Source organism: Hyla sarda, chromosome 11 (genome assembly GCF_029499605.1).
Source record: "Hyla sarda isolate aHylSar1 chromosome 11, aHylSar1.hap1, whole genome shotgun sequence".
In the NCBI taxonomy this organism is placed as follows: Eukaryota; Metazoa; Chordata; class Amphibia; order Anura; family Hylidae; genus Hyla; species Hyla sarda.
The window spans coordinates 28,584,128-28,728,306 of NC_079199.1; the positions used below are offsets into that span (position 1 = coordinate 28,584,128).

General features: G+C 43.6%; 3 protein-coding genes and 1 pseudogene across 10 annotated transcripts; 2 read left to right on the top strand and 2 right to left on the bottom strand.

Moving 5' to 3' along the window:
• Positions 1–588, top strand: part of LOC130294891 (F-box only protein 47-like) — a 2,029-nt pseudogene extending 1,441 nt beyond the window's left edge.
• A 5,938-nt stretch (positions 589–6,526) lies between these two features.
• On the bottom strand, positions 6,527–87,464 carry LOC130295932 (cytosolic phospholipase A2 delta-like). Of its 8 annotated transcripts, XM_056547267.1 has the most exons (22): positions 70,728–70,843; positions 58,878–58,972; positions 58,620–58,720; positions 41,285–41,354; positions 37,080–37,216; positions 35,579–35,710; positions 35,022–35,062; positions 33,156–33,198; positions 28,184–28,244; positions 26,333–26,517; positions 24,741–24,839; positions 24,311–24,348; positions 21,465–21,600; positions 19,715–19,851; positions 16,082–16,304; positions 14,362–14,479; positions 14,062–14,199; positions 11,645–11,752; positions 11,356–11,550; positions 10,285–10,451; positions 8,381–8,567; positions 6,527–6,871 (listed from the first exon to the last, which is right to left on the bottom strand). In XM_056547267.1, exons 3-22 carry the CDS (start codon positions 58,650–58,652, stop codon positions 6,624–6,626), a joined length of 2,496 nt encoding a protein of 831 aa, XP_056403242.1. In that variant the 5' UTR covers positions 58,653–58,720; positions 58,878–58,972; positions 70,728–70,843; the 3' UTR covers positions 6,527–6,623. The 8 variants fall into 8 exon arrangements, with proteins under 8 accessions (XP_056403242.1, XP_056403241.1, XP_056403244.1 ...); XM_056547266.1 differs by having other exon boundaries at positions 58,620–58,972; XM_056547269.1 differs by lacking the exons at positions 58,620–58,720; positions 58,878–58,972; positions 70,728–70,843 and adding an exon at positions 87,330–87,464.
• On the bottom strand, positions 85,540–120,629 carry TRAPPC6B (trafficking protein particle complex subunit 6B). Its single transcript, XM_056547275.1, has 6 exons — positions 120,285–120,629; positions 99,802–99,869; positions 99,558–99,675; positions 97,446–97,529; positions 92,346–92,439; positions 85,540–87,693 (listed from the first exon to the last, which is right to left on the bottom strand). Exons 1-6 carry the CDS (start codon positions 120,378–120,380, stop codon positions 87,662–87,664), a joined length of 492 nt encoding a protein of 163 aa, XP_056403250.1. The 5' UTR covers positions 120,381–120,629; the 3' UTR covers positions 85,540–87,661.
• A 7,028-nt stretch (positions 120,630–127,657) lies between these two features.
• PNN (pinin, desmosome associated protein) lies at positions 127,658–138,267 on the top strand. Its single transcript, XM_056547274.1, has 9 exons — positions 127,658–127,811; positions 132,570–132,647; positions 133,152–133,220; positions 134,101–134,173; positions 134,256–134,350; positions 135,450–135,525; positions 135,716–135,871; positions 135,953–136,091; positions 136,223–138,267. The coding sequence occupies exons 1-9, from the start codon at positions 127,699–127,701 to the stop codon at positions 137,524–137,526; spliced, it is 2,103 nt and encodes a 700-aa protein (XP_056403249.1). The 5' UTR covers positions 127,658–127,698; the 3' UTR covers positions 137,527–138,267.
• Positions 138,268–144,179: the final 5,912 nt, after the last annotated feature.

Genomic DNA, 144,179 nt, shown 5'->3' on the forward strand with positions numbered 1-144,179 from the left:
GGTGTTGTAGTTTTGCAACATCAGGAGGTCCGCATGTTGTAGGCCACTGTCCTATACTTTACATTGCACTGATCCCTCAACATACGATGGTTTCAACAAACGATGGTCCATTTGGAACGGATTACCATCGTATGTTGAGGGACCACTGTATTGTTATTAGTCTAGTGGATGAACTGTCAGCGGTCCCTCATGAGTAGTTGATAGGAAACAGTGCTCGCCTTATGATCCTAAGTGGAAGCAATATATGTTTCTCCTACATGGCCAGCAAAGCAGTGAATGGACGGACAGCTGATCTAGCCGGAATGGTGTCTCTCTTGCCCTGGTATGTGAAAAGGATTTGTGCTGCATGGACTGGGCAGTGAAAATGATGCGGAGAATTTGAAGTTTTTAACACTCAACAAGAAAGTAAAATCATCATGCAGAACATTGAAAACTCTTTGCTCATGTAATCATGGATAAGATAGGGGGAGGGGGGGGGGGCGCAATGATGAGGGCGGAAGGTTTTTAAATCTTTTACATCTGATCAATGCACAAGCAAATTTCCACAAGGAGATCCTGTACTTGGCGCTTAGTTCCCCTTCTGCCTGAGAGAATGTCAGTTCCACTTGTGGTTTTAGCTAAAAATACTCAACAAATATTGATCAAAATATTTCTTGCAAATTCAGAGCATGACAGAATTTAGAGACATTCACTAAAAAAAAAAAAGTCATATGCTCTTAAAGGGGTACTCCGGCGCTAAGACAACTTATCCCCTATCCAAAGGATAGGGGATAAGATGCCTGATCGCGGGGGTCCCGCCACTGGGGACCCCTGTGGTCTTCCACGCCGCACCCCGTTAGAATCAGCCCCCAGAGAGTGTTCGCTCCGGGTCTGATTACTGGCGATCATGGGGACGGAGCATAGTGACCTCACGGTCTCGCCCCCATGTGACAGCTGTCACGCCCCCTCCATAGGCTTGCATTGAGGGGGCAGAGCCGAGACGTCACTATGCTCCATCCCCGTGATCACCAGTAATCAGACCCGGAGTGAACATGCTCCGGGGGCTGATTCTAACGGGGTGCGGCGTGGAAGACCACAGGGGTCCCCAGTGGCGGAACCCCCGCGATCAGGCATCTTATCCCCTATCCTTTGAATAGGGGATAAGATATCTTAACGCCGGAGTACCTCTTTAAAAAGAATATATGGGGCATGTAACCATCATTTATATGAGAGTTGCTGCTATCGTATTTTTAATTATTCTATCAAAAATATGGAGTACAAACTTTTAAGATCCTTGTTATATTGAGAAATTATATTTAATAGTTAACTTAAAGTTCAAACATTTTTTAAATTCTAAAGTACCATTTAGGAACTTTCTATGAGGACAGTCTTTATTTCCTTATTAAAAAAAAAAAAGCACAGGGGGTGAGTTTTTTTTTCAAGTATCTTTTCTTAGTTAACAATAAAGGCTTTTCTATTGTTAAGAAAAACAAGGCGTTGATCCAGGGATTTATTCTGAGTATGAAGGAATTTTTTCATAAGGATTTTTTCATTGCTCTGGATGAACACAGTAGGGTTCTAATTTGTACTTAATGGACACTTTTCTTTTTCTAGCCTTGTAATTATCAACTATGTAACTATTTTTTTTTATTTCAAATAGCTTTATGTTACTAATCATGTTGCTAAACAGAGTTTTGTTTCTGTCCTTATTGCCTATGTCATATTTTGAGCATTTAAATTAATTTCCATCATATGAATAGTAATGTGAAGCAATAGGAACGAATTGTGGCATTCCAGTTTTATGGTCCCACCCATCCCTGACTTGTGGCAGGAATCTTCTTCAGCCACAAAGCTTAAAGAGTACCTGTCATCAAAAAAACTTTTAATATGTTGTTCATAATCATTAATGAAGAGATATTGTAATATATCTTCATTAAAAAATATAAATATTTATACCAGTTTTTTCATTTTATACTTTTGGCCACTAGGGGTCACTCTTCTATGCCTGGTCTGCAAGCAGCATCCTATGCTTTTCATAGTAAGTGTACAGCTTTTAGGACTAATGCTGAAAGGGCTCTGGTCCTTCCACCGGAAGTTCAGTACTGTGAGCTACAAGCCTGCACATGCCTCTCATATAACAGCCAGTCACCTCCCCCTCCTCCTGCTCTGTGTTCTCCCTGCCCCTCACCACACGTTATCTTATACATTGTATTATCTCACTGCACTCCCTGCTCTGTGCCCCCCCCCCCCTGACATTCATCTTAATCACTGCCTCTATAATTGCTCCCTCAGCCCCTGGTTCTCAGCATTGACTTTTTAGTGCAGAGAGACACAGGAGAGAGAGAGACAGGCTGCCATCCCTTCCCTGTACTTAGTCTGTATGCACACTGCAGAGCAGTGTTTCCCAACCAGGGTGCCTCCAGCTGTTGCAAAACTACAACTCCCAGCATGCCCGGACAGCTGTTGGCTGCCTGGGCATGCTGGGAGTTGTAGTTTTGCAACAGCTGGAGGTGCCCTGGTTGGGAAACCCTGTTGCAGAGGGAGAGCAGCATACAGGAAGACTGGCAGAAGCAGAGTCCCAGCCAAGCTTCATGTGACATCATGCCTGCCGGGACCCGCCTCCTTCCACCCCTCAGAAAGACAGTGCTCCTGAGCTAATGAAGAGGGATAAAAAAAGGTATTTCCACAGCGTTTTAAACCTCAATAAACACAGGGATAGGCATAGTTAGAGTGAGGGACAGATGGGAAGGGGGATCAGGGAAAGTTTAGATGATGACAGGTACTCTTTAACTGCTGCAAAGCTTAAAGGGGTACTCCGGCGCTTAGACATCTTATCCCCTATCCAAAGGATAGGGGATAAGATGCCTGATCGAGGGGGTCCCGCCGCTGGGGACCCCCGTGATCTTGTACGCCGCACCCCGTTATAATCAGTCCCCGGAGGGTGTTCACTCTGGGTCTGATTACTGTCTATCACAGGGCCGGAGCGTTGTGACGTCAAGGCTCCGCCCCCTCAATGCAAGCCTATGGAGGGGGCGTGACAGCTGTCACGCCCCCTCCCATAGGCTTGCAATGAGGGGGCAGAGCGTGACGTCACACGGGGCGGAGCTTGACATCACAACGCTCCAGCCCCGTGATCGACAGTAATCAGACCCGGAGCAAACATGCTCCGGGGACTGATTTTAACGGGGTGCGGCGTGCAAGATCAGGGGGTTCCCCAGCGGGACCCCCGCGATCAGGCATCTTATCCCCTATCCTTTGGATAGGGCAGTGGTCTTCAAACTGTGGCCCTCCAGATGTTGCAAAACTACAACTCCCAGCATGCCCGGACAGCCAACGGCTGTCCGGGCATGCTGGGAATTGTAGTTTTGCAACATCTGGAGGGCCACAGTTTGAAGACCACTGGGATAGGGGATAAGATGTCTAAGCGCCGGAGTACCCCTTTAAATTTATATAAGGCTACTTTGTTTTTTCCCTTTTTTCTCTTACCAAACACAGTTAATTGGTTAATTTCGTATTATTTAGCAGCCCTATTTTATCAGCCCTTATTTGAGAAAAAAGGTGGTAGTTTCTTGGCAAATGTACATTCTTCCTTTAATTTGCATGGGTAAAAAGACGATTCAGTAATCTGTGTGTGAACATGGCCTAAGACTGCCTGTTTAGACACTCCTGCTCTCTCCTGTTGCAGCGCCTGAACAGCTTTTGTACACGTCTGCGTGCACACGCTTTCCATTAACCCCTGCACGGGATGGCTTAGCTGCCACGTGTGTCTGTATAATTGCCTGACCTATGTGACCTTTATGAGGTCATGGCCCTTTGCTGCTAAGAAACCATGGGGCCATTCACACTACAGAATTTTTCGAGTGGAATTCCTGAAGATAACATTGGTGTGAATAGGTTTTTCGTTAACCTGTTCATACTGTGGAATTTCCACAGCAGAAACATGTTCACTCTTATGGCGGAATTCCGCACAGACTGCATTGCCATCAAAGGTGACAGCGCATGTCCACGTGGTCTTAATATTGATGGATTTTCATGGCATCTGCTTCACATAGAGTATTTTCTAAGAATATCTCAAGGCTGAAATGGTGTCGTTTTAATGGGCGCTTATTGGTCGATTCCATCTTATGAAAGGCCCAGTGTGCCTTGCGGTGTCAGTCAGTCTCCTTTTTGATCTGGAGCAGATCATGTGCTCTCATCAAAAGCCTTTTCCAGCAAGCAAAGCAGAGACAACAGCCGAAATGGATGGTACTACATGTAACGCAATGCTTTATTGAAAAAAAAAAAGGGACCATACTGTGACATGTATAAAAAAAATTACATTATTTAGAACAGAAAATCTGGACAGGTGGTAGAAATTATTCAGGGTTCATTCACAAAACCTAATTTTGCCATTAGAACATCAGACTTACTGTACTTGTTTAAAGGGTACATCTCATCAAAAAAACTTTTGATATATTATAGATTAATGTATGCAGAATAACTTTACAATTGCATGTTATTAAAAAATATGCTTCTTTCTATTTAATTTTCCACTTTGAAGAAATGACCACTAGGGGTCTCCCTACCAGTCCTGGCAGCAAGCATTTCAGACTCATGCTGGAGTCCTAAACACTACGAGCTGCCAGTCTGCTTTGTTCACAAAGTAGAACGCTCAGAGCTGCCAGCCTGCTTTGTTCACAGCCTGTTTGGCTGTGAACAAAGCAGGCTGGCAGCTCTGAGTGTTTAGGACTCCAGCATGAGTCAGAAATGCTTGCTGACAGGACTGATCAGGAAAAATACAATAGAAAGAAGCATATTTTTCATTAACATGCTATTGAAAAGTTATTCAACATTCATTAATCTAAAATATATCAAAAGTTTATTCGATGAGAGGTACCCTTTAAATGTATTTTCTAAATTTATTTCTGTATTTCTAAATTGTTAAAACTGTTTTTCCCAACTGGAAGTCCAGGCATGCTGGGAATTGTAGTTTGCAACAGGGTTAAAATGGTGATCAGTGTTGGCCATAGAGCAAGTGTGATAACATCCAATCCAATAGCTGAGAAATGATGATTTGAAGAATACGTCTCCTTCCTGCTGGATCCACTTCTGACTTTATCTAAAATTAACTAGAATTAGAAAATGCCACAAAAACAGCAACAAAATGCTGTGTGTGCCCCTATAATAATAAACAAAAGAAATAAAAAATGACATACTAATACATGACAACGCCCACTGGGCTCTAACTAAGATTTTTAACTAAGGGTCACACGTGCGGTATTATGCTGCGTATTTCCCTACCCATTGAAGTCAATACGTAGCAAAATCAGATGCAGTTAATACATAACAAAATAAAGTTGACCATACCCTATCGGGAAAAGGTAAAAGTAAGAGCAACAGTAAAAAAAAATTATCGTTTTACAAGCCCATGTACAGTGACCCCCTCGACCTACGATGGCCCCGACATACGATAATTTCAACATGCGATGGCCTCTTAGAGGCAGCATCAACATACGATGCTTTTGTATGTCGGGGCCATCGCATAAACGGCTATCCGGCAGCGCAGACTGCTTCAGCTGCCACCGGATAGCCGTTTACGGTGCCCCGTGTGGTCCGGTGATGATCACTTACCTGTCCTCGGGGCTCCTCCACGTCCTCTTCGGGATCCCCTCCATCGTCGGCGCTCTCCATCGACGTCATCACGCCGCTGCGCACGCCGTCCCGTCATCCAATAGGAGTGGCGTGCGTAGCGGCGTGAAGTAGGCGACGGAGAGCGCGAATGCCGGGGAAGTAGAGGCCTTACCGGAGCGTCGGGGACACCCTGGGGACGTGGCGACAGCAATGGACGGCGACATCCCGGGCAGCGGTGACGGTCCGGAGCAGCAGGGACAGGCGAGTACAACTTCCTTTACCAGTGGTCTTCAACCTGTGGACCTCCAGATGTTGCAAAACTACAACACCTAGCATGCCCGGACAGCCAACGGCTGTCCGGGCATGCTGGGTGTTGTAGTTTTGCAACATCTGGAGGTCTGCAGGTTGTAGACCACTGTCCTATACTTTCCATTGCATGGATCCCTCAACCCTACGATGGTTTCAACAAACGATGGTCCATTTGGAACGGATTACCATCGTATGTTGAGGGACCACTGTACTTCATAACCTATTAAAAATAAAATTTTATTAGAAACCTGAACCTTTTACCGATCTGTAACAGATCTGTCCATGTTGTCAGGTGAGTTACTGAGTAATTTTGGGCCATGCTATGGCTATCTTTGAATCATGAATCTTTGACCTAATATATACAGGAGTTGCATGGTAGAGATGAGCGAACTTACAGTAAATTCGATTCGTCACGAACTTCTCGGCTCGGCAGTTGATGACTTTTCCTGCGTAAATTAGTTCAGCCTTCAGGTGCTCCGGTGGGCTGGAAAAGGTGGAAACAGTCCTAGGAAAGAGTCTCCTAGGACTGTATCCACCTTTTCCAGCCCACCGGAACACCGGAAAGCTGAACTAATTTATGCAGGATAAGTCATCAACTGCTGAGCCGAGAAGTTTGTGACGAATCAAATTTACTGTAAGTTCGCTCATCTCTATTGCATGGTTTGAATATGTATTTTTGACCAGGGAAATGCTGCTACAGTCTCTGATTGTTGGGTTTCCAGGTGTTAAGTCTTCTTCTGAGCCTGAGTTTGATGGATTTTACTTGAGCGGTTCCTCGCTTTCCTCCTCTGTACAGCAGTGCGTAAAGCGTCCAGGATTAACTCTTTGTTGTTTGCCAGGTTGTACTGTGTTAATTTCAACAACCTGTCAAAGTCGCTCTCACTGTAAGTAAAGTTTGTCAGGAAATAGGGGGAAAAGGCTCCTGTGACATCTACATCACCATCTGACATTTCTTCTGGGGATCTTAAAACGCCTGAAAAAGGGAGAGAAAAATAAATACATTTCAGATGATATAGGAAACATAGTGCAGTACAGGACCCACACCCGGAAGTGCTGTTGTTCAAGTCTTTTTATATTACTATTGTAGCATTCCATGCAGCCGGAGGCAATGGGGGAGATTTACCAATCAGCCCGAACCCCTAATTGTCTATTTTTCCCCTAGCAACCAATCACAGCTCAGCTTTCATATCTTAACAAGCTCTTGTAAAGTGAAAGTTGAGCTGTGATTGGTTGCTTTGGGAAAAACCAGACAATTTATGTTTAAGCCTGATTAATAAATATGGGTCAAAAGGTCATAGGTCACGCTAGGGGAGATTTATCAAAACCTGTGCAGAGGAAAAGTTGCTGAGTTTCCCGTAGCAACCAATCAGATCGCTTCTTTCATTTCTGAAAAGGCCTCTGAAAAATGAAAGACGCAATCTGATTGGTTCTTAAAGGCAACTCAGCAACATCTCCTTTGGACAGGCTTTGATAACTCTCCCCCATTGTCTCCAGGGGGGCATAGATATTCTGCAGGGGGTTGGTGGATTACTAAAATAATGCTATCCACCCACCCACTGCAGCATTGACATACCCCCTGGAGATCATGTGACTTATGACATTGTCTCTGGAATGCTGGGAAAGGTCAGAGACAACAGTAGTATAAAAAGACTTGCACTACAGCACTTTCGGAGTGTGGGTCTAGTGCTCGAAAACGGCACGATAGAGGTCATAGAAACATATTACACAGTATTATAACCTGTCATCATGGACTCAAAGACTGAAAAAAATTCCTGGAACACCCCTTTAAAAAATTCAGATGGTGGGCAACACCTTTAATGAAGAAATTCATTGGTGTTCATAAGACACATGGAGGTACAGTAAGGGCCAAATAATATAGGTACAGCATTATTGATCTCTACACTTTGGATCTGTAAATGTGGATTTGTATTTGATCCTTTTTAAGGCAGAGCTAGCAGCAGAAACCTAATTTCCTGTGGCTGTCTAGGCCCTTTTGCACAATTTAAAGAGGACCTGTGGCCCCTTCTGACCTGTCTCTATTAGTAAATAATTGTATTCCCCAGGAAATATCAATTCTGGAAAAAAAAATTCTTATAGCTCTGTGTTGTGCTGTCCCTCTGTTATTCTTACGAAAAGATTATGATCAAATAGCCAACTGGGTGTTACCTAGTTTTGGCCACACCCCTAAATGGTAACACCCAGTTGACCATTTAGCCATACATTCCTAGTACAAATAGCGGGACAGCAGGACACAGATTTTATAATAAAAAAATATATATATCCAAAATTGTTATTTAATGGGAAACACAAGTATGTATTCAGCATCTTTTGTTGAGGACCTATCATTGCTTTCTCTTGCCTTCAATATTACACAAATTTCTCCTTTATGTAATAGGAGAAATATGTCAATTGAAGTGTCTCAGATAGTTGGTGATATAAGACTAAAATAAAAGTAACAGTTGACATCACACTGGGGCCATACCTGGCTCCTTAAATTTTTGAAACGTGTCATTCACAAGGGGGAAGTGAAGCACGGTGGGACAAGAATCATTATCTTCATCATTAAAAACATAGCACTCCTTGTGTGTCTTCCTCTCCTCCTCGCTCAGCGATACCTTAGGGAATCCAATACCTTGTGTGGTGCAATAATTACACGTCTGTTCCACCGCCTGCAAATAGATAAAAGCATTGGGAGAATTACTTTATTGTAGAATTACTTATCTTTTCTTTTATTAGGCACTGTGGGTGTAATACACCAGAAAATATCTATTTCCTTATTTCTCAATCTGACTCCATTCAACCAGGGAGGGCTCGACGGGACCCTGTTCTAGTAATCGGTGGTGGTCCCAGAGGTTAGACCTCCATTGAATAAATACTCTGTGTGGGGATTTACTACGATTGGCATTTTATAAACCATTCTTATGTAAAAGCCCGTACTATGTCAGCTGAGCTGGATTAATTGAGAGGTGCACATCTGAAGCCTTAGAAATCCACACCTCCACGTTAGAAGACATCAGTTGTGGTAAATTTGTTGAGCTGGCCATGTCCCTTTGTGCTAAACCCCGCCCCTTTATGCTAAACCCCACCTACTTAGCAAGCAAGGCGCAGAAAAGCAAAGAGTCACAATTGGTTTTTTTTCCACATAACTGGGGGTTTGCACGGTAATTTGGGACTTTTTGCTGCTTTGCGCCAGGCCAAACAATGATACATTGCCCCCAGTGTGTCGGTAACTAATTTAAATTCAATGTTGGATTGAAATACATTTGGCCACCAGAGAAAATAATTCTGAGGGCCAGTCTTCTAGCAATAGAGAACATGTGCAAGTCTTTACCCATTAAAATCCATTGTGGGCTCTGATGTTCTTACTGCACATACTACAGGTCATACAATCATTAAAGGGGTTAGACTTTAGTACTTACCTGCCAGACAGTAATGGACATGCATAGGACGGATCCGTGATTCACCATAATGCTGCTGCTTGATTTTGTGAAATGGCTATTTTCAGTTGGAGTTTCTTCTCTCCAACTCCAATCCCCAAGATCCCTTGTTTCTAGGTGGGAGGTGACTTTTCTCCAGCCCACACATCAGACACCCCACACTGCACCACAGCTTAGCTCCCTTCCATGCATGCTTTGCTTGAAACTACAATTCCCTGCAGTCCTGTGAAGAATTATCTCCCTCCTATTCAATGGTTGTACCACCGATTGAAGCACAGACATGTTCCCTTTCAACATCTGTCTAGTGATGTAATGTCTCGGGCCGCACTGCAACCTGCATAAAACCTGAGACCTTATTTGTAATCTGGGGGGTGCTCAGGGCCATACATACTGAAGAGACAGACCATGCGGCCGCTAAGAGGTCATTGGAGAGAGGCCCCATTCCAATTGCTACTGGTAAAAAACTGGGCACGATTCCTCCCAACAGGGAACTGCATTGTCTGCAAATTAAGAAATGGGGATATTGACCTAAAGGTCATGGAAAGCAAGGGGAAATAAGCACCATGCCTTTCCGTTCTGTGGCCAAAATCAGAAACCATAATAGGAGGGCCATTTCAATCTTTCCTTTTGTTTATTTTTCACACCATTTTGAAGTGCAGAAGGACAAAAGTGACAACTAGTCGGAGTAGATTTGAGTCAAATTTTATGGAAGGGTTAATGATTATATGAACAAACGTTGGATCGGTCATACGCCCATTTACTTGGATGCAATCAGCCAAAAAATGAGTGTTTCCTTGTTCATCAGCTGATCGCTGGGCCTTAACACTATTCACTCAATTTGACTGTGTAAGGACAAACCCCAATTGTGCATTAAGAGCAAGCTATCAACAACAGGAGAAGCGAATAACACAGAAATGATGCTCCAGAAGTGATATTGTTTTGAACCTACCTGAAGGGGGGTGTCCAGAGTATAATCAAAAGATATAATGACGTCCACCTTTCTTTCTTGATGGAGTAAAGGCGGAAAACTGGCATTAATAAAATAACCAGCGTCCACAAGACATAGATTGTCAGCAAGCGGCGTAAGAGTGTTCGGAAAAGTGTCCAAACTGGAATCTAAAAGACAAAATAACAATAATAATAATAATAATAAGCCACTGTGAAGGCATTTCTATTATTTGAAGATGCATCATGACAATCATTCTGTGAGTACAGTGGTCCCTCAAGTTACAATATTAATTGGTTCTGTGACGACCATTGTATGTTGAAACCATTGTATGTTGAGACCATAACTCTATGGAAACCTGGTAATTGGTTCTGAAGCCCCAAAATGTCATCAAAAATAGGAAAAATGGAGGATTAAAGAAAAATAAGTAGATAACTAATATAGATAAAGCAAGTCCTTACATATAAAAGTAAGAAAGATCTGCTGGGAGCTGTAATCACTGTCTATGTCAGTGTTTCCCAACCAGGGTGCCTCCAGCTGTTGCAAAACTACAACTCCCAGCATGCCCGGACAGCCGTTGGCTGTCCGGGCATGCTGGGATTTGTAGTTTTGCAACAGCTGGAGACACCCTGGTTGGGAAACAATGGTTTATGTAGAGGACAGGAGCTTCTTCAGGGTCCTATACAGTACACACAGTGTCCCAAATGGAGCTGCCCTTACTTGGTGTCCAAAGGAGCAGCTAACCCTGGCCCAGGTAAGGAGTAGTACAGAACTTGTAGTTCCTCCCTGTACGTTAGGGGGCGCTAAAAGACAGCCAGTCAGTGCATGCACTTCAGTAATACAGATGTTTTACCAGTAAAATGCCCATTCTGATTGGTCAGTTCTTCCAGCCATTGACCTGTCTATCACAGAACTGAACTGTCTGGACATTGTATGTTGAGTCTGGTTTCAAGTTACAATGGTCCAGAATTAAACATTGTATGTTGAAACTATTGTATGTTGAGGCCATTGTAAGTTGAGGGATCACTGTATAAATCTAAAGCTCTTGCTACATTACCATAACACATAAATTACCTTTCCATATGGAGAACTGTGGCTGCTGATCATAATCTTTGTGTAAGTAAAGTCCCCGCAAGAAATTATGTTGCTCCCCATCTATGGGCCTGTTGGTCAGTACTCCCTTACAGAAGTCACTTAAGGTACTGGCGGGTGTGAACAGGCTGGTTTTTGTCCGTGCAGATTCTCTCCTCACCCTAATATTTTCTTCATCTAAGGAAGAAGATTACAAAAAAAAAAAAAAAAGTACTTTAGTTTATGCTCTTTATGCTATGGATACCAGAAAAAGAGTAGATGTGAATAATACCTATATCCTTAATTCCGTCTTTAATCCAAGTATCCCAGAAAGTGTCCACTTGGGTTGTTAAATACCAGGTGTCCACTAAATTCAAGGAGAAGACATTTCCCCATAAACCTATGTATTAAGAACAGTACAATACTTTGGTGAGTTTTAGAACAAAAAATCGTTTTGGAGTGGATGGTAACAGACAAGATGCAATCACTATTACTATGGACAGTGAAAGCCATTATTAAAGGGGTATTCCAGGATATTTTTTTATCTGACTGTGCTACATGGACTGTAAAGTTAGTGGAGTTCATAATATAATGCGTGTTTGATTTATGGTCTCGCAATTCTAACGTGATCTCTGCCCCGATGTTAATTTTTAGCAGCATACAAAATGAGTGTTGTCTCATTGTCTCATTGCGGCCTGAGACATTACATCACTAGTGAGGTGTTGAAAGAGACCTTGTTTGGGTGGAAAGACCACTGGGTGGGAGGAAGATCATTCTCCACAGGGTCGCAAGGAATTATTTCAAGCACAGCACATCATTGTAGGCATCTCAGGTGTGCTTCAATGGGTGGGGTGGCTGATGTGTGGGAGGAAGAAAAGTGACCTCATACAAACAACGGATCCTGGGATTTGTAGTTGGTGGGAGGGAACACCAATAGGAAATGGCCAAGAAAGCAGCAGCATTATGGTGGACTCACAAAACAGCCTTTTAGCCCCAAGACAAGCACACTTCCTTTCTAAGCAAGTCCATTACTGTGTGACAGGTAAGTACTAAAATCAACTTATGGTGGATAAAAAGACACTCATCTCCCATACAAAGGATAGAGCAATGTTTCCCTAGCAGGGTGCCTCCAGCTGTTGCAAAACTACAGCTCCCAGCATGTCCAGACAGCCTTTGGCTGTTGTAGTTTTGCAACAGCTGGAGGCACCTTGGTTGGGAAACACTGGGATAGGGGATGATTGTCTGATTGGTAGTAGTCTGTCACAAATCACAAAAATGGTAGGTCCTGTGTCCTGCTGGTTAAATAAAAATGGTATATGTGTACTGTCACTGCATTCAGCTCTATGGATCACATGAAGTTGGTGAGTACAATACTTGGCTATCTTGGAGCAGTCCATAGAGTAGAATGGAGTAGCAGTGCACATGTCTGACCACTGCTCCATTCAACCAGGAAGGGCTCGAGACCCTGTTCTAGTAATCGGTGGTGGTCCCAGAGGTTAGACCTCCATTGAATAAATTCTCTGTGTGGGGATTTACTACGATTGGCATTTTATAAACCATTCTTATGTAAAAGCCCGTACTATGTCAGCTGAGCTGGATTAATTGAGAGGTGCACATCTGAAGCCTTAGAAATCCACACCTCCACGTTAGCAGACATCAGTTGTGGTAAATTTGTTAAGCTGGCCATGTCCCTTTGTGCTAAACCCCGCCCCTTTATGCTAAACCCCACCTACTTAGCAAGCAAGGCGCAGAAAAGCAAAGAGTCACAATTGTTTTTTTCCACAAAACTGGGGGTTTGCACGGTAATTTGGGACTTTTTGCTGCTTTGCGCCAGGCCATACATTGCCCCCAGTGTGTCGGTAACTAATTTAAATTCAATGTTGGATTGGAATACATTTGGCCCACCAGAGAAAATAATTCTGAGGGCCAGTCTTCTAGCAATAGAGAACATGTGCAAGTCTTTACCCATTAAAATCCATTGTGGGCTCTGATGTTCTTACTGCACATACTACAGGTCATACAATCATTAAAGGGGTTAGACTTTAGTACTTACCTGCCAGACAGTAATGGACATGCATAGGACGGATCCGTGCTTCACAATAATGCTGCTGCTTGATTTTGTGAAATGGCTATTTTCAGTTGGAGTTCCTTCCCTCCAACTACAATCCCCAAGACCTTGTTTCTAGGTGGGAGGTGACTTTTCTCCCGCCCACACATCAGGCACCCCACACTGCACCACAGTTTAGCTCCCTTCCATGCATGCTTTGCTTGAAACTACAATTCCCTGCAGTCCTGTGAAGAATTATCTCCCTACTATTCAACAGTTGTACCACCCATTGAAGCACAGACATGTTCCCTTTCAACATCTGTCTAGTGATGTAATGTCTCGGGACGCACTGCAACTTGCAAAAAACCTGAGACAACACTCATTTTGTATGCTGCTAAAAATGGATATCGGGACAAAGATCACATACAAATTGAGAGATCTAATTGAGAGACACTATATTATGAACTACACTAACTTTACAGCCCTTTTAGCACAGTCAAATAAAAAAATCCTGGAATACCCCTTTAAGAACTGAACGGTTATTCTGGAAAAAGCATTTATAAAAGTGAATTAGTTCCACAAGCTCTAAGAGTCTCATATTTATCTTCATTTACTTGTCTGTCTAAATTAGGTCCTAGTATGGCCACTGGCATAAGCCTTACCTTGTAAAAAGCAAATACGTGGTTCTGGGTGTTTCTTCATCAGACGACCCATGAAGAATTCACTCCAAAAATCCTCTGTTCGGATGAAGGCGCCATATTTAAGGAGCCCAACTTCATAAGGGGTAAATTCACACCATTCTGAGATTACACACAAATGCATATTCAGCATACATATTAAAAACTTTGGCCCTTTTAACTTTTATGGGGTCTGTGAACAGAGGTTTACACTACTATCATACAGAATAGGTTTAAGTTTTTTAATATATTTAATGTATGGAAGATTTACTCCATTGAAGATACCTTTAAAATCCAGTGTGCTGATTTTGTTCTGTTTCACATTGATAGCAAGATAAATAGGTAATGGGTTTTGACCATTTTCCAAGGCTGCCTGTTGGTCAGAAAGCTTGCTCTCGTTTTTCTGCAAGGAGAAAATAAGGAAATGTAAAAGAAAAATACTTGTATGGAAGAAATTTGTTGCAGAACATGTTCTAGTCATTCATATTTTATGCATGCACCTAACAGTTTAGTCTGTTACATGATAGATGTGTTGCATAGATTTAGAAAATCGCCTTATTATTTCTCAAGGTTCCAGGCGGCAGTACTGAGCTGCTCAAGTGCCATAGTTTGACAAGTCTTCTCATTTGCCTCATTTTTTAGCCCCTCCTGAACCCCATAAAGGGCTCTGTACATCAATCAAGGTGAGGTGAGGGTGAGTTAGGAGGTGTGACTGGCTGTCGCACTTGAGCAGCTTGGCTCCGCTTCCTTGACACTTGGCTGAGAAATACATTTTAGTAACCACCATCATTTCCAGCAAAGGTGCAGTTTACTTTTATATTCATAGGAAGAAAGAAAAAGCCGTCCGCTCACCAAGGTCCATCTTCACGCTTTTATTGCAGTATAAGCCATACCGGAAGAAGCACTTGCTAAGTGCGAAACGGAGCTTGTTGCCTTTGTACCCCCTGCTCCCTCTCCCCTTTTGTACATGTGAAAGCGTGAAGATGGACCTTGGTGAGTGGCCGGCTCTTTCTTTCTTCCTATGAATATGCCTATTACTGCACACCGTTTGTAGCCGGAGCACCGCCATCATCTAATTGCAAGAACCCCCTAAGCCCGTACACTAGATCTCCTGAATCACCGCAGTGCCGTACGAGTTTTCTTGTTGCTTTGTTACAGCAGAGCGAGTGGTTTATAGATTTACAGAACGTCTATGAGCCTTTTTATAGATACATACACCGCCCACTCTTTTCCTGAAGAGCCGAGCACAGTGCTTCTTCCAGTTTATCATAGTGTGACCTAAACTATTTTAAAAGCCCGTTTACCACTGATTGAATCACATGAACAATCCAAGTATCCCAGAAAGTCACCTGGGTCAAATGATCTAAAATGACAACATCAGTTTATGAGAATTCCAGTTCCAGTCATTTTACCCAATGTTGGGCTCTGATTGCAACCGAATTACGGACACAAAAATGTGTCTCTATTAAGCTTTTCTGAAACGTGCCTAAATTTAAGGGATTTTTTAATCTAATATGTTTATCATTTACCCACAAGATAGGGAATGAATGCATGATCGCTGGAGAGCCCCATTAGAGAAGGTCTGAGTCTCTTTCACCTCCCATCCACATGACTGAATGATCCAAATTAGACTAAAAGGGGTACTCCAGTGAGAAACTGACTACAGGCGCCATGCCCCCTCCATTCATGTCTATGGGAGGAGGCATGATAGCTATGTACTATCTGTCACGCCACCTCCCATAGACATGAATGGAGGGGCGTGACGTCACAAACATGGAAGCTCCAAGCTTCCGTGTTCCGAACGCTGCCGGTTCGAAAATCGCGGGGGTCCCAAGTGGCGGGACTCCTGCAATCAGACATCTTATCCCCTATCCTTTGGATAGGGGATAAGATGTTTATCGCCACAGTACCCCTTTAATATCTGAAGTCAGATCAGATTTTGGTTATTTTATAGGGGAATAAATTGCCCAATAATAGTCCAACTGGCTAAAAAAAAAATTCTTACCTTATTGTTCAACATTGATTCAAGAATTAGTCCCCAAAGGTCAGTGAATGAAGTTTTCTGGCCGTCCTGAGCAGCCTGCTGGAGCGCCTTGCGATAATACTTCAGTTTACTCACTGAAAAACAATTAATCTTACTTCTTGTCATATGCTTCTTTGCATTGTTTATGGCCTCAGACAGGTTGTTTTGTGACCAGTTAGGATCCTCATACAGTTTGGTAGTGGTCCTGAATGATGAAAAAGTCAATGGTAATGAATTTGGCAAGTCATTAAAGAAAGAGGATTTAGGGGACAGATGAAAATGAAGGGGAGGTATATTGTATGGTAATGAACTCTAATGACCCTAGGCCCTCCAGCCTTAGGCAATGTTCACATGATGGAATTTCCAAGCAAAATCCAGCAGAAAAATGTCACTCAGTAATTCCATTGCAGTAGAGTCCTGTTCTTTTCAAAGAGATTTCTGTGGAAATGACATGGTGATTCTTTCTGCGGAATCCAATCGGAAATGCATTGCCGTCTACCGAGACAGCAAATTTCCAAGCGGTCCTAGTGCCGGCTGCTTGCAAAATGTCTGACGGAAATTTTGTGGACATGACCTGAAAGGGGTACTCCGCCCCTAGACATCTTATCCCCTAGAGCGCATCTTATCCTCCCCTAGACATCTTATCGTTTAGTGCGCTGGGTGCAGCACCAGAGACTCGTGACGTCACGGCCACGCCCCCTCAATGTAAGTCTACGGGAGATGGCGTGACGGCCGTCACACCCGCTTCCATAGACTGGCTTTGGTTGGGGTGGGGGGGAGCGTGGTCGTGACGTCACGAGCCTCCACCCTGAATCGCCAGTCATCCGGCACGGAGCGAAGTTCGCTCTGTGCACCGGATGTCTGGGGTGCCACAGCCAAATTCGCGGGGGTCCCCAGCGGCGGGTCCCCCGTGATCAGACTTCTTATGCACTATCCTTTGGATAGGGGATAAGATTTCTAGAGGCGGAGTACCCCTTTAAATGCACCAGATAAAAAAGTAACTAATTAGGCTACATACATCTGAGCTAAGCAAACTATTGCATAATAAAACGTACAAGATATTTTACAATAAATAAAAATAATCTTGACATTTCAGTTTGGTTAGACATGCAAAAACTTCTGCAGTATGAAGTATGATATAAACCTGTATACACATGGTATGCTCTTGATGGGTTTTACTATATCAATGTTTTACAAACAAAAAATTTTAGTACCATTTACACATAGTGATTTTTTTTCCCTCTGCTGATCTGCAGATATTGGAATGTCTATTATGATGCAATGCAAAGATTTATATTCATTGAAACATTTGGAGCAGAATCCATGTGTCACCCATAAGGATTTTGCTGCAAAATCACTGCAAATTTGCAGTAAAATCCATGGCAGATAGGTCTGTGTCTTAAAGAGTACCTGTCACCAAACAAAACTTTTAATATAGTGTTACGTGTGTAATTAGCAGACACTTTCCCATTCACTTGCTTTTAAAATTATCTACATAAATATGTTTAAAATGTAATAGAAAAATGGGCCACTAGGTGGCTCTGTTCTGTTCCCTGCCACAATTAATACAGTGAGTTTGGTCTCCTCCCAGCTTGGTAGGAGACCAAACTCATGAAGTGCTTCTGGCTGCTCTAAGCTTGATTGACAGCTGCAAAGAAAGTGAAAGCTCCACAGATTCTCACAGAGAGCCACACAAACTGACAGCGGAAGGAGAGCCTCACTGATAGCAACACAGACTGAAACATGCACAGAGCCTCAGGTCTTCTATTCATCACAGCACTGCAACCATGTGAGGGCGGAAGTGGTCCCCCAGCAGGCTTCAGTGATGTCATGCCTGCTGGGAAACACCCACTTTCTCCTGCTGGGAGATTGCACATGTGAGCAAGAAGAATGGTAAAATACATAGCTTTTTGAAGCTCTGATTTATTTTTATTTTTTTTAGAGCTGGAGGGGTGATAGGAGTAGTTAGGGAACATAGCCTGAGTTAGTTTAGAACAGCTTATTTGGTGACAGATACTCTTTAAATCACTGTAGAATTCATACACACAGCTATATTAGGCTATGTTGACACCATGACTCCGTGCACACAGAATGGAAGCCTCTGCCACGAAAATCCCAATTGTTCATTGTTTCTATAGATTCCACTCCGAAATGCATTGGTGAATACTAGGAAGCGGAATATAGCCTCCATACACTGCCATACAGGCTTCATGCACTCATGGACAAGGTATTTTTGGACATAGGTTTCTAGTGCATACTGGTGACCACCCAGAGTACCCGTGTCACTGCATCTGACCATGTTCGCACAACGGAATTTCCAAGCGGAATATGGTGTAAGAATTCTGCTCCAAAATTCCATTGCCGACCCATTGTTTTCAATGGGATTCTGCTGCACTGTGCACATGGCACAATTCCCCAATTCCAGCCTCCGCAGAATGATTTCACATGTCAACTCTTTCTTCTGAATCTGTTCGGAAATGCGTTGCTGTGTATGAAGACGGCACATTTCTGAGTGGTCCTAGCACCGGCATGTTCTGCCATCGCTCGCTGTTTGTGGAAGGTCTGCCGTAAAAATACGCCCTGTGATTCAGTGAACATAGCCTTTCTGTTTATTGAACTTTAAACTGTGCTTCTATTGCACCAGCATCAACATACAGGAACATTGTTTTAATCTGCTTCCTCAGGGTTTGGTAATTTTCAAAACCAGTGATTTTAAAGGGAAACTCCAGTGGAAACAAGTGGAAAACAAATATTTTCAAATCAACTGGTGCCAGAAAGTGAAACAGATTTGTAAATTACTTCTATTAAAAAATCTTAATCCTTCCAGTACGTATTAGCTGCTGTATACTATAGAGAAAATTATGCAGTTCTTTCCAGTCTGACCACAGTGCCCTCTGCTGACATCTCTGTCCGTGTCAGGAACGGTCCAGATTAGAACAGTTCCTGACACAAACAGAGGTGTCAGCAGAGGGCACTGTGGTCAGACTGGAAAGAACTTTACAAACTTCTCTGTAGTATACAGCAGCTGATAAGTACTGAAAGGGTTAAGATTTTTAAATAGAAGTAATTTACAAATCTGTTTAAAGGGATACTGTGGTGGAAAACTACCATATACTTTTTTAATCAGCTGGTGCCAGAAAGTTATACAGATTTGAAATTACTACTATAAAAAAATGTAATCCTTCCAGTACTTATCAGCTGCTGTATACTACAGAGGAAGTTGAGTTGTTCTTTTCTGTCTGACCACAGTGATCTCTGCTGACACCTCTGTCCGTGTCAGGAACTGTTTAGAGCAGTATAGGTTTGCTAGAGGGATTTGTTCTAGCTATGGACAGTTCCTAACATGGACAGAGGTGTCAGCAGAGAGAACTGTGCTCAAAGAGAAAAGAACTTCCTGTGGTGCATACAACAGCTGATAAGTACTGAAAGGATTAAGATTTTTAAATAGAAGTAATTTACAGATCTGTTTAACTTTCTAGCACCAGTTGATTTAAAAAAAAAAAAAAATTACCAAATTCCACCGTAGTACCCCTTTAAATTCAAGCACAAGCAAGAACATACGATCCAAATTCTGCCACTTTTACCTTAAAATAATCCCTTGGGAACATTTCTTACCATGTGGAGCCAGAGGCACTTGCTATGTATGTGACACAATCTAACAGACCCATGTTCTGAAGTCCATACAGGTGACTGTACAGAGAGGTCATCGCTCGGACTCCACCACCGGTCGCCATCACTGCCACAACTGGAATCTATGAAACAGAAGCCAACAATTGTAAACAACTTTTCTTTTGGTACCATACGCTAAATGATGATCATCCTGCCAGTGAGAAGATGTAATATCCGAACACAGCCTTGTCATGGCAGACATACCGGGGGAGATTACTCGAACCCTGTCCAGAGGAAAAGTTGTGGACTTACCGATAGCAACCAATCAGATCGCTTCTTTCATTTTTAACAAGGCCTCTGCTAAATGAAAGAAGCAATCTGATTGGTTGCTATGGGCAACTCAGCAACTTTTCCTCTGGACAGTTTTTGATAAATCTCCCCCACCAAGTGTACATCTTTACTTACTAAGGGGGAGATTTATCAAAACCTGTGCAAAGGAAAAGTTGCCCAGTTGCCCATAGCAACCAATCAGATCGCTTCTTTCATTTTGCAGAGGTCCTTTTAAAAATGAAAGAAGCAATCTGATTGGTTGCTAGGGGCAACTGGACAACTTTTCCTCTGCACAGGTTTTGATAAATCTCCCCCTAAGTGTTCATCTACATGTCCTGTGTCCGGCTCAGCCTTATTCGCAACATGCCAAAAGTGCATCAGTTGTTTAGGATCCGGAGTTCATTATTGTGCCTGCGGGACAGGAGAATGCAGCTAGGTGTGTTCCCCTGTCCGGCGCCCATGCGGCACCGTTGGATGCATGTGATCTGTCACATTCAAATAAATGGAATAAGGGTGGGTTCACACATTTGTAGTGTATGGGTGCTGGATTCGGTTGGGAGTAGCGACAACCGTCCGCTCCCGTATCCCCGCCGGATCCGGCTCGAACCCCATTTATTTCAATGAGCCGACCGGAGTCAAACACGGACTCCGGTTGTTTCATTTATGCCCCGTATACGGTTTTCCGACCGGACCAAAAACCAAGGTATACCACGGTATTAGGTCCGGTCAGAAAACCGGATATGGGGCAAAAATGAGACACCCGGAATCCACGTTTGACTCCGGTCGGCTCATTGAAATGAATGGGGTTCGAGCCGGATCCGGCTGGGATACGGGAGCGGACGGTTTTCGCTCCTCCCAACCGGATCCAGCACCCGTACACTACAAACGTAGTGTGACCCCACCCTAAGTTCTGCAAACCATTTCCCTCCAATGCCTTTTCTAGAGCGCCGGAGGGAAATGCCGCAGGACATGTGTGAAGGGGGTCCTTACAAGACAAGAAAAGATCACTGCAGCATCTGCACTGAAACTATGTGCCCCTCCCTTATAACCTTATATAAAGTGAGCTGGACTATGTGATCTCAAGGATGGAAGAGGGACAGAATATAGAAAAAGGAAGGATATAGGATATGAGAACATGAAATCTTAAAGGGGTACTCCACTGCCCCAGCGACCGGAACATTTAGTTCTGAACGATGGGTGCGGGCTGCGGTGGTCGTGACGTCACGGCCTCGCCCCCTCGATGCAAGTCTATGGTAGGGGGCGTGACATCCGTCACGCCCCCTCCCATAGACTTGCATCGAGGGGGAGTGACATGATGTCACGAGGGGCGTGGCCGTGACATCACGACCCCCGAAGCCCGCACCCAGCGTTCGGAACTAAATGTTCCGGTCGCTGGGGCAGTGGAGTTCCCCTTTAAGTTCCTTACCTCTTCACCGACCAAGTCTTCTTCCAGCTGGAGTACTTTTTTTAACGTGTTGCCTACCAGTCTCTGGCGTTTTTGAAGGAATATTTTCTCTTTATCACATAAATCAAACCCCAGCCTCACATCAAGCTTTTCCGGGCTGAAAATACATTTGTTTATGTCGTTAAATATCAACTGTGAGTGATTTGTAACTGTTAACATTCTTTACATGATATCAATTTATAATCCTGGATATGCATCATACTGTTTATTGTCCTTATCATTGGAGAACATTTGATTTTTTGGGACCGCTGTGTGATATAAATATGATGTTAATCAATATATTTGCCTATGTCTGATTATTTAATTATTATTATTATTATTTTTTTTTTTTATCAATGCAGATTTAATTGCCTAGTGTATGTTATACCTTTATATTGATAGTACATCACAATAGACATAGATAAAAATTCACCCTATGATTTAGACTAGTGTTTCCAGACCAGTATGCCTCCAGCTGTTGCAAAACTACAACTTCCAGCATGCCCGGACAGCCGAAGGCTCCTAGGCATGCTGGGAGTTGTAATTTTGCTACTGATTCCAGTTCATTTTAGACTCCTTCCAGTAGTGTTTCCCAACCTGGGTGCCACCAGCTGTTGCAAAACTACAACTTCCAGCACACTTGGAGTTGTAGTTTTGCTTGGAGGCACACTGGTTAGAAAATATTGACGTATATCCATAACCCAACAGGCTGTCCGGGCATGCTGGGATTTATTATAGATTAATGTATGCAGAATAACTTTACAATTGCATGTTATTAAAAAATATGCTTCTTTCTATTTAATTTTCCACTTTGAAGAAATGACCACTAGGGGTCTCCCTACCAGTCCTGGCAGCAAGCATTTCAGACTCATGCTGGAGTCCTAAACACTACGAGCTGCCAGTCTGCTTTGTTCACAAAGTAGAACACTCAGAGCTGCCAGCCTGCTTTGTTCACAGCCTGTTTGGCTGTGAACAAAGCAGGCTGGCAGCTCTGAGTGTTTAGGACTCCAGCATGAGTCAGAAATGCTTGCTGACAGGACTGATCAGGAAAAATACAATAGAAAGAAGCATATTTTTCATTAACATGCTATTGGAAAGTCATTCAACATTCATTAATCTAAAATATATCAAAAGTTTATTTGATGAGAGGTACCCTTTAACTAGAATTAGTAGGAAAACTACAACTCCCAGCATGCTCAGACAGCCAAAGGCATGGGCGGAGTTAATTGACGTCACCACTGCTAGCAAACAGCAGCGGTGATGATGCTAAGCTCCGCCCATGCTCCAAGTCAGGGGAAGATACCGAAGAGGATAGCCAGAGAACTACAGGACAGAATGGGACCAGGTAAGTATTATTGTCATCAGTGTCCTTTTCACTACCTGTATGTACCGACAGGTCAGTGCAGGTGACACTGATGATGGAATTTCTGTGTATACAGCGTCTATGTCATTTAAAAATGTTGTTGTCCCCAAACTCTTTATGATATGCCTCTGGTATTACCAACAGATAGCACTCTAATATCTATTAGTAACAATCCCATATCTGTATCACAGAAATCTGTTATATTTTATATTAAAATGGTACAACATGACAATTGTTTTTAAGTATTTGGCTGGGTTCACATAGTGTTTTTTTTTTTTTAGGCACATTTTATTTTTATGAAAGCATCTGTAAAATTGCTGAAAAAATGTGTCCGTTTTTTTAACCATTTATGTTTTCTGTCTAAGTCTATGGAAAAGTGGTTGTCTGTGCACACCATGTTAAAAAAAAAACTGATGTATTTTTTTACCACGTAATTAAGTGGCATGTCACCCCTAAAGAATAAAACTTTTTTTTTTATGCTGAAAGGGGTAATCCAAGATCACACAAAAATATATTTTTTGCTCTGTTTCTGGGGGAGCAGTAAAATAAAACAAAAACAAGACATACTAACCTACCTCAGGCCCCTGTAACTCGTGTTCCAGCACTTTCTGGTCTCCTGCTGGTCGCTATTTCTGAGCAGGACCTTTCTGCTCAGCCAATCACTGGCTGCAGCATTGTTCCGTCTCAGTCATTGATTGGCTTAGTAGGCAGGTCCTGCTCAGACATCTCGGCACAGAAGCAGCAAAAAGCAATGATGAAAAGGGGACAAGAATGCACCGGAACGGGAGCTGCAGGGGACAAAGATAGATGAGCATGCTGGGAGTTGTAGTTTTGCAACAGCTGGAGACACACTGTTTGGAAAAAAAACTGGTCTACACTGAATACAGAGCCATGCTGCATAAAGAAGTGTTATCTTTAGTAATTTTACTGTTATTTATGTGTACCCAGAATAGTTGCACACTTTCTGCTGGTCCATCATTTTACAGATAGATTAGATAGGATAGATAGATAGATATGGGATAGATAGATATTAAATAGATAGATAGATATTAGATAGATAGATAGATGTGAGATAGATAGATAGATAGATATTAGATAGATAGGTAGATATTAGATAGATAGATATTAGATAGATAGGTAGATATTAGATAGATAGGTAGATATGAGATAGATAGATATGAGATAGATAGATAGATAGATAGATAGATAGATAGATAGAAATTAGATAGATAGATAGATAGATAGATATGAGATCGATAGATAGATATGGGATAGATAGATAGAAATTAGATAGATAGATAGATAGATAGATATGAGATCGATAGATAGATATGGGATAGATAGATAGATAGCTAGATAGATAAATAGATAGATATGAGATAGATATGAGATAGATAGATATGAGATATAGATAGATAGATACATGCATTATTGAACAGTTACTTTAGTAAACAAAATACTATACCATTCATTCAATCTGATTTGTGCATCCAAAGGCTTTTCCTGAAAGAGGAACAAACAATATTCAGATAAGTTTGGTCCTTGCTATTTCTAAAAATGATCACAAGCTTTTGTGAAATAACATTTTGTGAGAAAACATTGCAAACACATAGCACAGAGGTTCTCCAGATATTGGAATGCTGCCTTATCCTGACAGCCGCAGACTGGCCCCCAGGTCAAAATCATTATATTTTAATTTTATTACTGGGTTGGTCTTATGTCATAGAGAGGCCATCAGGTGTGCCTGCCACATCAGCGCCCCCTGGAGGTGTATGGGGTAAAAGTTGAATCATTTTTGATTACTTCAGTTGACGATCACTCTACATATACAGTCAGTTAGTTTGGTTATTATGTAAAAATAAAAATGTAGAGATGCCAAACAAAGCATTACTTGCCTCCTTTACTGGTATCTGGACATTAATCTCATTCTCCATGGGAGATATTAAATTGAGCGGTATGACAGTTTCATTCGAACCATTTTCTGTTTCACTGGACTGAAAGAAAGGTAAGATAAATAGTTATTGTAATGAGTAGGATGGGGTCCTGAGTTTAGAGTTAACCTTTCCTGTGTCCTTCGTAGCATCGTGTGTTTATGTGAAAACACTCAGTCCTATCTGGGGCTTGGACCTAGAGCCTATGACATCTGCTCTCAGTGTCCATGCCCATCCCAGGTTCACATAAATACCTTGCTTGCCTGCTCTGGCCTTGCTTGTGTTCAGTTCATCTGCACTAGCTTTTACTCTGCTCCCGGATTGTTCTATTCTGTGTATTCTGACTTTGGGTTCCTATGTGTTTATTTTCTGCTTAGTGAGTTAGTTCCTTATGCTGCTATCTCAGTTTTGACCTGGCTTGTTTGACTACTCTATTTCTGTTTGTCTGCTGTGTTTTATAATTTGTTCTGTACCTGTTAACACTTCGTGTCATGACCCGTTTCCCTGACCTCCATACAGTTTTGTTTATTGTTTTGGACCTTGTTGTGCCCCTGCACTTTATTCCAGCGTATACGCATATAAGCAGGGAAAGTGGTTCTGGGTGAGCTGCACCCAGAATTCTACTGGTCTCCATAAAATTAGCTCTAGGATCATTCCCTTGCCCTAATTTGAAGTGTAAACCTTATAACTTTGCAGTTGCTTTGCTGCATTTTCATCCTGTGCAACCATGGTGCAGTTTTATGCCTTTGCACTTGAGCATTGCTTTACTGGAGATGCATACATTTCTGTATTTTGCCCTGCTGCTTATGTACTATCCTGACAGTCATTGAAAAACAGATACATTTCTGTAAAAGTTGATATTTATGACAACATGTCAAGTTTAAGAGATTTCCTGATGGACAGCATGGAATGGGACATTTTTTACAGGCCTAGGGCTCGTTCACATGGACGGAAACGCAGCATAAAATACGCTGCGGATCCGCCGATGATGCCCCCGTACATTGTGCCTCCATCTGTGCCTGCTCATAGCGGCAATCTGCTTTTACGAGTAGACACGCTGAGATGTGTGAGTCACTTCGCGCATGCGCAGTATACTCACACACATCGCAGCTGCTCTCAGCCTAGCTCAGGAGCAGGGGGAGTGGCCGCAATGTGTGCGAGTACATTGCGCATGTGCACGGTGACTCGTACATCTCAGCGTGTCTGCTCAGACCGGCGGATCGTTGCTGCGAGCAGGCACAGCTTGAGGCACAATGTAGGCATCCATTGTTTGCAGATTCGCAGCGTAAAATATGCTGTGGATCCGACCGTGCGAACAAGCCCATATACATAAAAATTGTAGAATCCCCCCCTCCCTCCAAATAAATTCGGAATGGACAACACTTGGCACCATGTTCTCTACCATAAGTACCACAACTTTATTAATGTTAAATGTCCACCATTCCATTTTTAGTACCGTAATCCGTCACGGATTCATTTCTTAATATATCTCCATGGGCACGCTCTATTTTTCTGCCTTCTAGATTGGTTTCTTTTATTAAGAATTCACAACTTACAAAAGTTACATCAAAAGGAGAGTAAACTCTGCAGACGGAAGCGTTCAATTCTGTTCCCAAGTCTCGTGAAAAATGGAAAACAGCGGTTTCGTGTGAATTCAGTTGAGAAGTAGAGTCTGGTTGTAGTGGAATATTGTGTGAACCTTCAAAGGAGCCTTGTACAGAGAGAGCCAGCTCGGTTTTGTCTGTGAATATATAAGACAGAATATATAAATTGTATTATTATGATATCTAAAGCAGTGTTTTCCAACCAGGGTGCATCCAGCTGTTGCAAACTATACAATTATAACTCCCAGCATGCCCGGATTTAAACTATAAAAAAGTAATGCACAAATCTATTTACCTACCTATCTACTTATCTATCTGTCAATCTATCTATCATCGATTTACTTATTCTATCTATTTATTCTACATAACTGTCTGTCTATCTCTCTATCTAGCTCTCCATCTCATATCTATCATCTATCTATCTATCTCATATCGATCTATCTCATATCTATCATCTATCTATCTCATATCTATCTATCTATCTATCTCATATCTATCTATCTCATATCTATCATCTATCTATCTCATATCTATCTATCTATCTATCTATCTATCTATCCACCTATCTCATATCTATCTATCTATCTATCTATCTATCTATCTATCTATCTATCTCATATCTATCTATAGATCTCATATCTATCTATCTCATCTATCTATCTATCTATCTCATATCTATCTATCTATCTCATCTATCTATCTATCTATCTCATATCTATCTATCCCATATCTATCTATCTATCTATCTCATATATATCTATAGATCTCATATCTATCTATCTATCTATCTCATATCTATCTATCTCATATCTATCTCATATCTATCTCATATCTATCTCATATCTATCTATCTCATATCTATCTATCTATCTATCTATCTCATATCTATCTATCTCATATCTATCTATCTATCTCATATCTATCTATCTATCTCATATCTATCTATCTCATATCTATCTATCTCTCTCATATCTATCTCATATCTATCTATCTATCTATCTATCTCATATCTATCTATCTATCTCATATCTATCTATCTATCTATCTCATATCTATCTATCTCATATCTATCTATCTATCTCATATCTATCTAATACCTATCTATCTGATATCCATCTATCTCATATCTATCTATCTAATATCTATCTTTCCCATATCTATCTCATATCTATCTATCTATCTATCTATCTATCTCATATCTATCTCATATCTATCTAATACCTTTCTATCTGATATCCATCTATCTCATATCTATCTGTCTCATATCTATCTATCTATCTCATATCTATCTATCTTTCTATCTATCTATCTCATATCTATCTCATATCTATCTATCTATCTCATATCTATCTGTCTCATATCTATCTATCTATCTATCTATCTCATATCTATCTATCTCATATCTATCTATCTATCTCATATGTATCTGTCTCATATCTACATAATATAAACATCTATCAAGCAGTGTGGGTCAGCTGCGCAGGCCCAGTTTACTCCAGCCCAAGCCAGTGATGGAATGACATAGGCGGCTGGTGGGCACTATGGTACTCTTTGTGGTAAGTGATTCCTTTTCGGTTGTATACATACACTGATTTTAATGAATAGGCATACACCTGTAATGCAGAATGATTGTTGTAAATGCATTTTCGAGTATTTATAATGAGACTTTCTGAAATGTAACAATATGCAGTTTACACATGAATATTAGGTTATTGATTTCATGTTTCTAATTTGACATTTCTATAAACAATAGATTTTTTTTCAATTGTAGAAACATTAGGCAAAAGTTTTCATCCCGCTTACTTTTAAAGAAGGCTTTATTTTGTTTCGGCACTTCTACTTGGAGAGCCACCATCTCAGGACACTGAAAGAAATGTTCACTATCATTTTCATTGTGCAAATGTAAACAGAAAAAAAATACATCAGTTGCTTCATTTCAATCATTGATTATTAATCCTTACACGTTTCATCTATCTGTGTGGTGGCCCAGTACAGAAGTGGTCCTTCTGTACCCTGTAGGTCCTATCAGGTGGACTCAGTCCCAATCCCCTGGCTCCCACACTCCTCAGAACTCACCCATTCAGTTATGTATAGGTTAATGTATTGCATTTATGTGTTAATGTGCCTTTAAACATTGTTACTAAGACCTCTGTAACCAAGGAAGGTGCAAGGTGACCAGGTGACTTGTTGGTGACCAATGGGACATCTCCAAATTGTTCCCTTATATACCTGTGAGGAGCTAGCCTAGTCAGTTCAGTTCTGAGTTGAGTCTAGATGAGTCTGTTGTACAGTCAAGTGAAGACCTGAGAGTTGTCTGGTGTTCCTGATGGAGACCAAGGCCTAGTCACACAGCCACGCAGCCACCACCAGTAACCCCTGCAGATGAAAGTCAAAACCTGGTAAGCACAAATACAGGGAAGAAGTCTAGTCAAGATAGTCAAGTGTCAATTATTCAAGTCAGTGTGGGTTGCATCATTCAGTCCAAGTCCACTACAAATCCCAGAGAGCCAACAAGTCTCCTAAAGTCTATTGAGCATCTCCTTGGGCCTGAAATTAGCTGTAAAGACTTTAAAGGAAAACTGTCACCTTGATCACCCACACGAAGCTCAATACACTGGGTTATAGTGTGGATGACCAGAAATCCATAGAGGGGTCACTTACTATAATCGGCGCTGTGGTTCCCGAAATATTGGCTGGCAAAGTTCCCCTTCTAAATTCAGGGAGTCGCGCGCAGGAAGCGGGGCCCCGCCGGCTGGCCGCCCCTACTTCTTTCCGTCTTCTCAATCAGCCGTCTCTTTAGTTAGCATATTCATATTCTGCGACTCCACGTCCTAGTGACACGAGTCACATGTCACGTGAGCGTTGCGCTCTGTCAGCAGAGCGCATGCGCAGGCAGTTAACATACAGCTCCCGCGTGACTACAGCTCCCGCGTGACTACAGCTCCCGCGTGACTACAGCTCCCGCGTGACTACAGCTCCCGCGTGACTACAGCTCCCGCGTGACTACAGCTCTCACGTGACTACAGCTCTCACGTGACTACAGCTCTCACGTGACTACAGCTCTCACGTGACTACAGCTCTCCCGTGACTACAGCAGGATCCCGTGACTACAGCTCTCCCGTGACTACAGCTCTCACATGACTGCATTCAGCAATTAGAGCTCAGGACATGAGAGCTGTATGTAAACTGCCGGCGAATGCGCTCTACGGACAGAGCGCAGCGCTCACTAAATTCAGAAGGGGAACTTCGCCAGCCAATATTTCGGGAACCACAGTGCCGATTATAGTAAGTGACCCCTCTTTGGATTCCTGGTCACCCACACTATAACCCAGTGTATTGGGTTTAGTGTGGGTGATCAAGGTGACAGTTTTCCTTTAAAATCTGTCTGCCTCAGTAAAGTACTGTTGTTCCCTAACCTTGCATCGGAATGATTATTTGCCCCATGCCTCGTCCAGGAACCAGCGGCCATACCTCGGGTGGTGTAGGGGATAACCATGCCCTGGCTTCACGAACACTAAGGGGTAATACCATCTGCCCTAAGGGTTGGTTAACAACATCTGCCCTTCCAACACCCTCAACCCATCTGTGTGTAAGTTTAACTGTTTAAACCAGTGTTTCCCAACCTGGGTGCTTCCAGCTGAAGTAAAGCTACAAAGCTCCGTGTAAAGCTCCGTGTTCGCGGCCGCCGGGCGTGATGTCACGCCTGGCCCCTCGTGACGTCTCGCCCGCCCCCTCGTGACGTCACGCCCGCCCCCTCTACCAAAGCCTGGTAAGCACAAATACAGGGAAGAAGTCTAGTCAAGATAGTCAAGTGTCAATTATTCAAGTCAGTGTGGGTTGCATCATTCAGTCCAAGTCCACTATAAATCCCAGAGAGCCAACAAGTCTCCTAAAGTCCATTGGGCATCTCCTTGGGCCTGAAATTAGCTGTAAAGACTTTAAAGGAAAACTGTCACCTTGATCACCCACACGAAGCTCAATACACTGGGTTATAGTGTGGGTGACCAGGAATCCATAGAGGGGTCACTTACTATAATCGGCGCTGTGGTTCCCGAAATATTGGCTGGCAAAGTTCCCCTTCTAAATTCAGGGAGTCGCTCGCAGGAAGCGGGGCCCCGCCGGCTGGCCGCCCCTACTTCTTTCCGTCTTCTCAATCAGCCGTCTCTTTAGTTAGCATATTCATATTCTGCGACTCCACGTCCTAGTGACACGAGTCACATGTCACGTGAGCGTTGCGCTCTGTCAGCAGAGCGCATGCGCAGGCAGTTAACATACAGCTCCCGCGTGACTACAGCTCCCGCGTGACTACAGCTCCCGCGTGACTACAGCTCCCGCGTGACTACAGCTCCCGCGTGACTACAGCTCCCGCGTGACTACAGCTCTCGCGTGACTACAGCTCTCGCGTGACTACAGCTCTCGCGTGACTACAGCTCTCGCGTGACTACAGCTCTCGCGTGACTACAGCTCTCGCGTGACTACAGCTCTCGCGTGACTACAGCTCTCACGTGACTACAGCTCCCACGTGACTACAGCTCTCCCATGACTACAGCTCTCCCATGACTACAGCTCTCCCATGACTACAGCTCTCCCATGACTACAGCTCCCACACGACTACAGCTCTCACATGACTACAGCTCTCACATGACTGCAATCAGCAATTAGAGCTCAGGACATGAGAGCTGTATGTAAACTGCCGGCGAATGCGCTCTACGGACAGAGCGCAGCGCTCACTGAATTCAGAAGGGGAACTTCGCCAGCCAAAATTTCGGGAACCACAGTGCCGATTATAGTAAGTGACCCCTCTTTGGATTCCTGGTCACCCACACTATAACCCAGTGTATTGGGTTTAGTGTGGGTGATCAAGGTGACAGTTTTCCTTTAAAATCTGTCTGCCTCAGTAAAGTACTGTTGTTCCCTAACCTTGCATCGGAATGATTATTTGCCCCATGCCTCGTCCAGGAACCAGCGGCCATACCTCGGGTGGTGTAGGCGATAACCATGCCCTAGCTTCACGAACACTAAGGGGTAATACCATCTGCCCTAAGGGTTGGTTAACAACATCTGCCCTTCCAACACCCTCAACCCATCTGTGTGTAAGTTTAACTGTTTAAACCAGTGTTTCCCAACCTGGGTGCTTCCAGCTGAAGTAAAGCTACAAAGCTCCGTGTAAAGCTCTGGCCCCTCGTGACGTCTCGCCCGCCCCCTTGTGACGTCACGCCCGCCCCCTCTACCAAAGTCTATGGGAAGGGGGCGTGACAGCAGTCGCGCCCCCTTCCCATAGACTGTCATTGAGGGGGCGGGTGAGACGTCACGAGGGGCCGGGCGTGACGTCACGCCCGGCGGCCGCGAACACGGAAGCCCGCACACAGGGTTCAGAGTAATGAACTTCCGGACGCTGTGAGCGGAGCTCCGTAGGCAGGGCAGCGCACAACCCCTTTAAAGGGGTACTCAAAAGCTCTCAGTACATATCAGCTGCTGTATGCTCCAGAGGAAGTTATGTAGTTCTTTCCAGTCTGACCACAGTGATCTCTGCCGACACCTCTGTCCATGTCAGGAACTGTCCAGGCAAACCCCATAGCAAACCTATCCTACTCCGAACAGTTCATGAAACAGACAGGGAAGAACTACACAACTTTCTCTGTAGTATACAGCAGCTGAAGGATTCAATGTTTTACATGGAAGTTATTTATAAATCTGTATAACTTTCTGCCACCAGTTGGTTTGAAAACATTTGTTTTCCTCCAGAGTACCCCTTTTTGCATTGTGTGGTGAGTGCCATATGGATGATTGCTGGATCACCCTGTGTTGTTTGGTCAATAATCACGGGACCCACATGCTGGGTTGTTGCACCGTGTTAATCCCATTTATACATTGGCAAGCGGTAGAGCAGACTATGGTATTTAGTTTAGAAAAAACAAACACATGAAGGAACAGGCCCGAACGTAGTCTCCAGCTGACTATGTTTCGGCCATAAAAGCAATTGGGGCCAGTGCAATGTGTCACAGTATACATCAGAATCCTTTTTGAGAGGATGGCAACATATACCTGGATAGCAGGAAAAAAAAGTGACCTTTAACCTGGTGCTCAGATTTCCAGAGAGATCTCACAGCCAAGTCATGGAAGTGGATAGAAGTTCAAACTTTATTGATTCACATCAACAACGCGTTTCGGGGTTAGCATACCCCTTCTTCAGATTGACAGATTTGTCAATCTGTTAATCTGAAGAAGGGGTATGCTAACCCCGAAACGCGTTGTTGATGTGAACCAACAAAGCTTGAACTTCTATCCACTTCCATGACTTGGCTGTGAGATCTCTCTGGACTTCTGAGCGCCTGGTTAAAGGTCACTTTTTTTTTTCCTGCTATCCAGTTTACCAACAGGATTTCCCTCTGGACCTATCCTGAGACCTGCGTGCCTGTACTGAATCCTCCTTTATTACCTCAGATTGAGGTTACATGCGCATTTAATATACGCTCCAGGTGAGCGGCCATCCATTAGAGTAACACCCCACAAAAAGTGGGGACGGGTGGGGGACCCGTCCCCACTTTTTGTGGGGTATTATTCGCTTCCTAGGGTAATACACTAGGTGCCTCCTTGGGCCTTCTCTCTTTTTTTCTTTATTTACAGGAACATATACCTGGGCCTTACAGAGTATCAGAAAACGCAAAATCTACACTCAAAACAAACTACGCTTGCCAATTTTGCCATTGATAGATCTCCCCATAGTGTACATGCTAGCTTTATCTGTAGGTGGACACATTGCTTTACTGCTTACCACCAGGACTCCATTAGTTGTGACTTTCTTTTGTGATTCTGGGCTGTAAAACAAAAAAATATGTATATTAGGGCTCATTCACACAACCTTTGTGCTCCTGTAAAGGAGCTCTGATGGAAATATTGCATGTCCGATATTTCTGCTCAAATCATGTTAAATACAGTTAATGGGATCCATTGGGACCCGACAGTGTCACTTATCCTCCGAATCATACTGGGTCTGTTTGGCGCAAAAGAAAAAAAGCCAAAGGGGCCCAGAATGGGTCAGAGCACAACTTCTCCTCTCTCACAGCATGTCCTCTTAGGCTTATTTCACATTGTTGCTATACGTCAGTATCCTGTTAAAACCAGGGCTCCATCGTATACCGAGACTATATCGTATTGCATTCTGCGACTAGGTTGGGCTCACCTTTTGGATCATATCCGTTTATTTACCAGGATTGCAGCTATTTTGAATCCTGCTAAATAAATGTATGTTTGGGAAGTGGACGCGGCATGCTAGATGACTACACTAAAGTGAACAGGCCTGCTGCAATATGCTGGCATCTAAATTTTTGACAGGATGCCGACATATATCTACAATGCGCTCCCTAATGTTGTTTAAAGGGGCACTGTCTCATACAAAAACTTTTATATGTTGTGCATTTTGGCAAAACATGAACTTTCTAATATACTTCATAAGAAAATTTTATTTCCTTTTTATAGAAATCATGGATTACAAAATCATGGCTTTGTCCAAGCTTAAAGGGGTACTCCGGTGGAAAACTTTTTTTTTTTTTATATCAACTGGTGCCAGAAAGTTAAACAGATTAATAAATCACTTCAATTAAAAATCTTAATCCTTCCAGTACTTGTTTTCTTTTTGGAACACAGTGCTCTCTGCTGACATCTCTGTCCATTTTATGAATTGTCCAGAGCAGCATATGTTTGCTATGGGGATTTTCTTCTACTCTGGACAGGCATGGACAAAGTCCAGTAAGTGAGGGTGGGCTAGCACTCCTCTGTGCTCTCTCCTGTCTGATAGGACTCCCCTGTGCTATCTCCTGTCTGATAGCACTCCTCTGTGCTCTCTCCTGTCTGATAGGACCCCTCTGTGCTCTCTCCTGTCTGATAGGACTCCTCTGTGCTCTCTCCTGTCTGATAGGACCCCTCTGTGCTCTCTCCTGTCTGATAGGACTCCTGATTTCTCTCTCCTGTCTGATAGGACTCCTCTGTGCTCTCCCCTGTATGTTAGTACTCCTCTGTGCTCTCTCCTGTCTGATAGGACTCCTCTGTGCTCTCTCCTGTCTGATAGGACTCCTCTGTGCTCTCTCCTGTCTAATAGGACTCCTCTGTGCTCTCTCCTGTCTAATAGGACTCGTCTGTGCTCTCTCTCCTGTCTGACAGCACTCCTCTGTGCTCTCTCCTGACTGATAGGACTCCTCTGTGCTCTCTCTCCTGTCTGATAGGACTCCTCTGTGCTCTCTCCTGTCTGATAGCACTCCTCTGTGCTCTCTCCTGTCTGATAGGACTCCTCTGTGCTCTCTCCTGTCTGATAGGACTCCTCTGTGCTCTCTCCTGTCTGATAGGACTCCTCTGTACTCTCTCCTGTCTGATAGGACTCCTCTGTGCTCTCTCCTGTCCTATCAGTGCTAGCCCACCCTCACTTACAGGACTTAGTCCATGCCTGCGCTTCAGCTTGGACAAAGCCATGATTTTATAAGCCATGATTTCTATAAAAAGGAAATAACATTTTCTTATGACTTATACTAGAAAGGTTAATGTTTTGCCAACAACATATAAAAAGTTTTTAGTATCTGACAGTGCCCATTTAAGGTTTAATATTCATATATTTTCTAATTACAATTTTATATAATTTTATACTCACATTACAACCAGAGTAAATTCCACTTGAAGCTTCTCCTGAAACTATTAAAAATGTATTTTATTAAGTTTGTAAATAACTAACATTTTTTTTTTTTAACATCATTTACCAATTCACATGATTTGTTCCATTAGGTGATTAGGATAACCCCTTCTTATAAATCAGCTCACCTTCCCAATGTTCAGCAGATGTTGCAGGGAGAAGCTATATTAAACACCACACCATTGAAATTAATGGGAAGCCATGTTACTATACGTGGTTGTTCAGAATCCTTCAACACATGAGCAGTTCTCTGCAGTAACTCTCTATGGTAGATAACAGAGCAGTGTTTCCCAACTAGGATGCCTCCAGCTGTTGCAAAACTACAACTCCCAGCATGCCCGGACAGCCTTTGGCTGTCCGGGCATGCTGGGAGTTGTAGTTTTGCAACAGCTGGAGGAATCCTTGTTGGAAAAAACTTTTATAAAGAGCTAGGCCATATCCTGCGGACATGCCATACATGTTCCAGATGGCAATACCCCTTTAATGCTTTTTCGATCACTAAGCCCCGTTGCAATTACCTCTTTATTGAGACTGAAGTTTTCCACCACGTTTTCATTAAGTGGAACATTTCCGACGTCGTAGCTCACAGTGAACAGATGGTCATCCGACGTTCCTACATCCTCATCAAACATCGACAATTCCAGAATGTTCTGGGAGTACAAAAGAATGTTTATAGCTCCTATTCAGGGTATAAATGTATAATATATGGGTATTGACTAAGCTAAGTCAAACTTGTATTCACCTAGAGGGTCTTGTTTAAATAAGGGTGTTGTCCAGGATTACAAAAATGCTGCTTCTTTCTTGCAAAACAGCACCACTCTTGTCCGGTGGTCGTGTTTGGTATTGCAGCTCAGCTCCATTGAAGTGAATGAGACTAAATTGCAGTACTACAAGAAGAACCACATGGGGTCCCGCTAGGCCCGCCCCATATCCGGTGACCCCCAGCTGTCATCAGTCACTGGGGGTCTATCGCCAATAGCTAGCATGCGGCGATCGCCCCAGCCGGCTATTAACCCTTTAGACCTAAAGGTAGCTGTAAACCATTCCTGGTGGTCCAGTGGGGTGGATCACCCCCCCCCCCCCTCTCCACTCAGCATGCCCAGGGGGGGGGAAGGGGGGAGGGGTTAATCCACTGTGGAGGTAAAGGGAGGGCTTACCTCTCCTTCCTGCCTGTCCATGGCTTTTCATTTGATCAACTGATTGCAGAGCACACAGATCAGTGGAGTTCTATGGAACTTCATTGATCTGTATGAGGAATCTACTAAAAGTCCCCTAAGGGACCAATAAAGTGTAAAAAAATAAAATAAAATAAAAAGTTTAATAAAGGTTTAAAAAAAAAAACACACACACATTAACCCCTTCCATATTAAAAGTTCAAATAACCCCATTTTCCAAATAAAACATGTTAACATAATAAAAATAAACATATTAGGTATTGCCGTGTGTGTAATTGTCCAAACTATTAAAATATAACATTATTAATCCAGTTTGGATCCTAAATGGCGTAAAAGTAAAAAAAAATACAAAACCCCAGAATTGTATTTTTTTTTTTATGTCCTCTTGATATGCAATGCCATAGTACTTTTTTGTGGGGCATGTGTGCAACAATAACACCAAAGTATACTTTGCTTTGTATATCTGTAGAGTAGGCCAATGGAACTTTAATCTGTTAGAACCCATTAACATGGCGGAATTTCTGAGCAGAATTCAGCGGAAAAAAACCTGCTTGGAAATTCAAGTGCAGAAGCCTTCTATTGTTTTCAATGGGATTCTGCTGCACCGTGCACACCATGGACTCCACGGAAAGAAAGAACATGTTAATTCTTTCAGCAGAATCCGCTTGTAAATGTATTGGCGTCAATGGAGACAACGCAATTCCGAGCGGTCCTAAAGCTGGCTGATTGAGTCGGCTCCTGCTGCCTACAGAATGCCTGCTGTGCATGGATATTCCACTACATAAAAAATGGCCATCAGCCTTCAGATCCTCTTTCCATCGTGCTTCGAGATGCTTCTTCTTACCTTAACCTGGCTGTGGATTCTGAAGTGAAATATTTCATTCCAAACAGGTTCACGACTGTTCCAAACAGTCTTGGTTCTCTTTCTATCTGACAAAGATGTTGGAAGCCACAAGCATACATAGCAGTCCGGTTTGGTCACTGTGTGCAAGAAAGGATTCTTTTGAGTAAGATAAACACGGAAATCTAAAACCTACAGTAAGAAGTGGTGGAGGCGCACTGGTTGGGAAACAGCATATAATATTCATGTCCCAGATCCCCATCCCATTGTAGCTACTGTATGTTCTCTTTCCTAGGACTGTATCCACCTTTTCCAGCCCACCGGAGCACCTGAAAGCTGAACTAATTTACGTAGGAAAAGTCATCAACTGCCGAGCCGAGAAGTTTGTGACGAATCGAATTTACTGTAAGTTCGCTCATCTCTAGTTCTCTTTTTGCTCATTAAAGGGGTATTCCAGGCCAAAACTTTTTTTTATATATCAACTGGCTCCGGAAAGTTAAACAGATTTGTAAATTACTTCTATTAAAAAATCTTAATCCTTCCAATAGTTATTAGCTTCTGAAGTTGAGTTGTTGTTTTCTGTCTAACTGCTCTCTGATGACTCACGTCCCGGGAGCTGTGCAGTTCCTATGGGGATATTCTCCCATCATGCACAGCTCCCGGGACGTGACATCATCATTGACCAGTTAAACAGAAAACTTCAGAAGCTAATAACTATTGGAAGGATTAAGATTTTTTAATAGAAGTAATTTACAAATCTGTTTAACTTTCCGGAGCCAGTTGAGATATATATATATATATATATATATATATATATATATATATATATAAAGGTTTTGCCTGTAATACCCCTTTAAATAGCTTATAAAATAAGACATTATAATGGAGGAATGTGTGCAAAATGTTGTGGCTTACATGTTATGGTTAACACCTTATTTTCATTAGTCTATGAAGTTTTAGATCAGTGGCCTTCAACTAGAGATGAGCGAACTTACAGTAAATTCGATTCGTCACAAACTTCTCGGCTCGGCAGTTGATGACTTTTCCTGCATAAATTAGTTCAGCTTTCAGGTGCTCCGGTGGGCTGGAAAAGGTGAATACAGTCCTAGGAGACTCTTTCCTAGGAATGTATCCACCTTTTCCAGCCCACCGGAGCACCTGAAAGCTGAACTAATTTACGCAGGATAAGTTATCAACTGCCGAGCCGAGAAGTTCGTGACGAATTGAATTTACTGTAAGTTCGCTCATCTCTATCTTCAACCTGCGGACCTCCAGAGGTTTCAAAACTACAACTCCCAGCATGCCCGGACAGCCGATGGCTGTCCGGGCATGCTGCGAGTTGTAGTTTTGCAACATCTGGAGGTCTGCAGGTTGAAGACCACTGTTTTAGATGCTTTTGATCCTATTTACGTTTCCAAAACCTCCTCGTCTTGATGCAGCATTGCTAGTGGTTAAAGAATAACAGTCATCCCTTTCACCCACACTAAACCTAATACACTGGGTTGTAGTGCGGGTGAACAGGAGACCGATGAGGGGTCTTTGACTAACATACGTACCTGCAGCCCGAAGCTGTGTCCCTCTGAATATCGGCTTCTTTCTTCGGTGAATTGCGCGCTGGAGGTGGGCCCGCTGGGTGAATTTGAATATTCATGGGCACTGGTCACGTGGGCGCTCAGTAGGCGCAAGCGCTCACGTGACCAGAGCCACATGAATATTCAAATTCACCCGGCGGGCCCGCGGACTTTCAGAGGACACATCTCTGGGCTGCAGGTGCGTATGTTAGTCAGATACCCCGCATCAGTCTCTGGTTCACCCGCACTACAACCCAGTTGGGTTTAGTGTGGGTGAACAGGATGACCGTTTTCCTTTAAAGTGTACCCGTCAGATCCAACAAATTATTTTTTTTTTATGTGTCTAGCACCTTTATTTTTTATTACACTTCTAATTTAGCTCACTAGTCTGAATTCCTCTCAAAGGGAGGGGGCGTGGCCTCACTGTGCAAGTCTCCGCCCCCTCCCTCAGTATGCTGTCTGCTCACATCTCCCCTAGCATTAGCAAAACTACAACTCCCAGCTTGTCCTCACTGACAGTAGAGGGACACCAGCTGACAGTGGGAGGATTTTTCCTCCAGCTCTGAGCCCTGCACTCACAGCTGTCAATCAAGGAAGTGTGTCCATGACATAGATGATGACTCATGGACACAGCAGGACTAGTTTGTGTCCAAGCAGGCAGGGGGGACAGTTGTTTGACTGGCTTTTTCAGTATGAAATACTGAAAATTTTCTAATGAAAGCAAATGCAAAACCTATTGGTTATACATGCTTTACAACATATCAAAAGTATTTATCTGACAGTGCCCATTTAAGGCTACAGTGGTGGCCACATCTCCCTATGTGTCTGGCTGGGTTAGTTATTGTGCGCTGACTCAGTAGCTACTGGCCCAGGCCACCTGTGTTCCTCAGCAATCGGTTCCATCAGTCTCTGCAAATTACGGCATAAATTGCAAAAGCTGAAGACCACATAAACAATTGCATAGACTGCAATAGGTGATGACTGAGCAGGTGGCTGCCCATGTGACTTTCTATGGAGGATGCCTTGGGACTGTCAAGGTGGAAGTCACTATCTCTTAGCTGTCAATGGGGAATGTGCCTGAGACTACTCCCACTTGGCTGTGGTGACCATCCACATGACAGCCTAGGGCCGATTTTGCAAATCTGACTCCGAAACTAACGACACCCATTGCTGGGGAATAGGCCGGCTGCTATAAGAAAAAAAATTAACATAATATCAGTGGAGTGATGGCTACACATTTGATAGATGGTTGCACATGGATTACAAAAGCTGCCATTTTTCTGCCACAAGGTCATTTTTAGGGTTTGTTCACACGTACAGTGTCCTGCGCATATTTGATGTTGCAGATTTTATGCTGTTCTCGTTCATTCAGTTTACGTTGAACTCTGCAGCTTCAAATCCTGCGCATGAAATATGTGCAGGATACTGTAGGTGTAAATATACCCTTAGGGTAGGGTCACACACAGTGCATACGCAGCGTATTTCCCAGTGCCCAGCAGATGCTGCGTATGCACTGTGTGTGACCCTAACTTTAAAGACAATCGGTCAGATGTATTTGTTGCTAAGATCTGCAGATACCACTGGATAGCTGTTAGGGTATACAAGTAATCTGTACTTTACCTACAGCTGATGGTGGTAGCCAAACCTAAAAAATCGCCATTCTATCTCTCTAAAAAGTGTCAAGAGGGTGGGACGAGCTGCTCAAGTGCCATAGCCTCCCTGATTGTCCCCACCTTCCAGCCCCTCTTTTGGAGGCAAGCAAGATGTGCTAAGCTATGACACTTCAGCAGCTTGGCTCCTCCCCCTTGACATGTTTGACATCCACCATTAGCTCCAGGAATAGTACAGGTATCCAATAACAGCTATCCAATGGTTTCTGCAGCTTATAGCAGCAAATAAAGTTGAAGTGTACAGTTATCCTCCTGTAATCTTCTTCCATAGAACATGTGATTTATTGGACGTGGCACCTGTTTGGTAGCAGGCATGGCAGGGGATGAGCCTAAATGGGCACTGTCAGATATAAAATGTTTTATATGTTGTACATCTTGGCAAAACACTAACCTTTCTAATATACTTCATAGGGAAATTGTATTACCTTTTTATAGAAATCATGGTTTATACAAAAACACCACTAGGGGTCCCTATATTATCCGGAACATAATCCTATTTGGCTGCAGAATCATCTTGTCCCAGCTGAAGTAGAGGCAGGGACAAAGTCCAGTAAATGAGGATGAGGCTAGCACTCCTCTGTGCTCACTCCTGTCCTATCAGATTACAGTATGAAAACAGAGGAGGGTGTTACAGAGCAGCCTGCAGTGATTGGATGAAGAGACCCAGCACAGCAGACTCAGGGAGTAAGCTGAGTCATGCAGAGTGAGGACACGCCCCCTCCAAAGCACAGGATGACAAACCAAGTGAGCAACAAATAGAAGGTATTTGTGAGAGAAATATAGTTGCTAGACACATAAAATTATATGGACATGACCAGGATTTTTTTCTGTGGGATATGACAGGTACTCTTTAATGTTGACCTTGCTTCTTAATAACTTGCAAAAAGTTTGAATATGAATAAAAATGATATAAAACTAACAAACAAAAAAAACTGTGAGACTTTTTGGATAATAGGGAATAACTTACCAACATCTGTGCCATGGATGTTCTGAGCTTTTATAACCTTCACGGTTAATTCATAGTTAAATGCCTCCTCCTGCAAATAATAAGTCAATTAATTCAGCTGAACGTATAGAAAATATTTGAGAACATCTGTATCTATAAGATTCTGGACTCATGAACACATTGAATTTTATGATGAAAAGGTAGTGCAAAGTATTCTTTAGGGGAATGTCCCAAAATATAAAGTTATGCCCTTTTTACAGGATAGGAGAAAAGTGACCGATCGTAGGGATCCAAACATTGTGACCCCCACAAGAATAGAGGCACTCTGTCCCAAGAGTAAAAGGAGTAGCAGCATGCATGCTGGGAGTTGTAGTTTTTTTTTTTTTTTTTTCAACAGCTGGAGAACCACAAGTTGGAGAACGCTGATCTATGGGATTTCCAAAGTTCAGCTGCTGTAATGGTCACTGTTGGAATGGCTCAAGTCTACCAGAACAGGAGACTCTCTCATAGCACAGGTCTCTGTTCTAACCTATAGGGGGTGTCCCGAGCAGGGGACCCCCACTTCTCTGCATCTATATGCCTAATGGGGCAGGGATTGTCTTAATGAGATAACCCCTTTAACCCCTTAAGGACCAGGCCATTTTACACCTTAAGGACCAGAGCATTTTTTGCACATCTGACCACTGTCACTTTAAACATTAATAACTCTGGAATGCTTTTAGTTATCATTCTGATTCCGAGATTGTTTTTTCGTGACATATTCTACTTTAACTTAGTGGTAAAATTTTATGGTAACTTACATCCTTTCTTGGTGAAAAATCCCCAAATTTGATGAAAAAAATGAAAATTTAGCATTTTTCTAACTTTGAAGCTCTCTGCTTGTAAGGAAAATGGATATTAAAAATAATTTTTTTGGGGGGTTCACATATACAATATGTCTACTTTATGTATGCATCATAAAATTTATGAATTTTTACTTTTGGAAGACATCAGAGGGCTTCAAAGTTCAGCAGCAATTTTGAAATTTTTCTCAAAATTTTCAAACTCGCTATTTTTCAGGGACCAGTTCAGTTTTGAAGTGGATTTGAAGGGTCTTCATATTAGAAATACCCCATAAAAGACCCCATTATAAAAACTACACCCCCAAAGTATTCAAAAAAACATTCAGTAAGTGTATTAACCCTTTAGGTGTTTCACAGGAATAGCAGAAAAGTGAAGGAGAAAATTCACAATCTTCATTTTTTACACTCGCATGTTCTTGTAGACCCAATTTTGAATTTTTGCAAGGGGTAAAAAGGAGAAAATTTTTACTGGTATTTGAAACCCAATTTCTCTCGAGTAAGTACATACCTCAAATGTCTATGTAAAGTGTTCGGCGGGCGCAGTAGAGGGCTCAGAAGGGAAGGAGCTACAAATGGTTTTTGGGGGGCATGTCACCTTTAGAAAGCCCCTATGGTGCCAGGACAGCAAAAAAAAAAAAACACATGGCATACCATTTTGGAAACTAGACCCCTCAGGGAATGTAACAAGGGGTAAAGTGAACCTTAATACCCCACAGGTGATTTACGACTTTTGCATATGTAAAAAAAAATTTTTTTTTTTACTTAAAATGCTTGGTTTCCCAAAAATTTTACATTTTTAACCCCTTAAGGACCAAGGACGTAACGGTACGTCCTTGGTCCTGCTCTCCTGATATAACGCAGGGTTACACAGTAACCCCGCGTCATATCACGGCGGGCCCGGCGTCATAGTGAAGCCGGGACCCGCTTCTAATAGCGCACAGCGCCGATTGCGGCACTGCGCGCTATTAACCCTTTAGCCGCGCGCTCAGAGCTGAGCCGCGCGGCTAAAAGCGAAAGTGAAAGTTGCTGGCTAGCTCAGTCGGGCTGTTCGGGATAGCCGCGGCTAATCGCGGCATCCCGAACAGCTTACAGGACAGCCTCCTCGCTGTCCGATCGCCGAATGACTGCTCAGTGCCTGAGATCCAGGCATGAGCAGTCATGCGGCAGAATCGTCGATCACTGGTTTCCTATGAGAAACCAGTGATCAATGTAAAAGATCAGTGTGTGCAGTGTTATAGGTCCCTATGGGACCTATAACACTGCAAAAAAAAAGTGGAAAAAAAAAGTGAATAAAGATCATTTAACTCCTCCCCTTTTAAAAGTTTGAATCACCCCCCTTTTCCAATAAAAAAAAAAAACACAGTGTAAATAAAAATAAAAATAAACATATATGGTATCACCGCGTGCGGAAATGTCCGAATTATAAAAATATATCATTAATTAAACCGCTCGGTCAATGGCGTGCGCGCAAAAAAATCCTGCAGCCGCCATCAAGTCAAGTAAGATAAAGTCACAGCTTTATGAGTCAAGTCAGTCCCTGTCATCTGTCAAGTCAGCATTGTCTGCATTCAATTGTCCAGTCCTACTACAAGTCCCAGCAAGCCCTTAAGGTCTCTGCATCACTGGTCACCTCTGTGGGCCCTGGCTGAACTGTATAGACTTTACCAACTGTTTACCCTCAGTAAAGCTATTGTTGTCTGTAACTTGACGTCGGAGTCATTATTGCCACCGTGCCCAGCCCAGGATCCAGCGGTATACCTTTAAGTGGTTATAGGCTAAACCACGCCCCTGGCGTCACGAATAAAAGGGGTTAAAGGGGTACTCCGGCGCTAAGACAGCTTATCCCCTATCCAAAGGATAGGGGATAGGATGCCTGATCGCGGGGGTCCTGCTGCTGGGGACCCCCGTGATCTTCCATGCCGCACCCCGTTAGAATCAGCCCCCGGAGCGTGCTCCGGGGGCTGAATCTAATGGGGTGCGGCGTGGAAGATCACAGGGGTCCCCAGCTGCAGGACCCCGGCGATCAGGCATCTTATCCCCTATCTTTTGGATAGGGGATAAGCTGTCTTAGCGCCGGAGTACCCCTTTAATGCCATCTGCCCCTAGGGTAACAACATCTGCCCTGCACCACACACTCCGCCACCACACATACACCAAAAATCTAAGCCAGGTCTGGGCTGGTATATTTTTGTCACTTTGTAGAAGTGTTTGCGTAAAAATGTACAACTTCTCACAAAAGTCCCAGTTGTACATGACCACTGCATAGGGAAAAGGATAAATGGTGTACTGCAACTCAACATTGTGAAGAAAGTCCAGGTCTCAAGTCCTGCAGGAACGTGTGTGAACTGAGTTCCTGCACTTTTTTTTCACATCAGGAACACCGTTCCCATTTGCAGGAGCCCTGCAGGACCAGCCCTTGAGTGGGAGAGTTCCCACATTTTTTTTCACGGACTTGAACCCTGGGAATATCTATTTGAAAGTGGGAAAAAAATAAAAATAAACACTGCGCCTAAACTGCGCAAAATATAGACAACAAAACCGCTCTAAATGCAATGATAAATGCCCTCCGTTAAAGGGGTACTCCGCCCCTAGACAGCTTATCCCCTATCCAAAGGATAGGGGATAAGATGTTAGATCTCGGGGGTCTCGCCGCTGGGGGTCTCGGCTGCAGGACCCACCTGTTGCGGCTTCCGGAAACGCTGGAGGCTCTCATCCTAATGCCTCCCGACCACGGTGACGTGAGTTCGTGATATCACGACTCCGCCCCCCCGTGAGGTCACGCCCTGCCCCTCAATGCAAGTCAATGGGAGGGGGCGTGACAGCCGTCCTTGCATTGAGGGGCGGGGCGCCCCTTGCATTGAGGAGCGGGCCGTGAAATCACATGGGGGGGGGGGGGGCGGAGTCATCACGTTACGAACTCACGTCACTGTGGTCGGGAGCCGAATCCTCCAGCGTTTCCGGAAGCCGCAACAGGTGGGCCCCCAGCGGCGGGACCCCCGAGATCTAACATCTTATCCCCTATCCTTTGGATAGGGGATAAGATGTCTAGATGCGGAGTATCCCTTTAAGGTTGGCAGCATCGATCCACAATATCATATAGATAAGGCAGGATGACTTGTTAGAAGTGAAGGGTTAGACATGTTGGGTTTTAACGCGCTTCATCCTTTGTTCCCCCAGGAGATAAACCAATTGTCTCCAAAGTGGGAACAGTCATCATGTGAGAACAAATAAGGTGAAGTATATAACCAGCCCTATAGTACCGCGACACTAGTAATATCTGAAGGCAGTTGGGCAATGACAAACATGAGAGAACATTGAGAAATACCTCTTGTTACCCAAAATACCTTATAATTTAATATCCATTGTTAGTTACACCTGCACTTAATGTTAAATATTTTATTGTCATTTTATGACAAGCAATTAGGTGTAACTGCGGTATTATAGTGTTTTTCTTACCTGGGGTGTTATTGTTCTTATATTTTATATACACAGCAATTGCAATAGAAGAGCTCTGATATGTTGAATACAATGGTCCCTCAAGTTACAATATTAATCGGTTCCAGGACGACCATTGTATGTTGAAACCATTGTATGTTGAGACCATGACTCTATGCAAACCTGATAATTGGTTCTGAAGCCACCAAAATGTCATCCAAAAATAGGAAAAACTGAGAATTAAAGAAAAATAAGTAGATAACTAATATAGATAAAGCAAATCCTTACATATAAAAGTAAGAAAGATCTGCTAGGAGCTGTAAATCACTGTCTATGTCAGTGTTTCCCAACCAGGGTGCCTCCAGCTGTTGCAAAACTACAACTTCCAGCATGCCCGGACAGCCGTTGGCTGTCCGGGCATGCTGGGAGTTGTAGTTTTGCAACAACTGGAGGCACCCTGGTTGGGAAACAATGGTTTATGTAGAGGACAGGAGCTTCTTCAGGGTCCTGTACAGAGCAGACAGTGCCGTTGGCTGTCCGGGCATGCTGGGAGTTGTAGTTTTGCAACAATTGGAGGCACCCTAATTGGGAAACAATGGTTTATGTAGAGGACAGGAGCTTCTTCAGGGTCCTATACAGTACACACAATGTCCCAAATGGAGCCGCCCTTACTTGGTGTCCAAAAGACCAGCTTACCCTGGCACAGGTAAGGAGTAGTACAGAACTTGTAGTTCCTCCCTGTACTGTAGGGGGCGCTACCAGACAGCCGGTCAGTGCATGCACTTCAGTAATAGAGGTGATTTACCAGTAAAATGCCCATTCTGATTGGTCCGTTCCTCCAGTTGTGACAGGTATCACAGATCTGAACTGTCTGTACATTGTATGTTGAGTCTGGTTTCAAGTTACAATGGTCCAGAAAAAAACATTGTAAGTTGAAACTATTGTATGTTGAGGCCATTGTAAGTCGAGGGATCACTGTATATGGGATAACTGCAGTGTATTACCAGTACGACTGGGCTCACACTGGGTTTATTTATCACAACAACACAACATGTCGGCATCCTACTAAAGACAGAGATGCCGACATATACTGTATTGTACTGCAGCAGCCTCCATTCATTTCAATGGCTGAACGTAGTCAACTAGTGACTACATTTGGGCCACTTACTGCTGGCATATGCTAATTTAACGGGAGATAAAATCTCAGCAGAGTACTGTTGAAATAGCGTATTAGTGGCCCAAACTTAGTCACTAGATGGCTAAATTCAGGACACTGAAATGAATGGGACCCGCTGCAGAACGCCACAGTATACATTAGCATCCCTTCGTGATGTACTGGATAAACACAGTGTAAACCCAGCCTTCTGTGTACATGGATTTTCCAGTTTACCAAATTTAGTCAGCAACATGTACAATGGATGTTTTCATTCTGGATTTAAAGGGGTACTCCACTGCTCAGCGTTTGGCATGGGAGCTCGTGACATCATAGCCCTGCCCCCTCATGACATCACGCCCCGCCCCTTCAATAAAAGTCTTGCATTGAGAGGGGCGGGACGTCACGAGGGGGCAGGGCTATGACGTCACGAGCTCCCATGCCAAACGCTGAGCAGTGGAGTACCCCTTTAAAACCAGAATGAAAACATCCATTGTACATGTTGCTGACTAAATTTGGTAAACTCCTGGCGCCGGCTCCAACGTTCGAGACAGTTTGTTCCAAACGGTGAGCAGCAGAGTACCCCTTTAATTTTAATTAAATTTTACTATGCTTGTGTTTTGTTATTTATTAGAGAAATAATAACTAAAGATATACTGGTAATGTTTATGTTTATTTTACCCTCTATTTCTATCGCAGTGGTTCTAACCATCTTGGGAGTTGTAGTTTTGCAACAGCAGGAGGTATGCTGTTTGGGAACCACTGCTTTAGAGACTAGAGGAAAGACTTGACTGACATAACATCTCCATAGATATATCCGTGGTATCCAGAATAAAAAAATAATAATCTTTTGCTAAATGCATTCTCAGAACTGCGTTTTTCAACCTTATATTGCACTTAAACAAAAGTGCACAAAAAGTTCCAAAAAAATGGCACAACATTTTCTTTTTTTTAAACAAAGTCTAAATTATTTTATTTTTTTACTTTTTGGAAAATCTACCATTTGTGGTTTTTGTTTTAGTCTATTTTTTATTTTTTACTGTTGAGAAATCTATAAAAAAATAAATAAAATAAAAAGTCCAACCTTCTTTATACACTTTGGGGGAGATTTATCAAAAACTGTCCAGAGGAACCAATGTCCAGAGCAACCAATCAGATCGCTTCTTTCATTTTTAACAAGGCCTCTGCAAAATGAAAGAAGCGATCTGATTGGTTGCTATGGGCAACTGAGCAACTTTTCCTCTGGACAGGTTTTGATAAATCTCCCCCTTTGCTCTAAAATTTCCCTGCTTTACCTGTGGTTTGAGTGTGTAAACTGTGTCTGGTCAAAGGTGGATCAAGGGGAAGAATGAAGTGACATGAGGGGTGATCAAGGAAGGGGGGGGTGAAGTGGCACAGGGGGGGGGGGCACGGGAGAATTAAGTGGCACAAGGTGGTGATGGGGGAATGATGAGGCACAGGGGGGTGATGAAGGGGGGATGATGAGGCACAGGGGGGTGATGAAGGGGGGATGATGAGGCACAGGGGGGTGATGAAGGGGGGATGATGAGGCACAGGGGAGTGATGAAGGGGGGATGATGAGGCACAGGGGGGTGATGAAGGGGGGATGATGAGGCACAGGGAGGTGATGAAGGGGGGAGGATGAGGCACAGGGAGGTGATGAAGGGGGGATGATGAGACACAGGGGAGTGATGAAGGGGGGATGATGAGGCACAGGGGGGTGATGAAGGGGGGATGATGAAGCACAGGGGGTGATGAAGGGGGGATGATGAGGCACAGGGGAGTGATGAAGGGGGGATGATGAGGCATAGGGGAGTGATGAAGGGGGGATGATGAGGCACAGGGGGGTGATGAAGGGGGGATGATGAGGCACAGGGGGGGTGATGAAGGGGGATGATGAGGCACAGGGGGGTGATGAAGGGGGGATGATGAGGCACAGGGGGTGATGAAGGGGGGATGATGAGGCACAGGGGAGTGATGAAGGGGGGATGATGAGGCATAGGGGAGTGATGAAGGGGGGATGATGTGGCACAGGGGGGTGATGAAGGGGGGATGATGAGGCACAGGGGGGGTGATGAAGGGGGATGATGAGGCACAGGGGGTGATGAAGGGGGGATGATGAGGCACAGGGGGTGATGAAGAGGGGATGATGAGGCACAGGGGGGTGATGAAGGGGGGATGATGATGAGACACAGGGGGGTGATGAAGGGGGGGGGATGAAATGGCACAGGGGTTCTAGCAGTCACATTTCTAATGCTAAAACTGGTATCACTTTGTACGTTGTAGGACACGCGACATGATACGTGCAATCGGCAGTAGAGCGGCAGTCAACAAACTGTGCATGTCCAAAAGTTTGAAAAGCACTGGCTTAAAGGGGTTATCCAGGAAAAAAAATGTTTTATATATCAACTGGCTCCAGAAAGTTAAACAGATTTGTAAATTACTAAAAAAAAAAAATGCAGGATTGGGAGCTCTACATAAAACAGAAAACCCAGGCCGAGGATACTACATTGCACCCACCCAATGTGCCAAAAATGCTACAAATACATAAATAAATGGAGCAGTCCTGCCAGGCTAGGGGTAGAGGATGAAAGATAAAGAATAGAATATTAAAGAGATAGTAGATGAAGAGTTGTGTCAAATATTAAACATTTATTAGATTACATTAATTACAATAGTTTCATAGTGAGGTCCTCGGCAGGGCCTTTGCTTCGGACGACACACAAATAATATTAACTGTATATAAAAAAATGAGTAAAATACAATTGCGGCTAATATTGCACTAGAGGGAAATATGGGACAGAAGGTGTCAAGCAATAGTCCAGGGGATGACGGCGACCTATCTCTGTGGATGATAGGTAATGAAAGTAATAGTCTTGTAATAGTCACATAGCATACATAGCGCTGATAGGGTTAATCCACAGTAGTTTTGGTGCTCGGCGGCGCTGTAGGCTTTCAGAAATTAGACCACTTTCCCTGGGTTCACTTTAAAGGGGTTCTCCCTAAAAGACTTTTATCCCTACCATTGAAAAAGGGGACGTGGCTCCCGAAACGCGTCTGGTACAGACTGCTTACTTGCACAGAGACCGGGACACATCAGAGCACTCTATTACCACAGCAGAGTCCGGAACAGTCACCGCTGGTCAGCCGCAGACAGTACCAGCTCCAAGCGCTACAGCCAGCAACGGCATCTCACACCGGACCTCCATCCCTCTCCTGCTCCTGTTTCCTCATGCTGCCGGGTCACAGAGGGCGGGCACCGGAGAACCTCCAGCGCTGACACGCGCATTCGAATTTAGAGGAGCCGGTAAGAGGCACATAGTGCCCGTTCTTCATTGACCTCTTCTTGTATTTTGTCCCCGTGCCGCCGGGGTATAGAAGAGCGCATCTTGCACAACTGTATATAGCCTGATACACCTGCAGCGCTATTACGCGCATCTATTTAAAGCGAACCCTGCGCAGACAGGGAAAGTGGTCTAATTTCTGAAAGCCTACAGCGCCGCCGAGCGCCAAAACTACTGTGGATTAACCCTTTCAGAGCTATGTATGCTATGTGACTATTACAAGACTATTACTTTCATTACCTATCATCCACAGAGATAGGTCGCCGTCATCCCCTGGACTATTGCTTGACACCTTCTGTCCCATATTTCCCTCTAGTGCAATATTAGCCCCAATTGTATTTTACTCATTTTTTAATATACGGTTAATATTATTTGTGTGTCGTCCGAAGCAAAGGCCCTGCCGAGGACCTCACTATGAAACTATTGTAATTAATGTAATCTAATAAATGTTTAATATTTGACACAACTCTTCATCTACTATCTCTTTAATTTTATATTCTTTATCTTTCATCCTATACCCCTAGCCTGGCAGGACTGCTCCATTTTATTTATGCATTTTTAGATTTGTAAATTACTTCTATTAAAAAAAAATCTTTATCCTTTCAGTACTTATTAGCTGCTGAAGTTGAGTTGTTCTTTTCTGTCTAAGTGCTCTCTGATGAGAACTTTCTCGGGAACCGTCCGGAGTGAAAGCAAATCCCCATAGCAAACCTCGTCTACTCTGTGCAGTTCCCGAGACAAGCAGAGATGTCAGCAGAGAGCACTGTTGCCAGACAGAGAAAAGAACAACTCAACTTCAGCAGCTGAAGATTATTGAAAGGATTAAGATTTTTTTAATAGAAGTAATTTACAAATCTGTTTAACTTTCTGGAGCCAGTTGATATATATAAAGTTTTGTTTCTTGGAATACCCCTTTAAATGTTAGGATTAGAGATGAGCGAACTTACAGTAAATTCCATTCGTCACAAACTTCTCGGCTCGGCAGTTGATGACTTATCCTGCATAAATTAGTTCAGCTTTCAGGTTCTCCGGTGGGCTGGAAAAGGTGGACACAGTCCTAGGAGACTCTTTCCTAGGAATGTATCCACCTTTTCCAGCCCACCGGAGCACCTGAAGGCTAAACTAATTTACGCAGGATAATCATCAACTGCCGAGCCGAGAAGTTCGTGACGAATCGAATTTACTGTAAGTTCGCTCATCTCTAGTTAGGATGTATGAGAAGACATGACACATATTTTGCCCTGGGACTCAAGAACGTCTAGTTTTGCTGTTGTAAATGTCATAGTGGAAATGTCAACATTAATCTATCTAATCAATAATTAAAAATAGCAAATCCAAAACATATGCACACAAGCCTTGTTCACTGGCAGCAGCCACCTATTCTTTTCATTCATGTTACTCTAAGCCAGTGTTTCCCAACCAGGGTGCCTCCAGGTGTTGCAAAACTACAACTCCCAGCATGCCCGGACAGCCTTTGGCTGTCCGGGCATGCTAGGAGTTGTAGTTTTGCAACACCTGGAGGCCCCCTGGTTGGGAAACACTGCTCTAAGCCGAGTGACAGTGACCCGGGATACACGTTTGTGACTCACACGTTGGATCTGCTCTTGTAAAATGTTAATGATGTGTGTATACTATAATTATGAGCAGAACATAACAATATGGCAATCCCTAGAGTTCCTTTTATAGGTCTATATTATGAGAAGGGAGGAATACATTATGTCACATGTACGTAATTAGGGTTGCCACCCTGCCGGTATTTTACCGGCACAGCCGGTATTTTCATCTACATTCCGGGCTGTGCCGGTAAGTTTGGATGAAAAATACCGGCTATGCAATGGCCGGTATTTTTCATTCACTGACAGGGGCGGACGGAGCAGCATCCCCAGAACAGCACTGCTTTCATGACCGGCCGTACAATGCCCAGGTCTGACACCAGCAGCCTGTGACAGGGAGAGCTCCGTGCGATGACAGGAAGAGACTGTACAGTGCTGGGGAGGGGGCGTGACCTCCTGTCTCCTCTCTCCCCCTCCCCCGCCTTCTCTCTGCCCCGTGCAGTCTTACAACCCTCCATAGGCAGAGCAGGGAGGGGAGAGGCCGTGTATTCTGTCTCCATCTGCTGCGCAGGGCGGGTGAGTGTCTGTGTATATATGTGTGTGTGTGTATATGTGTCTGTGTATACATGTGTCTGTGTGTATATATGTGTCTGTGTGTATATATGTGTCTGTGTATATATGTGTGTGTGTATATATGTGTGTGTGTATATATGTGTCTGTGTGTATATATGTGTCTGTGTGTATATATGTGTCTGTGTGTATATATGTGTCTGTGTGTATATATGTGTCTGTGTGTATATATGTGTCTGTGTGTATATATGTGTCTGTGTGTATATATGTGTGTGTGTGTATATATGTGTCTGTATATATGTGTCTGTGTATGTGTCTGTGTATGTGTCTGTGTGTATATATGTGTCTGTGTGTATATATGTGTCTGTGTGTATATATGTGTCTGTGTATATATGTGTCTGTGTATATATGTGTCTGTGTATATATGTGTCTGTGTGTATATATGTGTCTGTGTGTATATATGTGTCTGTGTGTATATATGTGTCTGTGTGTGTATATATGTGTCTGTGTGTGTGTCTGTGTGTATATATGTGTCTGTGTATGTGTCTGTGTGTATATATGTGTCTGTGTTTATATGTGTCTGTGTCTCTATGTGTCTGTGTATATATGTGTGTGTGTGTGTGTGTGTAGGGGGGGGGGGGGGGGTAAACTGCCTAATCTGGGGGACAACTATGCTGCCTAATCTGGGGGACAACTATGCTGCCTGATCTGGGGGACAACTATGCTGCCTAATCTGGGGGACAACTATGCTGCCTGATCTGGGGGACAACTATGCTGCCTAATCTGGGGGACAACTATGCTGCCTAATCTGGGGGACAACTATGCTGCCTAATCTGGGGGACAACTATGCTGCCTAATCTGGGGGACAACTATGCTGCCTGATCTGGGGGACAACTATGCTCCTAATCTGGGGGACAACTATGCTGCCTAATCTGGGGAAAAACTACCCGGCCCTCCACAATATTTTTAGTTTCTCATGTGGCCCCATGGGATAAATAATTGCCCCCCCCATTCCTCCTCAACCCCGGACATTCCTTAACCTGGAGCCGCCCGGGGAAAGGAGAAAGTGAAGACAAGAGACTGGTGAGACCTCTCTGCAAAATTGTGTATTTAATGCAGTGTTTCCCAACCAGGGTGCCTCCAGCTGTTGCAAAACTATTACTCCCAGCATGCCCAGACAGCCTTTGGCTGTCCGGGCATGCTGGGAGTTGTAGTTTTGCAATAGCTGGAGGCACCCTGGTTGGGAAACACTGATTTAATGTGTGAAACTATCTGCTGCGCTCTGTATCTAATCCTGTCATGTGCGATACTGTCTGCTGCGCTCTGTATCTAATCCTGTCATGTGTGATACTGTGAGCTGAGCCTGTATATCCAAATCTGTCATGTGTGATACTGTCTGCTGAGCCTGTGCATCTAAATCTGTCATGTGTGATACTGTCTGCTGAGCCTGTGTATCTAATCCTGTTATGTGTGATACTGTCTGCTGAGCCTGTGCATCTAAATCTGTCATGTGTGATACTGTCTGATTAACCTGTTTATCTGACGTTGCGCAGGGGGACGTCACTCGTCAGAGAGAGCCAGCGTTGCTGTCGCGCACCACCACTACCGCCGCCGCCGGCATAAATAGGGTTTTGGTAGGTATTCTCTAAATGTAAATTTTTTTGTGCGATATAGGAAAACTCCCCCCGCATATATATTGTATCCATCCCATCCCCCATGCCATTTCTTAAACCCCCCTCCCATCCCCCATGCCATTTCTTAAACCCCTGATCCCTCAGCCCCTGTGCAATCTGGCCCCTCCCCTTTTGTAGCTCCACCCCCACATAGCCACACCCATGACCGGTATTTTTCTGAGGGAAAGGTGGCAACCCTATACGTAATAGATGTCCAAACTGTGAACTACACATGTATACATGTTGACAAAGGATGAACGAGTCCTACAACAAAATGTGACGCCTTATACAGCAATAGCATAAATCACAACAAAGAGATAATGATGGTCAATGCACTGTAATTGTAACAGTGATCCCATTGATCTTTGTTGCACTTATCCTACCTATGGTCATGTGAATGTGTTGGGGAACTCTCTAAAGTTTACTGTGGTGACCTTGTCCTGTCCCTTGTGTTAAGTCCCCTCAGCTAGAGTCTGTCCATCTCCACAGGGCTCTCCTGAAGGGCTTGCCCCTTGGTCGACTCATATAATTTGTATTTACATTGTATTATTGTATCATTGTATTTACATGTCTATTATTTAATGTATAGGTATGATAAATGTATAGGACCTTCCCAGGTCATGTGATCTACCATTGTGATGTACATATGTTTAAGGACCTTCCTGGGTCATGTGATGTACCCAGAGTTCACTGGGTTCAGGACCTACAGGTTTGCTGGCCAATGAGCTCAGTTTAGCTTCTTAATATATAAAGGGCTGTAGTCTGTAAATTCCCTCTCTTGGTTCCTGCTCTTAGTTCTGGACTATCAAGCAAGCACAATCCGCAAATCAGCACATCTCAACTCCTCTCAACTAGGCCAAAGCCTAAAGAACCAGCAGCCACTAAAACCGTGAGTTATAAAGCTCAATCCTACAAATCCTGTGTGACTAGTATTCTACTCAAATCTTATAATTCGTAGCACAGTGGTCTGCTTAAAGGGAACCAATCATCAGATTTTACCCTATATAACGCTTAGCAAAGCGTTATATAGGGTAAAATCTTTATTTTCACCATTCCCGGGGGACGCTCCTGCCCCCAGGAATGGTGAAGATATGAAGTTATAAACTAGTCACCGCCGCCGCTGTAAGTAGTCACCTGGGCGGGGAGCTCTTCTCACCAACTCCCGTTCTTCGGCCGGCAGCGACGCCCCCTCCGCTTGATTGATGGGCCGCGTCATCACTCTGCTCCGTCTGTTCAGTGAGCGGAACGATGACGCAGACCATCAATCAAGCGGAGGGGGCTGCTGGCCGAAAAACGGGAGTTGGTGAGAAGAGCTCCCCGCCCAGGTGACTACTTACGGCGGTGGCGGTGACTAGTTTGTAACTTCATATCTTCACCATCCCTGTGGGCAGGAGCGTCCCCCGGGAATGGTGAAAATAAAGATTTTACCCTATATAACACTTTACTAAGCGTTATATAGGGTAAAATCTGATGATTGTTTCCCTTTAAAGCTCATTACTATCAGTCCCAGCAAAGCCTGAGAGGAACCTGCATCCCAGTTGCCTCAGGAGAAACTGTTTAATTGTAAAGACTGTTGCTTAAAAGTTCAAGTAAAAGTTTCCAGTTATCTCATAAAATCTGCTCTGGACATTCCGTTTATTACCCCTGCCATTTGTGGGCCGGTTGGCGGCAGGATCTTCAATACTAAGCAAACCGCACCCTGGTGTCACGACAAGTAAGGGTTAGTACCACCAGACCCTTCATTCACCATTGCAACACCCCAGTCACCACATTACCACCGATGTGTACCTAGGACAGATGTCACTCAGTGTCATTCATGTCACCCCGCCTCCTCTGTCCATGTCAGGAACTGTTCAGATCAGGAATGGTTTGCTATGGGGATTTGCTCCTACTCTGGACAGTTCCTGACATGGACAGAGGTGTCAGCAGAGAGTACTGTGGTCAGACTGGAAAGACCTACACAACTTCCTCTGGAGCAAACAGCAGTTGATAAGTACTGGAAGGATTAATATTTTTAAAAAGTAATTTACAGATCTGTTTATTTCTCCAGAGTACCCCTTTAAGCAGTGTAATAGGCTCTGAGCAAATAAGTGGATTCCAAAATGTTTTTTTTCCTCCGAGTACCTTTTCAATCCTTCCCCATGTAGACACTTAACCTTTAGTGAACTCAGCAGCATTTCACTTTATCCCATAGATTAGTGTTTCCCAATCAGGGTGCCTCCAGATGTTGCAAAACGACAACTACTAGCATGCCCGAACAGCCAAAGGCTGTCCGGGCATGCTGGAAGTTGTAGTTTTGCAACAGATGGAGGCACACTGGTTGGGAAACACTGCCATAGATGGTAGATGGGGTTGACTTCAGATTTTTCTGCTGCTAAGTCCCGTTTTTCTACACTAAAATAGACCGCGCCATGCACAATGTTTCATCCCTCCATACAACGCGTTTCCAATACTCCAAAGCGCAACAACAAAGCACAATGCATGAAGCTGGGAGCTTGTATGGCCAGGCATGGTTCAGGATAACAGTATGTACACAGCTGACCAGGGGAGCTCTACCAGGGCCAACACCAACAAACTGGCTGAAAGGTTCTGTAATATCCTATGACAGTGCCACGCTGAAAGGCCCTAAGCTTTTGGCATGACCCACATGCTAAGTTTACACATCTATTAGCAATGGGTGCAACTAAAATGGGCAGTTTTGCCACATAGACAGTCACACTTATATATAGATTTTATCAGAATCAATACAAACAGGATGAGATGGCATAAAGCAATGGGGACAACAAACTGTGCTAAGGGGGTACTCCACTGGAAAACTTTTTTATTTTTTTTATTAACTGGTGCGAGAAAGTTAAACAGATTTGTAAATTACTTCTATTAAAAAAATCTTAATCCTTCCAGTACTTATCAGCTGCTGTATGATACACAGGAAGTTATTTTCTTTTTGAATTTCCTTTCTGTCTGTCCACAGTGCTCTCTGCTGACACCTCTGTCCATGTCAGGAACTGTCCAGAGCAGGAGAGGTTTGCTATGGGGATTTGCTGCTGCTCTGGACAGTTCCTAAAATGGACAGAGGTGTTAGCCGAGAGCACTGTGGTCAGACAGAAAGGAAATTCAAAAATAAAAGAACTTCCTGTGGATCATACAGCAGCTGATAAGTACTGGAAGGATTAAAGGGGTACTCGGGTAGAAAACATTTTTTTTTTAGGTCTTTATAAGTCAACAGGTGCATGAATGTTAAACCGATTTGGATATGACTTCTATTAAAAAATCTTTACCCTTCCTGTACTTTTTAGAAGCTGTATGCTACCTAGGAAATTCTGTTATTTTTCAATTTCTTTTTTGTCTTGTCCACAGTGCTCTCTACTGACACCTCTGTCCGTGTCAGGAACTGTCCAGAGCAGCATAGGTTTGCTATGGGAATTTTCTCCTGCTCTGGACAGTTCCTGATACAGGCCATCAGGTGTCAGCAGAGAGCACTGTGGACAAGACAAAAAAGAAATTCAAAAAGAACAGAATTTCCTCCGTAGCACACAGCTGCTAAAAAGTACAGGAAGGGTAAAGCTTTTTATATAGAATTAATTTACAAATCTGTTTAACTTTCTGGCAACTGTTGATTTTTAAAAAATGTTTTCCAGTGGAGCACCCCTTTAATATGAAGCCAACATGGTGACCACCTAGTGGTCCTGGGTTCAGCTATTCCATTCCCTATTGATAAGCATCATGTGACTGGTAAACTTGGTATCAATGGGAAGCCATTCTAGCAGCTCTTTATTTTGGCTTATCGAGTGGGGTCCCAATTGCCATGACAGCTTAAATCACATATAGGCCCCCCCAAAGGCATAAGACACGGGTTGGCCAAACCACCTGATTTCGGTGGGACTGGTCGACCATCTCAAGTGTTCGGAGGCCTTCCGATTTGGACATGTTGAATTTCAACATCAGAATCGTTTGTTCTCCCAAGAAATGAGTTGCTATGATAGATAAGTGGTATGCCAACAGCTAGTAAAGATGAATGGGCTCCTTAAAGGGGTACTCCGGGGAACTTAAAGGGTACCTTTCATCAAAAAAACTTTTGATATATTATAGATTAATGTATGCAGAATAACTTTCCAATAGCAAGTTATGAAAAAAGATGCTTCTTTCTATTTAATTTTCCACTTTGAAAAAATTACCACTAGGGGTCTCCCTACCAGTCCTTTTTTTTATATAGATTTCAGATTCGTGCTGGAGTCTTAAATCTCAGACTGCAGCCGGGACACAGACAAACTCCCTGGCAGGGAGCAGTGCTGAGTTTGTCTGTGTCCCGGCTGCAGTCTGAGATTTAGGACTCCAGCATGAGTCTGAAATCTATAAAAAGGACTGGTAGGGAGACCTCTAGTGGTCATTTTTTCAAAGTGGAAAATTAATTAGAAAGAAGCATATTTTTTAATAACATGCTATTGGAAAGTTATTCTGCATACATTAAACTATAATATATCAAAAAAAAATTTTTTTTTTTTTTTTTTATGAAAGGTACCCTTTAACTTATCAGACCCTTTAACTTATCATGTACTATTTAAGCCTATACAGAAGTGTATTTTGCCAATCAGGGTGCCTCCAGCTGTTGCAAAACTACAACACCCAGCATGCCCGGACAGCCAAAGGCTGTCCGGGCATGCTGGGAGTTGTAGTTTTGCAACAGCTGGAGGCACCTTGGTTGGGAAATAAACACTGCTATACAGAATTAAATGCATTCGTTTCATTATGTCACGGATGACAAGAACTAAGAATAAGCGCTGCTTACCTTGTATAATGTTGAAGGAGATATTGTATTCATCCTAAAGTAGTTCAGGTCCCATCCAGGTCAGGAATCTCAGTGTCTGTGACTGTCTGGATGTCTATAAACTGAACATCATGTTACTCAATCACACACTAATCCCTCCCATCATAATTGTTTTACTTAGTCCCATCTTCCCTGTGTCAGCGATGACACCCAAGTCATTTCAAACCCGTGACACCGCACAAGGAAGGGAGACTGGAGCCTATATTATGTATATGTAACCTGTGTACGGGAGGAGGCATTGTGTGGGAGCGGACGTGGCACTGAGCCCGACCAAAGATCCAGTCATCAAAATTCATGAGACATATCAAGGCAATCTGGAAAAGTGAAAAGTTATGATTAATTAAATTATTAAATAAAAAGTTGGCGTTAGGTTACAGTTTACATCTAGATTTAAAGGAGAACTCTAGCAAAAAATAACTTATCCCATAGGCAATATCAGAAAAAAAAAATCACACTTGATAACCATGTATTTTCTCTTCAATGCTTTTTAGTTATCGGAGAATTCTCCACTTTTCAAATAAGAACAAGAACAAAAAAATGCTTCACCCACAGTGCTCTCTTAAACGTCCGACAGTCCTCATGCAGCTTCCGATTTAACTTCACCCTTCCACGGGCATAACTGAGAAAGGGGGCGTGACCTCCGAAACGTCGGGAGTGTCCGGCAATCATTCATCTAACCCCTTCGTGAGAGGAAGGAAGGAATAGCCAGCTCCGTTATGCCCGTGGAAGGGTGAAGTGAAATCGGAAGCTGCATGAGGACTGTTGGACGTTTAAGAGAGCACTGTGGGTGAAGCATTTTTTGTACTTGTTCTTATTTGAAAAGTGGAGAATTCTCCGATTTTGTATTACAATAATTGATAACTAAAAAGCATTGTAGAGAAAATACATGGTTATCAAGTGTGATTTTTTTCTGATATTGCCTATAGCAATGAAGTTAGAGCCTTCGTTTTCTTCACACATGTACCCCAGTGCCGAATATGAGGTTTGCCCTTTTGGACATTGATTAACTTATCCAATATCCTGTTGATAGGGGATAAGTAGCTGATTGTGGGCGGTCCGGCGTCTGGGACCCCCAGCAATCTCCGAAGCAGGACCCCGGCTCTCAGTGAGGAGCGCATGTCATCTAACTGGTAGAAGGCACACGTTCCATTCATCTTTATGGGAGCGCTGTTGATGCCTGTGTGCTGTACTTGGATCTTTTTGGCGCTTCCATAAACATTAGTGGAGTGCGTGCCGTCTGCAGCCAGGGGCCCATTCTGGAGATCGTGGTGGGTCCCAGCGGTAGGAACCCCTCCCCCCCCCCCATCCTCATGCGATCAGCTACTTATTTTGCTGAAATTCTCCTTTTCAGATACATTGTCCCTCATTTACTAAAGTCCAACCGACTCTTTTTCTCGGTTATTGCGCCTAAATTTTAGTCGCAACGTCTGTGCAACTATTTATACGACCAAATTTTAGTCGCACAACCGACACTTTAGAAAACACTCGGAGTGGGTTTTTTCACTCTAAAATGGGCGTTTTACCGACAAAAACCAAAAAATACTTGGAGTACTTCCAAAATCACTCGAGAAAAAGTGTGAGTTTGCCTCACACAATAACAGATAACCAAGAGGCCGAGTGAAATTCCAAAAATACAGTGATTTCTAACAAGGGACTGTTTGCCATTGTGTTTTTTGTGTGAAAGTAACTTGTTTTATAACCTGAAAACAGTGTTCAGTTCAACACTTTTATGAATAAAATATTGAATGCTTTTGTGATAATTAATGTTTATATATTTTTTTCTTTTTAACACATTTGCAATATTAGGTTTAAATCAATTAAACACCCAAGCTTATAAACAAGGAGAAGTGTTGTAATGTTTGAAAAATGATAACACATGAATACTTTTGATTCATGAAAACATTTTTAAACAAACAAGTCTAAACCATTTTAACTCACACAACTAATTTCTTTAGCTCGGAGTTTGTGCGACACAATTGACCGGTGCAACACAAAAAAAACCGTGCGACAGAAAAATAACAGACATGTGCGACAGAATAGTAAATAAGCCTGAAAAAAAAAGACGAGTGATATTGAAAACACTCCAGAATAAACACTCCACTCTTAGTAAATCAGGGCCAATGTGTAGTGAAATTATGTTGATTAGATCTATACCCATATATAGACCTTGTAAAATCTTGTGCAAAGATTATGTGAAGGTTATCCCAAGTGATGATTATCACAACATATCGACTATGTGATAACTAGCTGAGTAGTGGGGGTTTGACCTCTGGGATCCCCATGGATCACGAGGACACAGGTCCCTTGACCCTCAGGTGAATGGAAGTTCGTTCGCTCCTGGGATCTCCATGGATCATGAGGATAGAGGTCCCTTGACCCCCAGGTGAATGGAAAAAGGGGGCTCGCCCCGGGATCCCCATAGATAATGAGGACAGAGCTCCCTTGACCCTCAGGCAAATGGAAAGGGCCCTGGGATCCCCATGGATCACAAGCCCGGAGGTAGCCAGCCTTCACTCTATGAGCTATCAGGGATTTCAGCAAGTACAGCGCTCCCATAGTGTCCGATAAAGAGTGGACGAGACCATGCACCCTGCCCCTCCACTTACCTTGGGACAAGGGACCTACTTTTGCTCTTATGATTAGTAAGGGTCCCAGCATTTGGACCCCCCACGCAAAAAATTTATGCAAATAATTAATAGGAATAATTGAGCTACTCAGATGAAAAACATTGCTTCTAATCAAGTGAAGTGAACTATGAGGAACAAAACTGCCGGCACAAAACTTTCGGCCTACCATTAATATCAAAAGCATACTGTAAAATATATTTGTGGGTGAAATGGAAAAAAATGTGATTCTGCAATTTTCTGTATGTGGGAAGAGGAGTATTTAATTGGAGAAAGGGGAATGCCACTGGAAATTTAACCACCTAGATGCTGAGGTTTTATTTGACCACAGCATCATGGGGGTCAAGCACACAGAATTGGAATTTCTCTGAACTCTGCTGGCAAGTGTCAGCTGCTGTTAACGGCTGGCACCTGCCAAGTATGGAGCGAGCTCAGGTCCTGTGCTTGCCCAATAGTCCCTGACCAAACTTTTGTTGTGCATGTACAACAAATGACAAAAGGGGGAAATTTGGAAATCTTAAAATGTATGATTAACGTCACATCCCCAACCCCGAAAGCATTGCATAGCCAGGACCAGAGCTCTGATATACCAACGGCGGCACGGGAGTAAGGAAGGTAAGGGTTTGTTTTTTAATTACCACCTCCCTAAGCAGATCTTTAATATACATAAAAAAGAGATGTATCTATGCAGTTTACCAATAGATTGACATAATGCACTGATGATATCTCACTTGTAAATGTAATATGTTTTGTTCTCTTCCCTCTTATCCTTCCCTTGTTTTTCTCATCATCTCCAGATTGTTTTTATTAACGTAAAATGTGTAAAATGTCGTAAATTCCAGGGCGTTGTTCGTATAAAAAGTGGGTTTAAAAGAGAACTTCAGTCAAAATGAACTTATCCCCTATCCACAGAATACGGGATAAGAAGTTGATCACTGGGGGTCTGACCGCTGGGACCCCCCTGTGATCTCCAGGACAGGACCCGGGCTCTCTCAGTAAGGGCCGCATTTTGTCTACTGGAAGATGACGTGCACACCATTCATTTCTATGGGAGCGCCGATGATGCCCGAAAGCTGCACTCTGGTCTTTTCTACACTCCCATAGAAATGAATGGATCATGTGCCATCTACAGCACATGCTCCTCACCGAGATCCGGGTCCAGTTCCGTTGTGGATAGGGAATAAGTTCATTTTGACTGGAGTTCACCTTTAAGTACAAGATATACGATAAGAAATAAGTACAAATGTTCAAAATTGGGGGAGAGTCTAATGAGTTTGGATAGTAAGTTCTCCATTATGGGGAATACACCTTCTTGGACAGATGAGTGAGAAGCGGACAAGAAGAAAGCACAAAGGGGGTCTTATGGGGACCAGGGATAATCTGGTATTGGAAGAACTGGTCAGAGAGTTATGGAAAGGACAGGCTTATAGGTCATTGTCAATTTTTGGGACTGAATTAGCTGGGCAACAGGTAGCCCTTATGACTTTCTTCACCCTCTTCACAATACATCAAGAGATTCCTGAACAAGATGGCCCAAGAGGGCAGAACTGTAGACATACACAGATGTGATGCAACAATGTTTTTCATTCCCTGTATTGATGAGGACTAATAAGCTAATAACAGCTACATGCAAGCTGGAATACACATCATTTAAAGGGGTACCCCAGAAGTTTGTTTAAAACGCTGAGCAGCGAATGCTGGATCCGGTGCCGGGAGCTCGTAATGTCATAGCCCCGCCCCCTCATGACGTCACGACCCACCCCCTCAATGCAAGTCTATGGGAGGGGGCGTGACACGCCCCCTCCCATAGACTTGCATTGAGGGGGTGGGGTGTGATGTCATGATGGGGCGGGACTAAGACATCACAAGCTCCCGGCTCCAGCGTTCGGAACAGTTTTTTCCAAACGCTGAGCTGCGGAGTACCCCTTTAAGGCTGTATTAATTCATGTTAGTGACCATGGGGGTAACACAGCCAGACCAGCTTAAGCAAAGTGATGAGAAGGAAAAAGAATACACAAGGGGCCCACCAAGCTCTGAACTTGAAGTTCCACAAGCAAGTATGTCATAGCACACAGGTCTTTTATTAAAGAAGCAATACAAAATGTTCCCAACAACTTTAAAATCTCTTTGTAAACAGATATGTGAGTTCAACCACAGATGATCTTCAATCCAACTCTTCAACCTCTCTTGACTGATTAACTGATTTTCTGTACTGGTTGATACTTTTTTTTTACTGTCCACTGCTAAACAAAAATTAGACCTATGAAAAAAATGTTTACGAGACACTGGGGGAGATTTATCAAAGTTGTCTATTTCCCGCATCAATATAGACCAAACTACAGAGGGTTATGCTGGTCTATTGTGCGCCTAATTTATCAAAAGTCACACGGCTCTTGATAAATTCTGTGCACAGATTTCGGGATCTATTGTTTAGACTGTATTTAAACCTGCTCCAACATGGTCTGACATTTCAGCGTACTTTTGGCCAATGCGACTTTTTGCAGAAAGTCGCAAAAAAGTCGCACATATTTAGACTTCGACTTTCTTTGCGACAAATTTAGATGGGAAAAACCAGTCTAAATCCTTTGAAAAAATCTCCCCCACTAAGTATTACAATACAGGAATTTAGGTGCACTACTGTGGTGGATGTATACAATGACATTGGCTTTCCCTCAACACTGATGTTAAAATTGAGACATTCTCCAGTATATCCTTATATGAAGGACACACCAGAGCCCGCACACCAACGCCAAGGTTTCTCAAATGGCACAGGACCTAACGCTAACCTACCTGTGCGTGATGAGCAAAACAGGGGCCAGTGGGCAATTACGGCAGCATTAGGCCGACTCACAGAGTCCTCCCAGGTACCCTCCAGCGTGGCTGAGCACACATACAATGGGAGGGGGAGGCAAACTACAAGCCCCACCTAAGTTGGCTAATATAGGTGCATGGCCTCACAGGTGCTACCATAATGCTGCCTGGAAAATGTTCGAGGCGCATTACATATGGAGTTTACACACCTCCAAGTATAAAATTTAAACAACAACAAAAAAGTGGTCTCAAATGGCTGGAGGTGCTCAACCCCAAATGCGGTTGTGCATTTATACTGGGGAAGCAGATCCTGCCCTTGTGGTCCGTTGCTAGCACCTGTGAGGCCATGCACCTATATTAGCCAACTTAGGTGGGGCTTGCAGTTTGCCTCCCACCTCCCATTGTATTTGTGCTTAGCCATGCTGGAGGGTACCTGGGAGGACTCTGTGAGTTGACCTAATGCTGCCGTAATTGCCCACTGGCCCCTGTTTTGCTTATCACCCACAGGTAGGTTTAGTGTTAGGTCCCGTGCCATGTGAGAAACCTTGGCGTTGGTGTGCGGGCTCTGGTATGTCCTTCATATAAGGATACACTGGAGAATGTCTCAATTTTAACATCAGTGTAGAGGGATAGCCAATGTCATTGTTTACATCTACCACAGTAGTGCACCTAAATTTCTGTATTGTATTCTAATTGTTACACATCCACACCGTCTATCTGGTGTAGGATTCTATTGTGGCACTTGTAGTCCGCTGCAGGCATCCTCCATTGTATGCATTTTTTTTTTTGCCTGGGATCGCCCCTAGCAATGGACTACAAGGGAAGGATCTGCTCCCCCAGTAGAAATGCACAACCGCATTTGGTTGAGCACCTCCAGCCATTTGAGACCACGTTTTTTGTTGTTGCCCACTAAGTATTACAAACCTGGATTCCCTTGCTTCATCAGGCCCAATGGTGGTCCAGTTGTAGCACTTTGGGCAGAGAATGTTGAATGTGACATCTGCCTAATCATCTCGGATAAAAATAAATAACTCAAAACATTGGTCCTTTGTCTTGTGCCTCAGCCTCCACACCCCGCAATGTTTTTGTAAGTAGAGAAGACATTTTTTCACTGGGAGTGACCTCAACCTATGCAATTCAGTATGTACAATGTGCACAATTCAGATACATTTTTGGAATGATTTCCCCACATTGTTCCTCTCAGCTGTCAAACTTAGCTGGTAAGCTAAAACAGAATTGTCATTTGGAGCACTGTTCTGTGACCGCTCCCAGCATCTGATAATTCAAAGAGGTGGTTGGGTGACATCACCACAGACAACACCTCTTTACATCGTGACATCTCTCAGACAAAGAAGCCCACACTGTTCACATGACAATCATTGTCCTTGCTTTATAAAATGGACTATGGCGCCACATAAGATATGCTGGACTCCCCACTCAGCTTCTGGAGTGCCTTCCCAGAGAGAAACAACTACTCAGGAGGTAACCAGCTACTCATAAAATGAATTACAGTGGTCCCTCAACATACGATGGTAATCCGTTCCAAACGGACCATCGTTTGTTGAAACCATCGCATGTTGAGGGATCCATGCAATGTAAAGTATAGGACGGTGGTCTACAACCTGCAGGTTGTAGACCACTGGTATAGGAAGTTGTACTCATCTGTCCCCGCCGTTCCAGACCGTCACCACTGCCCGGGATGTCGCAGTCCATCGTTGTCGCCACGTCCCCGAAGTGTACCCGATGCTCCGGCAAGGCCTCTGCTTCCCCGGCATCCGCGCTCTCCATCGCCGCCATCACGTCGCTACGCACACTGCTCCTATTGGATGACGGGAAGGCGTGCGCAGCGACGTGATGACGTCGATGGAGAGCGCCGACGATGCAGGGGATCCTGAAGAGGACGCACCGGAGCCCCAAGGACAGATAAGCGATCGTCAGCGGACCACACGGGGCACCGTTAACGGCTATCCGGTGACAGCTGAAGCAGTCTGTGCTGCCGGATAGCCACTTATGCGATGGCGCCGACATACAAAAGCATCGTATGTTGATGCTGCCTTCAACATGTGATGGCCTCTGAGAGGCCATCGCATGTTGAAATTATCGTATGTCGGGGCCATCGTAGGTCGAGGGGTCACTGTATAATGACAATGTATTACTAGATAAAAGACTAGAGTTCCTGTATGCTTCTAACACAGCTTTGGTTTAAGTCACCAATGACAGCCAGTAACTGAATGACCTGGAATTATCTCTGGACACCCTACAAAAAAGGGTCTTCAACCAGGAGGACGTCACCTATGCTATCTAACTGGACGATCTAGGAAACAGATGTAGCAGAAATAACTTCTCCCTTCTGGGAATATAAAGGTTATGAGCTCCTTCTCTGTCACGACTGACATTCCCAAAGAACTGGACTGACACTGGAGCACCCCAACGTAAACATAAAATGATTCCAAGCACCTGGCCCAAAATAAAGACAGTGTAACACCAACGGTTGGCAGGTGCCAACATTCAGCGTGTTTTGCTGCACTACTCCCTTCCTGTGGTGCCTGAGTAATAGGCTTTACTACATTTGAAGGTGTCTGTTGTGGTTCCTTTCCTGTGACCCTGTGTCTGACCCAAGCCTGTTTCCTGAATCTACCTCTGCCTGATCATGTTGTACCTCACTGACCTCCTGTGCCTGACCTGGACTGTTGACCATGCCTGTGCTCTCATCAAGCCTGCACCACCTGCCTGCAACTAAGCTTCTCAGCTCTGCTTTATTGATCTACGGCATCAACTCGCCCCTCCTGTCTGTATCGTCAATGCTGCCTTCATCCCTGTTGTTACAGACAGCAATATGTGCATTTTAGACAAGTGGTTGTCCGAATTTTTTCCAAATGAAGGAGGACATACACCAATGCTCTGCTGGAGGTCCAGCATAGACCATCGCTGGACAATGCCTTTAAAGGGGTACTCCGGTGGAAAACTTTTTTATAATTATCAACTGGTGCCAGAAAGTTAAACAGATTGGCAAATTACTTCTATTAAAAAATCTTAATCTTTCCAGTACTTATTAGCTGCTGAATACTACAGAGGAAGTTATTTTCTTTTTGAAACACAGTGATCTCTGCTGACATCACGAGCACAGTGCTCTCTGCTGACATCTCTGTCCATTTTAGGAACTGTCTAGAGCAGCATACGTTTGCTATGGGGAATTTCTCCTACTCTGGACAGTTCTTAAAATGGACAGAGATGTCAGCAGAGAGCACTGTGCTCGTGATTCAGCAGAGAGCTCTGTGTTCCAAAATGAAAAGAATTTGCTCTGTAGTATTTATCAGCTATCAGCTAATAAGTACTGGAAGGATTAAGATTTTTTAATAGAAGTAATTTACAAATCTGTTTAACTTTCGGGCACCAGTTGATAAAAATACAAAAATAAATGTTTTCCACCGGAGTACCCCTTTAATTGTTCAGAGTTGAAAACGCAGATAGGGTCGCAAAAGGATGTGGGTCGCAGCTCCATGGTATATTCGGTCTTAATAATGCAGCCCTGGCTCCAGAAACATCTGCATAGTATTAACACGTGGAGAAGACATTAGCAGAGACTTTATATTCATCACGTTAATAAATTGCAGACTTTAGGTTAGGTTCTGCAAACCTTTAACACAATAAACAAGTGACTAAGATTTACAACCTGATTATGAACGTGGTGAGCAAACCAGTTTGACCATTTTATTAATAAATAGGGAGTGTCCAGGACGGAGAAGGAAATAATCCTCAGTTCAAAACAATTCTGTAGGATTTTACCACCTTTTGTAATACAATAAAACACATCCTGCGCCTACTGGTAAACCAAAACAGAGAATAAAATGGGGTTTTCTAAGAAGTCCAATTATATATAAGTCTCACATCACATTAAAAGGTTATTGCGTAAGTGACTCTAGGATAAGTAAAGGGAGGTTTCCAAAAACTGAAGCTTACCATACATATATATGAAATATTGAATGAAGATTATGTGATAGCTTGGAGGTGTAGGGTATATGGGGTGTAGCTGTGCGGTAAATAAAGGTTGTCTGATTAACCCTTTCTATTTGTGATGCCAGGGTGAGGGCTCCTCTGCAATGCTTATCCTTCCGCCACCCTTCCCAAGAGCGATAGGGAGGTATGGAATAATTGTCTGCAACCGGAGAGTTTGCTGAAAACAGTCGGAGCTTTTACTGAAGATTTTATGCAAACTTTATAACTGGAACAGTCTCTATACAGGCAAAGTTTCTTAGAGATTGACAGTGGTTGGGACCTTAAGCTGGATTTAGGGGATTTAGTTGAGTTCCAGCAGTCACGCTAGCTTTAGCAGGGATTTAGTTTAGGATTCACGGTTTAATTTCAGGCTGAGGCCGGCAGGCTTCTGGCCTAGTTTGTCTTTGAAAGTTGCGCAGATCCGTCCTAATAGTCCGGCATCCACGAGAGCAGCAACCCAAGAGAGCGATCATTTGCTACAGCTCTCTTATATGGGCAGGGGCTGGCTTTAAGCTGATTGGTCCAGTACTTCTGTCAATCACGTTTACAAAGGGTTATGGGTAATCATGTGACCCAAGGACCTCCAAAAGGTCCTCCAACATACCATAGAGGAATTAACATAGTCACATGACCGAAGGTCCTGCGACGCTACAAAGGTAAGTATACTAATATGCATTATATTAAATATACCCATTATTAAATATGTACAAATAAACATTAGAAAATTAGAGAAAGAGGAGGCGACTAGGGGCTGTCCCACCTGGGGGACCCTACCTGAACGTAGTAACTCTGACTTTGGGGACCACCATAAAAGGTACGGTATGCAATACGGTACCGGGACACCTAAATTATACATCTATTTCCTAGTTAATAAAATACAAAAAGGTATGTGCAGTTCTCTTACTCATACTGTCGGGAAGTCCTGACAGTGATACTGACACAGTGAAACACTGATAAGCCTCTAGTGCAGTGTTTCCAAACCAATGTGCCTCCAGCTGTTGCAAAACTACAACTCCCACAGCCAAAGCTGTCCGGGCATGCTGGGAATTGTAGTAGTTTAACACATATACATCTATATCAGTGGTCTCCAACCTGCAGACCTCCAGATGTTGCAAAACTACAATTCCCAGCATGCCCAGACAGCCAACGGCTGTCCGGGCACGCTGGGAGTTGTAGTTTTGCAACATCTGGAGGTCCGCAGATTGAAGACCACTGATTCTATATAGTCCGATTGATATATACATGGGCACATACTTTTTGTTATTAAATCAATTATAATAATAAAAAGAACACAGATACATTCCTGCAACCCCTCATTCCACAGATACAAGGGTTCATCCAGGACACAAAGCATTAATTTGAACATATAGGATGGCGTTGTGTGGAGGGAGGGTATGTTGTGGATGACTGCGGACGTGACGTGATCCCCCACCACAAGGCTCTGGATGCCCTAAGGCTGCATTCACATCTCGTTTTTGCAATACGGTTGCCGTATCCGGTTTCATTGAAAAAACTTATCGAACCGTATTGCAAACCGTATATATATATATATATATATATATATATATATATATATATGTATGTATATATATATATATACACACACATTTCATTGTAAACCGTATGCCAACCGTAGCATCAGGTTGTGTACGTTTTGCATCATTTACGGGTTTATCCGGTTTTTAACGGTACACCAAACCATAGTCTACTACGGTTTTGTGTCCCGGTCAAAAACCGTATTCAACCTGTATACGGTTATTTTAAAATGGAGTTCTATGGTAACCGTATTGAACCATATGTGCGTACGGTTACATCCGGTTTGCACAATACTGTTTTTCATTTTTTTTATTTTTGGAAATTTAATTAAAAAAAGAACTTTATTTAAAGTGTTGACAAACATAAAACAGTATCTGTTTTTTTTCAAGGAAAACGTATCAAAACGTATGCAAACGGACATCCGTTTTCAAACCGTATACGGTTTAAAAATATGAGGAGGCATTTACGGTTGCATACGTTTCGGTCCGGTTTGGAGACATATACGTTTTTTGTACAGAAACGGGATACGGCAACCGTATTGCAAAAACCAGATATGAATGCAGCCTAAGGGTACGTTCACACGCGCGGATTTTTTAGCGGGTTTTCAGCTGCTTATTTGAAAGTGGGCGGGCTCTTCTCAGCTGTCCGCAGCAGATTTTCCGCGGCGGAATTTACACTGCGGAAAATCCGCCACAGTCCCTACTGACTTAAATTGGGCTTGAGGCAGATTTTCCGCAGTGTACATTCCGCCGCGGAAAATGGGCTGCGGACAGCCGAGAAGAGCCCGCCCACTTTCAAATACGCAGCGGAAAACCAGCTAAAAAAAATTGCACGTGTGAGCGTACCCTAAGATGGTTCCTTGCCACCTTGCCTTTTTTTTTTAACACAGAATTAATTTATATTGGTTCATATTTCCTCCAGATCACCAGGGCAGTGATAGGGACAACATTTTCCCCGTTGCTAGAAAACACATACACGAGTTGGTGAGAAAGGATATACCTCTTCCACCAGATAACCCACACGGAGATCGCAATTTGTATTATGGCCGCTATATAGACGACCTGCTCCGGGTGTGTGGGACATGTGAGGAAACAGTAGGTACCTTCTCTTAGTATTTACACGACAGTCCCCTCAATCTTTCATCTACATTGTCTGTACATATGACCAGGGGGGAAGATTAATCAAAACCTGTCCAGAGGAAAAGTTGCTGAGTTGCCCATAGCAACCAATCGCTTCTTTAATTTTCCACAGGCCTTTTCACAATTGAAAGAAGCGATCTGATTGGTTGCTATGGGCAACTCAGCAACTTTTTCATCTGGACAGATTTTGATAAATCTTCCCCAAGGTGTTCCCTTCTGGATTTGGATTTTTATGGTTTTAAAACACTATGGGTGAGATTTATCCAAACCTGTGCAAAGGAAAAGTTGCCCCGTTGCCCATAGCAACCAATGAGATCGCTTCTTTCATTTTTAAAAGTGCCTGTGCAAAGTGAAAGAAGCGATCTGATTGGTTGCTATGGGCAACTTTTCCTCTGGACAAGTTTTGATATATCTCCCCCTATGTGAACAGCAAAACCACATGTGTGATGTAGTCTACATGAACTGCAGGATAGTAGACATATGTGGGATGTACTACCACAACCCACGGATCAAAAAACATCTTTGTGATATAACCAGGGCTCAAGTCCTGCAGGAACTCATGGGAATGGAGTTCCTGAACTTTTTCCACAGCAGGAACGCAGTTCCCATTAGCAGGAGTCCATCAGGACCAGCCCTTAAAGGGTTACTCCACCCCTAGACATGTTATCGCCTGTCCAAAGGATAGGGGATAAGATGTCTGATCGCGGGGCTCCCGCTGCTGGGGACCCCGCGATCTCGGCTGCGGCACCCCAGACATCCGGTGCACGGAGCAAACTTCGCTCCTTGCCGGATGACTGGTGATGCAGGGCAGAGGCTTGTGACGTCACAGTAATGCCCTCTCAATGCAAGTCTATGGGAGGGGCGCGACAGCCGTCACGCCCCCTCCCATAGACTTGCATTGAGGGGTCGTGAGGTCACAAGCCTCTGGCGCTTCACCCAACGCTCTAAACGAACGCCGGGAGCAGCAAGGAGAACGTGGGGGTCCCCAGTGGGGGGACCCTCGGGATCAAACATCTTATCCCCTATCCTTAAGTTGCTCATAGCAACCAATCACATTGCTTCTTTAATTTTTGAAAGGTGATCTGATTGGCTGCTATGGGCAACTGTTCGACCTTTCCTCTGCGCAAGTTTCAAAGGACCATGATTAGAGTTGAGCAAACTTACAGTAAATTGGCTCGTAGCGAACCTTGCAGCTCGACTGTTGATTACTTTAGTCTGCATAAATTAGTTCAGCTTTCCATGGGCTCCAGTTGCCTGAAAAATGTGGATACAAACCCAGGAGACCGAAAACTGTAATCCCGGACTTTTCCAGGAAACAAGAGCCCTTGGAAAGCTGAACTAATTTACGCAGACTAAAGTAATCAACAGCCGAGCTGCGAGGTTCGCTACGAGCCAATTTACTGTAAGTGCGCTCAACTCTACCTATGATCTGTTTCCATTGCTATTATATTTTCTACGTATTATTCTTATATCTTCATTTGGATCAGTTTGTCCAGGAATTTTTTTTAGATCAAATTGTGTTATATTTAATGTGATATATGTCTAATGTGATGACTAAGGGTCTATTCACAAGGTAGAATTTCTGCACTAATTCTGCTTCCTTAGATGATTTCTGCCTTGTGTGGATCTTGTGTGGAATTGGTGCGGAAATTCCACATGTGGAAATTCAGAAGTGTGGAATCCCATAGAAGTATATTGGGCTTACATTTGAGGCGGAATTCCGCAAGCGGAAATTCTGCCGTGTGACTAGACCTTTAGGGTCTAATCACACGGCAGAATTTCCGCACATCTAACCCAATTCCCCTTCCGCTTGTGTGGATTTTGTGCTGCATTGGTGCAGAATTGGTGTGGAATCCAAGCGGAAATTCTGCAGAAGTGTGAATGGGAGTGTGGAATCCCATAAATGTCTATGGGCTTTAAAGGGGTTATCCAGGAAAAAAAAACCTTTTTTTTAATATATATATCAACTGGCTCCAGAAAGTTGAACAGATTTGTAAATTACTTCTATTAAAAAATCTTAATCCTTTCAGTACTTATGAGCTTCTGAAGTTGAGTTGTTCTTTTCTGTCTAAGTGCTCTCTGATGACACCTGTCTCGGGAACCGCCCAGTTTAGAAGAGGTTTGCTATGGAGATTTGCTTCTAAACTGGGCAGTTCCCGAGACACGTGTCATCAGAGAGCACTTAGACAGAAAAGAACAACTCAACTTCAGAAGCTCATAAGTACTGAAAGGATTAAGATTTTTTAATAGAAATAATTTACAAATCTGTTTAACTTTCTGGAGCCAGTTGATATTTAAAAAAAAGTTTTTTTTCCTGGATAACCCCCTTTAATTTGAGGCAGAATTTCGCAAGTGGAGATTCTACTGTGTGAATAGACCGTAAGGGTGGTATAACCCGGATGAACGTGACTCTATGATGCACCACTATTATTGAGTTATGGAATAAAAGGACTGGTTCACTGCATCAATACTGCACTGGATTTCTCTGTCTAATAATAATAATAATAATAATAATAATACAGTGACCCCCCCCCCAACCTATGATGGCCCCGACATATGATGAAATCGACATACGATGCTTTTTTATGTCGGGGCCATCGCATTAAGTGCTATCCGGCAGCGCCAAATGCTTAAGCTGCTGCCGGATAGCAGCTTAATATTCCCTGTGTGGTGCGGTAAGTATTACTTACCCCTCCACGATGCTCCGGGGTGCCCTCCGGGTCCAGCGCTGGTCTTCCGGCGTCTTCTCGGCCCTCTCCGATGACGTCAATACGCTGCTGCGCACGCCATCCAATAGGAATGGCGTACGCAGCGGCGTAATGACGTCGCTACGCAGGCCCAGTAAGGCCTTGCGGAAGACAGAAGAGGACCGGAGAAGACAGAAGAGGACCGGAGAAGACAGAAGAGGACCGGAGAAGACAGAAGAGGACCGGAGAAGACAGAAGAGGACCGGAGAAGACAGAAGAGGACCGGAGAAGACAGAAGAGGACCGGAGAAGACAGCAGAGGACCGGAGAAGACAGCGGAGAGCCCAGCGGAGGCCCGGGATCACCATCGGGAGCGGCGGGGACACCATCGGGAGCGGCGGGGACAGGTGAGTACAGCTTCCTATACTTTACATTGCACGGATCCCTCAACATACGATGGATTCGACAAACGATGGCTCGTTTGGAACGAATTACCATCGTATGTTGAGGGACCACTGTAATAATAAAACAGTCAAAAGGAACTTGCTGATAGCTTCTAGAGATGAGCGAACTTACAGTAAATTCGATTCGTCACAAACTTCTCGGCTCGGCAGTTGATGACTTATCCTGCATAAATTAGTTCAGCTTTCATGTGCTCCGGTGGGCTGGAAAAGGTGGATACAGTCCTAGGAGACTCTTTCCTAGGAATGTATCCACCTTTTCCAGCTCACCGGAGCACCTGAAAGCTGAACTCATTTATGCAGGATAAGCCATCAACTGCTGAGCCGAGAAGTTCGTGACGAATCGAATTTACTGTAAGTTCGCTCATCTCTAATAGCTTCTAAAACTAACAAGAATTTAGTTTATAGTGTAAAAATGCAGGCAATAAAGTTATAAGCCAGGGACAGATGAACCTTTATTATGGATATTGTAGATTTTACACCATGGCCTGCTGTTGTAGCTACATAGAAACTATAGATAAAAGGTGGGGCTTTCATCTGATGAATAATTTATAGGTGATATCAGGATTCTTATCTGACAATCTTGTCTGGTGTGTGTCTGTATCATACAGAAAGATGTTACACAATTTGAAACATCACTTTACTGTAATACATAATAGTTTCAATGTGACACAGACACGGTAGGAAAGGCGCAGAACAAGATCTGCCAGTATTTCGTCACATTGGAAAAGATTAGCTAAATTAAATCTGTGAATTTTCATATACAGTGGTCCTTCAAGTTACAATATTAATTGGTTCCAGGACGACCATTGTATGTTGAAACCATTGTATGTTGAGACCAGAACTCTATGGAAACCTGGTAATTGGTTCTAAAGGCACCAAAATGTCATCCAAAAATAGGAAAAAGCGAGGATTAAAGAAAAATAAGTAGATAACTAATATAGATAAAGCAAATCCTTACATATAAAAGTAAGAAAGATCTGCTGGGAGCTGTAAATCACTGTCTATGTCAGTGTTTCCCAAGCAGGGAGCCTCCAGCTGTTGCAAAACTACAACTCCCAGCATGCCCGGACAGCCAAAGGCTGTCCGGGCATGCTGGGAGTTGTAGTTTTGCAACAGCTGGGGGCACCCTGCTTGGGAAACACTGGTCTATGAAGAGGACAGGAGCTTCTTCAGGGTCCTGTACAGTACACAGTGTCCAAAAAAAAAAGTAACATGGAGCCGCCCTCACCTGGTGTCCAAAGGAGCAGGTAACCCTGGCACAGGTTAAGTGTACAGAACATGTAATACCTTCCTGTACTGTAGGGGGTGCTACCAGACACCAGTCAGTGCATACGCTTCAGTAATACAGGGGTTTTACCAGTGAATGCCCATTCTGATTGGTCGGTTCTTCCAGCCATTGACATGTTTCACAGATCTGCACTGTCTGTAGCATTGTATGTTGAGTCTGCTTTCAAGTTACAATGGTCCAGAAAAGACCATTGTATGGTGAAACTATTGTATGTTGAGGCCATTGTAAGTTGAGGGATCACTGTACAGTGAAATCTCCTTATTCAACACCCTCTTTATTCAAACCAGATTTCCTGCGGCAGCTTATCAGTTCCATGACTGTAGTTTGCATATTGGCCATCTTTTCTAAGATGACTCCCCGCTCCTCCCTTGGAAGACCACTTTTCAATACAATTTTGGATGGTCGCCTCAATGAGTTTACTATATACAGCTATGTGCAACCAACACAGTATAGTAAAACAGTTTACAAGACTGTGGTCTTCATTAACTCCTTTAGGACCAATCCAATGTTGGCACTAAAGGGGTACTCCGCTGGAAAAAAAAATATTTTTAAATCACCTGATGCCAGAAAGTTAAACAGATTTATAAATTACTGACACCTCTGTCCATGTCAGGAACTGTCCAGAGCAGGAGAGGTTTGCTATGGGAATTTGTGCCTACTACTTTTTGTCTTGGCAACAGTGCTCTCTGCTGACACCTGATGCCTGTATCAGGAACTCTCAAGAGCAGGAGAAAATGCCCATAGCAAACCCATGCTGCTCTAGACAGTTCCTAAAATGCACAGAGGTGTCAGCAGAGAGCACTGTGCTCAGACTGAAAGGAAATTCAAAAAGAAAAGAACTTCCTCTGGAGCATACAGCAGCTGAAAAGCACTGGAAGGATTGAGATTTTTAAATAGAAGTCATTTACAAATTTGTATAACTTTCTGGCATCAGTTGATTTAAAAAATGTTTTGCAGGGGAGTACCCCTTTAATGATGGCCCAGATATGTTTAAAATTCCTGGCAACTTCTAAGCCCAAGACTATCGCCATTTGAAGACTGATTTCCTAGAAGTAACATAGACTTGCATGGAACTTCAGGCCAATACATCTACAGATCCCAATAGTCTCGGGCTCAGAAGTTGTTGGAAATGTTAAACACATATCCTGCCACCTGGACTAGCATAAGAGGTACACTTTAAAGGGGTATTTCAGGGATATATATATATATATATATATATATATATATATATATATATATATATATATAGTATACAAAAAAAGAGGTTTGCAGCAGCACACATTGGTCAAAAAATTTAGGCTCTTGGCGCACTTTTTGATCAAAACATGCATGCAGTAATTTTTCCGCCACGATGTCCCGTCACTGTATAATGTCCGTAATGAATTATAGGCATATACGGGTGCAAACGGGCAGACACAAAATCCCATAGGCTGCAATGCGATTTAGTGTCGGCCGTCAGGGGTTTTGTAACGGCAGGTTTTTGCCGAAAATCTTGACGGATCATGCAACGGAACTTCAATAACGGAGAAATCACTAGTGTGAAAGGAGCCTTAGCGCACTTTTTGATCAAAACGTGTCCCCCATCCACCACGGGGAGGTGGCCTCATTTAGGATGGGACCCTAACACAAATTCTGAGCCTAACGCTCAGATATCAATTCACCTCTGCTGGGCATATAGCCTCTGACTGGGTGACATGCTGGATCCATAAACAATTTAATAGTAACAAAATAGGATCCATAAACAATGTAATAGCACAAAATTGGTCCCCTAGGGATCCCTGGGCCAACTTTAAATCAAAACAACCTACTTGGGGAGATAAATCCCCTATAAAAGATTCCCTATAAAATGTAACTTTTATTAGATATTGTTAAAATTTTGGTGTAATTCACGTTTTTACATGAATTACACCAAAATTTTAACAATATCTAATAAAAGTTACATTTTATAGGGGGATCTTCAGTCAGGGTTTACCCTGAGGGGATTTATCTCCCCAAGTAGGTTGTTTTGATTTAACCAGTGTAATGGGGCCAGGGATCAGCCAACAACTGAGCGAGCTCACCAGCCGCTAATAGGGGATGTGCGCAGTGGTCCTGGGAAAAAAAAGTGCAGGAACTCACCCAACATTTTCACTCAAGGGCTTGTCCTGCAGAACTCCTGCTAATGGGAACGGTGTTCCTACTGTGGAAAAAGTACAGGACTTAAGCCCCCTGGATGTGCGGCTGAAAAAGTACAGCAGCAAAGGGACATGCAAATGATCCAGCAATTGCTCGTGCATCCTGCCCGCACGACTGTCAAACCTTTGGCATGCATGTACTGTGCACGTCAGGCCATCTAATAGGACCCTAAGATATGTGAAAACCTCCAGACCATTCTTTTAAAGGGGTACTCCGGAGGAAACAAAATGTTTTCAAATTAACTGGTGCCAGAAAGTTAAACAGGTTTGTAAATTACTCTTATTTAAAAATCTTAATCTTCCAGTACTCAGTAATCAGCTGCTGTATACTACAGAGGAAGTTGTGTAGTTCTTTCCTGACACAGACAGAGGTGTCAGCAGAGAGCACTGTGGTCAGACTGGAAAGAACTACTCAACTTACTCTAGAGCATACAGCAGCTGATAAGTACTGGAAGGATTAAGATTTTTAGATAGAGACAATTTACATATCTGTATAACCAGTTAGCACCAGTTAATCTGAATTTTTTTTTTCCTTTAGAGTAACTCTTTAATGGTAGATGTCAAGAAAAACTAAAATCTGAGAAGCCAAGTTTGCAACAAGATAAGCTGCTGTCAGAAGTGTCTGGCCACAGCTTGTCTCCCTCTTCCCACTGCAATAAACGTGTACGCTCACCCAAGCCAAGCATGCACACATACACACTTCTACAAAACACCATACGGAAGAGGAGAACTCCAGCCAAAATTAACTCATCCCCTACACACAGGATAAGGCATAAAGTAGTTGATTGTGGGGGAGGGGGGGGGGTCCGACAACTGGGATGGGACCCAGACTGTCAATGAGGAGCGTGTGCGGTAGACGGCATGTGCTCCATTAATTTCTATGGGAGTGCTGAAGAGACACGGCACTCAGGCATCTACGGCACTCCCATAGAAATGACTGAAGCGTGTTCCATCTACCACACGCGCTCCTCACAGACAGCCGGGGCCCTAAACCAGAGATCGTGGGGGGGGGGGGGGAGGTTCCCAGCGTTTGGACCACCGCGATCAGCTGCTTATCCCTTATCCTGGGCATAGGGGATAAGTTAATTTTAGCTGGAGTTCTCCTTTAATGGGGTATTCCAGGATTTTTTTTTTATTTGACGGTGCTACAGGGGCTATAAATTTAGTGTAGTTAATAATGTAGTGTCTGTACCTGTGTTTGATGGCTGGTCTTGCTATTTATGTGATTTTTCCCCCGATCTTTATTTTTAGCAGCATACAAAATGAGTGTTGTCTCTGTCTTTTCCCAGGTTGCAGTGCGGCCCAAGACATTACCTCACTAGCCTGTCCGTGCTTCAATTGGTGGAGCAACCGCTCGGTGGGAGGAAGAACATTCTCTACAGGGTTGCAAGTAATTGTAGTTTCAAGCACAGCATGCATGGGAGGAAGCTCAGATGTGCTGCAATGGGTGGGATGACCGAGGGAGGAAATAAGTAATCTCCCACCTACAACCAAAGGATCCTGGGGATTGTAGTTGGAGGGAGGAAACATAAACAGGAAAAGGCCAGTTTACACAATAAAGCTAGCAATGTTATGGGGGACTCAGGACATGGCCATTTACCACCAACACAAGCAGGGATCCTAAGCATGTCCATTACTGTCTTGCAGGTAAGGACTAAACCATGTGTTGATAACCACATTAAAAATACCAACATCAGTAATGGTCACTCATTTACTTTATTTCTTTTTTTAAATTTAGAGTTTTAAAATTTGAATGAGAAAGAATGAATATAATTTGCCAATACTCAATACATTACATTTAAAAATAAAATCATACTGATCTATTTATCATGATTACCTGCTAAGATATTTTTTTGATTTCTACTCCATATAAATGTACTCTGAAATACGCCTTCTATTACAATTTTACAAGAAAACATAACACATTGATATAATGCTAATGTACAGTGTAATACTGCCACAATTTATATTTATAAATATTATACAGTCATGCAAAGGTGGACAAGGACATGGAAAAGAATCCGAGATAAAAAAAAACATCATAGTAATGAGCAAAATGAATTGTGCAACACTATATAAGGTATAATACTAGATGTTCTTACAAGGAGGTATTTCCTCCTTCCCTGTAAGATTTCTTTAGCTTCTCTCCTATCTATAAAATTATACGGACACACCTGCTGAATTTACAGCAATATAAGGCAATGGTGCTTAAAGGGGCACTCCTGAGGAATAAAAAATACTTTTAAATCAACTGGTGCCAGAAATTTAAACTGATTTGTAAATGACTCCTATTTAAAAATATTTATCCTTCCAGTATTTATCAGCTGCTGTATGCTCCAGGAAGTTGTGTAGTCCTTTCCAGTCTGACCACAGTGCTCTCTGCTGACACCTCTGTCTGTGTCAGGTACTGTCTCAAGTAGAAGCAAGTCCCCATAGCAATCCTCTGCTGCTCTGGACAAAGTGTCAGCAAAGAGCACTGTGGTCAGACTGGAAAGAACTACACAACTTCCTCTGGAGCATACAGCAGCTGATAAATACTGGAAGGATTAAGATTTTTAAATAGGAGTCATTTACAAATCTGTATAACTTTCTGGCACCAGTTGATTAAAAACAAAATTTCTCTGGATTACCCCTTTAAAGGGACATTTCCATGCCATTACATAAAGGGGTTATCAAAAAACAGAGCCTATTTCTTACAAAAACATCACCATACCTGTCCTCAGGGTGTGTATGGCATTGCATCTCAATCCCATTGAAGTGCATGGAACTAAGCTGCATTACCACACTCAACCTGAGGCCAGGTGTGGTGCTGTTTATGGGAAAAAAAAAACAGCTTTGTTTTCTATTCCTGGATATCCCCTTTAATGATCAATGGGGTCCAACCCATTTACATGAAGCTGCGCTGCAGTTTGGCTGGCGAACAACTGTGCAGCGAAAGGGACACAGAACTAAATCATTGCTGCAGCCCCTTTATTCCCAGGATCGGTGGAGGTTCCAAAAGTCGGAGTCCCACTGATCATAAAGTTATTGCATATTCTAGTAATATGTCATCACTTAGCATCAGTGTCCTCCAGCTGTTGCAAATCTACAATTCCCATCAAGCCCTGTTGCCTTTGGCTGTCGGAGTATGATGGGAGTTGTAGTTTCGCAACAGCTTAAAAGCCATTAAAGGGGTACTCCGGTGGAAAACATTTTTTTTTTTTTTTTAAATCAACTGGTGCCAGAAAGTTAAACAGATTTGTAAATGACTTCTATTAAAAAATCTTAATCCTTCCAGTACTTTTTAGTGACTTTATGCTACAGGAGAAATTCTCTTTTTTTGAATTTCTTTTTTGTCTTGTCCAAAGTGCTCTCTGCTGACACCTCTGTCCGTGTCAGGAACTGTCCAGAGCAGCATAGGTTTGCAATGAGGATTTTCTCCTGCTCTGGACAGTTCCTGACACGGACAGAGGTGTCAGCATAGAGCAATGTGGATGAGACAAAAAAGAAATTCAAAGATAAAATAATTTCCTCTGTACCATACAGCTGCTAAAAAGTACTGGAAGGGTAAAGATTTTTTTATAGAAGTCATTTACAAATCTGTTCAACTTTCTGGCACCAGTTGATTTAAAAAAAATGTATAATAATAATTAAATGTTTTCCACCGGAGTAACCCTTTAAGGAACACTTCTTTACAAAATAGGAGTAACTAGAGTTGAGCGAACTTACAGTAAATTCGATTCGTCACAAACTTCTCGGCTCGGCGGTTGATGACTTTTCCTGCATAAATGAGTTCAGCTTTCCGGTGCTCCGGTGGGCTGGAAAAGGTGGATACAGTCCTAGAAAAGAGTCTCCTAGGACTGTATCCACCTTTTCCAGCCCACCGGAACACCTGAAAGCTGAACTAATTTATGCAGGAAAAGTCATCAACTGCCGAGCCGAGAAGTTCGTGACGAATCGAATTTACTGTAAGTTCGCTCATCTCTAGGAGTAACCCTTTAATATTGTATTTTTTATCACTACTGAATCTCAGTCCGGCATCCTTTCATAACAGTAACGGAGTGTTCAGACATATTTGGAGGCATTTGCAGCACTAGTGTGCATTGAATTTTGCAAAACTACAAATCCCAGCATGCCCGGACAGCCAACGGCTGTCCGGGCATGCTGGGAGTTGTAGTTTTGCAACAGCTGGAGGCACCCTGGTTGGGAAACAAAGACATAGAACGTAATCAGGAGTCAGTCTTGGACCTCTCCAGAAACAGCGCCACGCTTGTCACGCAGGTTGTGTGCGGTATTACAACTTGGTTCTATTTATAAACCTGAGGACAAGAGTGGCGCCGTTTCAAGAAGACAGCAGCTCATCGTGAATAAACCCATTATTAGGAATGATACGTAAGATACCCATCCTACAACAGTTTATAGCGGGGCTCCTGCACATAGTTGTAAGAAAAAGACTCATCTTTAACCATTTACTATAGTGACTACCTACCATTTCTAATAAGGGTAACAGAGGAACGGAACAACACAGAGCTGGAAAGAAAAGATGCCTCAGAATTGTTATTTTATAGGGGATGTATGTATTTACTACAAAGATGTATCAGGAGAGCTTACATGCCTTAAAAGGGGTACTCCGCTGGCCAGCGGTTCCGAATGCCATTTTCACGCTGCGGGGGTCGGACACGCCCCCTTGCGGCTTCACGGCCACGCTTCTCAATGCAAGTCTTTGGGAGGGGGCGTGAAAGCCGTCACGCCCCCTCTCCCACAGACCTGCATTGAGGGGGCGTGGGCATGATATCATGAGGGGGCGTGGCCAACCTCCGCAGCGCAAAAACAGCATTCGGAACATTTAGTTCCACGCTGGCCAGTGGAGTACCCCTTTAAACAACTATAAGGGATGGTCCACACTACGAGAAATTCTGGGCAAACATTCCTTGCACAGCACCACTCAGACATGCCCCATCACCATTATTGGAAACGCATACCCGCACGGTTCATTCTTGAATTTCCGCAGGAAAAATGTCATCAGTGTGCATGGTGCAGCAGAGTCCCATTGAAAACAATTCGGAGCGGAATTTCTCAGCTTGGAAAATCTGCAGTGTGAACATACCATAATAGCAAAAATACCATAATCATACCAACAAAATGGCTCTACGAAGCAATATCTCAACCATGTCTGCCTTCTGCCTCTATGTGACCCTATCTGCCACATCCCCTATTAGCATACTTTAAAGGGTTCTATGCACAGCACGATCGCTAATATACAGCACTCTGTGCTTCCGTTCATTGCTTTGTTCAAGATTTCTGCTTCCTTTTGGTGAATAGAAACACTATCTACACAAAGAGGAAGAGAACCTCTCCTGATCATGTTGGTATGACAAGCGTTCAGCCTATTAGACTCAATACAAATGCTTCCATTCAACGACTGAAAGCAGAGATCTTGTGAATGGAGAAAAACGTAAACAAAATATATAAGAATGTTAAATAAAAGCAATTGGAGTGAATATAAACAGATTAAACAGATCAGCACAACCTAAGCTCTTGAGACCAGTGCATCAAAATCATCCGTATTGTGAATTGGTATCAAAATCCGTTATCCCCCCCAAATGTTAGTTTTGTGGATTCCTATGATGTACAGATCTTCAGGGTGGATAGAGTAGTTGTGTATCCCAGGATATAGACACATTCAGGCAATGACTTAAGAGTTAGTTATAATAGCAAAACACACTAGAAAAGGTCTTAAAATGAAAAATAATAAATACAGTCATTTACTGTGATTAAAATAACAATTTTATTGTATCCATTAAAAACAAAGTGAGACATAAAAAACACACGGGAAGAAACAAAAGGGCGTCACTACCTGCTATCACATGTAAACATAGTACACCATGTGCAAATCAAGGGCTGAAGTATGCATTGCATGGACAATAGTCTCCAAACATATATAAGTGCAAGCATGAAATACAAACCCAATGGAAAAGTTACAAAATGAAAGAAAGTGGAGCAGGAGTGACGCCACCCCAACGCACGTTTTGGTACTGTCCTTCGTCTTGTTCTTCGTCCAGTATGTTTCGGTACTGTCCTTCGTCTTGTTCTTCGTCCAGTATGTTTCGGTACTGTCCTTAGTCTTGTTCTTCGTCCAGTATGTTTCGGTACCATCCTTCGTCTTGTCCTTCGTCCAGTATGTTTCGGTACGGTCCTTCGTCTTGTCCTTCGTCCAGTATGTTTCGGTACCATCCTTCGTCTTGTTCTTCGTCCAGTATGTTTCGGTACTGTCCTTCGTCTTGTCCTTCATCCAGTATGTTTCGGTATCGTCCTTAGTCTTGTCCTTCGTCCAGTATGTTTCGGTACTGTCCTTCGTCTTGTCCTTCGTCCAGTATGTTTCGGTACTGTTCTTCGTCTTGTTCTTCGTCCAGTATGTTTCGGTACTGTCCTTCGTCCAGTATGTTTCGGTACCATCCTTCGTCTTGTCCTTCGTCCAGTATGTTTCGGTACGGTCCTTCGTCTTGTCCTTCGTCCAGTATGTTTCGGTACTGTCCTTCGTCCAGTATGTTTCGGTACCATCCTTCGTCTTGTTCTTCGTCCAGTATGTTTCGGTACTGTCCTTCGTCTTGTCCTTCATCCAGTATGTTTCGGTATCGTCCTTAGTCTTGTCCTTCGTCCAGTATGTTTCGGTACTGTCCTTCGTCTTGTCCTTCGTCCGGTATGTTTCGGTACTGTCCTTCGTCTTGTCCTTCGTCCAGTATGTTTCGGTACTGTCCTTCGTCCAGTATGTTTCGGTACTGTCCTTCGTCTTGTCCTTCGTCCAGTATGTTTCGGTACTGTCCTTCATCTTGTCCTTCGTCCAGTATGTTTCGGTACTGTCCTTCGTCCAGTATGATTCGGTACTGTCCTTCGTCTTGTCCTTCATCCAGTATGTTTCGGTACTGTCCTTCGTCCAGGACAAAGGACAATACCGAAACGTACGTTAGGGTGTCACCACTCCTGCTCCACTTTCTTGTACATTTTGTAACTTTTTCAGTGGGTTTGTATTTCATGCTTGCACTTATATATGTTTGGAGACTATTGTCCATGCAATGCATACTTCAGCCCTTGATTTGCACATGGTGTACTATGTTTACATGTGATAGCAGGTAGTGACGCCCTTTTGTTTCTTCCCGTGTGTTTTTTATGTCTCACTTTGTTTTTAATGGATACAATAAAATTGTTATTTTAATCACAGTAAATGACTCCAAATGTTTTTCGATTATACAATGACTTAAAAGAGGTAAACCAGCGATACAACATATCCCCTATTCACAGGTTGGGGAATATGCATCTGAGTGCTGGGGGTCCGACCTCTGGGATCCCTCGCAATAGTGAGAATGCGCACCCACCTGCTCCATACATTCTCTATGGAGCCACCGAAAATCTTTGGCGCTTCTCAGAGAATGAATGAAGTGCCTGTCGACCCACTGCTCCATTTAGTGGAGAGTCGGATCCCTGTCCTCACGACTGTGGGGTGTTCCAGAGGTCGGACCCCCTGGGATCAGACCCTTATCTGCTATGGAGAAGGGATATATTTTTATAACTGAAATACCCCTTCAGAAGGGCTTACCAAGCCTTCTAAACTGATAGCCTAGCCCCATATTAGATCTGCGGGGTCTGATTTTCTGCACCCCCACCACCTCTTACCTGCACTCACCTGCATACTTTTACTAGTGGTGGAGCGAGGTACTGCAGAGTTGACCCTTGAAAGTCAGTGGTCTCCCAACTGTGTCCCTCCAGATGTTGCAAAACTACAACTCCCAGCATGCCCGGACAGCCAACGGCTGTCCGGGCATGCTTGGAGTTGTAGTTTTTCAACATCTGGAGGGTCACAATTTGGAGACCACAGCTTATAAGTGAACGGAGTAAGGCTGGGTTCACACCACGTTTTCTTAAATACGGTTCCCATATACGGTTTGGAGGAGGGGGGCAGGGCTTAATCGCGGCGCCCGCACTCAGCCGTATTCGGGAACCGTATTTAATGCAAGTTTATGAGCCGACCGGAGTGAACCGCAGCCTCCGGTCAGCTTCGTTTTCGGCCGTATGCGGTTTCCCGACCGCAGGCAAACGTGCATTAAATACGGTTCCTGAATACGGCTGAGTGCGGGCGCCGCGATTAAGCCCCGCCCCCCTCCTCCAAACCGTATACGGGAACCGTATTTAAGAAAACGTGGTGTGAACCCAGCCTAACTCTGCAGTACCTTGCACTGCCACTACAAAACATATGGCGCTGCAGATACAAGAGAAGTGATTGAATTGCTTCCTATAAACGTCAGATACTTTTTGTTAGAATAATATTTATATATCAAACCCAATCTCATAAAGCGATATTATCCCTGTTCCTGCATATAGCGTGAGCTTTAGGGTACATCATACACACCATATACTCTGCATATTTTATTTTCTCAAATGTTTATTAGTACATCATATGTATGTATATATATATATATATATATATATATATATATATATATATATATAAAACTCAACGTGTGTGTGTGTGTATGTATATACCGTATGTATGTATGTATGTATGTTCCAGCATCACGTCCAAATGGCTAAAGATATTAACATGAAACTTGGCCACATGTTACTTATATGTCAACAACAAACATATGATAGGTGATTTGACCCTTACTGTCCCCCATTTGCCAGGGGCGGGGTTTATGTTTAAAGTCCCATACAAGTCTATGGGAAATATATGTTACTGCATAACTTCCAAACGGCTGGAGATATTTCTATAATACTTGGTCACATGTTACTTATATGTCCACTTAAAATATAGGATAGTTAATTTAACCCTTAACTACCCCCATTTGTGAGGGTTGGGTTTATTGTTTAAAGTCCCATGCAAATCAATGGGAAATGTATGTTCCCACATAACTTCCGTACGGCTGGAGATATTTCAATAACTGATACATATATTACGGGTCAGGATAGGAGGACGGGATAGGGGGACCGGGATAGGGGGACCGGGATAGGGGGACCGGGATAGGGGGACCGGGATAGGGGGACCGGGATAGGAGGATGGGATAGATGGACGGGAAAGGAGGACGGGAAAGGAGGTCGGGATAGGAGGTCGGGATATGACAACAATATATGAGGACGGGATATTAAGTCAAAAGCTTCCTCCTTTGTTTATTTTTCTCCCCAACAAGGATTAGGAAGGAAACACCGGGCAACGCCGGGTACTCAGCTAGTATATATATATATATATTATAATATACTGATAAATAGTTGAGCAAATACAATATGCAGAGTATATGGTATACATATACTGTGTATATATCTATCTATATATATATAGAAAACGAACGGCAACCGCACTCCCATATGTTTTATTCACACAAACTCTTGGAGTTTTCTATCTATCTATATATAAGTATATTTGTAGAAAATTTGGAGGGCACTGCTCTGTTACTTATTGTATTTTATATTAAATATCTGAGTGTGGTTAGCGGTATCAGTGGCCGTAGCTGTTTAAATATTACACTGCCGTGGTGCTGAGTGTCAAAGTATACTAGTATTCATGTACAATGTCGAAGAGAGGGTAAAGAAAGGTATTACAAGATACTGCAACATTTTTAGATTTGCATCTGCATCACTGGACTAATACGGCTACTGAAATTTACTGTAATTATATACACAGTACATCATCCAGGATGACAAACACAAAGCTGATTATTTTTTCCAAAAACAGCACCGCGAAGGTCCTCAGCTTGTGTGTAGTATTGCAGCTCAGCTACATTGAAGTAGATGGAGCCAAGTTGTAATACCACGCACAACCTGAGGACAGGTGTGGTGCTGTTTTTGGTAAAAAATAATAATAATAATAATAATTAGCTTTTTTTTTTTTTTTTACTCCTTGATAACCCCTTTAAATATCGTTTTTGGTAGTGTAGAAGGCAGTTCGTCCAAGAATAAGGCATTATTTTTTATGACGGCAATACCTTTCACTAGGTTGCATTTTTCATCGCTCTTATTTCGTATACAGCAGGCCGCGTTGCTGTGAGATGTATTTAATGGTTTCCTACGCGGTAAAAAAAAAAAGGTTTAATGTGCTTGCGTACGTAGTTTAGTGTTCTCGTCTGGTCCATTAGATGAGTAAGTGTTCACAAAATATCTCATGTCATCCCGATTCCACGGTTTAAGACTTGTGCAGGCTCTAGATGACTCAGGGACAGTAGTAGTAGCGGATTGCCTCTTGCGTGAGCCCAGGACGCTTAATGTGTTATGATTTGTATGGACAGTCAGTGATGTTTATGGGATTCCTCCTTACGTGCTACAACTTCTGAATCATCACCTGGAATTTACCTATAAAAAGAGAAACCGGTTCATCACAGGTCAACAAAAAAACATCATTTGGCTAATAAACTATTTAAGAACTTATATGCGGCGTATGTTAAATGGGTATTCCAGGAAAAAATAAAAATTATATCAACTGGCTCCAGAAAGTTAAACAGATTTGTAAATTACTTCCATTAAAAAATCTTAATCCTTTCAATAATTATCATCTGCTGGAGCTTTTTTTTTTTTTTTTTTTTTTTTAAATCAACTGGTGCCAGAAAGTTAAACAGATTTGTAAATTGCTTCTATTAAAAAAATCTTAATCCTTCCAGTACTTATTAGCTGCTGAATATTACAGAGGAAATTATTTTCTTTTTGGAACACAGAGCTCTCTGCTGACATCGTGACCACAGTGCTCTCTGCTGACATCTCTGTCCATTTTAAGAACCGTCCAGAGTAGGAGAATATCCCCATAGCAAACATATGCTGCTCTGGACAGTTCCTAAAACGGACAGAGATGTCAGCAGAGAGCACTGTGGTCGTGATGTGAGCAGAGAGAACTGCGTTCCAAAAAGAAAACAATTTCCTCTGTAACATTCAGCAGCTAATAAGTACTGGAAGGATTAAGATTTTTTTTTAATAGAAGTAATTTACAAAGCTGTTTAACTTTCTGGCGCCAGTTGATTAAAAAAAAAAAAAAAAAATAGTTTTCCACTGGAGTACCCCATTAAGCTTGCACTTCTTCTCTCTCTCGGGATCTGTAGAGGTCAGATCCCGACTTTTATTTATTTTAATTTTTTTATACGTACGGTACTTTATGCTTGGTGCATAAACTTACAAAAAAGGTTTCAACAGTAGGTATAATGAAAGGTTACACTGGTGTTATAAACACAAAACTATCTTCTTACATAAAGGCTGGGGGGCTTTTGCTTACCTGTTGTTCCAAGACATTTAAAAATCAATTATGAAAACGGCAATTTTCCCCGATGCTGCCATCTAGTGGCCTAACAGGCTACACTGCAGACTGGTCATCATCTGTTTTAAAGGGGTTTAACGATGTAAATGAAAACAAATTACAGCCTGCTAGGGGGTGTAAATTAATAGAATACACTATATACACCTTGCAAGGTCCAGCGCCTTTGTGATTGACTGCAGTGTGATCAGAAAGTAATTAGTATTGGAGGGAGAGCGCGTCTTCAGCATAGTGTACACAGAGGCACTGGGGCACATCACAGCAACTATGTTCTTTTTTTTTATTACTTTTTGGCCTTAGCAGGTTGTAACTTGTTTTTTTTTTTATTTAAATTGGAGAATTTATTTAATACAGTGGTTAAAATATTAATTGGTTAATAGGACGACCATTGTCTGTTGAGTCCATAACACTATGGAAACCTGGTAATTGGTTCTGAAGCCCCAAAATGTCACCAAAAATGTCATCCAGGAAAAAAGTGAGGATTAAACAAAAATAAGTACCGTATTTTTCGCCCTATAGGATGCACCGGCATATAAGACGCACCCTATTTTTAGGTGCAAAATCTAAAAATATTAAAGATTTTGAACCCAATAGTGGTCTTCAACCTGCGGACCTCCAGATGTTGCAAAACTACAACTCCCAGCATGCCCGGACAGCCGTTGGCTGTCCGGGCATGCTGGGAGTTGTAGTTATGCAACATCTGGGGGTCCGCAGATTGAAGACCACTCCATAGGAGGTAATACTCACGTTTCCCCGCCGCTCCGGACCCATCACCGCTGCCCTGGATGTCGCTCCATCGCTGTCGTCGTGTCCCCGTCACTCTGCTGCCGGCCTGCTGCTGAATGTCTCTGCTGCCGGCCGGGTATCCTCGCTCTCCGTCGCCGTCATCACGTCGTTACGCACGCCGACGCACGTACGCGACGACGTGATGACGAGGAAGGAGAGCGCCGGCCATACAGGGGATCCCTGAACGGAGAAGACACCGAGGAGGCAGGTAAGGTCCCTCCCTGTGTCCTGTAAGCACTAACCCGGCTATTCAGTCGGGCTGTTCGGGACCGCCGCGGTGAAATCGCGGCGGTCCCGAACAGCCGGGTTAGTGTAAATTTCCCTTCAGACGCAGTGGTCAGCTTTGATCGCCGCGTCTGAAGGGTTAATACAGGGCATCACCGCGATCGGTGATGTCCTGTATTAGCCGCGGGTCCCGGCCGTTGATGGCCGCAGGGACCAACCGCGATAGGGGTGTATTCGCCGTATAAGACGCACCGACTTTTTCCCCCCAGTTTTGGGGAAGAAAAATTGCGTCTTATACGGCAAAAAATACGGTACATAGCTAATATAGATAAAGCAAATCCTTACATATAAAAGTAGGAAAGATCTGCTGGGAGCTGTAATCACTGTCTATGTAGAGGACAGGAGTTTCTTCGGGGTCCTGTACAGTACACAATGTCCTAAAAAAATAAAAATGAAGCCGCCCTCACCTGGTGTCCTAAGGAGCAGCTAACCCTGGCACATGTAAAGAGTAGCACAGAACATGTAATACCTCCCTGTACTGTAGGGGGCGCTACCAGACAGGAATTCAGTGCATGCACTTCAGTTACGCTGGGTTCACATCACGTTTTTCTAAAGAAAACCGTATGGCAAAAAAATGGATGGAACAGTATGGGAAAAAGTAAACCGTATGCATTTTTAAACCGTATACTGTTTTTAAAAGTGCAAACAGTTCCGTCCATTTATTAATTTTTTTTTAAATCATAAGTTTTTTAAAATGTAGTCAATTTTTAATGGGAGGGGTCTTGGGTGGGGACTTTAGGATGCAAATGCGCATGTGCAAAGTAAAAACCATATACGGTTTCCCGTATGGAATCGTATACATGTGCATTTCCCATTGACATCCAAAAAAACGTATGCGGTTGCAGTACGGTTTTTAAATTGAAGACAAAACCGTGGTCAACTACGGTTTTGAGTACGGGAGAAAACCGTATTGCAAGCAAACCGTACGCAACCGGATGAATCTGGGTGCATACGGTTTTCAATTATTTGTCTATGCATACAGTTTTCAATACGGTTCCATACGTTTTCAATAATGAAAACGTATACGGGAAACGTACTTGAAAAACGTGGTGTGAACCCAGCCTAATACAGAATGCCCATTCTGATTGGTCAGATATTCCGGCCATTGACACGTTTTGCAGATCTGCACTGTCTGTAACATTGTATGTTGAGTTTGGTTTCAAGTTACAATGGTCCAGAAAAGACCATTGTATGTTGAAACTATTGTATGTTGAGGCCATTGTAAGTTGAGGGATCACTGTAGTAAAACATGATGTTGTCAGCACACAACAGAACTATCGTCATGCCTCACATAAGACACAAATACTGCTGATAAATGACATGGTTATCTGGGAGAGGCCTGACTATTATCGCTGTCTATCACAAATTACAGGCTATGATGACTCGACAGTAAAACAACGCTCTTTTGCTGCAAAAACGAAGGGCCCTTTTTCAGGACTCCTTGTGTAATAGGCCCAGAGACCGGCCAATTGCTTGTTCGGCCGATCAGGTAATTTTGACAGGTTAAAAAATCATCAGACGTTGGTCACATATCTTCCCGTAAACAGGAAACGTGCCGCCGGCGGCTGAAAAAGCAAAGGGCCACACACGGGCCCAGGAATTGTTGGTGCAGCCGTCCTCACAAGATTACCGAGCAGTGTAATAGGGTCTGTAAATAAAAGCGGATCAACGAGATTGGCGCTTGTTTACAATGCAACGTAGGACATCTAATACAACCCTAAAGGATGCGGCAGTCCTATCGAGGACTAGGGCCAGTAAGGCTGGGTTCACACCACGCTTTTGCAATACAGTTCCTGTATCAGGTTTTTGATAAAAAACGGATTCATCAAAACCTGACTAAACTGTATCAAAACGTGTACTCTACTTGTATCTGTATACGGTTGAAAACCGTATACGGTTTGAAAAATTATGTCCGGTTGCATCAATTTTTTAAGAAAAAACGTATACGTTTTCAACTTTTCACTCCATTATGAATAAAGTTTTACTTGTTTGATTGAAATTCCAAGAAAAAAAACTGAGCAAAGTCAAAAACCGTATGGTGAAAACAGGATGGAACTGTACGCACATACGGTTCTGTACGGTTCCCATTGACTCCCATGTTTTAAAAAAAAAAACTATACGGTTTAATACAGTTTTTCACCCGAACCAAAAACCGTGGTAGGCCACGGTTTTCTGTCCGGAAAAAAAAAAAAAAAAGTTAAAAACCGCTTGGTTTGGAAAACGGAGACAACTGTATACATTATGGTGCATGCAGTTTTGAATGGGAAGTCTATGGGCACGGTTTTCTGTACAGTTGCATAAGTTTTTTTTTTTTTTTATGAAACCGTATAGCAAAATCGTGGTGTGAACCCACCCTAATAAGCAAAACATAATACAAAATAAATGTTCATACAGTAGTGGTAGGAACAAATTTGGGGGGAGATTTATCAAAATCTGCCCAGAGTAAAAGTTGACAGTTGCCCATAGCAACCAATCAGATTGCTTCTTTCATTTTGCAGAGGCCTTGTTAAAAATGAAAGAAGCCATCTGATTGGTTGCTATGGGCAACACAGCAACTTTCCTTCTGGACAGGTTTTGATAAATCTCCCCCACAACGTAACCCTATAGTGGGCATACTGAAGGGCCATATACTCACATGCAGGCATCACCGAGACTTCTGCTGTTACAATACTTCTTATTCCCAAATTAGATAATCCTCCTCGGATTAAACCACACGTGAATGCCAAATACTGAAAAGTATAAAAGAATAAGACCAGCTGAATCATTTTTAAAAGGGGGTACTCCACTGCCCCAGCGTTCGGAACATTTTGTTCCGAACGCTGGGTGCAGGCTGCGGGGTCGCGACGTCACGGCCACACCCCTCGTGATGTTACGCCACGCCTCCTCAATGCAAGTCTATGGGAGGGGGCGTGGCATCCGCCACACACCCTCCCATAGACTTGCATTGAGGGGGCGTGGTGTGACGGTGATGTCACGACTAGAGATGAGCGAACTTACAGTAAATTCGATTCGTCACGAACTTCTCGGCTCGGCAGTTGATGACTTTTCCTGCGTAAATTAGTTCAGCCTTCAGGTGCTCCGGTGGGCTGGAAAAGGTGGATACAGTCCTAGGAGACTCTTTCCTAGGACTGTATCCACCTTTTCCAGCCCACCGGAGCACCTGAAGGCTGAACTAATTTACGCAGGATAAGTCATCAACTGCCGAGCCGAGAAGTTCGTGACGAATCGAATTTACTGTAAGTTCGCTCATCTCTAGTCACGACCCCCGCAGCCCGCACCCAGCGTTTGGAACAAATGACCAGGAACATCCAGCATCAGCTAGAACATGAACTGGTTCCTTACTATTATGACCTGCCCCTGGGGTGAATTAATACAAAATCCTCAAGAATGTTCTTATCTGAAGTGGCCCAGATCATTCTCATTTATATACACTTATCTGTATGAGAACATCTGTGCTAATTATTTATTAACCATGAAACTTTTCCTTATTACTTTAATTGTCGGTTCTTATTAACCCATTACTCGTGCCAAGCCAATGTTCCACCAGACCCTGTACTACTTACTATAACAGGGTTTCCCAACCAGAGTGCCTCCAGCTGTTGCAAAACTACAACTCCCAGCATGCCCGGACAGCCAACGGCTGTCCGGGCATGCTGGGAGTTGTAGTTTTGCAACAGCTGGAGGCACCCTGGTTGGCGAAACACTGTACTAGAGCTTCGAATGTCCGGACAAACACTAATGCTTGTTTCATGGGCAACCAACTGTGTGGTGCTAAACAATGGTGGAGATTAGAGATGAGCGAAGTTACCGTAAATTCGATTCGTCACGAACTTCTCGGCTCGGCAGTTGATGACTTTTCCTGCATAAATTAGTTCAGCTTTCAGGTGCTCCGGTGGGCTGGAAAAGGTGGATACAGTCCTAGGAGACTCTTTCCTAGGACTGTATCCACCTTTTCCAGCCCACCGGAGCACCTGAAGGCTGAACTAATTTACGCAGGATAAGCCTTCAACTGCTGAGCCGAGAAGTCCGTGACGAATCGAATTTACTGTAAGTTCGCTCATCTCTAGTGGAGATATAGACTGGTCATAGCATACAAACACCTGGACAATGTTTATACCTTCAGTGAAAAATAAGAGAAGACTTGGTACCTTTGGAAGGCTCGAACGGAGCGGACATGTCTTGATAAAGAGAGCTGCCCTCTCGAAACGCGTCATCTATATGTCATTAAAGACATTTTATTATTTTACTATTGATGTCCTTGGATTTTACCTACCGTAGCGTTGTGCGCTCTTAGGAAAACCGTTTTTTTACCTCTCCGTCCAAGCCTTCCAACAGAACCAAGTCTTCTCAGCAAACTCCGTGTATCTACGGAACCGGGTCCTGGCTGCTATGCAACTACTCCTGTTTATGCGCAAAAAGGTGTTGAGCTCTGAGCCCAACATTGTCCAGGTACGTGGGCATTTTACAAAGTGGAAATTGTTATTGTGTTGCCCTTGGTAACGGCACAAGGATAGCGCAACCACAGTCGTTTTTTTCTTTCCATATAAACCTCCAGTGAAAAATAAACATATCCCAATCTCCTTAGATGCTCATTAGAGATGAGCGAACTTACAGTAAATTCGATTCGTCACGAACTTCTCGGCTCGGCGGTTGCTGACTTTTCCTGCATAAATTAGTTCAGCTTTCCGGTGCTCCGGTGGGCTGGAAAAGGTGGATACAGTCCTAGGAAAGAGTCTCCTAGGACTGTATCCAGCTTTTCCAGCCCACGGGAGCACCTGAAAGCTGAACTAATCTATACAGGAAAAGTCATCGACTACCGAGCAGAGAAGTTTGTGACGAATCGAATTTACTGTAAGTTTGCTCATCTCTAATGTTCATGTGTAACACTTATGTATGGATTAGGCTTTATAATAATCGTTCTGTGGATCTCTACTTCTTATTACTAGTAGGGAGTTGTAAGCATTATCTGCCATGTTCGGCTGCATTCACATCACGTTTGGGGCATAAGATGGTGGGTGGGAGAATTTGAAAACCGAATGCTGCCGTATCCCAACCGGACCCACGTCTTACCCCATTTATGTCAATGACTTGGAAGGAGTCAGCTTGTGACTCCGGTGAGGGCATATTAGACCACAACTGTTTTTGTTGCCAGAATGAACCCGCAATGGACCACTGTTTTCAGTCCGGCAACAACAAAAAAACGCCTTAGGGTGCGTTCACATGGCCGTCCTTCCCTTTTTTTTAAAATTTTTTTATCCCCGTTTCGTTTCCGTTCTTGCAGGCTTTAAACGGATTAAAAACGGTTTTTAAAAAAAAATCCCATTTATGTCAATGGGATTTTTTTACAATCCGTTGACATCCGTTTGTACCCATCTGCACTCATTTCCGTTTTTTTTTGACGGCAGAAAAAACGGCACATGCAGTATTTTTTTCTTCCGTCCAAAATACGGAAGAAAAAAAAACGGATACAGTAAATTTAACATTGAAGTCTATGGAAAACTGAGGAGCCTTTAATGTCATCCGCTTGCATCCGTTTTTTTGATCCGTTTTTACTTCTGAGCATGTTCAGAACAAAAAAATATATATATTTTTTTGGTTTATTAACTAAACAATAACAGATCCAAACGGATAACATCCCTTTTCATCCCTTATTGTCTGTTTTTTATTTTTGATGGGAGAAGAAAAGGATGGGTCTAGACGGCCGGCCATGTTAACGCAGCCTTACATATACACCAGAGCAGCCTGGTCACTGCTTCTACCAGCCTCTAAAGTTACTTTAGAATTGCCCATGCCCTGGTACTGCAACAGAAGCAGTTCAAGAACCACTACCACTTGGTCTCTCACCAGCCATTTGACTGCTGGGACATCACCCCCCCCCCATATCCTTTACAAGCCCCATGTCAGGAGATATGATGGCTCGGACCGTCACTTGCATCCGTCCAGGAAGGTGGGGGCCGAGTACGTGCAAGTAGCCGGGGCCCTGTCTTAAAAGCTCAGTTCCCTAGACTACCCCTTTAAAGTCATTGGGGTCCGTCAGGCTCCATTGGTGTCGGACATGCAGAGGTCCCAGCAGCCCCATTTTCCGCTGCTGAAAGGTATCAGTGACAGTTCATATCTCCTGGCATGTAAGGCTATGTTCACACTTGCGCCTTCGGCGCAAGTGTGAACATAACCTTACATGTCAGGAGATATGAACTGTATTGGCTTCAAGTTGAAGCCATTCTCTTGCCATTTTGTTTCCCTCAAAACCCTTCTATACTAGGAGCACATGGTAAGTGAGCGTTGTCAACTGTTCACACTGGTGGGGGTGCAGTGTGACAGCCATGGCTACTGTGTCTGTAGGGTGGCCCAGATCCAGGGGTTAGGTCAGGCAGTATTGGGGCTGCTATGTCACTGGGCTGTTTGCCCTATTATCCCCCACTGAGCACCGCACCATTTTATGTTAGGGACCCGCTACACTAAAAAGGCTGCTACAGCAAAGGTAGATAATACTGGGGGTGTACAACAGTACCTTTGCCCCAGAGTGAGAAATAAATCCCTGACTGAAACACAATAGGAAGCAGGGATTTATTTTTCACCCTGGGGTAAAGCTATTATTGCAATTAGAGATGAGCGAACTTACAGTAAATTCGATTCGTCACGATCTTCTCGGCTCGGCAGTTGATGACTTATCCTGCGTAAATTAATTCAGCCTTCAGGTGCTCCGGTGGGCTGGAAAAGGTGGATACATTCCTAGGAAAGAGTCTCCTAGGACTGTATCCACCTTTTCCAGCCCACCGGAGCACCTGAAAGCTGAACTAATTTATGCAGGAAAAGTCATCAACTGCCGAGCGGAGAAGTTCGTGACGAATCGAATTTACTGTAAGTTCGCTCATCTCTAATTGCAATCTACCTTTGCTGTAGCAGCCTTTTCAGTTTGTATACCTTTGTACTTACATTGCATTGGATCAGTCTGTGCGGTGGTTACTCTGTTATATACACATGTGCTCCTGGAGGGTGAGCGTCTTGCCCCCTCAAGCGATTTGTAGTGTGCTCATATTTGAGCGTTTTAATTGTTTTTAATAAATGGGCGTTTTTGTACCATTGTAAAATAATAAATATTGTTACTATTTTCTTATAATTAATTTTGGGTGTGCATCCTATTGTTAAAGTGGTACTCCGGTGGAAAACTTTTTTTTATTTTTATTTGTTTTAAATGAACTGGTGCCAGAAAGTTAAACAGGTTTGTAAATTACTTCTATTACAAAAATCTTAATCCTTTCAGTACTTTTTAGCAGATGTATGCAACAGAGGAAATTCTTACCTTTCTGAATATCTTTTTTGTATTGCCCACAGTGCTCTCTGCTGACACCTGATGCCTGTATCAAGAACTGTCTAGAGCAGGAGAAAATCCCCATAGCAAACCTATGCTGCTCTGGACAGCAGAGAGCACTGTGGACAACACAAAAAAGAAATTCAAAAAGAAAAGAATTTGCTCTGTAGCATACAGCTGCTAATAAATACTAAAAGGATTAAGATTTTTTTTAATAGAAGTCATTTACAAATCTGTTTAACTTTCTGGCACCAGTTCATTAAAAAAAAAACATAAAAAGTTTTCCACCGGAGTACCCCTTCAAGGTCTATCTTTTTCTTTGGTTATAATATCACTTGTTTTCTTCACCATGCCAAACCTGCAGTAAAGTGTTCCAAGTTATGTACAATGCAAATATGTTACAAGATCTGGCGGCATTATTACCTTGGGCGCGTGTTCCATATACTGTTTCCCTGCAGACATTTGAGTGATAAGTCGGAATTTGTTGTCCTGGAGCACATAAATTCCCTATGGAAAGAGGAAAAATGTAACTACGGTATGTGTCATAAAGAAGTCCAGACATGTAGTTGTATAAGAAAAAACATGGACAAAAAACTGGGGGACATGGACAAAAGCTTTTTTCATATGAACTGGCTCCAAAAAAGTTGAACAGATTTGTAAATGACTTCTATTAAAAAAATCTTAATCCTTCCAGTACCTATCAGCTGTTGCAGTTGAGTTGTTCTTTTCTGTCTGACCACAGTGCTCTCTGCTGACACCTGTCTGTCTGTCTCAGGAACTGTCCAGAGCAGGAGAGGTTTGCTATGAGGATTTCCTCCTACTCTGGACAGTTCCTGAGACAGACAGAGGTGTCAGCAGAGAGCACTGTGGTCAGACAGAAAAGAACAACTCAACTTCAGCAGCTGATAACTACTGGAAGGACTAAGATTTTTTTTTATAGAAATAATTTACAAATCTGTTTAACTTTCTGGAGCCAGTTGATATGAAAAAAAAATGTTTTTTACTTGAATACCCCTTTAAATCCGAAACATGTACATTTCTACTGAAGATCAAGAGAGTAACAATCACCGTTGTGGAGTGGGTCTGGGTACTACCTTCCACATATTCTGGTCCTGTCCTCTGATAGTCCCATTTTGGACCCGGGTTAGGGGGTTGATATTGGGGGTACTTGGAGCCTTCGTTCCCCTTGACCCTTTGGTTTACCTGCTTCACCTGTCCTCTAGGGTCCTGTCCAAACCACAATTTAAGCTCGTTCTCCTTGTCGTCCTGGCAGCCAAGACCCTGATAGCGAAGTGTTGGAAACAAATCCTTCCCCCCTCTGATGATGACCTCCGAACAAGGGTGCAGGAGGTTCGCTCTCTTGAATATCTCACTGCTTCTCTAAACAATACTGTCCCGAAATTTTTCTCTATATGTGACTGCTGGGGTAGTTTTACAGCCAGTGAGACCTCGTGACCCTCTCCTCTTCTTTTCTCTTTTCTCTCTATTCCTGACCTTCTTCTTTTCCTTTTCTATGTGTTCTCTCTTGGTTCTACCTTTTTGTTTGTCGTCAGCCCCTTGTCCTCCCCCCTTCCCGTTTCCCCTGTTCCTTATTATATGTTTTTGTATAATGATTATGGAAGTATTGCCACATTGTGCGGCGATCTTGTTATAGGCGTATACTCATTTGTGGGATTGCTATCCCTAAAAGATTGTTTGGTTTGTTCCTTGTATTACTGAAACAAAAATTCTTCAATAAAGATTTACACTCCGGACATGCTGGGAGTTCTAGTTTTGCAACAGCTGGAGGCACCCTGGTTGGAAAACACTGTATGAGACTAACTTCTGGATCACTGCTAAGGGTGTCTTCTAGGAACCAAAGGGGTAATGTTTCTCCTTAAAGGGGTACTGTGGTGGAAAACATTTATTTTTGGTGCCAGAAAGTTAAACAGATTTGTAAATTACTTCTATTTAAAAATCTTTACCCTTCCAGTACTTTTTAGCAGCTGTATGCTACAGAGGAAATTCTTTTCTTTTTGAATTTCTTTTTTGTCTTGTCCACAGTGCTCTCTGCTGACACCTCGGTCAGTGTCAGGAACTGTCCAGAGCAGCATAGATTTGCAATGGGGATTATCTCCTGCTCTGGACAGTTCCTGATACGGGCATCAGGTGTCAGAAGAGAGCACTGTGGACAAGACAAAGAAGAAATTCAAAAAGGAAAGAATTTTCTCTGTAGCATACAGCTGCTAATAAGTACTGGAAGGGTAAATATTTTTAATAGAAGTCATTTACAAATCTGTTTAACTTTCTGGCAGCAGTTGATTTAAAAAATAAATAAATAAAATGTTTTCCACCGGAGTACCCCTTTAAGGAGAGTATCATATTGTCTTCTATGCACAGACCAGCTTGGAATGAGGTGTATACCATAGATCACTTTTCTATTTACCATTGGCTGTCACCTACATAATGCACTTGCACTCGGCAAACAGCACTGAAGACCTATGGAAAAGTAAACCGGGCAGTGACAGTATCATGCAGCGAGGGGGGTTCACCTACCTGGTGGTTGGTCCGCAGGTTGTCGATCTGCTTCTTGAACACGGTCGTCCAAAAATCTTTGCAGACAAATTTCATAATATCTAATTCGTCTTTGAACCTTGCTGTATCCTTGGTAAATCTAAGGAAGCGGAAAAAAGAAGTTCACAGAAAAAAATTCCATCTCCTTAGCAAATAAATAGAAGGTAGGCATTACCCGATAAGCTTTAACCCCCCCCCACACACACAACCACACGGAGGAGTGTACCTTTCTATAAGGCCTTGTCCTACTCGAAAACCCATGTTTTCCAACTTGGTAATGCACCTTCCATTCTCCTATAAAAGAAAAAGACATTTATCATTTTTTCATTCAAAGCACTTAAAGGGGTTCCCCAGGGAAATATATATAAGATCGAAAGCCACCACACTTCCTGGATATGTTACCTGTAAACCATTCTCTCTGATATAAATGGCACTTGTTGCCTCTGTTGTCTTCTCTGGCTGCTTGATATTCTTTGCCATCCTTCCCTCCCCTTGCCTACATCTCCCAGCAATCATTGCAGCTCTGCTCTGCCAGTCCCTACCCTCCTGCTCTGAGAAGCAGAGAGAGATCCACTGTCTGATTGGCTGAGGCTGCACACACCTCCCAGTTCTCAGCACTAAAGAGTGAATGACTCATCAGTGCAGGGCACATGGTCTATCTATCTCAAGAGGGTGGGGCTGCATTCAGAGAGGGATTTGGACAGAGACAGAGTGGATGGCGGGATGATGTCACTGCCTCACTACATGCATATAAGTGACAACCAAAGAGGGGAAATCACTCTATATAGCTAATGAATGATATTTAGGTTGATGAGAGGGAAAGGATTGGCTAAGTTCTTCAGAGTACCCCTTTAACCAATGACCCATTTTTTTAAATCACATTTTAATGTTAATCATATTTTTAAATAATTTTGGGTGATTGTTTCAAATTTAGCAATTTTACTATCTATATTTTAAAATAATCATGAAATCTTGCCGTTTCCATTCTGACCACTGGCCTAAAAGTAAGCTGACGCTTCCTGTTCTGCACAGATCATTTCCCAGTAATGCCTTTCTTCTAAGCACAGACAGGTGTACAGTGAAAGGTGATACCCGTAAATAGATAACACTGGAACAACCACCATTCACAGCAGAGATCAGCTTCCTCCCTCTCTATAGAACAGGTATAAAAACAACCTTTGGCACTGAAGATGTTTTTGACTACATCTTCCATAATACTTTGGCAGCATTTTGGCTGTAAGAGCATTATGGGAGATGTAGACCCAAACATCTGCAGTGCAAAGGTCACAGAGAATGCTCAGTAGCATCTTCAATTCATCTGAATGGGACAGATCTTGTCTTTTGTTGTCTATAATCCATAGACAACAAAAGCATTTACGCTATTAAAAACAGCTCAGGCAAGATGGCTGCTACCATAATGATGTTCAACTTAAAAAGTTAAAAAAAGCGAGCTTCCCAATGTTATTTTTCATCTTTTTTTTTTATTATTTACAAATGCCAAAAGGCTGTCCGGGACTGCTGGGATTTGTAGTTTTGTAACAGTTGGAGGCACACTGGTTGGGAAGCACTGCTTCAGGTGGTATACAGTTACTGATGGTCTTCATGCAGGGATGTGGACATGTACAGTTCCGGCCGCCAGGCAGGACCTGACCGACTTCCCTCTATTTTTATAATGCCGGTGTGAGGTGCAGGAGCGGACGCAAACTTGCATGGGACCCAAGTCTGCATTTCACACCAGCGCTCAGGGTGTATGGAGCAGACTCATGATTTGAGCCCGCTCCATACCCAGCAGCCCCTGGTTGATTTCAGTAGCTGGGGCCGCCGCTAATAGCCCAGCATGCAGCAATCGCCACGGGCGGCTATTAACCCTTTAGATCGCCGTTGTCAAAGTTGACAGCGGCGTCTAAAGGGACCTGTTAGCCATCCCTGGTGGTCTAGTGGGGTGGATTGCAACGCGATCTTGGGGGGGGGGGGGGGGGTCGATCCACTGTGGAGGAAGCCAGAGAGCTCACCTCTCCTTCCATGGCTGCCCCCTTGGATCTGTATTTGATTGAGCTTGCCTTGAGCAGGCTCAACCAAATGAACACACGTCAATGGAGTTAAATAGAACTGCATTGATCTGTATGAGGAATCTAATGATTCCTCCTAATAAAGTGTAGTTAGAAAAAAAAAAAAAAGAAGTTTAATTAAAGTTAAAAAAAACACCCATTAACCCCTTCGATATTAAAAGTTCATATCACCCCCTTTTTCCCTATAAAAAAATATGTAAACAGTTACATAATAAAAATAAACATATTTGGTATTGGCGCGTGCGTAATTGTCCGAACTGTTAATTTATATCCCGTACAGTCAATGGCATTAACGTAAAAATAAAAAAAAATAAAAAAAAAACAGAATTGCATTTTTTATGTTTATAACATCATTTTCCAGAAAAAAATTAAGTAAAAAGTGTTCAAAAAGTCTGATCAATACCAAAATGGTACCGATACATACTGCAGATTACAAAAGAAAAAATATTGTGAATTCAACTCACCACTATTAGGTATTTAATGGCTGAAGAAAAAGTCTATGTTTGGAGAGCAGGGCGGCCAAACAGCAGGCCGTATCCCAGACTAGAACTGAAAAGAGGGCAAAAAAAGCAGGGGCCTCCAGCTGCTCCGAAGCAAAAAAATAGTAGTTAAAACTTTTATTCCGTTATGTTAAAAACAATGGGATATCCAGTACAGTGATAAAACAAGAAACACTGACACGTTTCGAGCCAAATGAGGCTCTTAGTCTTGGCCACTACAGCAGTAGTTTTAATACAGCAGATTACAGCCTAAAAAATAAGCCCTCATACAGCCCAGTATACGGAAAAATAAAAATGTTATAGGGGGGTCAGGAATTTTTTATTTTTTTTTAATTAAAAAGTTTTTTAAAAATTTATATTTGGTATTGGTGTAATCAGGCTGACCTAAAGTATTAAGTCTGACCACAAGGTGAATGGCAAAAATAAAATAAAAATAAAAAAAATTTGCATTTCTTTTTCCATTTTACCTCACAAATATATATATTTTTTGTTTTCGAGCATAAGTTATGGAAAAATGAAAGGTGTCATTACAAAGTATAATTAGTCCCGCATCAAACAAGCCTCATATGAGTCTGTAAATGGAAAAATAAGAATTATAGCTATTGGCTACTATAGGACGAGGAGGAAAAAAACGAATAAAGACCTTATTTACAGACTATTTTGGTTGAAATTATTTTGTCTACCAGGACTAGTGGATTTTCATGAGGGACAAGTAGATTGTGTTCTGTTTTAGACCCTTGGACAGGTAGTTTTTGTTTTTTAATTTCCACACCCCTGTAATGTATATTATTTGTATCCGGTCAGGTTTTAAATGCCTATGGCTTCATTAACATTTGCGTAGGAGTCTTCGTCACAAATTCGGACAAAAAGTCCCCAAAATAAAAAGTGGTGCATGCAGTGCTATTTTATCTGGTAAAAGGCCGGAAACCATGCCAGAAACAGGATGGGCACCATTAAAGTCAATGAGATCCGTTGGGCACCACTAGTGTCCGCTATGCAGCAGATCCGGCACACTGGCTTTGTTGTTCTGCTTCTATGACAGAACAGAACACCGGCTATAACTAAAGGTGTCCATAACGGAGGACAGACACAAAACCTCTCAGTCTATAAGATCAGTTTGGTCAGCAGTTTCCCAGGATTGCGACACAACGCCGGATATATCTGAAGGGTACTTAACGCTTCTTTTCCTCACTAAACGTTTGTTTTTTTCTTGTAATTTACTGTATGTCTGATTAGGGATCGACCAATATCGTTTTTTTAGGGCCGATACCGATAATCGGTGCAGGTTAGGGCCGATAGCCGATAACTTATACCGATATTCCGGTATAAGTTATTGGCTATTTAACCCCCTGCGACACCGCTGCAGATCATTGATTTAAAGCGGGCGTTTTAAATCAATGATCTGCAGTGGCTTTTGCGGGGCCATAGACCGCCGCCGCCACCACCCGCTTCTCTCCCCTACCTGCCAGGGTGCTCCGGGCCATCCATCCATCGTTCCTGTAGTGTCCGGGGGCGTTCCGGGTGGAGGGTGGTCCGGTCCGGGCTGTCCTTCTTCTCCGGCGGGCCTCTTCTCTACTCCGGGCAGGCTCCGGCCTAGTATGCTGCATAGACGTCGCTGCGCAGTGACGCCCGTGCGCAGCGACGCACCTGACGTCACGGCGTAGCGGCGTCTATGCAGCGTACTAGGCCGGAGCCTGCCCGGAGTGGAGAAGAAGACCGTGGGAGAAGAAGGATAGCCCGGACCGGACCACACTCCACCCGGAACGCCCCCGGACACTACATGAAGGAAGGATGGCCTGGACCACCCCCATTACGGGTAAGTTTAATTTCTTTATTGACTCGGAGGGTGGGGGAGGGGCCCGATCGGTATAGCGGTATGGGAAAAAATCCATACCGGTATACCGCCTAGCATCACGGTGGGGGGTGCGACGCGGTGCGGTGGGTCGGAGGTGCGGTGCGGCGGGTCGAGGGGGTGGCGGTCGCGGTGCGGTGGGGGCGGTGCGGGGAGCGGGGCATTATCGGCTTGCCCAAATGCCCAAAATCGTGATTATCGGCCGATAATATCGGCCATACCGATAATCGGTCGATCCCTATGTCTGATGTAGTTCATAAAAGTTGTAAAGATAAAGATGATGTAAATAAGTCAGCACAAATCTAATCGGCAAATCCAAAAACCTTTGAGATTAATTTCAGACAAATAACTCAATATATAGCAACTGTTAACACTAGCCCTAAACAGCCACCATCTACTGTCCATTATGTTCCATGGTGTACTACTACCCCTACACAGCCACCCATCTCCTGCCTTGTCCATCGTGTTCCATAGAGTACTACGACCCCTGTTAGGTTGGGTTCACACTACGTTTTGGCTATACGGGGACTGGATCCGAAACCCGGCGTTCCTGTATCCCAGCCGGCCCCGGCCCCATCTCATTCATTTGGAAGAGCCGACTGGAGTCAGATAGTGGTATACCTTGGTTTTAGGTCCGGTCAGAAAACCGGATATGGGGCAAAAATGAGCCAACCGGAGTCACAATCTAACTCCGGTCGGCTCATTCAAATGAATTAGATGGGGGCAGGGTCCGGCTGGAATACGGGAGTGCCCGGTTTCGGATCTGGTTTCCAGCCTTTCCGCTACTACTACCAATACACAGCCACCCATCTCCTGCCTAGTAGGGATGTAAGAAAAAAATCGATTTGCGCGATTATCGCGATTTTTCACTTTGCGATACTGAATCGATTCAAAATATTTTTGAATCGATCCTTTTAGGGATGTGGAATTCGTATCTCCCGACGCCCAGAACAACATGTCCCGGGCATCAGGAGATACAAATTTCACATTTGTGGAGCCGGGCAGGCCGGATCTGACGCGGCGTTGCTCTGGGTGTATGGAGCGGGCTCTGACTCGTGCCCGCTCCGTACTCTGCGGCCCCCGGCTGATTTCAGTAGCCGGGGGCCGCTGATGCATCACCGCCGCTAATATCCAGCATACGGCGCTCAGAGGGGTGTATGAAGCAGGCTCCAGACTCGTGCCCGCTCCATACTCTGCTGCCCCCAGCTGTTTTCAGTAGCCGGGGCCGCCGCTAATAGCCAGCATGCCGCGGGTGGCAATTAACCCTTTAGATTGCCGCTGTCAAAGCTGACAGCGGCGTCTAAAGGGATCGGTGAATGCTCCCTGGTGGGCTAGTGGGATGGATCGCCCCCCTGCAGCACGATCGCGAGGGGGTAATCCACTATGGAGGTAGCCGGAGGGCTTGCCTCTGCTTCCCTGCTCTCCGTGGCTCTGTCATTGATAGATCCTGGCTGGACCAGGCTCTATCAATGGATCGCAGATCAATGGAGTTCAAAAGAACTCTATTCATCTGTCTGAGGAATCTAATGATTCCTCCTAAAAGTCTAATAAAGTGTATAAAAAAAATAAATAACATTTTAATAAAAGTGTAAAAGACATTGTTTTATAGACAGAATCGGAATATATTGCGATGTATCGTCACCTAGACAGTATCGAGATATATCGGGATATATCGAATCGCCACACTGGTATCGCGATTCGAATCGTATCGCCAAATTCTTGGCGATTCACACCCCTACTGCCTAGTCCATTGTGTTCCACAGTGTACTACGACTCCTGTTACCGCTACTACCAAAACACAGACACCCATCTCCTGTCTTGTCCATTGTGTTCCATGATGTACTATCACTATTACTACCAATACACAGACACCCATCTCCTGTCCTGTCCATTGTGTTCCATGGTGCACTATCACTATTACTACCAATACACAGACACCCATCTCCTGTCTTCTCCATTGTGTTCCATGATGTACTATCACAATTACTACCAATACACAGACACCCATCTCCTGTCTTGTCCATTGTGTTCCATGGTGTACTATCACTATTACTACCTATACACAGACACCCATCTCCTGCCTTCTCCTTTGTGTTCCATGGTGCACTATCACTATTACTACCTATACAGACACCCATCTCCTGCCTTGTCCATTGTGTTCCATGATGTACTATCACAATTACTACCAATACACAGACACCCATCTCCTGTCTTGTCCATTGTGTTCCATGGTGTACTATCACCATTACTACCTATACACAGACACCCATCTCCTGCCTTCTCCATTGTGTTCCATGGTGTACTATCACTATTACTACCTGTACACAGACACCCATCTCCTGCCTTCTCCTTTGTGTTCCATGGTGCACTATCACTATTACTACCAATACACAGACACCCATCTCCTGTCCTGTCCATTGTGTTCCATGGTGCACTATCACTATTACTACCAATACACAGACACCCACCTCCTGCCTTGTCCATTGTGTTCCATGATGTACTATCACTATTACTACTGATACACAGACACCCATCTCCTGCCTTGTCCATTGTGTTCCATGATGTACTATCACTATTACTACCAATACACAGACACCCATCTCCTGTCTTCTCCATTGTGTTCCATGGTGTACTATCACTATTACTACCAATACACAGACACCCATCTCCTGTCCTGTCCATTGTGTTCCATGATGTACTATCACAATTACAACCAATACACAGACACCCATCTCCTGTCCTGTCCATTGTGTTCCATGATGTACTATCACAATTACAACCAATACACAGACACCCATCTCCTGCCTTCTCCATTGTGTTCCATGGTGTACTATCACTATTACTACCAATACACAGACACCCATCTCCTGTCTTCTCCATTGTGTTCCATGTTGTACTATCACTATTACTACCAATACACAGACACCCATCTCCTGCCTTGTCCATTGTGTTCCATGGTGTACTATCACTATTACTACCAATACACAGACACCCATCTCCTGCCTTGTCCATTGTGTTCCATGGTGTACTATCACTATTACTACCAATACACAGACACCCATCTCCTGCCTTGTCCATTGTGTTCCATAGAGTACTATTACTACCTATACACAGACACCCATCTCCTGCCTTGTCCATTGTGTTCCATGGTGTACTATCACTATTACTACCTATACACAGACACCCATCTCCTGTCCTGTCCATTGTGTTCCATGGTGTACTATCACTATTACTACCTACACACAGACACCCATCTCCTGCCTTCTCCATTGTGTTCCATGATGTACTATCACTATTACTACCAATACACAGACACCCATCTCCTGCCTTCTCCATTGTGTTCCATGGTGTACTATCACTATTACTACCAATACACAGACACCCATCTCCTGTCTTCTCCATTGTGTTCCATGATGTACTATCACTATTACTACCAATACACAGACACCCATCTCCTGTCTTCTCCATTGTGTTCCATGATGTACTATCACTATTACTACCAATACACAGACACCCATCTCCTGTCTTGTCCATTGTGTTCCATGGTGTACTATAACTATTACTACCTATACACAGACACCCATCTCCTGTCCTGTCCATTGTGTTCCATGGTGTACTATCACTATTACTACCAATACACAGACACCCATCTCCTGCCTTGTCCATTGTGTTCCATGGTGTACTATTACTACCAATACACAGACACCCATCTCCTGCCTTGTCCATTGTGTTCCATGGTGTACTATCACTATTACTACCAATACACAGACACCCATCTCCTGTCCTGTCCATTGTGTTCCATGGTGTACTATCACTATTACTACCAATACACAGACACCCATCTCCTGTCCTGTCCATTGTGCTCCATGGTGCACTATCACTATTACTACCAATACACAGACACCCATCTCCTGTCTTCTCCATTGTGTTCCATGATGTACTATCACTATTACTACCAATACACAGACACCCATCTCCTGCCTTCTCCATTGTGTTCCATGGTGTACTATCACTATTACTACCAATACACAGACACCCATCTCCTGTCTTCTCCATTGTGTTCCATGATGTACTATCACTATTACTACCAATACACAGACACCCATCTCCTGTCTTGTCCATTGTGTTCCATGGTGCACTATCACTATTACTACCTATACACAGCCACCCCTCTCCTGCCTTGTCCATTGTGTTCCATGGTGCACTATTACTATCACTATTACTACCAATACACAGACACCCACCTCCTGCCTTGTCCATTGTGTTCCATGATGTACTATCACTATTACTACCAATACAGAGACACCCATCTCCTGTCCTGTCCATTGTGTTCCATGATGTACTATCACAATTACAACCAATACACAGACATCCATCTCCTGCCTTGTCCATTGTGTTCCATGGTGTACTATCACTATTACTACCAATACACAGACACCCATCTCCTGCCTTGTCCATTGTGTTCCATGGTGCACTATCACAATTACTACCAATACACAGACACCCATCTCCTGTCTTGTCCATTGTGTTCCATGATGTACTATCACTATTACTACCAATACACAGACATCCATCTCCTGTCCTGTCCATTGTGTTCCATGGTGTACTATCACTATTACTACCAATACACAGACACCCATCTCCTGTCCTGTCCATTGTGCACTATCACTATTACTACCAATACACAGACACCCACCTCCTGCCTTGTCCATTGTGTTCCATGATGTACTATCACTATTACTACTGATACACAGACACCCATCTCCTGCCTTGTCCATTGTGTTCCATGATGTACTATCACTATTACTACTGATACACAGACACCCATCTCCTGCCTTGTCCATTGTGTTCCATGGTGTACTATCACTATTACTACCAATACACAGACACCCATCTCCTGTCCTGTCCATTGTGTTCCATGATGTACTATCACAATTACAACCAATACACAGACACCCATCTCCTGCCTTCTCCATTGTGTTCCATGATGTACTATCACAATTACAACCAATACACAGACACCCATCTCCTGCCTTCTCCATTGTGTTCCATGGTGTACTATCACTATTACTACCAATACACAGACACCCATCTCCTGTCTTCTCCATTGTGTTCCATGTTGTACTATCACTATTACTACCAATACACAGACACCCATCTCCTGCCTTGTCCATTGTGTTCCATGGTGTACTATCACTATTACTACCAATACACAGACACCCATCTCCTGCCTTGTCCATTGTGTTCCATGGTGTACTATCACTATTACTACCAATACACAGACACCCATCTCCTGCCTTGTCCATTGTGTTCCATAGAGTACTATTACTACCTATACACAGACACCCATCTCCTGCCTTGTCCATTGTGTTCCATGGTGTACTATCACTATTACTACCTATACACAGACACCCATCTCCTGTCCTGTCCATTGTGTTCCATGGTGTACTATCACTATTACTACCAATACACAGACACCCATCTCCTGCCTTCTCCATTGTGTTCCATGGTGTACTATCACTATTACTACCTATACACAGACACCCATCTCCTGTCCTGTCCATTGTGTTCCATGGTGTACTATCACTATTACTACCAATACACAGACACCCATCTCCTGCCTTCTCCATTGTGTTCCATGATGTACTATTACTACCAATACACAGACACCCATCTCCTGCCTTCTCCATTGTGTTCCATGATGTACTATCACTATTACTACCAATACACAGACACCCATCTCCTGTCTTCTCCATTGTGTTCCATGATGTACTATCACTATTACTACCAATACACAGACACCCATCTCCTGCCTTCTCCATTGTGTTCCATGGTGCACTATCACTATTACTACCAATACACAGACACCCATCTCCTGCCTTGTCCATTGTGTTCCATGGTGTACTATCACTATTACTACCAATACACAGACACCCATCTCCTGTCCTGTCCATTGTGTTCCATGGTGTACTATCACTATTACTACCAATACACAGACACCCATCTCCTGCCTTCTCCATTGTGTTCCATGGTGTACTATCACTATTACTACCAATACACAGACACCCATCTCCTGTCTTCTCCATTGTGTTCCATGATGTACTATCACTATTACTACCAATACACAGACACCCATCTCCTGTCCTGTCCATTGTGCTCCATGGTGCACTATCACTATTACTACCAATACACAGACACCCATCTCCTGTCTTGTCCATTGTGTTCCATGATGTACTATCACTATTACTACCAATACACAGACACCCATCTCCTGCCTTCTCCATTGTGTTCCATGGTGTACTATCACTATTACTACCAATACACAGACACCCATCTCCTGTCTTCTCCATTGTGTTCCATGATGTACTATCACTATTACTACCAATACACAGACACCCATCTCCTGTCTTGTCCATTGTGTTCCATGGTGTACTATCACTATTACTACCAATACACAGACACCCACCTCCTGCCTTCTCCATTGTGTTCCATGGTGTACTATCACTATTACTACCAATACACAGACACCCATCTCCTGTCCTGTCCATTGTGTTCCATGATGTACTATCACAATTACAACCAATACACAGACACCCATCTCCTGCCTTGTCCATTGTGTTCCATGGTGTACTATCACTATTACTACCAATACACAGACACCCATCTCCTGCCTTGTCCATTGTGTTCCATGGTGCACTATCACAATTACTACCAATACACAGACACCCATCTCCTGTCTTGTCCATTGTGTTCCATGATGTACTATCACTATTACTACCAATACACAGACACCCATCTCCTGTCCTGTCCATTGTGTTCCATGATGTACTATCACTATTACTACCAATACACAGACACCCATCTCCTGTCTTGTCCATTGTGTTCCATGGTGCACTATCACTATTACTACCTATACATAGACACCCCTCTCCTGCCTTGTCCATTGTGTTCCATGGTGCACTATTACTATCACTATTACTACCAATACACAGACACCCATCTCCTGTCTTGTCCATTGTGTTCCATGATGTACTATCACTATTACTACCAATACACAGACACCCATCTCCTGTCTTGTCCATTGTGTTCCATGGTGTACTATCACTATTACTACCAATACACAGACACCCATCTCCTGCCTTCTCCATTGTGTTCCATGGTGTACTATCACTATTACTACCAATACACAGACACCCATCTCCTGTCTTGTCCATTGTGTTCCATGATGTACTATCACTATTACTACCAATACACAGACACCCATCTCCTGTCTTCTCCATTGTGTTCCATGATGTACTATCACTATTACTACCAATACACAGACACCCATCTCCTGTCCTGTCCATTGTGTTCCATGATGTACTATCACTATTACTACCAATACACAGACACCCATCTCCTGTCTTGTCCATTGTGTTCCATGGTGTACTATCACTATTACTACCAATACACAGACACTCATCTCCTGTCTTGTCCATTGTGTTCCATGATGTACTATCACTATTACTACCAATACACAGACACCCATCTCCTGTCCTGTCCATTGTGTTCCATGGTGTACTATTACTACCAATACACAGACACCCATCTCCTGTCCTGTCCATTGTGCTCCATGGTGCACTATCACTATTACTACCAATACACAGACACCCATCTCCTGTCTTGTCCATTGTGTTCCATGATGTACTATCACTATTACTACCAATACACAGACACCCATCTCCTGTCTTGTCCATTGTGTTCCATGGTGCACTATCACTATTACTACCTATACACAGACACCCATCTCCTGCCTTGTCCATTGTGTTCCATGGTGCACTATCACTATTACTACCAATACACAGACACCCATCTCCTGTCTTGTCCATTGTGTTCCATGGTGCACTATCACTATTACTACCTATACACAGACACCCATCTCCTGCCTTGTCCATTGTGTTCCATGGTGCACTATCACTATTACTACCAATACACAGACACCCATCTCCTGCCTTCTCCATTGTGTTCCATGGTGTACTATCACTATTACTACCAATACACAGACACCCATCTCCTGTCTTGTCCATTGTGTTCCATGATGTACTATCACTATTACTACCTATACACAGACACCCCTCTCCTGCCTTGTCCATTGTGTTCCATGATGTACTATCACTATTACTACCTATACACAGACACCCATCTCCTGCCTTGTCCATTGTGTTCCATGGTGCACTATCACTATTACTACCAATACACAGACACCCATCTCCTGCCTTCTCCATTGTGTTCCATGGTGTACTATCACTATTACTACCAATACACAGACACCCATCTCCTGCCTTGTCCATTGTGTTCCATGGTGTACTATCACTATTACTACCAATACACAGACACCCATCTCCTGTCTTCTCCATTGTGTTCCATGATGTACTATCACTATTACTACCAATACACAGACACCCATCTCCTGTCCTGTCCATTGTGTTCCATGGTGCACTATCACTATTACTACCAATACACAGACACCCATCTCCTGCCTTCTCCATTGTGTTCCATGGTGTACTATCACTATTACTACCAATACACAGACACCCATCTCCTGTCCTGTCCATTGTGTTCCATGGTGCACTATCACTATTACTACCAATACACAGACACCCATCTCCTGCCTTCTCCATTGTGTTCCATGGTGTACTATCACTATTACTACCAATACACAGACACCCATCTCCTGCCTTGTCCATTGTGTTCCATGGTGTACTATCACTATTACTACCAATACACAGACACCCATCTCCTGCCTTCTCCATTGTGTTCCATGGTGTACTATCACTATTACTACCAATACACAGACACCCATCTCCTGCCTTCTCCATTGTGTTCCATGGTGTACTATCACTATTACTACCAATACACAGACACCCACCTCCTGCCTTGTCCATTGTGTTCCATGGTGTACTATCACTATTACTACCAATACACAGACACCCATCTCCTGTCCTGTCCATTGTGCTCCATGGTGCACTATCACTATTACTACCAATACACAGACACCCATCTCCTGCCTTCTCCATTGTGTTCCATGGTGTACTATCACTATTACTACCAATACACAGACACCCATCTCCTGCCTTGTCCATTGTGTTCCATGGTGTACTATCACTATTACTACCAATACACAGACACCCATCTCCTGCCTTGTCCATTGTGTTCCATGGTGTACTATCACTATTACTACCAATACACAGACACCCACCTCCTGCCTTGTCCATTGTGTTCCATGGTGTACTATCACTATTACTACCAATACACAGACACCCATCTCCTGTCCTGTCCATTGTGCTCCATGGTGCACTATCACTATTACTACCAATACACAGACACCCATCTCCTGCCTTCTCCATTGTGTTCCATGGTGTACTATCACTATTACTACCAATACACAGACACCCATCTCCTGTCTTCTCCATTGTGTTCCATGATGTACTATCACTATTACTACCAATACACAGACACCCATCTCCTGTCTTGTCCATTGTGTTCCATGATGTACTATCACTATTACTACCAATACACAGACACCCATCTCCTGCCTTCTCCATTGTGTTCCATGGTGTACTATCACTATTACTACCAATACACAGACACCCATCTCCTGTATTGTCCATTGTGTTCCATGGCGCACTATCACTATTACTACCTATACACAGACACCCCTCTCCTGCCTTGTCCATTGTGTTCCATGGTGCACTATTACTATCACTATTACTACCAATACACAGACACCCATCTCCTGTCTTGTCCATTGTGTTCCATGGTGCACTATCACTATTACTACCAATACACAGACACCCATCTCCTGCCTTCTCCATTGTGTTCCATGATGTACTATCACTATTACTACCAATACACAGACACCCATCTCCTGTCTTGTCCATTGTGTTCCATGATGTACTATCACTATTACTACCAATACACAGACACCCATCTCCTGTCTTGTCCATTGTGTTCCATGGTGTACTATCACTATTACTACCAATACACAGACACCCATCTCCTGCCTTCTCCATTGTGTTCCATGGTGTACTATCACTATTACTACCAATACACAGACACCCATCTCCTGTCTTGTCCATTGTGTTCCATGATGTACTATCACTATTACTACCAATACACAGACACCCATCTCCTGTCTTCTCCATTGTGTTCCATGATGTACTATCACTATTACTACCAATACACAGACACCCATCTCCTGTCCTGTCCATTGTGTTCCATGATGTACTATCACTATTACTACCAATACACAGACACCCATCTCCTGTCTTGTCCATTGTGTTCCATGGTGTACTATCACTATTACTACCAATACACAGACACTCATCTCCTGTCTTGTCCATTGTGTTCCATGATGTACTATCACTATTACTACCAATACACAGACACCCATCTCCTGTCCTGTCCATTGTGTTCCATGGTGTACTATTACTACCAATACACAGACACCCATCTCCTGTCCTGTCCATTGTGCTCCATGGTGCACTATCACTATTACTACCAATACACAGACACCCATCTCCTGTCTTGTCCATTGTGTTCCATGATGTACTATCACTATTACTACCAATACACAGACACCCATCTCCTGTCTTGTCCATTGTGTTCCATGGTGCACTATCACTATTACTACCTATACACAGACACCCATCTCCTGCCTTGTCCATTGTGTTCCATGGTGCACTATCACTATTACTACCAATACACAGACACCCATCTCCTGTCTTGTCCATTGTGTTCCATGGTGCACTATCACTATTACTACCTATACACAGACACCCATCTCCTGCCTTGTCCATTGTGTTCCATGGTGCACTATCACTATTACTACCAATACACAGACACCCATCTCCTGCCTTCTCCATTGTGTTCCATGGTGTACTATCACTATTACTACCAATACACAGACACCCATCTCCTGTCTTGTCCATTGTGTTCCATGATGTACTATCACTATTACTACCTATACACAGACACCCCTCTCCTGCCTTGTCCATTGTGTTCCATGATGTACTATCACTATTACTACCTATACACAGACACCCATCTCCTGCCTTGTCCATTGTGTTCCATGGTGCACTATCACTATTACTACCAATACACAGACACCCATCTCCTGCCTTCTCCATTGTGTTCCATGGTGTACTATCACTATTACTACCAATACACAGACACCCATCTCCTGCCTTGTCCATTGTGTTCCATGGTGTACTATCACTATTACTACCAATACACAGACACCCATCTCCTGTCTTCTCCATTGTGTTCCATGATGTACTATCACTATTACTACCAATACACAGACACCCATCTCCTGTCCTGTCCATTGTGTTCCATGGTGCACTATCACTATTACTACCAATACACAGACACCCATCTCCTGCCTTCTCCATTGTGTTCCATGGTGTACTATCACTATTACTACCAATACACAGACACCCATCTCCTGTCCTGTCCATTGTGTTCCATGGTGCACTATCACTATTACTACCAATACACAGACACCCATCTCCTGCCTTCTCCATTGTGTTCCATGGTGTACTATCACTATTACTACCAATACACAGACACCCATCTCCTGCCTTGTCCATTGTGTTCCATGGTGTACTATCACTATTACTACCAATACACAGACACCCATCTCCTGCCTTCTCCATTGTGTTCCATGGTGTACTATCACTATTACTACCAATACACAGACACCCATCTCCTGCCTTCTCCATTGTGTTCCATGGTGTACTATCACTATTACTACCAATACACAGACACCCACCTCCTGCCTTGTCCATTGTGTTCCATGGTGTACTATCACTATTACTACCAATACACAGACACCCATCTCCTGTCCTGTCCATTGTGCTCCATGGTGCACTATCACTATTACTACCAATACACAGACACCCATCTCCTGCCTTCTCCATTGTGTTCCATGGTGTACTATCACTATTACTACCAATACACAGACACCCATCTCCTGCCTTGTCCATTGTGTTCCATGGTGTACTATCACTATTACTACCAATACACAGACACCCATCTCCTGCCTTGTCCATTGTGTTCCATGGTGTACTATCACTATTACTACCAATACACAGACACCCACCTCCTGCCTTGTCCATTGTGTTCCATGGTGTACTATCACTATTACTACCAATACACAGACACCCATCTCCTGTCCTGTCCATTGTGCTCCATGGTGCACTATCACTATTACTACCAATACACAGACACCCATCTCCTGCCTTCTCCATTGTGTTCCATGGTGTACTATCACTATTACTACCAATACACAGACACCCATCTCCTGTCTTCTCCATTGTGTTCCATGATGTACTATCACTATTACTACCAATACACAGACACCCATCTCCTGTCTTGTCCATTGTGTTCCATGATGTACTATCACTATTACTACCAATACACAGACACCCATCTCCTGCCTTCTCCATTGTGTTCCATGGTGTACTATCACTATTACTACCAATACACAGACACCCATCTCCTGTATTGTCCATTGTGTTCCATGGCGCACTATCACTATTACTACCTATACACAGACACCCCTCTCCTGCCTTGTCCATTGTGTTCCATGGTGCACTATTACTATCACTATTACTACCAATACACAGACACCCATCTCCTGTCTTGTCCATTGTGTTCCATGGTGCACTATCACTATTACTACCAATACACAGACACCCATCTCCTGCCTTCTCCATTGTGTTCCATGATGTACTATCACTATTACTACCAATACACAGACACCCATCTCCTGTCTTGTCCATTGTGTTCCATGATGTACTATCACTATTACTACCAATACACAGACACCCATCTCCTGTCTTGTCCATTGTGTTCCATGGTGTACTATCACTATTACTACCAATACACAGACACCCATCTCCTGCCTTCTCCATTGTGTTCCATGGTGTACTATCACTATTACTACCAATACACAGACACCCATCTCCTGTATTGTCCATTGTGTTCCATGGTGTACTATCACTATTACTACCTATACACAGACACCCCTCTCCTGCCTTGTCCATTGTGTTCCATGGTGTACTATCACTATTACTACCAATACACAGACACCCATCTCCTGTCTTGTCCATTGTGTTCCATGATGTACTATCACTATTACTACCAATACACAGACACCCATCTCCTGTCTTGTCCATTGTGTTCCATGGTGTACTATCACTATTACTACCTATACACAGACACCCCTCTCCTGCCTTGTCCATTGTGTTCCATGATGTACTATCACTATTACTACCAATACACAGACACCCCTCTCCTGCCTTGTCCATTGTGTTCCATGGTGTACTATCACTATTACTACCAATACACAGACACCCATCTCCTGTATTGTCCATTGTGTTCCATGGTGCACTATCACTATTACTACCTATACACAGACACCCATCTCCTGTATTGTCCATTGTGTTCCATGGTGTACTATTACTACCAATACACAGACACCCATCTCCTGTCCTGTCCATTGTGTTCCATGGTGCACTATCACTATTACTACCAATACACAGACACCCCTCTCCTGCCTTGTCCATTGTGTTCCATGGTGCACTATCACTATTACTACCTATACACAGACACCCATCTCCTGTCTTGTCCATTGTGTTCCATGATGTACTATCACTATTACTACCAATACACAGACACCCATCTCCTGTCTTGTCCATTGTGTTCCATGATGTACTATCACTATTACTACCAATACACAGACACACATCTCCTGTCTTGTCCATTGTGTTCCATGATGTACTATCACTATTACTACCAATACACAGACACCCATCTCCTGCCTTGTCCATTGTGTTCCATGATGTACTATCACTATTACTACCAATACACAGACACCCATCTCCTGCCTTCTCCATTGTGTTCCATGGTGCACTATTACTACCAATACACAGACACCCATCTCCTGTATTGTCCATTGTGTTCCATGGTGTACTATCACTATTACTACCTATACACAGACACCCCTCTCCTGCCTTGTCCATTGTGTTCCATGGTGTACTATCACTATTACTACCAATACACAGACACCCATCTCCTGTCTTGTCCATTGTGTTCCATGATGTACTATCACTATTACTACCAATACACAGACACCCATCTCCTGTCTTGTCCATTGTGTTCCATGGTGTACTATCACTATTACTACCTATACACAGACACCCCTCTCCTGCCTTGTCCATTGTGTTCCATGATGTACTATCACTATTACTACCAATACACAGACACCCCTCTCCTGCCTTGTCCATTGTGTTCCATGGTGTACTATCACTATTACTACCAATACACAGACACCCATCTCCTGTATTGTCCATTGTGTTCCATGGTGCACTATCACTATTACTACCTATACACAGACACCCATCTCCTGTATTGTCCATTGTGTTCCATGGTGTACTATTACTACCAATACACAGACACCCCTCTCCTGCCTTGTCCATTGTGTTCCATGGTGCACTATCACTATTACTACCAATACACAGACACCCATCTCCTGCCTTGTCCATTGTGTTCCATGGTGTACTATTACTACCAATACACAGACACCCATCTCCTGTCCTGTCCATTGTGTTCCATGGTGCACTATCACTATTACTACCAATACACAGACACCCCTCTCCTGCCTTGTCCATTGTGTTCCATGGTGTACTATCACTATTACTACCAATACACAGACACCCATCTCCTGTCCTGTCCATTGTGTTCCATGGTGCACTATCACTATTACTACCAATACACAGACACCCATCTCCTGCCTTGTCCATTGTGTTCCATGGTGCACTATCACTATTACTACCAATACACAGACACCCATCTCCTGCCTTGTCCATTGTGTTCCATGGTGTACTATCACTATTACTACCAATACACAGACACCCATCTCCTGCCTTGTCCATTGTGTACTATCACTATTACTACCAATACACAGACACCCATCTCCTGTCCTGTCCATTGTGTTCCATGGTGCACTATCACTATTACTACCAATACACAGACACCCCTCTCCTGCCTTGTCCATTGTGTTCCATGGTGCACTATCACTATTACTACCTATACACAGACACCCATCTCCTGTCTTGTCCATTGTGTTCCATGATGTACTATCACTATTACTACCAATACACAGACACCCATCTCCTGTCTTGTCCATTGTGTTCCATGATGTACTATCACTATTACTACCAATACACAGACACACATCTCCTGTCTTGTCCGTTGTGTTCCATGATGTACTATCACTATTACTACCAATACACAGACACCCATCTCCTGCCTTGTCCATTGTGTTCCATGATGTACTATCACTATTACTACCAATACACAGACACCCATCTCCTGCCTTCTCCATTGTGTTCCATGGTGTACTATCACTATTACTACCAATACACAGACACCCATCTCCTGTCTTGTCCATTGTGTTCCATGATGTACTATCACTATTACTACCAATACACAGACACCCATCTCCTGCCTTCTCCATTGTGTTCCATGGTGCACTATTACTATCACTATTACTACCAATACACAGACACCCATCTCCTGCCTTCTCCATTGTGTTCCATGGTGCACTATTACTATCACTATTACTACCAATACACAGACACACAAATGACGAGACACAATGGCAGTGTGAGAGTAGCCTAACAATTTGGAAACCACTGTTCCCCCACGTGCGGCCCTCCAGCTGTTGGAAAACTACAACTCTCAGCATACCCTGGCAATACCCTAAGAAAACCATGCAGACTCCTCCCCCTCCTGCCAAAAGCTATAATGGGGGGGGGGTCCTTTATGCTCTTAAAGGGCCAGTACACAGAAAATCTAAAAGTCTATAGCAGTGGTCTTCAACCTACGGACCTCCAGATGTTGCAAAACTACAACTCCCAGCATGCCCGGACAGCCAACGGCTGTCCGGGCATGGTGGGAGTTGTAGTTTTGCAACATCTGGAGGTCCGCAGGTTGGAGACCACTGGTCTATAGTATATATGTTGCATAGCAATCTGTCCCAAATACAAGCAACTGATATCTGCTTCTGGGAAAGCTGGGTACCAGCTGAGATGTCAGCTCCAGGGTCACAATGCCTCCCCATCCATGCATGTGATGACGTCACTAAACCCTCAATGTCAGTGCAACCCAGCTGCTGCACAACTACAACTCCCAGCATGCAAGAGCCACAGAACCCTGCTGCATGTCACGATCTGTCACTCACCGCCTCCCCCTGCTCCGACGACTTGTACACACAGGACACGATCTCATTGTGCAGCAGCAGGAACAGGGCTTCATCGGCAAGATCCTGCTTGTTCATGGCCGCTGCCAGCTACCACTGAGGGTACAACACGGAAGGTTACCTACAGCCTCCACAATACAAGACCCCCGGCTCTGCCCGCAGCCCCTCGCACTGACTGGCATCAGGCTGACATCCTGTGCAGTACCAATCACATTCCACTAGAGGGCAGGAAGCTGTCTGATTACGTCACGGTCATGTGATCAGTCACATGACTTAGGAGGAGGGGGCTGGTTGTTTGGGCGTTCTTGTTGCTGTCAAACTACTCGGCGTCTTCCAGAACACCCTGGGAGTTGTAGTTCACACTATGGGGGGAGATTTATCAAAACCTGTCCAGAGGAAAAGTTGACCAGTTGCCCATAGCAACCAATCACATCGCTTCTTTCATTTTTAAAGCCTCCTGTGAAAAATGAAAGAAGGAATCTGATTGGTTGCTATGGGCAACTGCGCCACTCTTCCTCTGCACAGGTTTTGATAAATGTTCCCCTATATGTCCTGTAGAATATCACGTTGTTTGTTTTACAATAACTTAATAACAAGTTCATGACCACAAGAATATTTATTAATTTTTTAGGTCTTATTTTTCATTTTCAAACCAATAAAAAAATAAAAAAAATAAAAAATAATAATTATAAATTAGGTTAAACAAAACCATACACCAGGAAGCCGGACATTCATGCCAAACAGCAAGCAAGCCGGCTGGTGGTAAAACCAGATTCCACAATGAACTGAAATTATTGCAGGTACAGAGACAATAGCTGGAAACACCATAAACCAGTGTTTCCAAAGCAGGGTGCCTCCAGCAGTTGCAAAATTACAACTCCCAGCATTCCCAGACACCCTTTGTATATCATTTTACAAGTCCCTTTTAAGCAATGCCTAGACTCTGTGGTAGCTATGCCTAGACCAGTGGTCTTCAACCTGCAGACCTCCAGATGTTGCAAAACTACAACTCCCAGCATGCCCAGACACCCTTTGTATATCATTTTACAAGTCCCTTTTAAACATTTATAGTTAGCAATGCCTAGACTCTGTGGTAGCTATGCCTAGACCAGTGGTCTTCAACCTGCAGACCTCCAGATGTTGCAAAACTACAACTCCCAGCATGCCCGGACAGCCAACGGCTGTCCGGACATGCTGGGAGTTGTAGTTTTGCAACATCTGGAGGTCTTCAGGATGAAAAGCACTGGTCTTCAGCATGCTGGGAGTTGCAGTTTTGTAACATCTGGAGGTCCGTAGGTTGGAGACCACTGGCCTAGACTCTGTGGTATCAATGCCTAGACTCTGTGGTTGATGTTGTAAGGCCAGGTTCACACTACTGAATTTGTAAGCAAAATTCAAAGTCCCATTACTGGCAATAGGATTCCCCTGCACCGTGCACCCTGCAGAGTTTTCGAGGCAAACTTGTTCAATGTTCTGGCGGATTTCTGCTCCGTAGATATTGGCGTCTACACCCCTAAAGGTTCTCTTAGGCTATGTCCACACTACGGAATGTCCCCACGGAAAACATACATGCGGACATTCCGGAGACAGCAGGAACACACAGGAATGCGCAGTCTCATAGATGGCTATGCATTCCGAGTGGAGTTCGTAGAAAGAATGTTCATCTGGCACGGAATTTCCACCATGCGCACAGCGCAGCAGAATCTCGAATTCAACGGGACTCAGCTGCAGCAGAATTTGCGTGCAGAATTCCAATGCGGAATACAGAAATTCTGTGGTGTGAACATGGCCTTAGTCATTGGGCCCCATAGCAACTACCCTACCTGCTACCCTGCCAGTTGCAACCATGATGTGGAGTCAAGATTGTTCAGCCTATAAAGTTGCAATGTTTTTCTTTTACCTGTGAAATTTTCAGTTTTTTGAGTCGGTGGGCCACATGTTTCCAACATATTGTGCTGCTTTAAGATGAAAAGGAGAAGAAATATTTAAGATCTGATTCCAAGTACACATAATCCTGTCACAATGACAAATCAGATATATCTAAAAAAAAATAGTAAATTATAAATGCCACCTGATACTTCACTAATCCATTGTACATATATTAATGTGGTGTCCCGGTAGAGGAATTGGTCCTGTCCCTTTGTCTAGAGTCCCCACAGCCAGAGTCCCTCCATGTCAATAGGGCTCTCCCTTAGGACTAACCCCTAGTCGCCTCATATAAATGGTATTTGATCTATAAATATATATTTTTAATAGTGTGAATTCGGGTAGAAAACAGACATGGTGCACATCTACAATCTTGTATAATGATCTGATTGCTTCTCAGCATAATATCAAAAACTAACAGGTTGTTAATATACATTTTTGATCAAAAAGTACAAGCCCACTCGCCACGTCAAGGCCACCTATTTAGAGTGGGTCCCTAACGTCCCTAGCATAAAATGGCGTAGCACTGGGCGGCGACCACCACCGCCGCGACACCAGTGCCCACGGGGGGGGGGAAACGACTCACTGGCAAAGCGGCCACAATGCTACTCAAACCAGTCTATGGGTTGCACCTCCCCACAGACACGGCACCACGGCAGCAACGGACGCCGCCCAGCACCACACCAGTGTGAACAAGGTGTAATAGCACACTTACCATGTGCTCCCAGTCAGTCTGGGAGGCTGCTAGGAAAGAAATAGCCCTTGTGTAGCTAACTACTACTTATATAGGGTTGGGCTGAGGGGGTAGGGAAGAGTGCAGCACATGTTCAAACCAAAAAAAAAGGAGGGGATAGAAAACACAGTGTGAATTTGGGTAGAAAACAGACATGGTGCATATCAACAATCTTGTATAATGATCTGATTGCTTCTCAGCATAATATCAAAATCTATATATTTAATAGGTTGAATAGGAATACCTCTGTATAGGACCTTAGAGGTCACGTGCCTTTAATTAATTGTATTATGGTTTAAGGACCTTTGGGTCATGTGATACCCAGAGTTCACTGGATCAGGACTGACAGGCTCTGCTGACCAATGAGCTTTGTCCCACTCCCTTAATATATAAGGGGCTGCAGCCACTAAATTCTCTCTCTGATTTCCTGGCTACAAAGCAAGCAACTCTCTCTCTTAGTTCCGGACTATCAGAGAAGCACAATTATCTCATCAGCATCATCAATCCAAGCTAGGCCCAAAGCCTAATAATCAGCAGCCACTAAACGTGAGTTACTCAAGCTCAAACTACTGAATTCTGTGTGACTACTAGAAACTCAAATCTCCTAAAGATAGTAGCCCAGTCAAAGTAGCAATCAAAGCTCATTGATCCGGAGTCACAGCAAACCTGTGAGGAACCTGTATCCCGGTCCTCTCTCTCAAAGACTGTTATGTTCCATGCCGTTGCATAAAATATACAGTAAAGTTATTTCAAGTTTACTTCATAAAATCTGCTGTGGACATTCCGTTATTTCTCCCTGCCGTTTGTGGGACGGTTGGCGGTAGGACTACTACATTGAGGAAACCTCACCCTGGCTTCAACCTTTGGTTGTCCGGGCATGCTGGGAGTTGTAGTTGTGCAACAGCTAGAGGCACGCTGGTTGGGAACCACTGCCCTAAAATGATCCTGTGGACAGATCTTGGTGAAAGTTCACTTTACTATAAGATTAGGTAGAAGTGGATCTGGAGGGTTCAAAGTGCCTTTCTACAATAAGGACTGGAGCTCGCAGAGAATTCACGTTACTTACCTTATTTCTGGGAAAGCTGGATGACACTGTCACCACCATTAGGGTGCGTTCACATGTGCGTAAATGGAGAAAGGACTTCCAAGGGATGAATGGCTTTGAACAGCGCTTACCAGGAACAGAAGCATGAGGTAAAAACAGCAAGTTTATTTGGATTTCCCACAATGCAACGCGTTTCACCGCACCTGGGCGACTTCATCAGGCTTGCTTCATCATGAGGCCGCCCAGGTGTGGTGAAACGCGTTGCATTGTGGGAAAACTAAATAAACCTGCTGTTTTTACCTCATTCTGTTCCTGGTCAGCACCGTTCAAAGCAATTCATCCCTTGGAAGTCCTTTCTCCATTTTAGCTCTGTGATTGGGAAGGCAGCAGACCGGACATCATTACCCCTCCACACGCTTACCATTTTTGTGTGTGGGGTCACGCAACCACTGATGGTAAGAGTTCCTAGTTACTATACTAGATTACTGAAGGCGGTTTCACGCTATGGAGCACTCTCCTTTTCTCCTTTCACACATGCATAGCAGACTTTGCCACCCATCGAAGTCAATTTGCGGCAAAATCTGCAGCAAAAATATGCACATATGAATGTACCCTAAGGGTAGGGTCACACGTAACGGATCTGCAGCTTATTTTTTAGAGTAGGCCTCCTGCTGTGTCTGCGTTGTCTGTTCATACCAGATACCGCATTTGCAGTGTACTCATGCATAGCAGCCACTCTAGGGTTGGTCATTGGCGAATACGCAGCATAAAATATGCCGTGGATCCATTAAGTGTAAATTGCTATTCACGTTCCAAGCTGCTGACACTGTTAGCACTGATAGGAAACACACGGTACCTCATATATTTGACTGTGCTACCATAACGCATAAACTGCTTTAATTCTCTGGTGCCATGTGTCAAAGAGGCGTTCCCAAGCCCTGAAGTGTTAGGCTAGGTTCACGCTGCGGAATCTCCGGGCAGAAAATTTCCGCCCGGAGATTACGAATGCGGCCAGCGCTGAATGAATCAGTCGCCGCTCGGACCGGGCGGACACTGCAGTCTCCAATAGACTGCAATGTGTTCCGCGAGTATTTCTGCCTGAAGAATGAGCAACGCCATTCTTCAGGCGGAAATTTCCAAGCGGATTTTCCGTTCACAAATTCCGCTTCACAAATACCGAGGTGTGAATTTGTGAATGGAAACCCATTCACTACACTATACATTTTAGCAAGCAGAATTTCTGCCTGCAATTTCAAAGCGGAATTGCAGGAGGAAATTCCGTAGTGTGAACCTAGCCTTAAAGGGGTACTCTGCTGCTAGATATCTTATCCCCTATCCAAAAGATAGGGCATAAGATGTCTGATTGTGGGGATCCCTCCGCTGGCCCCCCCTCCCTCTCCCGTGATCTCTGCGCAGCACCCGGCGTTCTAAACATACGCCCGATTCCGGCGGCAGTGGTCGTGATGTCACGCCACGCCCCCTCGTGACGTCAGCCCATGCCCCCTCCATCCATGTTTATGGGAGGGGGCGCGATGGCCCCTCCCATATCCTTTGCCTAGGGGATAAGATGTCTAAGATGTCTAGCAGCAGAGTACCATTTTAAGGAATGGAACAACTCTTTGCACCCACTCCCATTCCTACATGAATGACAGTCATCTGGAAGCCAAGCTCTGTTTCCAGATCTCACATTTGCACACAATTTGTATGTACAGCACAGAAACGAGATTTGTGAAAATAAGGCTCAAAACCTGTGTGTAAGCATATCCTAAGGCTGGGTTCACACATATTTTGGTCAGTATTTGTAGCCAAAACAAGAAGTGAGTCCTAAAAACACAGAAAAAATGTGCATATCTTTTCATAATACTATTCATCTATGGTGAGTACACTCTTGGTTTTATCTAAAAATAGTGACTGAATGCTGAGCAGTAACATATGTGTGAACCCAGCCTTACTACTGATCATGAAAACATGGCTAATACTGTACTAGATAATATATGAAAGTAAACTGTATCTTCCCTGTAGCTGAAACTTCCAGAAACACCTTTTTATTTCTCAGTGTCAAGGAGGCGGAGCTGTGCTGCTTGAATGTGGCATTCACCCCGACATTACCCATACCTCCCAACCGTCCCGGATACGGTGGGACATTCCCAATTTTGGGGTGATGTCCCGTCGTCCCGGAACATCCTCCACATGTCCTGAATTTAACTGTAAATGCCTCCTAATGAGGCGTCTACAGTTAAATTTGGCGCTCAGTCGGAGGTTTGAGCCATTGGCTCCTCACCCTGTCATTCACTCTTGTGCCCGTTGCACTACATTTACATGAGAGGCTTTTTCTGTGCTCCGGCGGCTCCAGCGCACGAGTAACGTCATCAGGTTCCAGAGCACAGAGGAAGAAGAAAGAAGAGGCCATGCAGAGGAAGACGTCGGGAAGAAGACAGAAGAGCTGCAGGAGGTAAATAAGTCTCCAGGAGGGGCGAAACTGCTACTGCCTACCATAAGGGAAACTGCTGCCTACCAAAGGGGAAACTGCTGCTGCCTAACATGGGGGAACTGCTGCAGCCTACCATGGGAGAAATTGTTGCTGCCTAATATGGGGGACTCTGCTGCCTAATATGAGGGCACTGCTGCCTACTATGGGGGACACTGCTGCTTACTATGGGGGTACTTCTGCCTATTATTGGGGACACTGCTTCCTAATGTGGGGGACTCTGCTGCCAACTGTGGGGGACTCTGCTGACCACTATGGGGGTACTGCTGCCTAATATGAGGGTACTGCTATGGGGGAAACTGTCACCTACTATGGGAAAACTGCTGCCTACTATGGGGGGACACTGCTGTGTACTATGGGGGACTCTACCACCTAATATGGGGGTACTGTCACCTACTATGTTGGAAACTACTGCCTACTATGGAGGACATTGCTGCTTAATATGGGGGTACTGCTGCCTAATATAGGGGTACTGCTGCCTACTATGGAGGAACCTGCTGCCAATTATGGGGGAACCTGCCGCCTACTGTGGTGGTGGGGGGACCTGCTGCCTACTATGGGGGGGAAATCTGCCGCCTACTATGAAGGGGATTCTGCAGCCAACCTAATGTAGGGGGACATCTGCTGATACAGCCAACAGCTGTCCGGGCATGCTGGGAGTTGTAGTTTTGCAACATCTGGAAGGCCACCGCTTGAAGACCATAGCTCTAGAATCATTTGGTACCTTAATTCATAACTTTTAGGAATATTTATAACTATCACAGGAAGTGAACGGCACCATTCACTAGCTCAGGCATAGGCAACCTTCGGCACTGCAGATGATTTGGACTACATCTCCCATGATGCTCATACAGCCAAAATGCTGACAAAGCATCATGGGAGATGTAGTCCAAAACATCTGCAGTGCCTAAAGTTGCCTATGCCTGCACTAACTCGTCACTACAAGCAGAGGGGAAGCCACGCCCCTTTCTTTTAATTGGTCAGTGCTGTTGGGCGCGGTTCTTACACGTCACTGATTTGCGTTCCACTCAAATGCAGCGACGCCACGCCCCTCTCTTCTAATTAGTCATCGCTGGCGGGCGTGTGTTTCATACGTCACTTCCGTTATCGGGTGATAGCGCCACGCTAGGTCGGCTGACCATTTTTTTTTCTATACATACCTCTCTAACCCGGAAGTGGTTCTTTAGCGAGTTGGGCGGACAAGATGGCGGTAGCTGTACGCACTTTGCAAGAACAACTGGAAAAGGCAAAGGAGAGTCTGAAAAATGTGGACGAAAATATACGGAAACTGACCGGCCGGGACCCGAATGATGCCAGGTATGGAGGGGGCGCGGTGTGTGAGGGATAGGGAGGGTGCCCAGCCCGGAGCCGGCAGGAGGCGCATGGCCGAGCACCCGTGCACACCCTCATGTGTGGGCTACGTGCAGAGAACGGTCACCACTGTCTCTGTGGTGCAATCTGCTTCCTAGTGCACCCATTTCCTTTGCCCCACGTGACCTTGGTATTTTGTGTGTGTGTGTGTATATATATATATATATATATATATATATATATATATATATAAAAATGTGTGTGTGGTGCATGTTGACAACTGTTAGTGCAGCATTACCTAGCCTGTGGGATGTCCGGCTGCTGCAGAACATCAACTCCCATTTGTTCCTACATTCCTGCAATTCAAGGAGCAAATCCCATCAATGGAAAGCAAGAAAACCTTGCAATCCTGTATCTTAGACTGTGTTCACACCAATAGCAAAATAAGATTGTCCTATTTTGGGGGCTCTATGCCATATGGGTTATTGGGGAGCAAGATAAGGTCATTAGTCTGTTTGCTCATTCATTAAATGCAGTGTTTCACAACCAGGGTGCTTCCAGCTGTTGCAAAACTACAACTCCCTTTCAGAACATAATATGGGCTATGTGGTATTTGGGTGAGAGCGTAGTGGCTGGGTGTAGGGCTGGGCTGTATACCGGTTAATACCGAAATTTTTGTGCAGCATGATATGAATTTTTCCCATACTGCTTGGGCCCCTCCCCTTGGGAATGAATGAATTATCAGCGCTGCGCTGTCCCCACATCGGGGAACTAATATGTGACCCGCCAGCGCTGTTCTGCTCCCCCCCCCAATTATCAGCCCAACGGGCTAATACTCACATGTCACCCACAAGCTCTGCCCTCCTCTTTGTTTCGGGCCACCGGCACTGGAACTCTACCATACGCCAGTGGTATCCAACCTGCGGACCTCCAGATGTTGCAAAACTACAACTCCCAGCATGCCCGAACAGCTAACGGCTGTCCGGGCATGCTGGGAGTTGTAGCTTTGCAACAGCTGGACGTCCGCAGGTTTGAGACCACTTCTGTACGCTGTAGCCCTATGCCTGGGCTGCAAAAGATAAACAAAATAAACTTTAACGTGCCTACTTCGGCCTCACGCTGTTCCTTGGGACGGGAACGTCGGAGAGCCATCAGCCTATCACTGGCCGCAGCGATGTCCCGCCCCGGTCAGTGATAGGTTAAACGCACTGTCATGTAAGAAGCCGGCTTCTTACATGACAGTGGGCTCAGCCTATCACCGGCCCGGGGGGGGGACGGGGGACATCGCTGCGGCCAGTGATAGGCTGACGGCTGTCCGACATTTATGTGCGGACCTCCAGCTGTTGCAAGACTGTGACGCAACCAATTAGCAACTTCGCTGTGATACTGTTTAGGAAACACTGATTTAAAGGGGTACTCCGCCCCAAGACATCTTCTCCCCTATCCTTTGGATAGGGGATAAGATGTCTGATCGTGGGGATCCCGCCGCTGGGGACCCCCGTAATATAGAATGCGGCACTCACCTGTAAGCACAGAAGGAAGCGCTGGAGGCTCTGTGTTATGGCTCCCAACCACGGGGACGGAGTATCGTGACGTCACTACTCCGCCCCCGTTTGATGTCACGCTCCCCTCAATGCAAGTCTATGGGAGGGGGCTTAAGTTGATTGCCGCATGCTAGATTGCGGGGATCCCCAGCGGCAGGACCCCCGCGATCCGACATCTTATCCCCTATCCTTTTGGATAAGATGTCTTAGGGCCAGATTACCTCTTTAAAGACCTGTGATTTCCTGCAGCATAACTAGTGCACACAGTGTATTAGTAATGCCATTGTGAATTGAGATTGCTGCAAAATCTCTCTATCCAGTTTTGATGATGAAATGTATTGAATGTTTTTTGCCCATAGCGCCCCTACCATTCATCTTTTTCGAGGCAGATTCTGTTTGTCATAGGTAAAGTTGCAAATGCCTGAGAAGAGTTTGAGCGCACGGAATACCTTTTCCGATGCTTGTAAAATTAGTTTTATTGGGACATAAGTTTATTAAATGCATCCACTGGACTTATAGGGGAGGGCATTTATTAGTAGCATAGTGAAAGTGTGTGGTTTTCCCAGTTGTACAAAATATATTGTACACGTCACTTCATAAATTTGTGCAAATGTCAGTAAGCCCTCTGATTAGTGATACATTGATGTATCAACTAAAATGAAGAAGCCAGTACAGACTAGGGATCGACCGATATCGTTTTTTTAGGGCCGATACCAATAATTGGTGCAGGTTAGGGCCGATAGCCGATAACTTATACCGATATTCCGGTATAAGTTATCGGCTATTTAACCCCCTGCGACACCACTGCAGATCATTGATTTATTTAAAGCGGGCGCTTTAAATCAATGATCTGCAGTGGCTTTTGGCGGGCCATAGACCGCCGCCGCCACCACCCGCTTCTCTCCCCTACCTGCCAGGGTGCTCCGGGCCATCCGTCCATCGTTCATGTATTGTCCGGGGGCGTTTTGGGTGGTCCGGGCTGTCCTTCTTCTCCGGCGGTCATCTTCTCCACTCCGGGCAGGCTCCGGCCTAGTACGCTGCATAGACGCCGCTGCGCAGTGACGCCCGTGCGCAGCGATGCACGTCACGGGGTAGCGGCGTCTATGCAGCGTACTAGGCCGGAGCCTGCCCGGAGTGGAGAAGACCGTGGGAGAAGGACAGCCCGGACCGGACCACCCTCCACCCGAAACGCCCCCGGACACTACATGAAGGAAGGATGGCCTTGACCACCCCCATTACGGGTAAGTTTAATTTTTTTATTGACTCGGAGGGTGGGGGAGGGGCCCGACTGGTATAGCGGTATGGGAAAAAATCCATACCGGTATACCGCCTAGCATCACGGTGGGGGTGCGGTGCGGCGGGTCGAGAGGGTGGCGGTCGTGGTGCGGGGCATTATCGCTTTATCGGCAAGATAATTGCCGATACTGATAATGCCCAAAATCGTGATTATCGGCCGATAATATCGGCCATACCGATAATCGGTCGATCCCTAGTACAGACAACATGAAAATAGCGCAAAATCAGATGGTGATTGTTGGCGCAGGTCAATGCGCAGAATTGTGCAATTTTGCAGGAGCACGCTTGTTAAAAATCTAGGGGGCATGTGTCCGTTTTTAAAGGATTATCTAGAAAAAAAGGTGCTGATTTCTTATAAAAACTGCACCACACCTGTCATCAGGTTGTGTATGGTTTTGCAGCTCAGCTCCTTTGAAGTAAATGGAGCAGAGTTCTAATACCACACACAATCCAAGAAGAGCTGTGGTGCTGTATTTGGAAAAAATTAGCTTTTTTGCTTTTTCTGAATAATCCCTTTTAATTCCCATCTATCCCCACCCCCCGTGTGTCAGTCATGAGTGTCCTCTAATTTTTTTTTATTTTTTATAAGAATCCAAATTCTTTTTCCTACCTCTTCCTCTGTTCCCCACCGTGATCCCCTATTCTGCCATTGGTTGGTGTTCTGTCATGTGACAGTCGCAGCCAATTAGCAGCTCCACTGTGATACTGGCAATCCTAAATAGTGAGGGCTACCATCAATGTCGCTGATTGGCTACGGAAGACACCAGACATCTATTGCTCCTGTAACACCGGAGCTCTGACCCCCAGGCAGAGCAGGGGATCAGGAACATAGATGGAGAGAAGGGGGAAAAAAAAAAAGTCTAGTCTATACACATGTACACTCAGTTTAAGCGAGCAGGGAGTAAGTTGATACCTGGCACCAGCTTGTCTGCTTTCAAAATAAAAGGATTGCAAATGGAGAAATCCAAGTGCATGTGATGGGCAAAGTCAGGAGGCCACCATACACATTAGTTCAGTGTTCTCCAACCAGGTTGCAACAGTTGGAGGCACCCTGGTTGAAAAACATTGTATTACGTCAAAAGTCTCTGGACAGAGGTGTCAGCAGAGAGCACTGTGATCATGTCAGCAGAGAGCACTGTGTTCCAAAATGAAAATAATTTCCTCTGTAGTATCCAGCAGCTTATAAGCACTGGAAGGAGTAAGATTTTTAATAGAAGTAATTTACAAATCTGTTTAACTTTCTGGCACCAGTTGATTAAAAATAAATAAAAAATAAAACGGAGTAACCCTTTAATCCATAATTTTCTATCCTGCTGGCTTGCTAAAGCCTCCACTAGATAGCATTTAGGAGACAGCAGTGCATCCTAGACAGCTGACTGCAGGCCCTGTTAGAGCTTGTTCACACTGCGGACCTTCAGCCAGCGAAATCCTGCTGGTTGAATATCAGCTTACAACAGGCCCTGCAGAAATCATCTGGTTAAACTGCACAGACGGGCACTGCAATGTGCACAGAGAAGCAGAATCCCATTGATGACAGTGGAACTCTGCTACAAGCGGAGTGTCCGCAGTGTGAACTAGCCCTTGGGGTATGTTCACACTACGTAATTCCACGATCGGAATTACGCTCTGTGAACACAAACATCAGTTTTAATGGGTTTCCGCGAAACCAATTTCAGCAGCGGACAATTCTGCCACAGAAATTGTTCCGCGCAAAGAAAGAACATGTTCATTCTTTGCCCGGAAGTCTGAGAGCACTACATAGCCGTCAATGGCGGCGGCTGCCAGAATGGAATCTCTGCTCACGGAATTGTGCGAGCAGAGATTCCGTTCAAACTCTGTAGTGTGAACATACCCTAAGTGTTCTGAAATCACGAATTGTTATATAATGTTTTGCCTGTCTTAACGCTTGTTACTTTATTTCTAGGCCGGCACCAGCAAGGAGGATGACTATCACAGGCCCAAATGTGGTTGGAGGTAGAGGCCGTGGTGGCATTGTGCTACGGTAATTATTACATTTTACTTGTTTTTCGTAGATCATTTATACATTTTCATGCTATATGAGTGGTTTGTGTATTCTTTGGTTGTTGCAGTAGTGAATATGTTAAGATAGCTCAATAGTTTAGGTCAGTGTAGTCAGGTACCCAATACATCACAATTCCAGCTAAGACTACTACCTAAATCAGTGTTTCCCAACTGGTGTGCTTCCAGCTGTTGCCAAACTACAATACCCAGCCTGCCCGGACAGCCATTGGCTGTCCGGGCAGGCTGGGTATTGTAGTTTGGCAACAGCTGGAAGCACACAGGTTGGGAAACACTGATTTAGGTAGTAGTCTTAGCTGGAATTGTGATGTATTGGGTGCCTGACTACAGTCCACCACTATATTACACAAACATCAGTAGGAAATCAGAAAAACTGTTAGTTTTAGCAACTCTCATGGAATCTGATAAAGATGTGAACATAGCCGACATCAGGTTGTCTAAGCATACATTGTTGTGTTTTACTTAGGCGTGGACTCTCAGATGGAGGAGGAGGACCCCCAGCTAAACAGCGGGACTTTGAGGGTGCACTTAGCAGGTAATGTCTATTGAAATGTATTATTTCACGACTATTTAAATGGGAAAACGGACAATTTTTATTGGGGGAGGGGATTTTTCACTTTTTTTTTTACATTTTTCGATTTTTATTTAACACTTTTTATGTCCCCATAGGGGACTATCTATAGTAATCCTTTGATTGCTAATACTGTTCAGTGCTATGTATAGGACACAGCACTGATCAGTATTATCGGTGATCTTCTGCTCGATCTCAGACCAGAGCAAAAGACCCCGGGAGACGGGCAGAGCCAGGTGAGGGGACCTCCGGCCACCATGCTGGATGATCAGATCGCCGCGGCAGCGCTGCAGGCGATCCGATCACCCATTCAAAGTACCGCACTGCCGTAGATGCCTTGATCTGTATTGATCACGGCATCTGAGGGGTTAATGGTGGACATTACCGGCGGGTCCCCGGCTGCTACTAGCAGCCGGGACCTGCCATGTATGACACAAGCACTGTTCTGATGCGCGCAGTGATACACAGGACGTAAATGTGTGTCCTGGTGCGGGAACTCCCGCCAAACCAGGACACACATTTATGTCCATGGTGGTTAAGGGGTTAAAGACAATAGGGGAGATTGATTAAAACCTCTGTTGCCAATAGCAACCAATCAGATCATTTTTAAATTTAAGATTTTATTGTAAGACCTTTGAAAAATTAAAGCAATCTGGTTGCTATGGGCAACTGCTCCATTCTTCCTCAACAAAGCTTTTGATAAATCTCCCCCAGCGCTCTAAATTATTTTTCATTGAATGTGCCCTTGAATTGCGGTACTAAATTAATGTGTTTTTTTATTTATTTATTTTTTATTATGATTACTGTGGGGAAATAATTATGAAACTTCAATTTAATATTTCAGGCTGGGTGGGGAGCGTCGCCAGAGGAGAGAGTCACGCCAGGAAAGCGACGCTGAGGAAGAGGATGATAAGAAAGTAAGTGTTAGAAGTTTAAGTATTTGTAGCATCTACAACTTATTTTGTTACCAGCTTAAATCTTATACTTTATTTATTACAGCCAGCGTTGCAATCCTCTGTTGTTGCTACCTCCAAAGAGCGTACACGCCGAGACCTCATACAGGACCAGAACATGGATGAAAAGGGGAAACAGAGGTAGAATCTTTTTAGATCATATTATTACAAATACTGGAACCTTCACACACTAAAATAGTCTCCCAAGTTTCCCATTTGAATGTAGCAGTGGATAAGCATGAGTGCTGCAGAACTGCATATAAAAGTAGCATTTGTGGTTTACATTTTCCAATGCTTTTTTTTTTTCTTATTAAAGGGATAATTTAATCTTAGAAAGCTTTCCTTTGCCCATAGAGCAGTAAATAGCAAGCTGAATTGTGGGGATGTGACAGCTGGAACCCCCTTTATCCCGAAAATGGGGGCACAATTGTCCCCAGAATGAATGCTGTGCGTGACCAGCACTCCATTCTTTCTCTATGGAGCTGCTAAAAATTGCATTGTTCCTTTCTAGGTGGTCCGATTGAGAATGAACAAGCATACATAATTCATTCTGGGAACATTTTTGTCCCAAATCTCGGGATAATTGGGGTTGCAGCGGTCAGACCCCCATCAATCAGCTCTTTATCTTTTATCCTTTTAAATTTGGGATAACATCTTTAGGTGGGAATATCCCCAAAACATAGGAGAATTCCACAAATGCTATTTATGGCATATATTGCTTAGCTCTTTGCCACTTGGCATGAATGGTTTTTTAAACTACTTGAACTTCATGTAATTGTAGCCCAGTTGTTGTTGCTAGGGGAAGCTGCATCCATATTTATTGCAGTGGCAATTTGCAGGGTGATTGTATATTTACATGAATCATTTGCATGGACAGACTAGTTATGCTACCTTTCCATTTTCCTAATGGGACGTTCACCAAGTGGACACTCTTCTGTCCTAATAAGACATGTACATAAGTATACATTCTGGCACTAACATGTAGCCTGGATTCAATATTGTATTTTATTCTGAATAAACTACAATACCAAATTCAGGCTACATTGATCTGCACACTCAATTACTCTTTGGAACAGATAGGTCATGTAGACATGGGTTATTTTATTAGGAATTTTCTATAAAAAGTGAGACAAATATTTTTTCCTGTTCATATTTTAGTCTAATCACTTTAAGAGTCTATTTTAACTAAAAATAGAAAATGGCTTTATATTTTTTTTATAAATGTTTTGTTTCCACCCAGGAATCGGCGAATATTTGGCCTGTTGATGGGTACCCTTCAAAAATTCAAACAAGAATCTAATGTTGCCACAGAGAGAGTAAGTTTTTGGTTCACCACATATGCTCCTGTAAAAGGGGCAATTATTGGGCAGTCTATGGTTAAATTGACCAAGAATCTGTCTCTGTAAACTGATAGGAATATTTTTTCCTAATCTCGAGATGAACATCTTCATTTGTAGGACAATAGACAGGTCGGATTTAACCCTGTATTTTCTGTTTGGCTTACAGCAAAAAAGACGACAAGAAATTGAGCAAAAGCTTGAAGTGCAGGCAGAAGAAGAGAAAAAACAGGTGGAAAATGAGAGGAGAGAACTTTTTGAGGAAAGACGTGCCAAACAGATGGAATTGCGACTATTGGAGCAGAAAGTTGAACTGGCACATTTGGTAAGTAATTAATTAACTACATGGAACGAATAGTAGATGTGATGTTGTAACATTTCTAAGAGATTTGTTATTTAATTTCAGCAAGAAGAATGGAATGAACACAATGTGAAAATTGTCAAGTATATAAGGACCAAAACAAAACCCCACCTGTTCTACATACCTGGTAGATTGTGTCCCCCCACTCAGAAGTTATTAGACGATTCGCAGAAAAAAATGAATAGTAAGTTCCTTTATATCTATTGCGCAGCTCTTGGGTTCTGTGTTTTGTACCAATTGTCCTTATAAGACTATGTAATTTTATAAATGAATTTCCAGATTTTTAACCCTTATCATGCCTCCTATTTCTTTTAGGTATATTTGAAAGTAGACGAACTGAATTTGCAGAGCAGTTGAATAAAATGGAAGCTAGGCCTAGACGCCATTCCATGAAAGACAAAGATCAAGAAAAGAAGCACGATGATGAAAATGAAGAACAGAAGGAGGACCCAGAAGATGGTAAGGTGGCTCGGCATGAGGTAGATGAGGAGACAGGTAACCTGCCTAATGACATAGAGATGGAGGACACCTTTGAGGAAGAAAAGGATGTTAGTGTTACTATAAGAGATGTAGAAATTGTGCAGGAGAGTAGGCTTATGGAAGATGGTGATGATATTAAGGCTGAGGAAAAGATTGAGGAAGAGGGTAGGGTTGAGGTAGAGGAGCCGCAGATTAGTAAATGGGAAGAAAGGGAGACAGAGGTTGAGGAAGAAGTAAAAGAGGAAGAGGAGGATAGAAGAGACAACATTGAGGAAGAGGAGCAGCAGCAGTCAATGGATACTAGTCAGATAAGTGTTTACCAATCATGTGATGAATTTAACCATAGTAGGGAAGTAGAGAGTGACGAGAGAACGGATGATCAGCCAGAAAGTAAAGTACATGAGGAAACGGAATCTGAAAGGACAAATGAGCCTGAATCTCAAGTAGAGCCTACAGAAAAACAAGAAAAGGGACGGGAGACAGAACTTATGTTCCATCCGCCAGCTGATTATGAGCCCCAGACAAGGCTAGAAACCCATTACCATGTGGAAGAAGAGCCGGTGCCCGAAAAAGAGGAAGCTATAGTAACAGCTGTAAATAACACAGAGCCCCAGGTAGAGCAGGTCCAGATTACTTCCTCAGAACATAAAGAGAAGAGGAGCAGAAGCAGGGGAAGGACCAAGAACAAAGTAGGCAAGAGCAGAAGCCGCAGTAGTAGCACCAGTAGTTCTAGCAGCAGCTCCAGTTCAAGCAGTAGTGGAAGTAGCTCCAGCAGCAGTAGTAGTCAAAGTAGTTCTAGCAGTAGTAGCAGCAGCAGCGGGAGCAGCAGCAGGGATAGTAGTAGCAGCAGCAGTAGTAGTAGCAGTGAGTCTCGTAGCCGGAGCAGAGGGAGAGGACACGTCAGAGATGAGAAACGCAGGAGAAGTGTTGAGCGGAAGCGAAGAGAAAGAGAAACATCTGGAGCAGAGAGGAGTCACAAGTCTTCTAAAGTCAGTAGCAGAGACTCCAAAACATCCAAGGAGAAAGTTTCGTCAAGGTCTGACCAGAAGAGGACTGTTTCTGATGGTAGCCGGTCAGGGAAAAGGCCGTCAAGAAGTGAGAGAGACCGTAAATCAGACAGGAAAGATAAAAGACGCTGACCAGATTGTGGTCTGGACTGTAGTAGAACATGGTGCTGCCTTAACATTAGCATGGTACTAATTGTTTTGGAAAGCACAATGGAAATATTTTTATTTTACCTTTTTCCATTATTTTTGTAATTTGGTGGTTTAACAGAGGTGTAAGCTCAAAGTTCTTCAAATAAAACCATAAAGGATTTTTTTCCCAGTATCTTTGCCTCTTTTATTTGGTAGCGTTAATTTTACCAATGCTTTTTCTGGTTTGTATTAGTTTGAAGTATGAGTACATCATACTGGATCCCTGTAGATGATTGATGGATTGTGTTAACTAAAATTTATTTTCCCATTTTAATCAGTGAATGGATGTACAGTCATAAGATAGTGTCTCTTGGCTGTAACAATTACTTGTTTTTATATCCCTTACCCTAAAATACAGATAACATCAGTATTTAGATAGCATAGAAAATTATAGAACTGTGAATTCGTTTTCCCTTTATCTTATTGGAGACCCCACAATGGCTCCACTTTCTGTGAAAAAAAAAAATGTTTTAACATTTTGGTCTGAGCAACATCTCAGGGTGACATCAAATGGTATATGTACAGATTTTGTTTTATTTAGTAGAACACGTTTGAAGTATAATACATTTTAAATCTATGACCTAGCCAAACTCTTGTCTGCTTTGTATGTGTTTAAACATTTTTTTGTAAGACCAGTTGCGATTGTTCGGCTGTTATGTGCAAATAAATAACTTTTGACTAGCATTTGGCTGTTTCCATTTGTTATCAGCCATAGGCTTGGCGTAGGCCTCTTGAAACAAATCTAAGGGTCTATTCACACGGCAGAATTTCCTCAAGCGGAATTCCTCCTCAAATGAAAGCCCAATACCCTTCTATGGGACTCCACACTCCCCTGCACACTTCTGCAGAATTTCTGCTTTGATTCCACACCAATTCCACACAAGCGGAATTGGGGGCGGATTAGCGGAAATTCTGCCGTGTGAATAGACCCTTAAGATCTAAGTTGGGTAGTTGCAGTAGACTATCAGCAGCACAGAGAAGCTACAGCAGCAATGGACCGAAAACTTTCTAGAGCTGCATTTTCCACAGCAGTGGTTTGTGGGCTTCATTCAATAAACACAACATTATGCCATCACTGTATATTCAGTGGGTATCCCGTCACCGGGACCCCTATCGAGAAGCTGAATTAATGGCTATGGCTCTTGCTTACTGCAGTTCAACCCATTACAATTAAATTGGTTGGACTATAGTACCAGGCACAGCTAATGTACAGCACTTTGCCTTGATATTATCAGTGGAGGTCCCAAGGGTAGGATAAATGCTGACCATACATTGATGGACTATTCTAAGGATTGCAGATTAGTTCACAGTCCTGGGTAACAAATATCTTAGTAATTCAAACATTATTGATTTTTGAGAATTTAAAGAGTACCTGTTATGTTAGCTGGCGGAAGGATATTTTTAAAGCTTCAGGGCAATCCTGGGTGTGGAAGGAATTGCAAGGAGCCTTATTAACTTAAAAGGAGTTCTGCTACAGTTTTCTGCACAGAATTTAGCTAGGAATAGAGATAGATAGATAGAGATGAGCTAAGTTACAGTAATTTCGATTCGTCACAGACTTCTCTGCTCAGCAGTTGCTGACTTTAGCCTGCATGAATGAATTCAGCTTTCAGGTGCTCCAGTGGGCTGGAAAAGGTGGATACAGTCCTAGGAGAGAGTCTCCAGCTCACCAGAGCACCTGAAAGCTGAACTAATTTATGCAGGCTGAAGTTAGCAACTGCCGAGCTGAGAAGTTCGTGACGAATCGAATTACTGTAACTTCGCTCATCTCTAGCTAGGAACTACAGTGCAGGGTGAGACTGAAAAGGATCCATACTAGCTATAAAGTGATGGCATCTTGTAGCAATATGATATCTTTTTTATGGGGAAATACTTTAAAGCAAGAGTACTCAACTGGCGGACCATGGTCCAAACCCAGACTGTGGCTGCCAATTGTCCAGATGGCATCCAAACCTAGGCGGTTTGGGGGAACAAACCTTTCTGCATTCAATGGTGTTTGTCTCTAAGACACCGATACAACTGAATAGGTTAGCACTTCTATGATGCAGATGGCACGATTAGCACTACCTGCTTCATTCTGCTCGGGCCAGGCTTGACTAGAAGAGTCCAAAGGAGCAATTGACTGCATTTATCTTCATTGATTTCTCATACAAGTCCTCAAAGGGGACTGATAAAGTGTAAAAAAAAAATAATAATAATTAAAAAAAAAATAATTAAAAAATATATCTAAAAGCTTTTACACATATACATTAAAGGAGTAGTGCAGTGAAAAATAACTTATCCCCTCTATGGGCGCGTGGGGTCTCAGCAATCTAGAAGTTCTTTCACTACAGAACTCCTTTAATTCCTTTCATACTAAAAGGTTAAATTATCTCCATTTTCCAAATAAAAATAAAGAAACATATTTTGTATCGCCAAGTGTGGAATTGTCTGAACTAGTGGGGGGGAAAAATAGAATTGCGGGTTTTTAATCACATCCCAGAAAAAATAGAATAAAAAGCAATTAAGTCTGAACAATACAAAAATGTTACCCATAAAAACTACAGATCATGGCACAAAGAATGTTCCTTTATACAGCCCCCATAAACAGAAAAAAAGTTGTAAAACATAACAAACTATACTAAGTGGGTATTGTTGTAATTGTGTTAACCTGAAGAAGTAAGACAACATGAATGTTTAACAAAAAATAGAGAAACACAGCCGCACATCCACCATTTGTATATTGATCTAATTGCTTCTCAACATAATTTCAAAAACTAACAGGTTGTTGTTATACATTTTGATCAAAAAGTACCAGCTTGACTGCATGGTGAATGACATAGAGACATTGCAGAAGAAGATTGTGGTTGGTAATAGACAGCTGTCAGTATTAACCAATAATTATCCTTATCCCCTTTATCCCACAAATGGATTATTCAGGATGGCAGGAAAAAAAATTGCGTGCGGGCGCACACACACACACACACACACACACACACACACACACGCACACACACAGAGCTTCTTGTTCTGCAAATGTGCCCAATAAGCCAATGACTGATGGGTAACTAGTCTAGTAGCTGAGTATGCATTTCCGATGTGTTGGGAGAGAGAACAAGCACTGAGCAGTAGTAATGGCGTGTTTATTTTTTTATTTTTAAATCTACCACCCTGAGCAATTTTGAGTGTGAAGCTATTTCTCTGGATGATCCAATTCATACCAAATAAGCATGATCAATAGGGTTGCACAATATGGTGACATTATAGAAGCTAAACATGTTGTCAAACTGTACTATATTATGGGTTAGATAAACATTCCTTCAGATGTAGAAAGCATTTTTTATAGTATATGGGATCTCCCTGGTACTTTCATTGAACATTTTTGTTGCATTTGTAAAATTGAGATGAAAAAAAACCCACTGAGGTAAGCAAATTATAGTGCTGCCAGAGCCAACGTGATGCTTTAGGTCAGTGTTTCCCAACAGTCGCAGTTGTCTTAGCAGCAAATACATCTGAAAGATTCCCTTTAATTGTCAAAAAGTAGAATTTGTATGGATCTATATCCAGAGAATGTGTTAGTGGTCAAATATATTCACTTTTAGTTGCCACGGATGTGATTGGGTCCATTTAGAGCACAAGTATCAACTTGTGGCCCTCCAGCTATCGCAAACCTTGTGCAGTGAAGCAGTTTCCCATAGCAACCAATCAGATTCCTGCTTTTGTTTTTTAAAAGATCTCTTAATGAAATGAACAGTAGAAAGAAACTCTCGGAACTCGGTCTGGATGCAATTAAGTCTTTAATCCCGCTGGAGGTACATACAGGCGTCGGGAGAAGAGACTGGGCAATGTCCGTTTTGCAGCTCACGCCGCTTCCACAGGTCCCTGTCCACATGGAGGCTTCTGTCCCTTGGGAATTAGAGCAGTGCCGACTGTGGGACATTTATCAATGTTTGCTTATGTATTCCTTTAAGTTATTTTTTTCTCTTACAATTTTTTTTGCTTATGTGTGACATTTTTTTTTATTAACTGGTTTCAGCCTGTTGATACATCTCTTTCACATAAGCATTTTTTCTTTTTTTGCTTTGGTAGTGGCTATTTCTGCTCCATGTCTGAGCTGGAGTAAATTTACTGTTTTTTCATGCCATGCGCCTTTTTTGCGACTTTCGCACTTGATAAATCTCTGACCACTGCAAGTCAAAAATCACTTTTTGCTTTGGTAAGCAAGATTTTTATTTTTTGCTTAGGACACTGGACAATCAAAAAGTCGCAGAAGTTGCACTTTTGACTTTTTTTGCGACAATTTTAGGCCAAAAAAAATCTACTAAATGCTTTGATAAATGACCCCTGTGTCTGTCTTCAATTTTGCATCTTAAAAATTAAATCATGAATCCGAGCCTTCCAGTGCTTATTAGCTGCTTTATACTACAGAGAAAGGTATGTATCCAGTCTGACCACAGTGCTCTCTGCTGCCACCTCTATCAAATTTGTAAATGACATCTATTTAAAAATATTGATTCTTCCAGTTATTAGCTGCTGTATGCTCCAGAGGAAATTGTGTAGTTCTTTTGAGCTTGACCCTAGTGTTCTGTTGCTACCTCTGTCTGTGTCCGAAACTGTCCAGAGCAGGAGCCAATCCCCATAGCAAACGCCTCCTGCTCCAGACAGTTCCAGCCAGAGACAGGTGTCAGCAGAGAGCACTGTGGTCAGACTGAAAAGAACTACGCAACTTCCAAAAACTTTTTAATATGTGGTTCCTAATCATTAATGAAGACATTGTAATATATCTTCATTAAAAAATATTAATATTCCATTTTTTTCATTTTATACTTTTGGCCACTAGAGGTCACTCTTCTATGCCTGGTCTGCAGGCTGATTCCTATGCTTTGCATAGTAAATGTACAGCTGTTAGGACTAAATGCTGAAGGGCACTGGTCCTTTCACAGGACGTTCAGTGCCTGTCAATCATGCATGAGCATCACTGTGAGCTAGAAGCCTGCATGTGCCTCTCAGAGCCCAGTCACCTCCCCCGCCCCTCAGCACCTGTTATACATTGTATCCTCTCGCTGCACTCCCTGCTCTGTGTTCCCATGTCATCTTACTTCTGTCACTGTAATAGCGCCTTCCCCTGGTTCTTCTCCCCGCCCCTCACATTATATTTGTCCAGCCATCAGCACTGACTTTTTAGTGCAGTGCTGATGGTCTGAGGAGAGAGTGTGGCACTACTTTTGTTGGCTCTGATCGAGCGCTTATTTTTCTAAATGTAAGTCCTCTTTATGGGGCTAATGAACACCCCATGAAAAAGCGGAAACCAGCCCGTGCAGTTGGTCCCCCCCCCCCCCCCCCCTTGCAGCCCGAGGAAACCTGCGTTATACACAGCACACAAATATAACTCAGCCCTGGTTGGGATACACTGGCATACACACACAAGGGACTACAACTCCCAGCATGTGTCATTCAGGAGTCTTCAGTCTGTGGTATAACACCAGCAGCTGCCTCTGTAGACTCCTGGGAGTTGTAGTTCACCACACCTCTACAGGGCATACACCAGTGCTTCCCAACCAAGGTGCCTCCAGGTGTTGCAAAACTACAACTCCCAGCATTCCTTGGTTGGGGAAACACTAGCATACACACACCTAACAGGGACTACAACTCCCAGCATACACACAACAGAGACTACAACTCCCAGCATACACACACCCCTAACAGGGACTACAACTCCCAGCATACACACACCCCTAACAGGGACTACAACTCCCAGCACACACACACACGGCCCCCCCCCCCCCCCTCCTTACATAGAAATCATCCCCAGTCAGAGATTTATTCCCAGTCCCTGCAGTGTATGAATCTGCAGTCCGTGTACAGTAAATAGTCAGAGCTCAGGCAGGGGAGATGAGGAACAGAGCTCTGGCTTCTAGACCTGCTTTAGCTGTGCTCTTCCTCTCTCCCCCTGCTCTGGCTTTCCATGGAGATCTGGAGCTGAGGGAGGGGGCGTGTACTTCTCCCCGTGGAGATCTGCGTCCTCAGCTCGGGGAGAGGAGGGAGGGGGCGTGTACCTCCTCTCTCCCCTTGCTCTGCCCTCCCCCAGCTCTAGCTTAAGAAATCTTCGGAGAGCTGGGGGAGGAGCGGACATAAGAATTGACGGGGGCGCAAAAATCCACCTCACACCGGCCCGGCCCGGCTTTTGATGACGTTGCTGGATGCTGGCCCGGCCAGGCTTTTGATGACGTTGCGCCTGCCGGGCCATGCCCGCTTCCTGCCCTCGTTTACTGCTCAACACTGAGCTACCGAAGATGCTATAAAAAGGGTATATATGTGGGGTTTTAAACAAAAATAAATACAGGGATAGATGGGGAGGGGGATTAGGGAAAGTTTAGTTGGTGACAGGTGCTGTTTAAACTCCTTCAGTGTATTTGCAGCGCCGCTTCTGCAGGAAGACTATTCCATGCACCCACCAATCTCAGTAAAGTAACACCTGATATTACTTTTAGAAGGGTTATCTGTTTTATTTTTTTTTAACATTTGTCACCCTGATGGTGAGGTATATACACTGCTCAAAAAAATAAATAAATAAAGGGAACACTTAAACACAATGTAACTCCAAGTCAATCACACTT

Coding starts and splice junctions, on each gene's coding strand:
- LOC130295932 (XM_056547265.1), bottom strand. CDS start 70,708: ATGTCCCACACACCCGGAGCAGGTCGTCTATATAGCGGCCATAATACA. Junction 19,852..21,464: donor AAGACTTGGTCGGTGAAGAG/GTAAGGAACTTA, acceptor TCTGTTTCATAG/ATTCCAGTTGTGGCAGTGAT. Junction 11,753..14,061: donor ACGTATTTGCTTTTTACAAG/GTAAGGCTTATG, acceptor CTTAATACATAG/GTTTATGGGGAAATGTCTTC.
- TRAPPC6B (XM_056547275.1), bottom strand. CDS start 120,380: ATGAACAAGCAGGATCTTGCCGATGAAGCCCTGTTCCTGCTGCTGCAC. Junction 99,870..120,284: donor CGTCGGAGCAGGGGGAGGCG/GTGAGTGACAGA, acceptor TTTCTTTTATAG/GAGAATGGAAGGTGCATTAC. Junction 92,440..97,445: donor ATATGGAACACGCGCCCAAG/GTAATAATGCCG, acceptor TATACTTTTCAG/TATTTGGCATTCACGTGTGG.
- PNN (XM_056547274.1), top strand. CDS start 127,699: ATGGCGGTAGCTGTACGCACTTTGCAAGAACAACTGGAAAAGGCAAAG. Junction 132,648..133,151: donor CGTGGTGGCATTGTGCTACG/GTAATTATTACA, acceptor TGTTTTACTTAG/GCGTGGACTCTCAGATGGAG. Junction 135,872..135,952: donor AAGTTGAACTGGCACATTTG/GTAAGTAATTAA, acceptor ATTTAATTTCAG/CAAGAAGAATGGAATGAACA.